We start from the raw sequence: 144,179 nt of genomic DNA, 5'->3' as shown, positions 1-144,179 counted from the left end.
CTCCTTGTTGCTATGACATATGCTCCTTTTCCCCAGAGCATATGATTTGGGCCCCTTAGCTCGCTGCCCAAGGCACTCCCAGTACCACTGGGCAAAGCCAGGGCCAAGGAGGGCAGATATTTTTATTTTGGTATTTTCACCTTTTGCTGCTAATTCACAGGAGCCCAAGATATCTTCCAAGTTTTTCTCTGAATCTCTGAATTCATGATTTGATTTTCCCTTTCTTGGTCCAGTTAGTCTCATTAGAAAGAACCTTCTGGAAATTTTTTTTGGTCCAGCCGCATCAATGGTTTAGACAAAGTCAAAGTAGATGGAATCATCAGCCAAGCACTTCTGTAGCCTGGGAACAAAGCTGGTTTGGATTGTGCAGGCGCACCAGTGTGTGTGTGTGTGTGTGTGTGTGTGTGTGTGTGTGTGTGTGGGCTTGCACGAATGCCCAGGGAGTTGTGAAGACCATGTGACCATGTAGAAGGATCATGACCCAAAGGAGAAGACCATGGCCATTGGTCTTCTCACATTTGCTGCAAGCCCACAGGGGCCTGCAATTTTCCCAGCTCTCAAAATAAAACCAGATGGAGAATGATGATCCAGAATTTGTGATTGCTGCCAGATTTTTGCCCTTTTAAAAGCCTCTCCCCATAAAATGCAGCACCCATAAAGATGCATGCACACAATCCTGTGTCTTAGGCATTCCTACATATGCTCAATCCCTATATAATACGATAGGTTCTAGAAGTGCTGCTAACATCTATTGAGAGTTAAACTAAAATATTAATAATGAGTTCAAATTTTCATCTGATCAGTAATACTTCATATGAAGATTTTAAGCATGTAATGTAATACACTGGAAATGAAAAAAATAAGATTAGATATACTGATTTTACCTACTCTTTTTTTTCAGAGCATGGGAAAACTGATGGAACCAGCAAGATACTGCCTCTTCATAAACATCCTAATTTCTGGAGTTTCTGTCTCTTTGACTGGCTGCAGTGGTTTTGAGGTCTTCATGTCCGAATCACAGTACACGAGGCGCTTTTGTTTAAGACACTGGCTTGTAATTGGACATCCTCTGGTCGTTTAAGACTATGTGTACTAGGACTTTCTGTGCTAAAGGGAAAAAAATGGATGAAAAATCAGAAATTATCTGTGAAAGGCAAGAATCATCTTGCAGGTCCTTTGCTGTGTGATCATCAAATGCAAGAAATGATGGAGCTGGCAGAAGACAAGGCTGGGATTCAATGATGTGCAGACAATGTTTTCTCACAATGTAAAGGTGAAAAAACTGAGGCGCTATTGAAATTTTGAGGGGTCAGAGCATGTGGTATTACTACGAGGCCCACTTCCTGCATCATTCCCAGGAGGCAGGTCCATGACAGCAGGTGCGAGTCGCCAGGAAGCACTTCCTTTGGGATCAAGCCCTGTGATCACCATCATGCATTTACTGATCCCACATGCCAGGCCCAGGGCTGGGGGTAGGGGAGACACATCCCCTGCCTCCAAAGGGGGACAATCCAGGGATCCAAAGTGTGTGATCCTAACCATCCATGTAAAAAGTTCAAAGGGGATACTCAAAACAGCACAGAGGAGACTCCATCAGCTGGTTGCTTCTTGGGGAAGACTGCCTGGAAGAGGCTTCCTCTTTGGAAATCTGTGCATCCAAGAAAGAAAATAAAAATTCTGGGCAATTGCCCAGCCAAGGGGGAATCAAAATCTTTTGCGACTCAAGCTTTCCTTTCTTTGAGCATCTCAATGTTCCCTCAAAGAAAAATAAGAATTCAAATCTAATTTTAGGTTGTAGTCTAGGGAAACAGATTTGCTCACAGGAGATTTCATGTCTTGTGGGCTAGAAGTTTCTAGAAGTGAGGTGACTTCAGTGGACAGATTTTGGTGGCTCCTATCATGGACTGGGGAGCACTGCCCAGCTGGAGGTCATGGTTCTTGTAACCTTGACTTGTTGTTCCTTCAAGTTTGACAAATCATTGAATCCACCCGCGTGGGAAGGCGGGGACTAGGCATGTTGTAGGATCCCATAGGCCCTACGTCTCCAAGAGATCTCTGTGTCCCATCCTTCAGGAGGGTGTTAACAGCAGAACCCACCCCATCCCTCCTTCCCTGGGAAAACTTTTCCTACACAGGGTCTAAGTGACCAAAATTGGTTTCAACCTTATCTTGTTTGAAAACCAGTGCACTTATCTGAATAGTTGAATAGGATAAACATTTTTTGTATTAATTATCTGAGTTAGTGGCAATTAAACTTTGGGGGGGTTTAGGAGCTCCTTTATAAATAATAAAACTATAGCCTCTCCTGAAAAAAAAAAAAAGGATTCATATGGATGCACAAGAAACAGTTTACCTGTAATTTGTGAGGAATGCATGATATTCTTGGAAACCTACCTAGGACCTGAGTTTATATTTAAGCTTCCATAGTCAGGTATAGATGCTGTAAATTCTCATGAGGCAGGGGTTACCTAGATGAGCCATCTTCAAAGTGGGGGCCTGTACCCCAGAGGGGCAATAGGATGACTCACTGGGTGTGGGAAGAACATGTCAGGACTTCCAATCTGATTTATTTTGTGTTTGAAAAAGTAAGAGGAATTGAGCTTTACAAATATGAGGATACAAGGTGACACTGAGGACTTGCAAGCAGCATATGCTTTTGCAGCCTGTGACGTGGTCCATGGGGGCAGGAGGTGTCCTGCGGGCAGAGTGGGACTGGTATCATTGCTGGTTTAGTCACTTGTCAGAGACTTGTAGCGCATTGCAGTTAATTTGTGACGAAATACCATAGTCATTGCGGTGAATAACATGAAGATAACGCCTTTAAATAATTTTTTTTTGGTCTTTTTAGGGCCACACATGTGGCATATGGAGATTCCCAGGCGAGGGAACCTATAGCTGTAGCCGCCGACCTACACCACAGCCACAGCAACACAGGACCCGAGTTGCGTCTACCACCTACACCACAGCTCACAGCAATGCCGGATCCTTAACCCACTGAGCAAGGCCAGGGATCGAACCTGCGTCCTCATGGATGCTAGTCATATTTGTTTCTGCTGCACCGCAATGGGAACTCCCGACAACGCCTTTAAATAATATTTACAACACTTTGCACTGCGGTGCAAGTGGCCATTTTAGTTTTTTGTGCCACACAGAAGATTTATGATTTTCTCTTGGCAAACAACTTAAAAGTGTTTTAGAATCTAACGATGTATTTTCTTTAATAGCAACAACATAACACATAGTCCACATGGCCTGACCTTCTCAGGAGATTACAGGTGATAATAGGGCTACTAGCTCTTGCATATATTTAATTTTCCCTTTAAGATAATATGCTGTTTAGAACATGAGTTTCATAACTGATTTTTTAAATTTCTCAATGAATTTATTACATTTATAGTTGTACAATGATCATCATAATCCAATTTTATAGGATTTCCATCCCACAACCCCAGTGCATCCCTCCATCCCCTGAAACCATAAGTTTTTCAAAGTCTGTGAGTCAGTATCTGTTCTGCAAAGAAGTTCATTCTGTCTTTTTTTTTCAGATTCCACATATCAGTGAAAGTATTTGATGTTGGTGTCTCATTCTCTGACTGACTTCACTTAGCATGATGATTTCTAGGTCTATCCATGTTGCTAAAAATGCCGGTATTTCATTCCTTTTAATGGCTGAGTAATATTCCATTGTGTATATGGACCACATCTTCTTGAGCCACTCCTCTGTTGATGGACATTTAGGTTGTTTCCATGTCTTGGCTATTGAAGTGTGCTGCAATGAACATCAGAGTACATGTGTCTTTGTGAGTCATGGTTTTCTCTGGATAGATGCCCAGGAGTGGGATTGCTGGATCAAATGGTAGTTCTATTGTTAGTTTTCTGAGGAATTGCCATACTGTTTTCCAGAGTGGTTGCACCAAATATAATCCCACCAACAGTGTACTAGTGTTCCTTTTTCTCCACACCCTCTCCAGCACTTGTTGTTTGTAGCATTTTTGATGATGGCCATTCTGGCTGGTGTAAGGTGGTACCTCATAGTGGTTTTGATTTGCATTTCTCTAATAACGAGTGATGTTGAACATCTTTTCATGTGTTTTTTGGCCATCTGTATGTCTTCTTTGGAGAACTGTCCGTTTAGATCTTCTGCCCATTTTTTGATGGGGTTGTTTGTGTTTTTTTTGTATGGAGCTGCAGAAGGTGTTTATAAATTTTGGAGATTAATCCCTTGTCAGTTGATTCCCTTGCAAAGATTTTCTTCCATTCTGTGGGTTGTCTTTTCATTTTGTTTAGGGTTTCCTTTTCTGTGCAGAAACTTTTAAGTTTAATTATGCCCCATTTGTTTATTTTTGTTTTTACTCTCATTACTCTAAGAGGTGGATTTGAGAAGATGTTGCTGTCATTTATGTCAGAGAGTGTTTGGCCTATGTTTTCCTCTAAGAGTTTTGTAGTGTCTGGTCTTATATCTAGGTCTTTAATCCATTATGAGTTTATTTTTGTGTATGGTGTTAGAGAGTGTTCTAATTTCATTCTTTTCCATGTGGCTGTCCTGTGTTCCCAGCACCACTTATTGAACAGGCTGTCTTTTCTACATTGTATATTCTTTCCTCCTTTGTCATAGATTAGTTGGCTGTAGGTGTGTGGGTTTAATTCTGGGCTTTCTATCCTGTTCCACTGATCTATATTTCTGTCTTTGTGCTAGTACCATACAGTTTTGATGATCATTGCTTTGCAGTATAGTCTGAAGTCAGGTAGCCTGATGTTTTTGTTTTTTCTTTTTCTTTTTTTTTAGTTTTATTGAAGTATAGTTGATTCACAATGTAGTGATAATTTCTGCTGCACAACAAAGTGATTCAGTTATACATGTACACACATCCACTCTCTTTCAGATTCTTTCCCCACATAGATTATCATGGAATATTAGGTTGAGTTCCCTGTCATAACTGATTTTTGAAAGAAGTTCTTCTTGAGAAGAAAACATTTTGGACAAGAGTGGTTAGCTGTTTCTGTTGTTTGTGATTTTCTGCTGAAATTAGTAAATCACTTAAAAAGGCTCACACCTGCATGCTTAGCAAATAATATTTGGCACTAGTGCTACTATCACTTTAGAACCTTCTCAGACAACGGGTTTCAAAGTGGAGTTTGGACTCTTTTTTTTTTTTTTTTTTTTTTTTTTGCTTTTTGGGGCTGCACCTGTGGCATATGGAAGTTCCTGGGCTAGGGGTCTAATAAGAGCTGTAGCCATCAGCCTACACCACAGCCATAGCATCTCGGGATCCGAGCCACACCTGCAACCTATCTCCATAGCTCACAGCAATGCTGGATCCTTAACCCACTGAGCGAGGCCAGGGATCGAACCCACATCCTCATGGGTACTAGTTGGTTTCGTTAACCACTGCACCACGATAGGAACTCCCTGGACTTTGTTTGAATTCACTTGTGGAGAGAGATAGATATGGTATTTGAGAGATCTACACAGGACATTTGCTACAACTACCAACTGATATCAGTAGTTATTTCCATAAAGTCTTTGCATAATCAGTGGAAAGAATTGGAAAATAAGTAACATGATTTATTAAGCACATACAACAATGCCCTTCTTTGCTTTGTATATAATTTTCTTTTGGGCATCTTTTTCATTCGTGGCAACCATTTAAGCCAAAGATTGAAATAAATCTACATTAAAACCAATTCTTTACATTTCTGCATGAAAAATTTAAACCCACATTTCTTATTCAATTGTATACATCTCTCTAAAATGTTTATATATTAAGGTTTTTTTGTTCCACTAATAAATGAAATAAGGAAAATAAAAACTCAGTGTTTTAAATTTCAGCTTTCATTGTAAAATGTTCATTTTTGAATGTTTCATTATTTATATCACAAATTTGCATACACATCAATTTATAAATCTGCAAGCCAAATTTATCTTTAAGTAAATTTTCATATGTCAAGGAGTCTCTGATCAACATTTTTTTTTTCCAGTTGGGTAGATGATCAAAAAAGTTTGAATCTACTGATTCAGATGCTTGTTTGGGGCAGTAGACCTCGAGAAGGTGCAGGGTTTTAGGAGCTGTCTTCAAACTGCTAGGCCAATTCCATGTTGTACAATTACAGAATCTCAGAACAAACTTCTAATGATTTCCAGGGTCTCTGGCACACAAAGACTAGATAAGGCTCCAAGATTAAGGTGTGTGAGTGTGTGTGTGTGTGTGTGTGTAAAGTAGTAGGAATTGCCAGTGCCTTTTGAGTTATAGTAAAACTCTCTCAAGTGTTGCTCATCGATACTCCAGTGGTGGGGGAAGAGGAAGATGAGGAAGGGAGAGAAGAGAGGGGGAGGTGGAGGGTTGTTGATAAGCAAGGATTTGCTTTGCTGTGGCTCTGTTTTGGTGCGGGAGGATGACCTTGCAGTGTGAGTCTTAGGCCCAATGCACAGGAGGGTATTTTGTCCCACTGTTGACCTTGTGGAGCTCACCTGATATTTCTAATTTTTAGTCTGTCCTCAAATTATCCCTGTCACCCTCCTGGGTTTCCTGTGAGTACAGGATAAATCACGTATGGGAAAGTGTTTTATAAACGCTAAAGAACTGTAGACATGCTCAGGACTAAGATAACCAGAGGCTTATCTAATTTGTTTGATACTGTCTTCTCTTTTTGGAGCTCACTCGTCTAAAAACATACTTCAGTGTGTCACACTGATCAGACATCTGAATGACTGACATCATCTTTGGCTCAGTGACTGGAAGTGATGTGTTTGACACGACTGCGTACCTACCAGTAGCATGTAGTAATACTAAATCTGGTGGCCTGCCACTTGTCCTTGGATTGGAAGCTATGAAGCCTTGGGTTGGGTGGAAATTTTGTATTCCCCATGGTGTCTATGACAACATGCCAGGCTCAGTAGATGTCTGTTAATTTAAACTGACTTGGAACCTGAACTGATTGTCCCGGGGAGTGATTAATTAGCAACTACTCAATGGCAATGGATCCACCAGCAAACTCTGTCTCTCCCCGCCACCCCCCGCCCCCAAGGATTGCCTTAAACCTTTTAGGGCACTGTTGCCTCACTGTGAATGTTACTTAACACAAGTTCATGTGCTCAATGCGTCGTGAAACCAAAACAACCAAAGCATCAGAGTTTGGGGCAGAGAAAGGTTTATTGCCAGACAATGCAAGGAGAAGGGTGGCTCGCTCTCCCCAAACCCTGAATTCCTTGAAGGGTTTCATCAGAGCATTTTTAAAGGCAAGGTGAGGGAGGGGCATGGTTTCTTGTTGCAAACTTCTTGGTGTAGGAATCCTTTGTTCTTGCAGCTGTCCACACAGGTCAGGTCAGGAGGTTCCTCTAAACCTCCAACATGACAAATGTTATTCTCTGCTCTGCAACTTTTTATCTCTATATGAATGGAAAAGTGTCATACCCTTAAAGGTCGGGGCCTTGAGAAGAGGCTCTCCTGTATATTTCAGGCTTAGGCAACATTCTTAGCTTGAAACAAAAGCAGTAGAATATAAAAGTTAAAGAACCAGATCCAATATGGATTTATACTTCCTTATCATGGGAAGACATGACAATGTCTGGAATCAGGTAGTCTTGGGTCCCCTTTACAAATGAAAGAGCTGAAATACAGAGACATTGATCACTACAGCCAATTTTAGCTGCTCTTATATTACATATGGTAAATATTTGTAATGCACATTCACATAAATGTGCCTCAGAAATCAAGTGTCATTCTCTGTGTCCATGGAGTTTCTTTCCTCTGTTGTTAACATTGCCCTTTTCTGAAGGTTTCTAAACATTATCCACATCCTTCTTCTAACAGCACAGAGTCCTGCTAATTAGTAATTAGGCAGGAAGTAGAAAAGACAGGGAAAATTTTTTATTCTTAGTTATGTCTGATCCTTCTGGGACATTCCAGCAAAGAGAAATACCTTCCCTGGGCAGACATGAGATTGGGATTTCATTTTTCCTTTCTTTCTTTTTAAATTTACAGGCATAACCCAGAGCTTTTTTCTGCAGGGCTCCCACCAAGCTTCAGTTATTCCTTAGGAAATCTTTTTTTTTTTTTTTTTTTTTCGCTTTTCCAATCCTTATCCTAGACTTTGCATGTCTCCTCTTGAACAGTAATTTTCTGATATCGGGGCTTCTAGGGCTGCCAATATCTGGGGGCAAGTTCTGAGGATTTTATTTTAATTTATTATTTTACTTTATTTGCTTTTTTAGGGCTGCACCTGCTTCACATGGAAGTTCCCAGGCTAGGGGGCAAATCTGAGCTCTAGCTGCTGGCCTACACCACAGCCACAGCAACACCAGATCTGAGCAGCATATTCGACCTACACCACATCTCACAGCAATGCCAAATCCCCTACCTACTGAGAGAGGCCAGGGATGGAACCCTCATCCTCACTGATACTAGTCAGGTTTGTTTCCACTGAGCCACAGTGGGCACTCCTGGTTCTGAGGATTTTGGAGGTGGGTGTTGAGAAAATGTCTTTTGCCAATGGCACAGGACATTTTCATGACAAACTTCCCCACCCTCATACTCTCTGAGAAATAAGTACAGACCAATTCAACAAATACTGTGTCAGACACTGGCTGTGCAGGGCACTGATGGTGAGATGTCTTTACCTTCAAAGCTAATGCCTGCCTGTGGGTTTTCTTCTCCCTGGACCAAGATGAGAGGCTGAGGAAGAACTAGAGAGGGTGATGAGATGCTGCCTTCTCCTCCCAGGAAACACAGATCTGGGCAGTATCTTTCACACACTAAATGCATCTTTTGGCACATTGTTAATGGACAACTATTCAAAAATTATGACTCCTGTGCCTAAAATGTGCTAAACACACAGTGACTATAAAAATGAATTGTATGTGGTCTTGACCTGAAGGAGGACATGGGAAGAAATGATTATAAAGTATGTAGCTACATTTAATAGAGGTATTCATTGACTGCAGGGAACATCTGTAGAGAGGGAAACTATTTCTGGGGAGTTTCAAAAACCTTCACTTCAGAGATAAGTTTTAAATGATGATGTTGTTCAACTGGGTTTGCCAGAGTAGAGACATGAGAAGGTCACGGTTTGTGGGGGGGGGGTATGGAGGAGAGGTCAGTAAGCTTTGCAAACTTGAGAACTGAGAAGTGGTGGGTGGTAGAGATTGCAGGTTTTGTGGAAGGGGCTGCATGCAGATAGTGGGTCAGAGTTTGTACTGCTGGCCACATGACAGGCCAGTAAATTGAGAGAGATGAGTTGTTAGGGCAAGAAATAGTGACTTTATTCAGAAAGCCAGCAGATGGAGAAGATGGTTAACTAGTGTCCCAGAAAACGATCTTACTTAACCAAGTTATAATTCAGCCTTCTTTTATACTAAGAGGGCTGGGGGTGTGGTTGGTTGCTGCAAACTTCTTGGTACCAGAATTCTTTATTCTTGCAGCTGTCCAGGTAAGTCTGGTCACAGTGTTTCTATAAACCTCCAACAAGACAAATGTTATTCTTTATTATGCAACTTTTTAATCTCTATATGAATGGAAAAGTGTTTTACCTTTAAGGTCAGATCCTTGAGAATGGGCTGTCCTGCGTATTTCAGGCTATAGGCAACATTCTTAACTTGTAGCAAAAGAAATAGAATACAAAGGTTGAAGCAAAAGAAACAGATCCGATATGGATTCAGATTTGTTCTTCCCTATTATAAGGGGGGCGGGCATCATAAGATGAGCCTGAAGAAAGGTGAGGACCATAGTGCCAAGGTCCTAGTCACAGAGCCTGAACCTCATTCTGAAGGTTATGGAGAGCCCCCCCAGGAAGACAAAGATAAATTGAGAAATTCTTTTGACAACTGCGAGAGGCCCAGATTGGACTGTTTGCAGTGCAGAAGCCATCAAATGACAAAGTCCTTACCCTGGATTGAGACATGATCAGCAGGTGGCCGCTGAGACCTCCCCAACTTTGCTTTCTCAACCTCAGGACACATTGAGATCTGGCTGGTGAATATCTGCACTCTAGAGAGAACTTGGCCTTTTTGCTAGAAATGTCAGGGGCATATTTAAAGTGACCTCATCAAGCATTACTCACCCTAGCATGTCAGGCGCCTTTTCTGGACCAGTTTCACACTTTCATCTATTCTATAATTTTAGAGAATGGGACATGTTTTACAATCCATGGATTAAAACAAAAGTTTTAGAAGGGTAATAAAAACTTCGAGTCCATTTCTTAGTGAATTTTATTCAGTAGAACTCTTCAGTGTTGGGTTCAGGATGGCAAAGTGAACCCATTAGGGAGTGCCTCACTAGAATGTACTGCTGATTCTTTGTCTTGTTTTTAGAAGCAGATGAGGATTTCAGTTAAAATACGTTCTACCTAAGAAACCTTGTACAACCTGCCTCTGCTTGTCCCCACGCCTGTGATCTACATCCATCCTCCCAGACACATGCTCATCTGGGGAGATTGGCCCGAGGAATCTGCTCATCACTTGGGCTGAGTTTCAGGACAACTTGACCTAGAGAACAGGAGATCTTGGGTAAACTTTGGAGCATGATGCAAATGGTTCTACTACTTCCCAGCCAGCAGCATGACCTGAAACCAGGTGTTTCTTCTCCCTGAGCCATGCACAGGCAAAATGGGGCTCTTACACATACTTCCATGTGTGAGGGAGGCAGAGAAGGAGGTGGCCTGAGGCGCCCTTCTAATAATGACATTAATTATGAAAGCCTGTTTCCATGGTCCACATTCTTTGCCTCCTTATCTTCCCTTTGGCATGGAAATATGTCTTATTTTCTAAGTTGGTCAGTAGAGCCAGAACAAAAACACATTCGAGAAGAGCTGTATCAGCTTTACTTTTATAAGATGTTCTTTTTTTAATTTTTTTTTTTTTTTGGTCTTTTTGCTATTTCTTGGTCTTGGGCCACTCCCGCGGCATATGGAGATTCCCAGGCTAGGGGTCCAGTCGGAGCTGTAGCCACCGGCCTACACCAGAGCCACAGCAACGCGGGATCCGAGCCGCATCTGCAACCTACACCACAGCTCGCGGCAACGCCGGATCGTTAACCCACTGAGCAAGGGCAGGAACAGAACCCGCAACCTCATGGTTCCTAGTCGGATTCGTTAACCACTGCGCCACGACGGGAACTCCATATAAGATGTTCTTATACATGGGGCCAGTGAAACTTTCTCAAACTTGACCGGTGTCATAACATGAGAACGGGCTCAGTTTTTACCAGTGGATCAGAATTGCCCCTTGAGGTTGTGGGCCTTCTGGATTTGAATGAAGATGTAGCCCAGTCAGGTTAACAGATAGATATCAGCCTGGTAAAGCCAAGTGAAGAAAAGGGCAAAGGTGACATCTGGCCTGAATATTAGAGAGTGAGCATCACAGTGCCCTGAGTTAGGTGACATGGGCTGTGCTTTGGCTCCAAGTGGCTGAACAATTAATGGTGAGCAAATGAAAAGCTCAAAAAGAGATCCAGGTCTGGTTTTGAGGCTCCTGACTCTACAATGGATTGACAAATGCCTCCCAAGTGCTCTCTTCCTGTGTCCAGTTTCTTTCCATCCAAACTGTCAGCTTACAGTCAGGAAACCACTCCTCTGTGTTTTCCAAGTAGGGGAGCATTGGAAGGCTGGGAGAAGGCACTCCAGATTGCAGCAGGCAGCAGTGAAAAGTGAGCTTTCCAGAAATTTGCCTGGATTCTGCCTTGGTCCCCACTTCTGCACACTTGCTGGCTGGAGCTTCCTCTGCAGAATCCTGGCATTGTCTTCTCTCCACCTTCCATGTCTCTCTGGAGTGCCCCTCCCTGGCACCTGGAACCTGGACCTATAGGAGAAAAGAAACCTGAGAAATGCAGTTCCTGGCTCCTCCCCTGCAATGTTGAGGGCTTAAAGGGGTCATGGCAAGGCCAAGTTCACAACAGACAGTCCAGTACACTACCTGGCACACAAGTAGGGAACAAGAGAAATATTCTGATGGAAACACTTCAGCCATGCTGGCTCCTGTGGCAAGTCTCCCATGTTGTATCTTAGAAGGCACACGTATAAGAGCATCCATAGTGAAGATACAGCCTCTCACTCTAGACTTACCTCCCATCACTGCCTGCCATGAACCTTCCTCTTATACCATCTCACACGTGCCTGACAGCTCTGTTTGCATGATTCCCTTTTACCCAAATCCCTCTCTTTCCCCATACTAGTTTTGTGAAAGACTGTCTAGTTTTCTAGGAGAGCCCAAATGCCATATCAACTTTGGATTAACGACATTGTGAAGTACAAAGCAATCCTTTGATTATTCCAATCAGAAATTGTCTCTATTCTATACAAAGCCCAAGAGTACTTGTGCAAATATATATTCAAACCCAGCCCTTCCCCTAACCTCAAAGTTTCATTTTTCCCTTAATATAAACTATAAATATAGTCTTTCTGAGATTTAAGACTATAGGGTAAAATGGTTCCCAATAAAATTACTCTGTTTGAGTCTGGGAAGTGTTTCCAGAAAGGCAGATAAGAAATAAATGTCTCTCTATTCAAGAAGCACTATATGTTCAGATGAAATACGGGGCACCAAAAGAAAATCAAATGAATTAGTTAAATAGCACTCTAGATATAGATAAAAATGTAAAATCATTGTACTGTGTTTTACATAAGAGGAATAAGATGCCATTCATATTATCTTTAGTGTCTATGCCTATATTGTTTTATTTCAATGAGCATGATAGTATTTCTGAAGGCTTTTATAGATTCACTTCCAACTACTAGTCACTATTTTATTCATAAGATCTTAGACATTTTAATTTGAAGACTTCCATGTTGTAGGACCTCAGAAATAGAATTCCTCTAAATTTGAGAAGGAATATGTACAACCCAGTGCTTGAAAGGAAGCAACCCATGTCATAACGTGACACCGACAGATTCCCAAAGTCTCCTGGAGCTCTGTTTGCGGGTGTTTCACTGGGTGTCTGCTCCTGGCCCAAGAGCCAGTGGGGCAAGCCTGCAAAGCCACCAGGCAGGAGGCATTTCTGAAACATGCCAAATGGGCATTTAAAGTGGACTTGATTCACAACAGTGACTTGGCTCTGTAACAGAAAAATGGAACTGTCTCTTCCCTTGACTCCCTTTTGTATAAATCAAGCTAGTATAAAATTACATTTTTAAAACACGTATAAATAAAAAGAAGGAGCAGCTGAACCAAATGTCTTTGGGAATCCATTGGGCCCAAACTGTTTGAAGAGCTGGCTGATTCCAACCATGCCTCCATTTCATGGCCAATGGAGAGGACTGCAGCCAACTGTTGTGCACATTCTCTGAAATAGCAGATGAGGTTTCAAAATATATACCCATATATGCAAACTATATACATCTTCTATAATGCACATATTTTATAATGTCCTTCCACTCAAAATCAGTTACTTTCAGATAAAGTCATCCTCCAAATCTGTTTATTCTCTTCAACTAAGACTGGAGAGGGAAATATCAAATTAGCAAGACACCCACAGTGACCTCAGGTCTCCTGCCTCCCAGGTCAGGACAACTTATATGGGGTTAAGTATTTTTTTCTCCCATATGGAGGACAGTAAGCCTGGCAGCTTAGTCCATCCATATAAAACACAACCTGGGAAAGATCTAGCACCCTGATCAAGAATACAAGGCCTTGGAGTTCCTGTCGTGGTGCAGCGGAAATGAATCTTGACTAGGAACCATGAGCTTGTGGGTTCAATCCCTGGCCTTACTCAGTGGGTTAAGGATCCAGCATTGCCATGAGCTGTAGTGTAGGTTGCAGACGTGGCTCGAATTCGGTATTGCTATGGCTGTGGTGAAGGCTGGCAGCTACAGCTCCGATTAGACCCTTAACCTGGGAACCTCCATATGCCATGGGTGTGGCCCTAAAAAAAAAAAAGACAAAAAAAAAAAAAAAAAAGAATATATGGCCTCTATCATGCCGGGTCCTCTGGAACCTTCTTAGGTCCCTCTGAGACTCAGTTTCCTCATCCAAGCAGTGCAGCCACCCAAGGCCACTGTGAGAATCAAAGGGATGAACTTGGTGAAAAGGCTATCTAAACCGTGAATGTTCTATGCAAACGCTAGTTATTATATTCCAAGATTTGATGATAAGTCTCATTTAAACTCCTTTGTGATAACAGACCCTGCCTCCTCTTCCTCTATTGCAGGACAGATGAGAGATACAGGAAACTAAATCCTTGAGCAGCATCGGATTCCTCCCCTGCCCACCTCTCTTCCCCCCATTTTTATGGCCACACCAGCAACATTTGAAAGGTCCTGGGCCAGGGATTGAATCTGAGCCCCAGATGTGACTTCACCACTGCTGTGCCATTGCTAGATTCTTTAACCTGCTATGCTGGGCTGGGGATTGAACCTGCATCTCCACAGTGACCTGAGCTTCTGCAGTGGGATTCTTAGCTCACTGCGCCATGGCGAGAACTTGATTCCTCTTTAAAATCACAACCGCTGTCAGACCTACGCCTGTTTTCTGACAGATTTCATGGACACGCCCCTTCCTGGGAAGTTGGTAAATATCAAAAGGTAACTACTAAAATACTTGCAAATGAGAGTAAATCTGCCTTTCCTGGCACCCTCCACGGCTCTGTCTACAGACCTGATTCAGGCAATCATCTTTAAGTAGGATAGCTCCGTATTCAGAATTCTCAACTTCTCTCTTGTCTCTGGGATGATTCAAACCCTATAATTGAAGTTCCAAGGAAATTGAAGTCATTCATCTCTTTTTATCTCTAATGTAAAAAATATAGAAATACTGTAACTTTTTCAGAAAAAGCCCTACAACTGAACAAAATTATAATAATTGACTCTGTTTGTCTTCATTTAACCAGCTGGGAAGATAGTCTGGTAGAACACGGCAATTTTCTAAATTCAGAGATAGTTGATTCATGAGAACAGCTGTTGCCCAATCCAGTCCTAGCTCTTCTTTATTTCATACAAGAGACCCAACTAAGAACAGGCACAAGGGCCTTGAGGTACAAGAGGGCTATGCTCTTCTGAAATAATAGCCCTATCTTGTCCGAACGAATCACTTTCTCAATGTTCCCTGAAATGTTACACTAGAAAGAATGTCTCAGAAGGTCTTGGGTTCACCCGGAAAGGAGATAGGAGAGAGTTTTGGAAGACAGCCCTGTTAAGATTTTGGATAACATCAAGGGCTTATCTATGACGAAATTCCCGAGTAGCATTGCCTTAGTTGATGTTACTGTGTTTCAAAAATGTTTCAAGTTTCTTTGAAACAATGTTCTTAAACTTTAGTGTGTGCCTGTGTTTGGGGGCGGTGTGTGTGTGTTGGGGATGTGTGTCTGTGAAACCCTGGAAAATTTATTTAAAATGCAGACCTGGGTCCTCGCCTCAGGTTCTGGAAGAGGAGGTACGAGGTGGAGCTGGAGAACCTGCATTTCTGTCTATATGTTCCAGGTGATGTGGTACTGGCATCTCATGAGTGGATGGAATGAGACTTTGCATGCCTTGCCTCCTGTCATGCATTAAACCTCAGGCACAGGGCTCTGCTTTCCATCCATCCTCAGAAGTACCAACTTCCTTCTGTCTGGGGGAAGTTTTGCCTGCTGTGCTTTCTGCCTGGGGCACCTGCTCCCTGGATCTTCATGTGGCTGGCTTCTTCTTGACAGTTAAGTATGGGCTCCAGTGAGCCCAAACACCCTTTCCCAAATTCCCTTTAAAAAAGTCGGCCCCCTTCGCACCCAGCTCATCCTCTGATACCCTCTTTCTTTCTCCTCCAGGGTCAGCACTGCATGCCCTCTTATTCCACTAAGACTGCAGATTCCTCCGTGAGAGGAGATGACAAGGATCACCTCTGTCTCATTGACCATGGTGGCCTCGCTGCCCAGGAACAGTGCCTGGCATACATCGGGAGGCTGGGCAATATTTGAGTAACTGAAACATCACCTAAAGGCAAGAGAAACTGGCTCTCTGCAGGTCAGAGCTCCATGCCTTCACTTCTTTTGGAAATTTTCTTTAAAATTACTCTTCTCCTCTTTAAAAATATTGCAGTGACTTTTGCCTACCATTCTATAACATAAGCCTATTTGTTTCACTATGAGAATAATTCTTAAAATTACTCATGGTTAAATAAAATTGACACTCCAGGAAGATAGGCCACATTCATTTTCTAAGTCCCAGGATTGCTGGCATATCTCCAAATGTGTTAGGGAGCATGAATTACTCAGTATTAGAAGCACTGTGTAGGGACAGGATGGCTCTTATGGAAATAGAACAGATTCCTCCTGAAACCTAGAACAAAACTCTAGAGGGTCACAGTCTGGTTGCAGAGGGCTAGTGACACAGTGGCCTGACTGCCTTCCTGGGTCTCCATCTGGACTCTCTTGGGTCCTTCCAAGTGCTTTCACTGCCGCAGGAACCCTATGCCCACTGCTCTTGAAACCTTTGATATTCTGTTCCCTGTCCAAATTGCCGAGGTACACCAAATTTCAAAGCCCTATATTCGGAAAGAAAATAAAACTGAAATGGATAAAGACATTTTTATTCAGAAAGTCTCCTTGTCTTCCTGGTTACAGGTTTCTGACAATTGCACGGCAGGTGTGCCTGGAGGGCTGGTGGTCATGCTCCCTCCATCTGAACAAAAGTGTCATCATTGCACCCAAGGGCTCACATTTCCTAGGCGATTGTGTCTGACTCTGTCATATTTTCTTCTTCTTCTTCATCTTCACCTTCTTCTTCGTAGTCTTCGTTGTCTTTGTCTTCATCTTCACCTTTTTAGGGCCACACCTGCAGCATTTGGAAATTCCCAGGCTAGGGGTCAAATTGGAGCTGCAGCTGCAGGCCTACACCACAGCCACAGCAACTCAGGATCCGACACGTCTGTGACCTGCGTGCACCACAGCTCACAGCAACACCGGATCCTCAACCCACTGAGTGAGGCCAGGGATTGAACCCATATCCTCATGGATACCAATCAGGTCCTTAACCCATTGAGCCACAATAGGAACTTCACGTCCAAATCATGTTATGCTGATAGAAGGCAGACTCCATGTGGGGAGAGACTTTCTGTTTTGTTCATTGTCTTACCTCCTTATATTTTTTAATGCCTGGGATGGCTCCACAGAATCTGTATTTTATCATCAGCCAGATTAACTAACCATGGTCCAGGGCTCTTGACTAAGACTGACAAATGAAATTTATATCCCCAAATGCTGCCCACACAAAACCTTCCCACTCAGTGCTAGGCTGAAGGATCTTAGTTCTTCCAAGGGGCCAGACAGAGCCACTGGCCTTCAGGTTACACCTGGCTTAGGGAAATTGTCATCTCTCTCTGCACACAGCTTACTGCAAACCCAGCCTGGACAGTGGCCATAAAATAAAAATGGCACTTCTCCAGTACCAGGAATTTGCCTTCTCTGGGTGCTAACTTATAACCTGTTTTAGCTGAGAAAAAAAATATGGATTCCAGGTGTCCCTTTTGACTCCCAAGCAGTGGTGTCATCTTAGAACAATTATTTATTCCTTCTCCCCTCATCTGCTCGAGGGCTTACTAATTATCTAATAGAATTGTTTTGAGCATTAAATGAGATGGTGTATGGAAATCTACATCAGTGCTGGGTTTATGAGCAATTATTCACAAATTGTCACTGCTATTTTGTGTGGGGGAAAACGTTTTCTTTTTTCCCTTTTTTTTTTTTTTAATGATCCAAATACGACGTTTTCTGTCTGCTGAGGATTTGGCAAGAACATCTTGGTTATTGGCAGAAATCAGTCAATATTGATCGATACGTGTCATCTCAGAAGCAGGGAGAGCTCACAGAAATAAATGAGCAGAGAAGAGGTTAACTTTTTGAAAGATTATTCTGCCAGGAATGAGGAGAGTAGACCAATGAGCAAGACTTGACTAGACCAAGGCTCTGGAGGACTAATGGAGAGGGTGCCCAGGCCAGGTGGGTTCCCTTGAAGGCTGGCATCTGAGTGGGAGAATGAGAGTGGGGACAGAGACGACATGCTCATTGATTTAAATGGAGTCACTTTTTCCTTTAGTCTCTGTTTTCTTTGACGTGAGTTGGAGAGCAGAATCTGTTCTTGGCCACCATGCAGGCTCAGGAGAGGCCTTTGAAAAGAAGACGGTATCTGTTTCACATCAAAGAGGCTTTCGAATAAGCAGGAAGATCTCTACAGAAAGAGAGGCCAAGGCAGCCTTTTACCACACGATTCACATATCGGACTCTCATGACATGTAGCAGTTTTGGCCTCTGCAGTTAAAATCCCCATGTGCCTTCAGGACAGAATCCATTCCCAGAGATCTTGCTCCATGAAGCAGAACTTGTCCAGCAAATCGGTGTGGGAAGTACTCAAGGGTCGTGATCCTCCCCAAAGCTGCGGATTCTTGTAGAATCCATGTTCAAGGAGCCATTGTCAAGACCAAATTCAAACTCCGTTCTAAGTTTGCTCTTCTGCTAAAATATTTCCGTGCCTAGAGGGATTTGTGAAATGGAGAAAGTGACTCCTCTATTGCCAAGGGGGATGGGGTGGGGGAAGCCTTATCTGAAAATGCCAGAGCACTTGCTTCTCTTTTAAATTGGGTCAAAGGCACTCAATTTAATTGGTAAATTTTATAACACAAAATGATAACTCTTCTGCAAGCACGCAGAGCTTTCTGCTTCAAAATGCAGCTGAAAGCATTATTAGACTGTAAAGCGGTTATTGCGTAGGTCAGTCTGAGGATGTGCTCCGTTCGTGCTTGGATGGAAGCACTTGCAAGAGACAGTCTCTGAAATGTGTAAATTATAGGTTGCAAAAAGAGTTGCACATTGCCCAGCAAATGGAACGCCTTCAAAAAAAAAAAAAAAAAAAAAATTCAGGGAGAGCTAAGCATGGGATTTTCTCAGCACTGGAAAAGTCTCAGACCTCAGGGAATGGGCTGAAATGAGCTGGGACCCAGAGCCTATGCCACATGTAGCATTAAAAACTCAAAGAATGTTCAGCTTGATGGGACTCAAAGGCTTTTTGTTTTTGTTTTTACAGCTTCCAACCTTCTTTTTTAAAAGCTTTATTTAAATTAACATTTCATAAAATTCGCCTACTGTAAGTGTACCATTTACTGTTTTAGAAAATTTATAGAGTGGTGCAAACTTCACCATAATCCAGTTTTAGAACATTTCCATCACCCCCTAAAATTCCCTCGAGCCTGTTTGCAATCAGTTCCCACTCCCCCTCCCAGCTCCAGGCACACACTGGTGTGCTTTTGGTCTTTAATCAGTTAGTCTTTTCTAGATATTTTATGTAAATGAAAAATAATGTAGTCTTTTGTCTGTCTTCTTTATGCATTGCATAATATTTTTTTTGGCCAAGCCTGCAGCATATGGAAATTCCCAGAGCCAGGGACTGAGCTTGTGACACAGCAGCGACCCATACCGCAGTAGTGACAACATCGGATCCTTAACATGTTGAGCCACCAGGGCACTCCTCTGCATGATATTTTTGAGGTTTATTGCTGAGTAAGCATTCTTTTTTTCTTTTGGTCTTTTGAGGGCCACACCTGAGGCATATGGACGTTCCCAGGCTGGAAGTCAAATCAGAGATGTAGCTGCCAGCCTATGCCACAGCCACAGCAATGCAGAATCTGAGCCACGTCTGTGACCTACACCACAGCTCGCAGCAATGCCAGATCCTTAACCCACTGAGTGGGGCCAGGGATCGAACCCACATCCTCATGGATACCAGTTGGGTTTGTTACCCCTGAGCCTTGATAGGAACTCCCTGAGTAGTATTCTATTGTACAGCTTTAAACATTTCTTTATCCACTCACAGTGTGAGGACCGTATATGGTGTGATACATACGTGCACATCTAAGCCTTTGTGGATGTATGTCTTCATTTCTCGTGGGTAGTTTTCCCGGAGGATAGTTGCTACTTTTCATGATAAGTTTGTGCTTAACGTTTTAAGCCATTTACAGACTGCTTTCCAAGGGGCGGTACCATTTTATATTGCCATCCGCCAGTGTGTGGGGTTTTCATTTATTCCACATCCTTGTCAACACTTGATATTGTCTGCCTTTTTCCAATAGCCATTCCAATGGTTGTGGAGGTTTTCTAATTCCTAATGATAAATACTTTTGGTTATGCTTATTAGTCTTTTGTGTCTTTTTTGTTGAAATGTCTAAGTGTTCAAGTCTTTTCCCCACTATATGTGTGGGGCTGTTTGGGGTGTTATTGAGTTGGAAGTTTTTATATAGTCCAGATATGAGTCCTCTATCAGACATATGATTTGCAAATATTTTTCCCAGTGTGTGGCTTGGTTGTGTTATTTTCTTAATGGTGCCATTTGAAGTGCAAATATTTTAAATTTGAATGGAGCCCAACTTACTTTTTTTTCTGTTTTTTTTTTTTTTTTTTTTTTTTTTTTGTCTTTTTGTCTTTTTTAGGGCCGCACCCTCAGCACATGGGGGTTTCCAGGTGAGGGGTCCAACTGGAGCTGTTGCTACCAGCCCATGCCAGAGTCACAACAACGCTGGATCTAAGCTCTGTCTGCGACTTACATACACCACAGCGCATGGCAACACCAGATCCTTAACCCACTGAGCGAGGCCAGGGATTGAACCTGTAACCTCATGGTTCCTAGTCAGATTCGTTTCCATTGCACCACGACGGGAACTCCTTTTTCTGTTATGGTTTAATCATCTGACATTGTATCTAAGGACTCTTTGCCTAACCAAATGCCACAAAGATTTTATCCTATGTGTTTTTCCAGAAGTTTTATCATCTTCGCTCTTATACGTACTATACAATCCATTTGAAATTAAATTTGTGCACAGTATGAGATAACAGGCTAAGGCACTTCGTTTTGTTTCATGTATTTCTCTAATTTTCCCAGAATTCTTGTTAAAAAGATCATCCTTCCATCACCAAGCTGCTTTGGCATCTTGGTTGAAAATTAATTGACCATAAAGGCAAGTGTTTTTTCCTGGATGCTCGATGTCGTATCTGTGATCAATATGCCTATTCCTCCTTCAGTATCCCACTGACCTTTTATAAAAATATACATGTATTTATTTATTATTAAAGTATAGTTGATTTACAATGTTTCTTCAAGTTCTGTTGCACTGCAGAGTGACCCAATCACACACCATCTTGATGTCTGTAGCATAATAGTAAGTTTTGAAACACAGGGTGTTCTTCAACTTTGTTTTTTATTTTCAAATTTGTTTTGACTCTTCTTTGTATGTCCATGTAAATGTAGGTTAATTTCTTGTCAGTTTCTACCCATAAGTCTTCTGGAAAATCAATAGCTATTGTGTTGAATTTGTAGATCAATTTAGGGAGACATGCCGTCTCTCTTACGTTAACTCTTTGAACCCATGAACATGGAATATATTTCCATTCATTTAGATCTTCCTCACAACTTTCCTGGAGCAACATTTTGTAGTTTTCAAAATACAAATATGCATTTCTTTTGTTAGAATTTTTCTAAATATTCTATCCTTTTGTTGTTGTTGTTGTTCTTTTGCCTTTTAGAATTGAACCCATGGCACATGGAAGTTCCCAGGCTAGGTAAACAGAGCTGTAGCTGCTGGCCTATACCACAACCACAGTGACACAGGATCTGAGCCATGTCTGCGACCTAGACCACAGCTCACAGCAACGCCTAACTCACTGAGTGAGCCCAGGAATCGAACACGCATCCTCATGGATACCAGTCGGGTTTGTTACTGCTGAGCCATGAAGGGAACTCCTTAAGTATTTTATTCTTCTTGATACTATTGGGAATTATATGATTTCCTCAATTTCATTGTTGGATTTCTCATTGCAAGAATATACAACAATCCTGCTACAAACTCATTTATTAGCTCTAATAGTTTTGTTGTGGATTCTTTAGAATTTTTAACATATGGACTTGTGTCGTTTGTGAACAAAGGCAGTTGACTTCTTTCTTTCTGATTTCTCTTTTCCTCCAGGTTTTTCCTCCTTCCTCTATTCCTTGCTTCTCCTTTCTTAACTCCCTCCATCCTTCCTTCTCTTTCTCCCTCTCTCCATTTTCTGTATCAGTCTAGCTAAGAGCATGTCAATCTTCTTAATCTGGACAAAAATGGAGCTATTTTTTATTGGACTTCTGTTTATAATTCATTAATTTTCACCTTAATATTTCTTCTATTTTCTTTATTTTTAATTTGCTCATCTTCACCTTTCTTAAAATGGAATCTTAGGTTGTTGATTTAGGTGTTTTTCTGATAATGTGTTTAAAGCTATAAATTTGCCTCTACGTAATACCTTAACTGAATCCCATATGCAGGTATTGACATCCAATAATTTTGAAAATATTTCTCAATTGTGTTTGTGATTTACTTTGACCTATGGGTTTTATAATATTATTCTGTTTAATTTCCAAATTATCTTTTTTTTGTCAATCTCTAATTTAATTTCATTGTTGTCAGAGAGTGGACTTTGTATGCTTTCCGTTTTTTAAAATCGAGACCTGTTTTATGTCACAGTTTATGGTCTGTCCCATGGAGAGTCCATTTTCAAGTCTTCTCTGGTTTTGTTTTGGCCAGACCTCCTCATCTCTCATATCTCCTTTGCACAAGTGAGCACACAGGCTCGGAAGGCCAGGAAGGTGTAGATGCCTTGGGGCTGCCCCTGTCTTGGCTGTACAAGAGCATGACTTGTGGACAATTCAGGACACATGGGAGCTTGTAAACGCCTTTCATGGCTGCCTCACCTCCCATCAGTACCTGTAAAATCCTTGGCTAGTCTACCAGTTTATTCCTGGCCTGGTCCGTTTGTCCACTGCTTTCCCCCAAAAGAGATCAGCCACATGCTTTGCACTGGCAATGTCTCAAATCAAGTGAGGCCCTTTGGAAATGGTAGCAAAGCTTATTGTCACAGCTGACACCAACCTGTTAGAACCTATTGATAGGGTTGAGGCTGGAGCTGGCAGCAGCTCTGCGCAAGAGCACCACAGATTCCTGCTGACCTTTCAAGAAATTCAACAGCTTTCTGAAGAAAATGCTCCTCAGTTTGTTGTGTAATTGTAGTTCATTTTCAGAGGACGGAAATGCTGCTTGGGGCAGGTTTCTTCAACCTCACTGATGCTTTTTGGAAAAGTGATTATGTCATGATGGATGTTGAACTCATATTTGCTTGTCTTTGTTTTGTTTCTGTTTTAGCTTTAGCTGGTGTCCTTTGTTACCTTTAAATCCCCGAGGGGAGGGAGGAGATGAACATAGAGCTGCTGATGCTGAAGACAAGTGCAGTCCCAGGATTGCCCTCCCTGCATCCTCCCTTCTATCTGCACATGTGTCCCTGTGGAGATCCTGCAGCATGGTTTGAAGATCACTCGATCAGATCCAGATACTTCATTTGATTTGGAAAACTGAGGGCCAGAAAGGGAAGGGACTGCTTCAAGTTCATTTGCAGAGTGGCTGAGAGGAGGATGTTAGGGCTCATAGTGGTTGCAGTTGAAGCGGGTGCCTTCTTTCACCAGGAGGGGGGCTGCACCCTAAAAGAGTGTTCACTGCCAGCTTCACTGCCTTGTCCCCTTAAGGTGGGTGCTCTCTGCAGAAGCTACCAGTGGAATCTGTAACCCTGGGAGGTGGTAAACAGAACATAGGAATGCTTGGCCTTCTCCTTTCCCTCTCCTCTCTACTCTGCCACCCTTCCCACGTGGCCGTAGTCACTAACAGTCGGGGTAACAGGAATGGGCAACTTTGTTCACGGTTGTATAGGGATCGCCTGGGATGCGTCTGTTGACTAGGAGAGTGCCCAGCTTATCAGTAAAGTACCTCCTACCTGACAGGTACCAAACTTATGTGTCTTAGAAACATTTTCTCATTTATCTCTTCCAACAATCCTCTAAGAGTCATTCTCCCCAGTCTGCAGGTGTGATGAGTGAGGCTCAGGGAGGTTAAATAGTGTGTCTGATCTCACACAGCTATGGATGAGGCCGTGCCTTATTCCACTCTTCAAAGATGGGAAACCTCACCAGGATGGCAGGACCTCACCCAGAGGAGCCAATATTTAGAAACATAACTGGATCCATTGTTACAATGTGACTACGCCAAGAAAAAGTTCACACATACACACATACCTGCTGCCCACAGACAGGCACATACACACACTGCACTACCTCCCCCACACAATACACACACACACAAATTACAAATTACACATACATACCACACATACTATACATATATACATCACATCATATACCACACACACACACCAGTACACACAGGTACACCTCACATGCACACACACACACACACGCACACACACACTACATCCCACAGTCACAAAACACAATCCCCACACATCACACATATGCCACACACATATCCCATACACAGAGTCACATGGACACACACACACACCTCACCCCCCAAACTCCACACATACACACTACATCACACACATTACACATAGTATCCATACACCCCACATCACAACATACCACACACACACCACACATACACACATTGCACACACTATATCACACACCATACACACATCACACACACACACACCCACCCTGTCTCCCACCTCCACACAACCATAGCTGCTGTAGCACTATAGGGTTAGCACTGACCTTTTTGAGCCCGGGTGCAATTGTACTAAGTTCTCAGAGACACGGTTTTGCACCAAGGTGCACTTCCAATGTGCCCCCGGGGAGTTGCACTATTTTTTTTTAAGCCAGAACAACCACTTTTCACAGCTTCTCCGCCGTGGGAAGAGTGAGCAGGTTGGTGGAGGAGTTTAGCAGATTTATTGACATGAACATAGTTTTGAGACAGAAGGCAAGCTGTCACAGCCCCACACGCAGGAAGCTCGGCATCAATATTTCTATTGACGCTCGGCGCATTCAATGTCCTCACATGCCCCGGGGTGGGCTCTCCTGTCGGAAGGAACTGTTCTCGTCCCAGAGATGTTCACAGGGTGGGGCTGAGGGCGGGGGTTACATTCACGAAAACCGCTGAGAGGTCACTCAGAGTTGGAATACAGTCCTAAGAGTCATGCCTTCATGTTCACTTGCTCTTCCAAAACCAGACCAAGCAGGCATTTCCAGAGCATAAAGCTCGGGTTTATTTGTGAGAATAGCTAGCAATAGGTGACAATGAAACACTGCACATTTCTGAGCAGGTGGCATCCCTTCCTTCAGCATACTTTATTGAGCACATACTATGTGCCAGGTTTCATTGTAGGCACTGGGGGTTTATCAGTGTATAAAATTCTCATGGAACTTACATCCTTGGGGGAAGGGAAGGAAGATAAAAGTTCAGGATGATGATGAGCAAGAAACTACATACTGCGTCAGGGCAGTCCACACGCTCATGGGACAAAGTCAAATGTTGGCAGAGCATGTGGGAGCTGTCACACCAGGCGTGATGCTCTCCCAGTCTAATCTCTGCTGCTCCCGTCACATCCCCCATGTGGCTTGTCACCTTTCTCCCCCACCCATGTTTCTTCACACATCGGGTCTTAGATCTTCTAATTCTCTTTTTTTTTTTTTTTCCTTTTTTCTTTTTTGGCTGCCCTGAGGCATGTGCTATTCCTAGGCTAGGGGTCAGGGTTGCAACCTACACCACAGATGCAGCAATGCCGGATCCTTTAACCCACTGTGTGGGGCTGGGGATCCAACCTGAGTTCTGATGCTGCAGAGACACTGCCATTGTCACACCACAGCTGAAATGCCCTCTAAGTCTCTTTCCTACTGAAGCCTCTCTTTCCTTTCCTTTGGTGGCAACTTACCTTCGTCTCCCACCCCCTCCGCCTCCCCCTCCCTCAGATCAAATGTCTCCTTCACTGAGTCTATTGCTCTGTGCTTGGCCAGTCCCTGCCACCGAGTCACAGGGCCTTCCTTGCTGTTCCTGTGGCTTGCTGTGGTCTCCTCTCCTACGACAAGTCTCCCACCCTTAGTGAGCTGCTCAACAGACCCCCCTCTCCCCCCACAAATCAATTTATGATGCTGTGTCCCATACCAGCCTGCTCCTGACACGTGACCATGGGTGTTGAGCTGGCTGGGACAGAGACACAGGAGAGAAGAAGCCACGTTTCTGTGGCTTTACTTCATTTTCCCTCTGTCGCCCTTGCCCTCGCCATGTTGCCACATAAACGCCCAGTCTCACCAGCCCATCCCCTCCCGGGGACCTGGTGACCACCCTTCTCTCACCCCAGGATCTCAGCTCAGTTCCTGCCATGGCTTTGCTGACATATTTTCACTTGGGCTCTAACAGCCAAGTCTTTGCCCCATGAGCCCAGACTGCTTCCCTCTTCTTTATGGGTCCCCTTTGCTCCAGGCTGAGGCTTCTGCCCTCGCACATTCAATACATGCCTGTTCTTGTGCAGACTGAGGGCAGCTTTAGGAGAGATGACATATGTCATGGGATGTGGGGACCTGGGCATTTGGGTCAACCTGGATTCTTCTGTCAGTTGGGAGGCTGGAGGCCCCGAGGGTCGGGAGTGCTGGACTATAACATAATTATTGGCTTATTTCTCTGACCTGCCACTAGACCACCCTCTTTTTTTTCAAGAACGCTAACAGAATTTGGGAGCTCAGAATTTGAATGCCCTGTGCAGCATGCTGGTAGTGTTCTATGTTCTATAACTATTTACAGAATAAATCACCAGTTAGATCATCTAAAATTTATACTTTGAGCCTAGAAAAACAAAGGTCCATTTTCTCCTTCATCTCTGAATCTCTGGCAGGTGTGACTCATCTCCAAGGGCAGAAGGTGATGGACAGACAGAGCTTTCGCCTCGTGGAGCTTCTTCTTTCCCTGGAGTTTACACGTGGATGTTCCTCCCAGGGTTATTTGGAGAGCTGGCTGCAGCGCTCTGAGAGCAGTGTTGTGCAAATACAACCGATGGAAAGGAGCTGGGTTCGAATCCCCGTTCTGCTCTTTCTCACTGAGCGGCTTTGGCGTGAGTGACTCCCCTTGATCCCATGACCCTGAGCTTGGATGCTCCTGTTGCACAGAAATGACACTCCCCTCCTCACAGCAGGTTATAGCAGTTCTGTGCAGTCGTGTGTACAAAGGCCTTGGGTGAAGAGGAAAACACCAGGTGAATATTCATCATTTCAAATGAGATGTAGGGAAATCTCTTATCCGGGAAAGCAAATATATCTGAAAGAAGCGACACTCTGGGGACAGCAGTGCTGGTGAATGGTGAGCCATGTTAGAAAAGCCCCACAGGCTCTGGAGTTCCCATTGTGTCTCAGTGCATTAAGAACTCTATGAGGTCTCTGTGAGGATGTGGGTTTGATTCCTGGCCCTGTTCAGTGGGTTCGATCCCTGGTCTTATTCAGTGTCATTGTTGAAAGCTGAGGCATAGGTCACAGATGTGGCTCAGATCAGGTGTTGCTGTGGTTGTGACACAGGCTGGCAGCTGCAGCTCCAATTCAACCCCTAGCCCAGGAACTTCCATATGCTGTGGGTGCAGCCCTAAAAAGAAAAGAGAAAAGAGAAGAAAAAAAGCTCACAGGCTCTGGAGATCCCCCAAGGCAGGCTGGCAGTGGAGCCAACAGAAGTTATCTTTCTTACCAGGGTGTTATCTCTGGAAGACTCTGACACATGGGCTCCCGCAGTACCCTTTGCTGCAGCTCTGGGCTCCCCCAAATGTTTCTGGTGCTGAATGCATTTCCTACTGAAATGCTCCTATCAGGAGAAGACCGAGCCCCCAGTTGGCACAGAGAACCCCAGGCTAGATGCTCCTCTACTCTATTTTCTTGCTTTTTAGTTCTGCACCTGTGGCATATGGGAGTTCCCAGGCTAGGGGTTGAATGTGAGCTACAGCTGCTGGCCTGTATCACAGCCAAGGCAACGTGGGATCTAAGCCACATCTGTGACCACTCATAGCAAGACTGTCATAGCTCAGAGCAAGACGGGATCCTTAACTACTGCATGGGGCCAGGAATTGAACTCATATCCTCATGGATACTAGTCGGGTTTGTTACCTGCGGAGTCACAATGGGAACGCCCCAGGAGCTCCCTCCTTAATAGAAAGTGAGAAATGCTCTCCCGTCACCTCTTTTCCTTTGTCTCCTTTTGTCTCGGTTGCTTGAGGGTTTGAGTGACCTGCCCTGGTTCGGGGAGAAAGTCACTTTCTCAAATACCCAAAGCCAGGGCCCGGGGCTGGAGGGGAGACTTCCAGAGAAGAGTCCCGGCCCGGGGACGGGGGGGGGGGGGGGGGGTGGCAGAGAGCAGCTGGCCATGCGCGCACAGCGCCTCATCTGAGGAAACAAGGCCTCACTGGGGGTCCGGGAGGGTCATGATTCAGCGGCCTGCTGGGTTCCAGCTTCGTACACACCTTCACACACACAAACAAATGCCAGAACGGCTCCTTGAACACCCGTGGGGCTCGTCCTTGCAGAGGCCGAGGGAGAGGCCCCGCAAGCCTACGGGATCTGCACGGAGTGGAGCAGCTGCGGCACGACGGGTCTTTCCCGGGCACAGCCCTTGCTTTTTCTGCTGCCTCAAGCGGGACCTGCTGGGAGCTGTGAGGGACACGGGACAGAGCCGGGATCGGAGGCATCCGCCAGCTCCCAGCCATCCCCCAAAGGCGCAGGCCGTGCGGTAAGTGCCGTGGTAGGAATTGACGTCAAAGGTCAGAGAGCAGAGGTGACTTCGGGCGGAAGAGGCGAGTCTGACTTCACCGAGGGAGGCGCACGCGTGAGCCGGGGAGAAGGAGCCGATGTGGAGGGAAGAAGACCGTTAGACAGGCTGTCCAGGCAGAGGACCCGTGTGGACAGAAGCACAGCCCTGGGAAACCTGAACTGCAGGTGGGATTTGATGCAGAAGGTGCAAAAGCTTTCGTCTCTCTCCTTTGAGGGACATCTTCCAAATGGGAGGGGGGTGGGAAAATACAGCCAGCAGCATAGGAACACATGCATGTGTTCTTATTCCCCTAAGAAATACCAGAGTGTGGCCATTTTCTGGGGAACTGAACGTTGCAAAACCAGCCTTGCCCAGAGCCTGGGGCCCTTTTGACTTTGAAAATGCTCTTGGTGTTGATCAAGCTGCACCAACCTGGACCCTGAGCATCCTGACACCTAGGATGGTACCCAGGTGACACACGACTTGGCCCTGCTGCCAGCTCTGCCCTCCTGACCCCTATGTGGATCTCAAGGAGAGTCAGGCCCCAGAGGAAGAGACCAGGGAGGCGCAGAGAGGAGGAAGTGGGCGGCAGGTCTGGGCTTCAGGCCCCTGGCCACCTGGAGCCTGGACACAACGGAGTGAGTGTGGGATTTGCAGATGATACCGTACTCGAGATTAGAACTAGATGCTGTCTCTACTACTCACATAGATTTCTTTCTTTTTCCTTTTTATGGCCACACCTGTGGCACATGGAAGTTCCCAGGCTAGGGGTCAAATTGTCTTTTTGTTGTTGTTGTTGTTGTTGTTGTTGTTGTTGCTATTTCTTGGGCCGCTCCTGCGGCATATGGAGGTTCCCAGGCTAGGGGTTGAATCGGAGCTGTAGCCACCGGCCTACGCCAGAGCCACAGCAACGCGGGATCCGAGCCGCGTCTGCAACCTACACCACAGCTCACGGCAACGACAGATCGTTAACCCACTGAGCAAGGGCAGGGACCGAACCCGCAACCTCATGGTTCCTAGTCGGATTCGTTAACCACTGCACCATGACGGGAACTCCTAGGGGTCAAATTGGAGCTGCAGCTGCTGGCTGACACCACAGCCACAGCAACGTGGCATCTGAGCCATCTCTGCAACCTGCACTGCAGCTCACAGCAATGCTGGATCCTTAATCCACTGAGTCCAGGCCAGGGATTGAACCTGCATCCTCTTGGATACTAGTCAGCTTCTTAACCTGCTGAGCCGCAGCAGGGACTCCACACCTGCGTAGATTTCCATAAGTCCCCTTAAGCTCTTGGAACTACAGTCTTATCCCTAAAATGGGGATATATCCATCAAGATCGATCTGCCTTCCAGACTTGATGTCAGCATCTCAGGAAGGAACATATTAGAAGCAACTAGCATGCTACATAGTCAGGGGTAGAGGCTGGCGGAACATTAGTTTCCTTTGCTATCTCTTGAAGAGTTAGCATGAGGCAAGCATATAAAAAATAATTACAGTTTTCGCTCCCCTTCAAACACTCAAGTTCTCTTAAAATGGAACGTGATTATTTTTAATCAGCTGATTGGGATCCAGGATGACTTCATAGTCTTGTGAACCTCACTGAAACAAGTCCGGCCCTTCTTGTTCTGAATTGAGAGCTGCTGGCTGCTCTGAACCCACGGTGACCCCAGCACAGACGACCGTTTCATCAGCTCATCCTGGGGAGGAGATTTGGAGGCACGAAGGGATGACACGGGCAGGGATGTCCAAGGAACTCGTTTCCTTCTGGGGTTGGTGATTGACTACAACATTTTAATTTTCCAGTAGTGAGTTCTTAGAACCCCAGAGACAGAGGGGTCTCCTCTTCCCCACAGAGAGGTTCTTGCCTGTGACCTCTTTATTATATTGTCTCACCATCGAGAGTTTATCCTCATATGATCTCCGCCTCCTACCCGCATCCCTGGGGTGACATCTGCACCTTCACTGGGCTTTTGTCAGGTTGGTACCGAACAGACATTCCTGTTTCTCTCAGGAGCCCATAAGTGCCATCAGTTTTCTAGGTTATAGAGAGACCCTTATGGGAGTTCCCTGGTGGCTCAGTGGGTTAAGGATCTGGCATTGTCACTGCTGTGGCACAGGTTTGAGCCCTGGCCCAGGAACTTCCACATGCTGTAGGCATGGCAAAAAAAAAAAAAAAAAAAAAAAAGCAAAGCATAAAGAAGTCAGAACAAAAGACTACATGTTATTCACTTACATGACATATCTAGAAAAGACTAACTGATTAGAGACAAAAAGCACATCGGTGTATGTCTGGAGCTGGCATGGGCAGTGGGCATGGCCAACCCCCCCCCAAAAAAAAAAACCAACCAACCAAACAGACGAATGAAAAAATAAGCCCCAGAAAATTCCAGGGCACCATCGTGGCTTAGATTCTCCATGGAAAGAAAGCTTTGGGCTCTGAGACAAAGACCTTAAATCCTGCTGTACTTAAAATGTGCCCTAAATTTGCATTTCAGCTCTGTTTCTTTATTCCTTTTGCGATTTCTCATGGAAATGAAAACACAAATTCCTCAGAGGGGTTTTTCTAATCTGGTTGCAAATAGCAGATGACCGAACTCACCAGCTTCTGCGTGTTTAGATCTGGTAATCACAGCTTATAAATCCCTGCAAGTCCCACTTCGGGGGCTCGGGCAAAAATAGCAATGAGGTCAGTCTCCAATGGGAAAACAGAGCCTTTGTCACCTAAATGGAAGGAGTCAAATCATTTTTTAAATGGAAGGTTAGGAAATGCCTTATTCTTACTCATCTCTGTGTTTGTGACTGTACCACTTAAGTTTTCGTTCATTCACGAGAAATGTTCTGAATGTCCACTGTGAGCCAGATGCCGGGGAGGAATTAGATGCCAGAAGCGGATTTGCCGTGAAGCTAATAAGGCTTAAGCTTCAGGGTCCCTCACGGTGCTCCTGGCCTCTTCCAAGGCCTGGGGAGGGGCCCAGCAGTAGGGTCACGGGGTCACGTGGTTTGTAAAATACGGATTGGTTAAGAGGGCCCCTCTTTACATGATAAAGGCCTCAGTTTGCATGAACTCTGAACCTACCCTTGGTTCTTTCCCAAGAGGAACCTTGGTCTTGTGGGAGGAGCATTTCTGTAAAGAAATGATTTCCCCAGAACCTTCTGGAAACTAGGGTAGAAGCCCTGCAGGTGCAGTGGGACATGGAGGAGGGAAGTTCTGACTTCCTGATAAGCCAGTCCCTAGTACTGGAGCCTGGGTGGGGTTCTTTGGTTTTTTTTTTTTTTTGTCTTTTTTTTGTTGTTGTTGTTGTTGTTGTTGTTGCTATTTCTTGGGCCGCTCCCGCGGCATATGGAGGTTCCCAGGCTAGGGGTCCAATCGGAGCTGTAGCCACCGGCCTACGCCAGAGGCACAGCAACGCAGGATCCGAGCCGCGTCTGCAACCTACACCACAGCTCACGGCAACGCCGGATCGTTAACCCACTGAGCAAGGGCAGGGACCGAACCCTCAACCTCATGGTTCCTAGTCGGATTTGTTAACCACTGCGCCACGACGGGAACTCCGGGTTCTTTGTTTTTACCCCAACTGGCTGTACTGCAATGCAGCTCTGACACCGGCTATGCAACCAGGCTCAGACTCCATGTGTTTCGGCCAAGACCTCTACAGGTCTGTCCTGCTTTAGAAATCCACTGTCCTGTTGGCCCCCAGCCCTTCTACCTATGACCAAATAGCTATACATTTGGGGGTTTCCAGGAATCTTCAGTGTTGGATCTATAACAACTCAAAGAAGGCAGAAAAGCCCTATACTTGTGATGACATTTTTTTTTTTCTTGTCTTTTTGCTATTTCTTGGGCCACTCCTGCGGCATATGGAGGTTCCCAGGCCAGGGGTCGAATCAGAGCTGTAGCCACCAGCCTACGCCAGAGCCACAGCAACGCGGGATCCGAGCCACGTCTGCAACCTACACCACAGCTCATGGCAACGCCGGATCACTAACCCACTGAGCAAGGGCAGGGACCGAACCCACAACCTCATGGTTCCTAGTCGGATTCGTTAACCACTGCGCCACGACGGGAACTCCAGTGATGACATTTTTATTCGAAGGAATAAGCACAGGTCAGGGCTGGGGCGGGGAGGGCAGGGTCTCTGCCCCTTCCCCTGGGGCACCTCCCTGCACATTGGTGCGCCCACCACCCAGGAAGCTCCCCTGTGCCTTCCCAACCCCTCCTCACCCAGGTGCACCTGTGTGTTTGGCAGAAGGGAGAGCTGGGTTCCTCCAGCTGGGCTTCTGGTCCCTGGGTGACGTCCTCCACCCTCCTGGTGGCTACCGGCCTGACCTCTCTGCTCAGATTTGCATTGATTTCATTCAGCGAGCAGGCTTAGGAAGACAAAGCTCAGGACACTTCTCTCCCCAGGACACTGAGCCTCCTCAGTGCGGGTTCTGCAGTGCTAAGGCTGCTGAAACCTTCCAGAACTCTCCGTGGAGAACATGGCGAGCGATCCTGCATGCTCTGGTGGAGAGGGGAAAATGCAGACCATGGCAGCCTGACGGCTCTTTCCTCTCCCTCCCTGTCTCCTTCCTTCCACACCCGGGGCTGAAAAGCATGAGCTTCTCTTCCCCTGGTTCACATCCTTCTTCTGTCAAGGAGCCTTAGGCCTTCACTCTCTCAGGTAGAATCCCAATCCCTTCACTCTGCAGCAAACCCTGAGGGGTGGTCCATGGTAGGTGGATCTTTCCTCATCACCAAGCATCCCTCCCACCCACCAGCCAGATGCCTAGGATGCTATTGTACCTATCAGAGACATCCTTTTTTTTCTCTTTCAAATTTTTCATTAACTTTTTAGTTTGAAGTCATTGTAGATTCACATGCAGTCGTGAGCCGTAATACGGAGCTCTCCTAGTTGATCTCGTCCCATTTGCCCTCAATGGTAACCTTTGAGAAAACTTAATATAATCGTGCAGGCAGGATCTGGACATTGAAACAGAAATGTCCAAAATATAGATCACTTTCATCCCCAGAGAAGTCCCTCTTGTTATAGCCACACCCAATTCCCTTCCACGCCTGCTTCTTCTAGCAAGCTTGAATCTGTTCCCCATTTCTGTTTTTTTTTTTAATAATTTTTTTTAATTTTCCTACTGTACAGCCAGGGGGTCAGGTTATCCTTACATGTATACATTACAATTACATTTTTCCCCCCACCCTTTCTTCTGTTGCAACATGAGTATCTAGACAAAGTTCTCAATGCTATTCAGCAGGATCTCCTTGTAAATCTATTCTAGGTTGTGACTGATAAGCCCAAGCTCCCGATCCCTCCCACTCCCTCCCCTCCCATCAGGCAGCCACAAGTCTCTTCTCCAAGTCCATGATTTTCTTTTCTGAGGAGATGTTCATTTGTGCTGGATATTAGATTCCAGTTATGTGATATCATATGGTATTTCTCTTTGTCTTTCTGGCTCATTTCACTCAGGATGAGATTCTCTAGTTCCACCCATGTTGCTGCAAATGGCATTATGTGATTCTTTTTTATGGCTGAGTAGTATTCCATTGTGTATATATACCACCTCTTCCTAATCCAATCATCTGTCGATGGACATTTGGGTTGTTTCCATTTTAATTTTTAATTTTTAAAAAATTTTTGTCTATTTAGGGCCGCACCCATGGCATATGGAGGTTCCCAGGCTAGAGGTCGAATCAGAGCTATAGCTGCCAGCAGACACCACAGCCACAGCAATGCCAGATCCAAGCCACATCTGAGAGCTACGCCATAGCTCATGGCAATGCCAGATCCTTAACCCACTGAGCGAGGCCAGGGATTGAACCTGCGAACTCATGGTTCCTAGTTGGATTCGTTTCTGCTGGGCTGCCACGGGAACTCCTCTTCTGCATTTCTATTAAGAAAGCTGCTAGAAACATTTATGGCCAGGTGGAGTTGCTGCTGTGGCACAGTGGGTTAAGGATCTGGTGTTGCCACAGCTGTGACACAGGTTGCAGCTGTGGCTCAGATTTGATCCCTGGCTAGGGAACTTCCATATGCCTTGGGTGCAGCCATTGAAAAAAAAAAAATGTGACCAGGTTTTAGTGTGAACTCAACTCATTATTACTGCAGGGCAAACAGGCATCTCATCTGTAAGAAGTTCTAACCTCCCATTTGGAAAGTAGGCATCTTGAGAAAACATGGCTGAGGTTCAGTACTCAGAAAAACAGTAGGTAATGTATGAATAATTCAGATAATTGCACTGTCACACATATATGAAGATGAATGACGATACACATTTATCTGCCTGTATTTGAGCCCATGCTTTGTAACTTTGCTTTCTTAGGCAAAATTACAGTTCCTTTACCCGAAAGTAAACCCTAAGAGGTGATTTTTGATACAATACAAAATCCTTGGCATGCACAGCTTTAGATAGATAACTCTGTCTTAGTGCTACTTTCCAAGCACGTGTAGGCAGGGATGGGTCCCAGGTCCCGGGAGGGAGCAGGGTTGGTAAGTAAGAATCGTTTAATTTTCACAGAATGTGGGGGACATTCACTGCTGTGCCCAGATGGGCACCATCATGCCAAGTTTTCAGGGAGAGAGAGGAGTCAGAGGCACTGGGAGAGTGTCTCCTTTTAGAGTCCCGATCGAGATGAATATACACACTACAAATATAGGTGTGCACATATGTACGTTTTCTTTCCAGTTCCAGAGACCGGAGAAACAGAGGGAGCTCAAGGCCCCTCTGGGTGCCTAGTAATTGCTGGGGTAATGAATACTGAGCAGGACAGACTCCGATTTCTGTGGAGGGTCATCTCCATGGAAACTCCTTAGAGAGAGGAGCTGGGGTTATGTGTTCCTACGACCTTCTCTGATGACCTGTATTCCCCTCCCTTTCTTGGGGACCTCACCTTGCCAGGATTTCTGGATATCGGCATATGCCAGAGCCAACAGAACTTGCCCTTTCTCAGCTTCTTTTAGACATTCTTCTTTTCTCTCACTTTTTAGGGACAGTGGATGTGGGGAAAGAGTCCTAGAAAAGGCTCCACTCTTCTGTCTTCCTCTCTCTCCCTCTCTGGATTGCGGGATTTAAAATTCACATTTCAAAATGACACGGCATCAGCTTCTCAGGAAAAAACCTGATAGGTCAGCATTTTCACAGTGATTGTCACCAAATGCAGTATATTCCGATGGTATTTCTTTTTCTCTTTTTGTTTGAGGTTAGTACTCTCTTGATTTCTGTATTTGGATGGGATTTTATATTTCTTTTCCCTTTTATTTTTGGGGTTGCACTTGTAGCATATGGAAGTCCCCAGACTAGGGGTTGAATAAGAGCTGCAGCTGAGGCCTATACCACAGCCACAGCCGTACCAGATCTGAGCTGCATCTGTGAACTACACCCCAGCTCACAGCAATGCCAGGTCCTTAAACCACTGAGTGAGGCCAGGGATCGAACATGGACACTAAGCTGCAACGGGAACACCGATGGGATTTTATATTTAGATTTAAAGTTAAAACTGCTTCAGATTTAGTACACAGTAAGAAATAAGAAGGGATTTTTAAAAAAATACATAAACATTTTCAGATTTAGTTTTGGTCAGGTGAAAAAAGAAAGTGAATGCCAAACTCCAAACAGATGAGCCAGGCCCACCAGGAAATTGCAGGTCAGTGACCCAGACAGAGGAGTGGGAAATCCTGGGTTCCAATGTGCAAAGAAAGAAATGTTCAAAATTGCTTTGGGGATGTGGGTTTGTTCTACATACAAACAGAAAATCGGAGCTGAAAGGGACTAAGCACATCAACGAGGGTCCATTTCCTCTCTCTGTGGAGAGGAAACCAAAGCCTAAAGGGGCAGTGAGACTTAACCAAGGCCTCAGAGGCTATTCATGTCCACTCTGGACAGCACACTGTCGGCCCTTCGACTACTGGGGCACCTCAAGTCCCTTCTGGTTCCTTCTCAAGGGGTTAAAACAAAGCATCTGCAGAAGTTGAGCTATAGGGATTCTTGTGAGCTAAAGTGCATGCCCCCAAAAGACACACATGGAAATCTAACCCCCAAGACCTCAGAATGTGACTCTAGTTGGAGAGAGTCCTCAGAGAGGTAATTAAAGATAGACCCAATCTGACTGGCGTCCTAGAACAAAGAGAGGAGATTAGGACTCGGACAGGCACAGAGGGACGACTGTGAAGATGCACAGAGAAGATGATTGTCCACAAGCCAAGGAGAGAGGCTTCAGTGGGAACCTGCCCTGACACCTTGGTCCTAGAACTTGATCTCCAGAACTGGGAGAAAGATACCTTTCTGCTGTTTAAGCCCCCAGTCTGTGGGGCTTTGTGAGGGCAGCCCTGGAACACTCATACCAAGATGGACAAAATACAGGTATCCATTCATTCAGTCTCTCTAACCCCATGTTTGCTGAGAACCTACTATGTGCCAGTCACTCTGGCAGATGCTCTTCTATGGGCTTTATACATATCAACTCACTTAATCCTGAGCATGGCCCTTTGAGGGAAGTATTGCTCTACTCATTTCATGGGTGAGAAAAGTGAGGGAATTTTCAAGGTCACAACAGGTGGAACGTAGCAGAACCACAGACATAGAACATGTGAGATGCAGCTTGACAGAAATCTGATGGGAGGCAGAACTCAGGAGGGGCAGAAGGGAGTAATTCTCAAAGAGAATTTAGGGTAGAGGAAACGAGGTGACAAATGAATAAGAGAGGAAGCCTGAAGGGCTAGTGGTGGTCTTTCAGATTCAAGAAGTCGTGACACAGCAGGGATTATGGAAGAATTATAAACAATTGTGTTTGGAGCTCAGAATTAATATCAAAGGGATGGTGCTGTGATAAATAACAGAGGGCTCGATGATTTGGGCCTTGTATGAGGACTACTCCGATTGGAAATGGTTCTCCAGGCACCCAGAAGACCCTGAGGAGTGGTAAGTGTGACTTCATGTGAGCAGATTCGCATTTTATAAAAGCATGAAAGGAAGCATGAAAGGAAGTGAGGCTGGAGGCAAGGAGACCATTTATTAGGGTCACCATATTCGAGACTGATGGGGAGGGGAAAGCATGGTTTAGAATCTTTCCCAGTTCTTGGCTCACTTGACTTGGCGGATGGTGGAAATGGAAGATGGCAGCAGGTTTAGAGGCAAAGGGAAGGACCAGTGGTGGGAGGGATGCCCTGGTAAACTTGTGCACTGGCTGTTGGCTCTCTGGGACTTGCGCTTGGGAGCGGGTGGGGTAAATATGAGAGACATTGTTGTAGAAATGGAGATCATAGCCTTGAGAATGAATGAGATACCATAAAACGCAGGGAAGGTCCAGAGAGTTGGGGAAGAAGTCAGATGATCGCCGGCTTAGAGGAGATGCAGAAAAAGGGGTGCCCGAATGAAAGAGTCTGGAAGGAATCACCAGAGAGGCAGGAGGAAAGCAAGACATGAATGGCACCACCAAAACCAAGGGGAGAAGGCATTTTAAGGTAGGAGATCAAACGTCAACTGCTGCATTTGTCCCCTTGGAGAAGATGAGCTGCACGTGCATTTTTTTGTCCTCAGAAGGAAAGTTCCAGCTTTTGCTATTAATACGACTTTCTGACCAATGTTTCTACTCGAAATATGACATTTTTTCTTTACAAACACATGTAGGGCATTTGATGTCGACCATGTGGATGGTGACACTGCACAGCTAGCGTGTGGATGCTCAGGTTCCATGGGAGCACCTGCCCCCGGAGTGGTGGGCATGGGGGCACAGCAGCCAGCATTTCAGGACAAAAACAATGAGTAGAATGAAAGATTGCTGACTGTCCACTTTATACTCAGGGTTTTAAAATCCCCTCAATCTTATTGGAAATCGGGAAAACTGCTCCAAATCAGCTACCATAAAGCTCTTCTTTGGAGAATGTACATCCATGGCCTCATAGAGGCAGTTTCTACTTGTTTGGAGAGAGTTATCAAAATTCCAAGAGGTTGCTGGACGTCTGCATCTCTCTTTCGGCAAGGAAGCTCCCCATCCCTGGGTGACCCTGAGCTGCTGAGCTTCCAGCTGATGACTCATCTTCCCGCCTGGGCTCAGAGATGCTATTGGATTCATTAGGTTTCCACAGCCACCTCAGCCCTGCTCCTCGGTTGCCTGCAGCAGCCAGAGAAAGGCCGTTAGCCCAGCCACGTGCCCTCCCTCGCCACCCCACCCCCACCTGTGCTGCCTCTAATTTAATATGTACAGACATGCTAGGCATTTGTTACTAAAATGTATTATTCGACACACAAACAGCCTTTGATCAGCTTGCCAGGAAACCCAAAGCATCGCAGACTAACTTCATTTAATGAAGCTGTGGCTGGAACAGACATCCTTGCAAAGACTATTTTAGAATGACCCTGAGCCCCCCTCTCTCTCTTTTTTCTGCAGAACAATGATGGCCACATTTGTCACGATCCCTTCCAACTTGGAACTCTGCTGAGAGGTTTCCCCTGCATTCTCGGCCAGCTTTTCTGGTTTCTGGGCTGGGGCTCTGATGCAGGCTCTAGGTTACTTGTTTGGAACTGTTTGCACTGAGTGGTGATGCTTCTGCATTGTGCCCAACTGGCAGGACCAGTGGCTTTGGACACGTGGGGAAAATTGCACGGTTCTCGCCATCACTTCGATGAACAGCAGGCAAGCATTTCTTTCCTCATCAAGCCAAGGTGACCTTCTGCTAGACCACACAGGCCCCAGTTACACCTCCCCTGGGACTCCAAGAAGAATTCTTCGGCTGTTGAAAGGAAAGCATTTTCCTTTCCTTGGCTCCACGGGGTTCAGAGGCCAGTGGTAGGGAGTCTATGCACTTGTCTATCCTGGACCGCTGTCCGTTGGTCACTGGCTTCCACTGTGCAGTCAGCTCAGAGGGGTGGCAGATGCTTGCAGACTGGGCTGTAAATGAAGAAAATGAGGCTGGAGTCATGAGTACCTGGTAGACTCTACTGATCTGGTTTAAAGGTCTGCCTTGCATTTTGCTATGGTATCCCACTCCCATTTTGGTCCTTGACCTGCTGTGGCCTTAATGACATGATGGTGATAATAGACCATGAATTGTTTGGTCATTGTTTCTGTGTTATGCCTGGTGGATTTGGGATGACTCGTCTCTCTTGCCCTGTCCCCTCCTCCTGAAAAATGTTGGGATCCTCGTGTGTCCTTCAGCTTTGCAGATGAGGAGTTAACAAGTTGTGTGAAATGCTGGAGATGGAAATTGGTGGAAAGACTCTGGAATTTGAAACAAGTTATAGGCATGATCTCCAGATATGACTTGACCACTGACTCGTTGTGTGGCTTTGGGAAAGTCTCTCAAATCCATGGAGCAACTGTTTTTTTATCTGGAAAGTGGAGATAGTGAATATCTACCTGGTGAGATGAAATACCTCAAGAGCCTGGCACAGGGCCCGGGGCTTGGTAGAGAATTCTGCCCTGCGGGGCCCTGCACAGAGCTCTGGAGCAGAGGGAAAGGATGCATTCCTCACGCTGAGGATCTCCCTCCATGTCTGGAAGAGCTGCCGCTCCAGGGGAGGTCAGTCAACAGGGGTCTGCTTTCCATTCAATTCTGTCTAGAAACAGGAGCACGGATGCAAGGGTACCTGCGGCTCTTCTCAGACCTCATGTATGTCAACTCCTTGAACAGCCACAGCAATCTTCTGAAACAGGTCCTGTTATTATCCTGCCTTCACGTGTGAGGGAACTGAATCTTAGAGCTGAAGCAACCAGATAAAAGTTACGTAATTTGTAAGCAGAGGAGTGAAGTATCAGATTTGGGTAGGTTGGCTATAGGACCCAAGTTCATAACCACCATGCAAACTGCCTCTCCTAATATAATCTCCAAACTAGTCTCCAAAATGACATTGGAGTCCAATTTTTATTGCAGAATATAGTACATTCCAGGGTGAGAACCTGTGACTCAAATCAGATTTTGACCCCTCAGCCAACCACTCAGGATCCATGAAATGTCCCCCCACCCCATCTCCCTTTGCCCAGGATCTGAAACCACAGGAGACAAGTGGTTGCATATCTTGCCTGCACTTCATTTTGGCTATAAGCTATAGCAGTGAAACCTGTGTCCTAAAATGTGTGAGAATGGCAGAGACTGGGATTAACAAGTGACTCTACTTTCTTTTTTAGTGCTATGCAAACTTTTCATCTGCAAATCTTCACAAAGAGCTGTAATTTTAACAATATAAAAAAGAAAGAAAAAAATGAACTACACCTGCAAACATCTAATTGCCCATGTAAATTAAGAGGTATGAAATGACTTGTTCTTCTGTCTAGTGCCTGTTTTCCTAAGTATATATTTAAGAAATGTTGTTGAAAGCCCTCCATGGAGAGATTCTCATCTAATTTTATGAGCTAAAGGGGGACTTGGGGTGTGTTTTTCTCAGAAATTATCTGGCTTTCTGCCTCTTGTTTCTGCCAGACCCCATGTTCTGAATCCTGCCTGAGGTCCCGATGGTTTTAGGTGTGTGAGTGGGAGCATGTGTGTATATGTAGGTGTGTGTGTTTGCAAGCACACATATATGTGGTTTAAAGAGTGCTGACAGGATTCAATACAGAGATATTCTAGGTGCTGTTGTGGCTTTGACCTTGAACCTACCTAGCTCTGGTTAATGGGCTTCTCCCTTGATTTGCTTACCTTTGCTCCAGGGTGGTACTGCTCCATGTCTAGTCCTAGAATCAGAGGCTTTGCTTTCACAGCCCATCAAGGGTAGGAAGAAAGCAGAATGTCCTGCTCTTTCAACAGAACCCTAATGCACTCATGGACCAAGCATGGGTTCAGTCCCTTTATGCATACTTTCAAAATCCAACAAGCTCTGAAAACTGAAAGCTTTTTGGTAACTCTTACCTGGCCTGAACATATTTGGCAGCAAAACCTGACGTGAACTTTAGCTATTTATAAATGCTTAGTCCTCCTGCTTGGTAGTGGATTCATGCATAAATATTAACATACTTGATTAAGGGTTGCTTTCCAGAGCCCTCTGGGACTGTCATAGAATACATTACATATGCACCATATTGCTTTTTTTAAATCTAAAAATTTTCTAGATTTCGTAATGCATCTGGCCCCAAGTATTCTGGATAAGGATTTAAGAAGCTGTGATTTCACTTTATCCTTGCCAGTTATCTTGTGCACTAACGATTATGTCTGTATTAAGATGAGAAAACTGACAACAGAACGATTAGTTAATTTGTCCAGGGTCACAAAACCATGAAGAGGAAGGTCCAGGAAGAAATACACCCTTTTCAGACTCCAAAATACATACCTTACTCACTATTCTACATGGTCTTCCAGCTTCTTTAGGGAGGTAAGTCATCTTTCTAAATGAAGTAGGCATTAGGTGCTTGGAATTAACACACACACACGACTATACATAAAATAGGTAAACAACAAGGACCTACTAGAACACAGGGAATTATGCTCAATATCTTGTAATAACCGCTAACGGAAAGGAATCTGAAAAAAATACGTTTATGTATAACGAAATCACTTATCTATAACTTGAAACTAACACAACATGGAAAAATTAACTCTATTTTAAGTTAACAAAAGTGATGCAGGCCTAGTTGCAACAGGACCATGAGCATAAACACAGGAAGTGCTCTAGAGACTGGCTACTCAAAGTGTGACCCTTGGACGGCAGCATTGATACCATCCAAGGGCTTTTTAGAAATGATGAATCTTGGGGCACATCCAGGACTGACTGCATCAGAATCAAGAACCATTCCCACGGGGGCTCACTCTGCACATTAACGTGTGAAGATCCCTGGGCTAGTTGTTTGGAGGAGGAAAAAAGAGGTCTCAGAATTGTGATCTTTTGCTGGGATCACACTGTAGACACACTCCTGCCGAGAGGCAAATGAGGAGGGAGAGAAAAGCAATAGTTGGCAGTCCCACGATGGTGTGGAGGAGGGAGAGAGAAAATAATCACGCCTCTGTCCTCCTTGTCCCCTTGTCCATTGCCTCAACTGCTTGTTTCCCAAGGTGGGGCTCTTCTGCTTATCAAAGCGAATCCTGCGATGGGATTTAGCTTTGGGAAAAAGTCAGGAAACCGGCCCATAAAAGACAAGGACCAAACTCATTAAATCATAATTATTAATCACTTGCCCATCAATGGTAGCCCCAGAGCAGGGTGAGCAAAACAAAGATTCCTAGATACCTGTGATCACAGGGAGAATCCTTTGGGGGGAGGGGGTGGCCAGACCAGAAATTTTGAACCAAATTATATGACATGTCAGAAAGTAGTAAATGCTATGTCAAAAAGGACACGTAGATGTGGGTAAGGAAGCGAGGGAGTGAGGGCAGGGTACAGGGCAACCTGCGGTATTTGAGGGCGTGGTTGGGGTGGACCTCATGTGGAAGTGAGATTTAAACAGTCTTTTTTTAAAAATTAATTTTGTGGAACTATAGTTTTTTTTTCTTTTTTTTTAATAATGAAACTATTGTTGATTTACAGTGTTGTATTAGTTTCAGGTACACAACAAATTGAATCAGTATATAAATATACCCATTCTTTTTTCTCATAAAGGTTATTACAAACTGTTGAGTAGATTTTCCTTTGCTCCCCAGTAGGTTCTCATCAATCATCTAGTTTATACAGTGGTGTGTATATTTTGTTCTCACCCTCCCCATTTTTCCTTCCCGGCAAGGGTTTCACCTACGGGTAAATAAAAGATTGGTTTTGAAATCTGTGAGTTTGTTTCTGTTTTTTAAATATTTAATATAATTTTTATTAGATTCCACATATAAGTGATATCATATAGTATTTGTCTTTCTCTGTCTTCCTTCACTCAGGATGATAGTCTCTAGGTCCATGCAAGTTGCTGCAAATGTCATGATGTTTTTATGGCTGAGTAATATTCCATTGTATGTATATGTGTGTATATATATATATATATATACACACACACACACACCCATATCTTCTTTATCCAGTCCTCTGTTTACAGACATTTAGGTTGATTCCATGTCTTGGCTGTTGTAAATGGTGCTGCAATGAACATTGGGGTAAACAAAGTCTCTGGGAGGTGAAGGAATGAGCCATCGGATGTCCTAAGGCAGGAGCAGAGCTGCTGTTTTTTTTTTTTTTTTTTTTTTTTTTTTGACAGCAGACAGACTCAAGTGACTGCAGTGGGGAGACTGAGGGAAATAATCTAAGACCCAACAGCAAGCTCTCTGGTTCTCTTCTTTGCCCGGATTTTTCATAAACACTGGGGCTCACAGAATCCAGAAAGGATTTCTCCGGTGGGTGAGGCCTTGGCTTCACCATGGCCCTTTTGGTCCTCTGCCATGTGAAGACACCAACTAGGCCAGCGCAGGTGGAGTTGCTGGTTCAGGCTGCAGCACTCTCTCTCTCACCCAGTTGCCAATTTAATCCAAATAATCCGTGTGTCTCTGGACCAGGCTTGGCCTCTTCAGTAGCATCCAAGGCCTAGCGGGAAAAGACGTGGAAGCCTGGCCTCTGTGGAAATGACAGCCACCTTGCCTTCTATAGTCTTGGAGGAGTCACTCAAAGTTTGGAAAGCTTTCCATAGTTGAAAAGCTATGACCACTGCTGCCTACCAAGATGTTTCGATTGTCAGGCCGAATATGATAGGGAAGAAAAAGATTTGATTATGTTTCTGTGGGTGAGCATTCGTCCTCTCATGCTCTAGTCTATGTATCTTCATGGGCACAGAAACGTTCCAGCTTAGAATTACAAGAGGCTATCCACTTTCCCCTGGGAGGGGAAGGTGCTGCCTTTCACACCCCATTGATGGTTTGCCTTAGTTCAAGGGGCTCATGCTCACCTCCAACTAAAATAAAATAAACCAATCAGTGAAATAAAACAGAAGACAAATCACTGGCAGATGGCCCTGTCTTATTTTAAATTGTGGCCTTTTTCTTTCTAGAAGAGGGTTTTAGAGCATGAGAAACCTGCAGGTGTCATCCTCTCCAACATCACCATTTTAATAATGATGACCTTGAGATACAGAGAGGTCATCTGGCAGGCTCAAGTTCACTCAGTTGGTGGCCAGTTGGGGGCCAGTGTCCAAGCCACCTGCCTCCAGTCCAGAATATGTTTCACAATATTGCAGTGCTGAGACTCACTCTTTTTTCCAATAATTTTACTTTTTTTTAGTATTTATTCCTATCCCATTACCAGATGTAGTTTTTCTCCTCCAGGTTTCCTGTTAATGCGGGGACAGCTAGTTCATTCTGCATTCAAAATAAGTCTCCTATTTGCAGCTATAGATGAGGCACTGTGCAAATTAAAACTAAGGATGAATAAGGAAGACATTTCAGTCCTCAAGACAGAAATTCTAGGAGGAGAGACAATCATTAAGAATACATACAAACATAATGCAGTGTGCTCAAGAGAGTACGAGGAACTGCTTAGGTTGCTAAGAGCAAGGACAGGAACATTTTGCTAAAAGAGGAGGGGTAGAGAGAAGGGAGCTGGCCAAGCCAAGTTTTCATCTCCTGGTTCCATTTATGAAGAAAAAGCTCTGTTTGGAAACTCACCTTGTCGTTAAGAATTATCCACACTCTGGGTTTCCATGTTGGTGGGAAAGGCTCTGGCTGTCATAGGGATAAAGTGTGGATATTTCAAAATGACAGGTTGAAGAAAGCCTTTCTGTTCTCCATACAATCACCATTTTGGTGTCTAAACGAGAGCCCCATATTGCCTGTAAGGTGATCTTTCTCCTTGAAGTCACTCTTCATAAATTCTCCTGGAGCCTAGGGTCTCCTCTTTTAAATATATGAGGTGTCTATCAAGGCAGCACAGACAACACTATTTGAAGGGGCAATGTGTAACAGAACAAAAAGTTCCATATAAGATTAACTAGAAAATGTGTGCAATGGAATATTCATGCTTCATATAGTATTATTACACATATGGCCCTAAATCGAAAACTAAATATAATATTTCTAAGTTGAATGAAATACGATTTCTTCTGTGTTCCCACAGTGCTTGTGCATGGCTCTATTATTCAGTGATAATTCACCCAGGTGCTTTCAACCCATCCTACAGTACCAGGTAATGCAGCACGTATAGACAGTCTAGAGAATTAATGAGAACTTGATGTGGTCGTCTCATTAGTATTGAACTCAATATTTTAATATGGTAATTCTATGATGCACTGTGGAAAATGCTATAAACCCTAAAATCTGAAGGGGGAAACACATTTCTTGGCTTCATGTAAATTCTAAAATGTGCCTTTCTTATCAGTAGGGAGTAAAATCTCCTCTAAGCTGTCAACGAGAGATCCAGATTCTTTATATCTTGTGGCTCCACCGTCTTCAACATTTGGCTTCCAAGTGAGGAGAGGGTGCACCTGCCACTGACTTACCTTGGCGTGGAAATACCCGCTTCATCTCTGTCCATTGACTGTTTTAGACATAAGAGAAGCTGAGAAATCAAGTTAAGAACTCAACTCCATGGAAGGTAAACAAGAACTCAACTGGGCAAATTCACCTTGTCGTTAAGAATTATCCACACTCTGGGTTTCAACTGGGCAAGAACTCAACTCCGTGGAAGGTAAACAAACATCTTTGGTAAACAACTAGCATCCATGCTACAGTCCTAGAATCTCTGAGTTTAGTTTGGGGAGAGGTTGCAATTCCTAGCTTCTCATGTGGCTCAGTAGAGTCATGTGACTGAGTCCCAGCCAATGAGATATACGTGTTTGTTATGTGACAACGTCCAGGAAACTGCTTAGGATCAGGTGTGTGATCCAATCCTGTAGCCATTCGTCTACTCCACGGAGGTGACAGCTTGAGTCCTGGTCACCATCTTGGACCCTGAGTTTGAGGACTGTACCCAACGATGGCAGAGTAGACAGACGATCGAGGCCCTGAAAGACGGGGTGAATGGCTTGGACTACTCATCTCAAATTTTATGAGTTAGAAATAATTTTCCGTCTTTTAGGGGAAGCTTATATTACCGGAGGATTTGTTAATTACCGCTGAACTTAATCATAAATGATACGTAAGCAGAGGAAAACACTTGGAAAAGGCTTAGAACTGCCTGAGGATTCTGAAAAAGTTGAGAATCTGATATTGCTGTCCTGTAAGGCTCATGGCCTAGGGAGGGGATAGGCACGTGTTTTCCAGAAAGGCCCAAACAGTAAATATGTTAGTCTTGGTGGGTCACATGATTTCTTTTTCTTTTCTTTCTTTCTTTCTTTCTTTCTTTTTTTTTTTTTTTTTTTTTTTTTAATGGTGCACCCGTGGCATATGGAAGTTCCTGGGCCTGGAACTGAATCCAAGCTGCTGCTGCTACTTACACCACAGCTGTGGCAATGCTGGATCCTTAACCCTCACCTCTACAGTGATTCAGGCTGCGGCAGTTGGATTCTTAACCCACTGCACCACAGAGGGAACTCCAGGTAATATGATTTCTGTTGCAACTTCTCAACTCTGCTCCTGCTCTGTGATGGCAGCCACAGCAAATGGTGTAAAGGAACGGGAATAGCCACGTTCCCATAACATTTTATTTCTAAAAACAGGCCGTGAGCCAAATTTGACCAGGTTTAAGGATAAATCACACTGTATTACTATGAATCATTTATTTATAATGACCTCAAATTTCGTGGGGTGGAGCTTTATTTTTAGCTATATATCCAGGTATGTATCATAGTGTCAGGAATGGAGAATAGACTTAATTGACATCTGTGCGATGATTGGGTGAATGGGCCAAAGCAGTCCCCCAACTGTGCTTATTCAGATCTACTCTGAGCGCTGAGGGCATAAGCATTTTAAACAAGCAATTAACTTGCTCCTACCCACAGATGCCTCTAATGGGAGCTTCCAGTGTCTTAACTGAAAGAAGAGACTAGTGGTGAAATATTTTTAGAATCTTGACACTCGATAAAAACAGAAAGACTTAATCATTTGGTAGCTGAACTGTTTGCCATTTTCTCTACTTATGGAGCTGTATCTGATTTGAGAGTGGCCTCCCTCTTATCAAACAGAACGTTACTCCATCAAAAAGGAGGGTATGATCGAATTTGGGGGTGTCTGTTCAGAGGCAATTTACCCTGAGTAGGAGAGAGAGACTCTCTTTTAGGTTTTTTTTTTTTTTTTTTTTTTTTTTTTTTTTTTTTTTTTTTTTTTTTTTACTTTGCTAGAACCAAGTGTGTGGGTAAACCACTTAATCTTTATGTCTTAATTTCCTCATCTTTGAAATGGTCCAGGGCTATTTACTTCAAAGTAGATTGGTAGCATCTCATGGGGTTGATTGTCTGAACTATAAGATGTTCGCTTGAGCTGGTACCTCATAGGTCACATCCAATTGCCCTGAAGTCAAGACATAAGAAAACACGTTCTAAAAGGTGGAGAAGGTAACTTGACCTTTGAAAATGGATTATGCCTTATGCATAATAGAATTCAAATCCTTGTTCCACAGTGAGGAACCACACAGACAGGAGGCAATCATATCAGGAATTCAAATGCTTCAAGTTGGCTCTAAATGGATCAAAAATGTGTATTTCTTTAATGGATCTAGAATGTCTTTGGGAGTTTGGGCAAACATTTGGAAAACTGGCAAGAGCAGAGGATCTGCAGGTGTTTTTCATATACACAGTATATATTAAACAGCCAAGTGAACCAAAGAATTCAGGAAATGCTCAGACAGATAGGAAATTGTTAAGTGGAGAAAAATCTGTTTGCTTTCCCAACACCCTCTCTCTTGTCTAAATCAATTATGAACATTCATCTAACTTACCTATATAGGTCATAGAAACTTACACGATCAGAACTCTGAGAAGGTTTGGAAAGAGAACTATTAACTAAGCTTTTATCACTAATTGTTATGCTTCCTTTTTTTCCCTCCTAAGCTTTTATTGGGAAAGTTTCCCCAAAGCTATAATTATACTGAATAATGACAGAACTTACTTAATGAAGCAGAGAGCAGAAACTTTTGCAGAGAGCAAAATTTGCAACCAATTAAATATTAATGAAAAATTGTCTATCTCAGAATACGTTTTTTTCACATTCATTTTTTCCTCAAACTTGCGTTTAATCTACAGAGAGTTCAATCATCATGTATACTAGAATTAGTAAAATAAAAAAATGTATGAATAATTTCATGATTTTCCCAAGAGCAGTTTGTATGTACCAATTAAGAATATGAATGAAAAGAGGCTAAAATCACCATGAAGAACCATTCGTTTCTAGATGATTAAAATCAGTGCTATCAAATGATCATCACAGTGAAGATGATAACCCTTTTTCCCCTTTGTCTTTCCAGCTGGGAATAAACATATATATACTTGGAAGTTTTTATCTGATAGTTATAGAATAAAGTTTTGATATTATATATGTATGAGTAGCATGACAGTCCAAGTGATATTTAATGAACTGCCCAAGTAGCTTATTTCATGGAATGCGTTTATGCTAAGAGGCAAATTCTTCTTTATTTTTAGTTATAGGAATACCATACATAAAACCCAAATTTTGTTAGCATTGAGGGATAGGAAGATTTATTTTTTAAAAAAACACAACAATTATATTTTAATATATAACCAAAATTCAAAACATCATAGGAAACTGATGGCATAAATACATGGTATTTTATTTGCAATGCATGACAGATTGTTAGCATTCTTAGTCATAAATGAGTTCTTAGGAGTTCCCATTGTGGTGCAGCAGAAATGAATCCAGCTAGGAACCAAGAAGTTGCGCGTTCAATCCATGACCTCGCTCAGTGGGTTAAGGATCTGGCGTTGCTGTGAGCTGTGGTGTAGGTCACCGATGCAGCTTGGATCTGATGTTGTTGTGGCTGTGGCTGGCAGTTGTAGCTGTAATTGGACTCCTAGCCTGGGAACATCTATATGCTGGAGGTGCGGCCCTAAAAAGCAAAAAAAAAAAAAAAAAAAAAAAAAAGGAGTTCTTAGAAACCAGGTACACAGACATTGATATTCCAATGGAATGGAAAAAAATAAAAGAGGAAAATGAAGTAACACAAGTGATGAGTAAAGATTAAGCGTACATGCCAATGACTGAGTTGAACACCAGAGAAAAGCAATTTCTTTTTTTTTTTTTCCTTTGGTGTGAACCATTTTACTATTATTATTATTTTTTTAATTTATTTTTTTCCCACTGTACAGCAAGGGGATCAAGTTATCCTTACATGTATACATTTTTTCCCCACACTCTTTGTTCTGTTGCAATATGAGTATCTAGACATTGTTCTCAATGCTACTCAGCAGGATCTCTTTGTAAATCTATTCTAAGTTGTGTCTGATAAGCCCAAGCTCCTGATCCCTCCCACTCCCTCCCTCTCCCATCAGGCAGCCACAGGTCTATTTTCCAAGTCCATGATTTTCTTTTCTCTGGAGATGTTCATTTGTGCTGGATATTAGATTCCAGTTATAAGTGATATCATATGGTATTTGTCTTTTTCTGGCTCATTTCACTCAGTATGAGATTCTCTAGTTCCACCCATGTTGCTGCAAATGGCATTATGTGATTCTTTTTTATGGCTGAGTAGTATTCCATTGTGTATATATACCACCTCTTCCGAATCCAATCATCTGTTAATGGACATTTGGGTTGTTTCCATGTCCTGGCTATTGTGAATAGTGCTGCAATGAACATGCAGGTGCATGTGTCTTTTTTAAGTAGAGTTTTGTCAGGATAGATGCCCAAGAGTGGGATTGCAGGGTCACATGGAAGTTCTATGTATAGATTTCTAAGGTATCTCCAAACTGTTCTCCATAGTGGCTGTACCAGTTTACATTCCCACCAACAGTGCAGGAGGGTTCCCTTTTCTCCACAGCCCCTCCAGCACTTGTTATTTGTGGACTTATTAATGATGGCCATTCTGACTGGTGTGAGGTGATTTGCATTTCTCTTATAATCAGCGATGTTGAGCATTTTTCATGTGTTTGTTTGCCATCTGTATATCTTCTTTGGAGAAATGTCTATTCAGGTCTTTTGCCCATTTTTCCATTGATTGATTGGCTTTTTTGCTGTTGAGTTGTATAAGTTGCTTATATATTCTAGAGATTAAGCCCTTGTTGGTTGCATCATTTGAAACTATTTTCTCCCATTCTGTAAGTTTTCTTTTTGTTTTCTTTTGGGTTTCCTTTGCTGTGCAAAAGCTTTTCAGTTTGATGAGGTCCCATGGGTTTATTTTTGCTCTAATTTCTATTGCTTTGGGAGACTGACCTGAGAAAATATTCATGATGTTGATGTCAGAGAGTATTTTGCCTATGTTTTCTTCTAGGAGTTTGATGGTGTCCTGTTGTATACTTAAGTCTTTCAGCCATTTTGAGTTTATTTTTGTGCATGGTGTGAGGGTGTGTTCTAATTTCATTGCTTTGCATGCAGCTGTCCAGGTTTCCCAGCAATGCTTGCTGAATAGACTTTCTTTTTCCCATTTTATGTTCTTGCCTCCCTTGTCAAAGATTAATTGACCATAGGTGTCAGGGTTTATTTCTGGGTTCTCTATTCTGTTCCATTGGCCTGTCTGTCTGTTTTGATACCAGTACCACATTGTTTTGATGACTGTGGCTTTATAGTATTTCTTGAAGTCTGGGAGAGTTATGCCTCCTGCTTGGTTTTTGTTTCTCAGGATTTCTTTGGCAATTCTGGGTCTTTTGTGGTTCCATATAAATGTTTGGATTGTTTGTTCTAGTTCTGTGAAAAATATCATGGGTAATTTTATAGGGATTGCACTGAATCTATAGATTGCTTTGGGTAGTATGGCCATTTATACAATATTGATTTTTCCAATCCATGAACATGGAATGCAATTTCTTTTTAATTGCATATTGCCAAAGATTAAAAATCTAACATTTGAACAGTTTTGGGGAACAGACCCTCCTAAACAAACAGTAGGGACAAGACTGATGAGGACCCATCTACACAGTTTGGGGAGAATCTGTAGTTTGGACTCAAAATATGAATTTTGGATACCCTGAGTACGAGCAGTTCCACTTCATTGGGATTATTTCAATGAAGTAGTCAGACATTATGATCATTTATAAATAAATCCTATTTATGGCAAGTAAGAGTTTGTAGCTGGGATATGGACCCTAAAATGACTTGCATGTTAATTTATCAATACACTCAAAAGAATGTGGAGGATTAGGAATAACAGAAAGTGCCCTGTAAACCCTATCAAGAGAGAAGACCACTAAGAGTTGATGACAAAAGTATATGTAGGAGCTTCAGGTGCACAGATCTCCTAAATTCCAGGGTGAATGCCAGCAGGTGTTGGGTTGATCGAGTCCCTCTGACTGTCAGCTCTTGCTCTCTCAGGTACCAGATCACCTCCTATTTATTTGGATAGAATTTTTGTACTTATTGCTTTCTTATGAACCACAGGACATGCAGTAGTTACTGTCTGTAAATCTCTTCTTCCTCTGGGGCATAACATTTTCCCTTCATTGTCCCCATGCAGCAAGGAAGGGATACTTTTTTATAGATAGTGGTGACCATATCGAGGGTCTTCTAATATCGTCTGTCACGGCCTATTTTACTAGAATATTAGTTCCTGGGAGGCAGTAATACTATTTGTCTTATTTGATTCCCTAATTCATAGAAGAGTGTGGGGCATGATACAAAAAAAAAAAAATATATTCTTCATAATTTATCCAAGGTTATTTTCTATAACTTTCAGGTTTTTCAAGGGCCCTTCTGCCATCTCAGCTCTCCAACCTTGCCCATTTCTAGGTCAAATCTCTATGTATCATTTAACATTTAATATAGAAGTATATGTAGTTATTTATAAATAAATCTTGTTATTTATGTGCTGCCTGTATTTGTCCAACTGGAAATATTCACCCTTAATCATAAAGGGTCATGAAAACCTAGCAACATTCCAGTCTCACTATTGATAACACACTAGGAAAGTGGCTAGAACCACACATATACCATTGTTGATGACTTAAGATAAATAGAACAAAACAGTAATTCCTGAATGACGAAAACAACTGGAATCATATTTGATTAGCTTGGGGAATGAAGGATGATGATGGGACATAAGCTTTGAGAATTGTTCTATGATGCTTTCCAAAAAGGAAAAGAGAAGCTTTTTCATTTGTTTATTATTATTAGATATAAGTGGATATAATTATTCCGTTACCATCATAGTGCATTGATCGAGGACTTTGTTTTTTTACAAAGAAATCCCCCAAATATTGTCATGATCTTCTGCTGTGTCCCTTGGCCTTAACATCTAATTATTTCCCTTCTCACAGTATTGAAATGATCTTGGGAGTTCCCGCTGTGGCACAATGGGATTGGCAGAGTCTATTCAGTGCCTGGAGGAAAGTTCTGTTTCCGGCTCTGCACAGCGGATTGAAGGATCTGGCGCTGCTGCTGCTGCTGCTGCTGCTGCTGCTGCTGCTGCTGCTGCAGAGTAGGTCACAACTTTGGCTAGATCTAATCTCTGAAACTCCATATACCTTAGGAGGCCAAAAATAAGCAAACAAACAAAAACAAAAAACAAAACAAAACAAAAATCACCTTGTCATTTCTAATAGCATCTAGGCCTAGAATTTTTTTTTTTTTTTCCTTAGGGCTGCACTTGTGGCATATGGGAGTTCCCAGGCTAGGGATCGAATTAGAGCTACAGCTGCCAGCCTCCGCCACAGCCACAGCAACCCTGGAATCGGGCTGAGTCTGTGACCTACATCACAGCTCCAGGCAACGCCAGATCCTGAACCCACTGAGGGAGGCCAGGAATCGAACCTGCGTCCTCATGGATGCTAGTCAGATTCCTGTCTGCTAAGCCATGACAGGAACTCCAGAAATCACCTTTTATTTCCATTTCTTTGATTAATGCAGCTTGTTGTTGTTTTGTGTGTAAACTCACTTGATCCTGATAATAATCTTGCTAGGTAGGTAAGAAGCTATGTTGGATTGTTTCCTAGATTATGAGAAGATACTCTCTTGCATGAAAACCAGAGGTCACATCAGCTTTGTTTCATATCCTTAGTGCCCAGCAAAATGTCTGGCACATAGTAGGTATACACTAAATTAACTCATTAAGTTAAATTGGACTGAATTATTTCAGGGAGTAAGTTTGGATGCAGAAAACAAGAGACCCCTAGCCTGGGAACCTCCATATGCTGTGGGTGTGGCCCTAAAAAAACAACAACAAAAAAGTGATTTCCTTCAGATACACACACACAAAATCAGCTCAGGGTGCCCCCAACCTGTTTCCTTCCCTACCACCGCTCTTCTCCATTCACACAGAAGACAGAGCCCCCTCAGGGGATTTAAAAAAAAAGAAGGGCTTGAGGATCAGCGGGAGGTGTGGGAAGGGAATGATTTCTGGGTCAGAAACCCGTATAATGAGGAAATACGCACAGAAATGATTGTATTATGGAAGAATAGCATCCAACCTAGTCTGGGCTATTCTGGAAGTAAAGCATAAGGGTTTTCTGGGCCAAGGGAGCAGAAAACACTGTGTATTGAGAATGCGTGGCAAATTCGTGTCACTGTGAGTAGTTGGCTCTTACAGGAGTAAGGCTAGAGGTTAGCATGGCAGCTGGACCAGGCCCATTCCCTGGAGGCCCATTCCTCCTGCATCGGGTGGCTGTCACCCGGAGGTCTCAACTGATTTCTTCATTAATGCAGCATTTGCTTCCACTTCTGTTCCTCCAGCGACTCAGAATCCCTTTCACAGGAGCAGAGGCAACATTGTTTACACGGTCTGTATTCATGGGGAGGGTTTCCCCATGGTTGCAAGACAATTGTTTTGATGGTAGTCTTCTCTTTGGTGGCTCTGGGCCATGCCCAGGCTGAGCCCTCCACCCCTCTTCACCAACTGATGGATGGCATGTTGGCAAAAAGTGTGGTCGAGGAAGTCTGATGCATGGCCCAACTGTCTATGGGAGAAGACCAGAAACCGACTGAATGCGAAATGATGGAAGAATTTGAAAGAAGAACAGGAGGTGGGGGAGGAGAAGCGGTGGGTCCAGAAGGGTCTGAGTTGGGGGCAGTTCTCCTAATTAACAGCATCTCCGTACCAAACACAGAGCCATGTGTCTGGATGCAGAGTCAGAGGACCTAGGCTTGAGCATAACATGTTCTCAAGTAAACAAGTGCCCTTGACCCAGTTGTTGAAACTTTCTATATGACAACTTCCTCATCTGAAAATGGAGAAAATACATCCTCATGTGGTGGCTGTAAGGACCACACAAAATACAGTCTGTGAAGGGCTTTAGAATCTGCAAGTCGTTATTGCCTTTTAATGAACAAACTTGCCTGGTTAGGCAAGAAAGCCAAAGCTCCTTGAAAAACAGAATCCGGATTGATTTAAAGCAATGCAAGCAAACACTAGTAGAAAACAGGAAATGATGTCAGGCGTAAAGCCTTGGGATACTTTCCATGTTTAGCAGCATTTCTCATAAAGGATTATATATAACTGAGTGACTGGAAAACCTCAGGAAAGTTCCATTTCCTCTCCTTCCTTGCTTAGCTCCACTTGGAGCTCAGGAATGGTTGTTCTGTGGTCCTGCAAGCACTCGTCAACCCCCGAAGGAGAACTGGTCCTGAAGTTCATGGTTATTACTTTTTTTTTTAGGACTGCAGGTGCATCTTATGGAAGTTCCCTGGCTAAAGGTTGAATAGGAGCCTTAGCGGCCAGCCTACACCTTGCCCACAAATGCCAGATCAGAGTTGCGTCTACAACCTATACCACAGCTCGCAGCAATGCCGGATCCTTAACCCCTTGAGTGGGGCCAGGGATCAAACCTGCATCCTCATGGATACTAGTCAGGTTTGATACTGAGCCGCAATGGGAATGCCAATGGTTCTTACTCTTGAAGCTAAAGATCTGATGGGAGATGTTACTGCACTTCCTTAGAACAGGTTTCTGCATTTACAAGTTACCTCCACTCAACCCATAGGCCTCTCTGAGCTCACTCACAGCCATGTCAGAATGCAGGGAGCAGCCCGCTACAAGCGAGGCCTCTAGGCTATGCCGGGTTCCTGACACTGCCAGTGCGATAGCAGTCGCTTTTATGTCATCTGACGTCTGCCCTCCTCCCCAGTAAATCATTAATATCCTTAATTTTTTTTTTTCTTTCTCAGCCAGCAGAGGGATTGCAAGGTTTTAGCACAAACTGATTACTCTTTTGATGGCCACGGTCCTTTAACTAACACTAAACCCTTGCTTCAAGCTCTCCTTCCAGGCCCGGGACATTGCAGTTCAGATTTCAAGGGCAGGGACCTCCTTTCCTGTATCTGACCGTGACTTTGACTGCAGGACCTTGGAAAATGCAGTCTCTGAGCCACAAATTCCTTCACTGAGGAAAACGTAGAGCGTGGTCCTGGTGGATGATGGTTATTATCTCTTCCCATACAAATTTCCTCTCCAACCTCAACCTCACCTTACCCCACAAAATGCAGAGTCAGGTCGGAGTCATCACCAGCCCCCGACAGTTATGGCGCACCTTTGGGGGGCTGTGTGAGCTTCTCAGGGAGCTGTGTGACTTTTTTTCTGCTGCATCAGAGCCAATTTCACTGTCACTCACTGCTTCACAGTGTCCCCGTGTGGGATCAGTGCAACTTTTATTCCTAACCATTTTTGGGTCTGCTGGCTTTAATAAGGGACCTTCCCATATGGAGCTGGCTGGAACCATTTGGTGGACATACAGCATCTGCTCCATGGCACACACTCACCCTTATGACCTCGTCCCCAAGTAAATAGGAACGCATCGTTGTGCTTTTGCTCTCAAAATATTGAACATCTGCATGCTTGTCTGTTCCAGTGACTTCGATTGTTCTGCCCTCTTTATTGTGTGTGACACCAGCAGCCAGGGGACAGAAATCACAGTGGCCATGAGGGCTTATGACCTCAGCTGGCCCGTTCATCAAGTTCTCCATCTGCTTGCACATTGCACCCTGTTGCTTTCATCACATGATTCAGTGAATTGGGGACTTACCAGCTTTTTTTGTTTTTTGTTTTTTTCATACAAACTGAAAATGGCAGGAGGGATTTTGTCAGACAAGAACTGGATGGAAATTTTGAAATGTTCTCTGAAACCAGATGTCATGCGGTTTATTAAAATTAAGTGAACTATTTAATACAGATGTTTGTAGATAGTCAACATTAAAAATCTTTTTTGCTTTTTGTTTTTAGGGCCACACCCCAGGCATACGGAAGTGCCCAGGCTAGGGGTTGAATTGGAGCCACCAGTTGCCTACACCACAGTCACGGCAACACCAGATTTGAGCCATGTCTGAGACCTACACCACCACTTATGGCAATATTGGATCCTTAACCCACTGAGTAAGGCCAGGGATCGAACCTGCATCTTCATTGGTACCAGTTGAGCTTGTTACCACTAAGCCACAAGGGAAATTCTGCCAGTCAACATTTTTTGCTACTGATTGTTGTTTTTTCCAAAGCCCAAATCGATCTACCTTAATTTCTTTCTTTCTTTCTCTTTCTTTCTTTCCTTCTTTCTCTTTCTTTCTTTCCTTCTTTCTTTCTCTTTCTTTCTTTCCTTCTTTCTTTCTTTCTTTCTTTCTTTCTTTCTTTCTTTCTTTCTTTCTTTCTTTCCTTTCTTTCCTTTCTTTCTTTCTTTCTTTCTTTCTTTCTTTCTTTCTTTCCCTCCTTCTTTCCTTCCTTCCCTCTTTCTTTTTTTTTTTTTTTTGTTTTTTCTAGGGCAGCTCCCTCGACATATGGAGGTTCCCAGGCTAGGGGTCAAATCGGAGTTGCAGCAGCCGGCCTACACCACAGCCACAGCAACACCAGATCTGAGCCGCCTCTGCGACCTACACCACAGCTCATGGAAACGCTGGATCCTTAACCCACTGAGCGAGGCCATGGATTGAACACGCAACCTCATGGTTCCTAGTCAGATTTGTTAACCACTGAGCCACGATGGGAACTCCCGATCTACATTTCTTGAAGAAGGGCTAAGAATAAAGAACAGAACAGGAGGGGCTGGCATGATGTCATTGCCAAGATGTGACCTTAGTCACTTTGAGTATCACTTTGAGTTGTTCACGATGATTTTGCAATGGTTATCACCTTTACCTGTGTGACCCAGCACATAAATCTAGAAAGATTTACCAAAAACAAATCGGAAACACCTTGAAATAAACACACAGACTTCAATTTTGAAACTATTTTTGTGCATAATAAAAACAGTACCCTTGCATTACAAGAAAGTAACGAAATAATTCTGGGATGTATGAGAATGGAGTTGTTTGGGGTTTGGTGCCTCTTTTCAGGGTCCATATCCCCTCTTTCGGCAGAGCAAAAGCTGAAGATTTAAAGCCAACTTAACCACTGCGCCACGACGGGTACTCCTGACCAGCTGAGGTTTATGAATGCCCAGTATCCTCCTCATCTGTAGAATGGGATTCTTTTTTATTTTCCTGCTGCTGTTGTGTCTTTCTTTTTTTTTTTCTTTTTATGGCTGTACCTGCGGCATACAGAAGTTCTCGGGCCAGGGGTCGAATCAGAACTGCAGCGGCAGGCCCACGGCACAACCATGGCAACACCAGATCTGAGCGGCATCTGTGACCTATGCTGCAGCTTGTGGCAATACCAGATCCTTATCCCACTGAGCGAAGCCAGGGATTGAATCTGCAGCTTCAGAGACACTATGTCGGGTCCTTAGCCTGCTAAGCCACAAAAGGAACTCCTAGAATGGGATTCTTCCAGAACTCATCTTAGTTCAGGAAGAATCAAATGCAGGACTGCATGCTTGACTCCCAGCACATCCTTGACACTTCATGAGGCCCTAGAATAACAGCAACTATGGTGAAATGTATCAGGCCCAGTGTGGGAACTACAGTCTTGCAGTGTAGTCTTAAAACTTTGATTCTTCTTCTGTCCCCCAGTAGACATCATAAATATAATGAATGAAATCGCTGTGTTGTATAAAATGAAAAAAATCAACAATCTGGAAAATATCACCCCATCTTGAATATATACAAAGCATAGGCATAAACTATGTCTAGTGAGCATGAAACGGTTCCTTACCCCAGGGGGGATGTTGTTGCCAGAAAAAGACAATATTCGTGTCCAGCTCTTATAGCTCAAGGCATTTTTGTTTGTTTGTTTGTTTTGTTTTGTTTTGTTTTTTAGGGCTGTACCAGTGGCAAGTGGAAGTTCCCAGGCTAGGGGTCAAATTGGAGCTGCAGCTACCAGCCTACACCACAGCCACAGCAACGCTGGATCCAAGCTGCATCTTTGACCTACACCACAGCTCATGGCAACGCTGAGTCCTTTACCCATTGTGCAAGGCCAGGGATCGAACCCGTGTCCTCATGGATACTAGTGGAGTTTGTTACCACTGAGCCACAACAGGAACTCCTCAAGGCATATTTGGAAGTGAGATTGAAGTGGGGGGGGGGGATTGAGGCACAGTAAACAGCCACGGGAAATGGGGTGTGTATGAAGTAATGGGGAATCATTTGGACAGAACTCTGACCTTCTTCCCACCAAGGGTACAGGAGGATGGGAATGTCCCTCCCCCACCATAGTCAAGAAGAGGGTGTCTGAGAGAGAATGCACAAGGAAGCCCAGGTCCCTTGGGCAATTATTGTAGGCTTGCAGTGTAGCAGTGGAAATGAAACAGCTAAAGGAACTGAAGCAGTGTGTATGTAAGTCCTGAGAAAGGAACCGGGCAATCAGCGAGGCTAACAACTTGCCAAAGTTCAAATGCTAAAATGCAGGTGAGCGGACACAGGTACAGAGAGCAGATATAATAAGAGCTTTATTCGTAGCCTGGGGAGGAGATATGGGCACTGGTCACTAGTTACAATTCAGGATAAGACCACTGGGTACTGCGCACAGGTCATTTTATTCTATAAATAATGCTGAGTGTCTTTGAATCCCACTCCCCAATACAAACACACACGCAGACACACAGACACACATAGACACACACACACACACACACACACACACACACACACACTTAAAATTCTTCTAATACTTAAAGATCTTTTATAGGTATGTTTAAAGAGAAAGATAACAATGAGGTCATACTGTACAGCACAGGAACTATAACCAATCTTGGGGTAGAACATGATGGGAGATAAATATGAGAGAAAAATGTATGACTGGGTCATTTTGCGGTACAGTAGACATTGGCATAGCATTGTAAATCAACTATATTTTAATAAAAATAAAATACTAATAATAAAGAGAATGAAATAAAAGATAAAAATAAAGAGAAAGATAAGTGAATGGTCTCATAGCATTGCTCACCCTCCCCAATCCCAGGGCAGGGCCAGTACGATCCACGGTAGGGGAGCTAAAGATTGCGCAGAGATTACTGTATTCACTGTTTACTCTGCATAACAATATTGCCACAGACACAGAAGCTTAAATCACTGACATTTCTTAACTCACAATTTCTGTGGGTCAGGAGTCTGGGCACGGATTAGGTGGTCCCTCTGTAAAGTGGCAAACTAGTGTCAGCCAAACTGAGTACTCACCTGAAGGTCAGCTGGTGAAGGATCCACTGCCAAGTTCACATGGTTGTCAGCTTTCAAATCCCTGCAGGCTGCTGGACGGAGGGCCTTGGTTTCTGTCTCCCACAGATTTGCCTCAGTTCCCTGCCTTGTGCCTTATTCTTTAGAGCAGCTCCCCAAATGGCAGCCTGTTGCTTTAAAGCCCAATGCAAAAGTACTTAGTATTTCAAAACATTTTATAATTTTTTTTGCAACTTTTAGAGGTTACTTTCCTTTTACAGTTATTGTAATATATTGGCCATACTCCCCATGTCCTACAATCACTTGAGCCTGTCTTATACCTAAGAGTTTGTATCTCCCACTCCCCACCCTTATATTTCCCCTCCCCTCACTGGTAATCACTAGTTTGTTCTCTAAATCTATGAGTCGGATTCTTTTTTTTTTATATTTTATTCCCTAGGTGGTTGTATTTTTTTTATGTTTCACATATAAGTGATATCATATAGTATATGTCTTTCTGTGTCTGACTTATTTCACTTAGCACAAGTCCATCCATGTTGCTGCCAATGGCAAAATTTCATTCTTTTTAAAAAGAGATGTATTTATTATGTTCATACACTGCTGCATCATGGAACTGAATTACAACCTTAAGACGTAACCCAATGGACATTCCAAAGAGTCCCACACTCACAACAAGATGGAACAAGGAACACGGCACTTGAGATTTCAAGGCAAATACTTTTTTTTTTTTTTTTTTTTTGTCTTTTTGCTATTTCTTTGGGCCGCTCCCACGGCATATGGAGGTTCCCAGGCTAGGGGTCGAATCGGAGCTGTAGCCACTGGCCTACACCACAGCCACAGCAACACGGGATCTGAGCCACATCTGCGACCTACACCACAGCTCATGGCAACGCCGGATCCTTAACCCACTGAGCAAGGCCAGGGATTGAACCCGCAACCTCATGGTTCCTACTCAGATTCGTTAACCACTGAGCCAGGACAGGAACTCTGCAAATATTTTTGTATCATGATCAAAATGATTAGCTTCAGTGACTGATAAAGCATGTATAGACGTTGAATTTGAGAACAGCTGCAGTCTGTGTGCATGAATATACAAAAAAGATTATCTGCCTAAAATCAATCTTTGCAGTTCTGGAAAAAGAGAGAAGATGAAAATAACTCTTTGTGGCAATGACTGACATGTTCTGGCCAGGCATTCTTTGTTAATAGAACAGCCGAGAATTAGACAAATTGGAGCTGGAAAGCATTCCTGACATAATGTGGCTGATGGGCCTGTGGAAAGGCAACAACTACGCCTGTGGGATGTGCTCACTGCTTTCCTGAGCTCTTTTTAAATAATCCAAGCTGTGAAGCTTTCCCTGGGAAGCTGATTCTCCGAAATGGGCAAAATGTTCATATTATACTGTCTAATCTGTGCTAGATCATTCATTGAGTCCAGGACTGTCCAATAAAACTTTCTGTTATGATGTAAGTATTTCCTAAATGCACTTTTAGATATTGTAGTCACTAGCCATTTGTGACTATTGAGCATTTGAAATAGGGCTGGTGTGGCTAGGAGCTAAATTTTTAACTCTGTATAATTTAAATTAATTTAAATTTAAATGTTCACGTGTTTAGTGACTGCCCTATTGGATGTCAGAGCTATACATTCATTTATTTAAAAATATTTCCCACATATCTACTAAAGGACCTCTTTGAAGTTGGTTGCTATGTATCTTTGAAGAAGAATACTGGGTAATATATTTTTTTAAATGATATGAAGAAGGTAAGCTGGGTTCACAAATATTTAGAATAAGAGTTAATTTTAGTAAGACACACATACAATTTTATGAGAATCGATATACATGTACCTGATGATAAACTAGTTTTGTAATAGGGAAGAACAAATCTGAATCCACACTGGGTCTGTTTTTTCTTACTTTAAACTTTGTATTCTATAGATTTTGCTGCAAGTTAAGATTGTTGCCTACTGCCTGAAATATACAGGGCAGCCCATTCTCAGGCTCTGGCTTTTAAAGGTATAATGTTTTTCCATTCATAGATAAAAACGTTGCAGATAAGAGAATAACATTTATCTTGTTGGAAGTTTATGGAAACATCATGACCTGACCTATGACAGTTGTAAGAGCAAAGGATTCTGGCACCAAGAAGTTCGCAACAACCAACCACATTTCCTCTCCTTTGAGTATAAAAGAAGCCTGAACTCTAACTCAGGGAAAATGGTTCTTTGGGACACTGGTCCACCATCGTCTCAGTCTGCTGGCTTTCCAGATAAAGTCACTGTTCCTTGCCCCAACACCTTGTCTCAAGATTTATTGGCCTGTTCTGTGGTAAGCAGTATGAGCTTGGACTGGATAACATTTAATTTTACTTATTTATTTATAATTATATTGATTCAAAAGTAATTTAAAAAGGCAGAGGCAAAAATCAGGTGTTTTTTCATTCTAAAGATGAATTTGTGTTGATTCTGGGGTGGAATTCCAGGCAGAAGGAACAGAAAAGGCTGAGTAAAGGGTCTCAGAAACAGCTGTTTTGTGCATGATGGATTAGACGAGAAGGATCTGGAGATTACACAAAGAGGCATAGGAATTACATATTATCTGTATCCAGGAAATAGTTAAAAAGGTAATGTTTTTGCATATTTAAAAATATCAGAAGAAAAAATATGAGGAATTTCTGAGATCGGATTATATAAGTCCTAATCACAAATGCTTCTTTATCATCTGTCGCCTGCACAACAAAAACTAGTCGCTTTTCCAACAGACTAGATCTATCTACTGAATTATGGCAAGAACGTCCCCAGAGAAATCAGAGGAAGCCCTATCTGATGGAGCCAGTTTCAAGTACTGCTTATTTAAAGAAACAGTGTCAAGTTTACCATGGGGAGCATACTCTTATATGGCCTGGGTGTTCAATTCAAGGAGTTACTATTTTATACTTGTAGCAGTGACATGCTTTTGCCTACAAGTACTGATGAAAACCTTCTCACTGAGCAAGAATTTCAGTTTGGGGGAATAGAAATTGCAGTATGGGGACGGAATGTCTCTATCTTCCAAGCAGAGAGCTTCAGCAAAAGTCAAGTCATATAATTATCATCCAGCAACAGGAAAATGGAAGCAATTCCCCAGAGCAACTTCTGCCAACCAAATACCATCAACAGGAGGAAGAGAAACAAGTGTGGTCCTGGGGGCTCCCAGGCACGTTATGACCATGGTTGCATTTAACCTTTACAACTCCATGAGGTAGGTAATAATAGTTTGAATTTATGGTTAAGCAAGTCTAGCTCTATGCAGGCTCACAACGTTTTTAAAGTCATAAGGAGAGTCTGTGTCAGACAAAGTTAAGTTGGTCTTACTCTAGAGCTGCTGTCCCTTTCATTTCATCATGCCTCTTTTATTTTTCTATTATTGAATTATAGTTGACGTAAAATAATGTGTTAGTTTCAGATATACTACTGATGAGTTTCAGGTATATTATCTGATTTTTTATAGATTACACTGCATACAAAGTTATTGTAAATATTAACTATATTTCCTGTGCTGTACCTTACATCCTTGTAACTTCTTTATTTTATACCGAGTAGTTTGTACCTCATAATCCCCTTCATCTGTTTTGCCTGTTTTCCTTTGCAACAACATGAGTAGATCTGGAGTGTATTATCCTTAGTGAAATAAGTCGGACAGGGAAAGACAAATAATGTATGTTCTCACTTATATGTGGAATCTGAAAAATCAAACAAACAAATATAACAAAAAGGAACTCACAGATACAGAAAACACAATGCCCCCTTTAAGCTCTCTATCTCCTTCAGCCTCAGGTGGCAAGGTACAGCTGTACAAGCTCAGGGAGTGAGGGGAATAAAGTAAGACAGCTGATGGTTATGCATGATAGAGTACGATAGCATCCTTGAAGAAATGGCATTCGGGTCCAGAGCAGTGGGTGGGTGGGGTACCTTGTGGTTGAATAGAACCAGGGGGACTTCATGGAGGAGGTGACATCGATGATCGATTTGAAATGCAGCTAAGACTTGGCAGTGGAGTGGAAGGAATGCTACAGGAGAAGAGGAGGCAGCCTAAGTGACAGAAAAGCTTTACTGAAAAATCTGTGTCACTTCTGGCTGGAGACTCAGAGGGAGAATAAATTTCTGAATTAAGTGGAATGGAATGTTCTGTGGCTGAAAAGAACCCCCACATGTACGTCAGATAGGTACAGTTAGAGGAAGGGAAAACCTATCATTTCAAAGCTTCAAACTAATATTTGTTATCTACATAGGAAAACAGAATTTACCTTGGGGCCAGAATAATACATTGTTTGTGAAAATCATTTCGTTCACAATGATTAATTATGTACTCTTCTTTTGGCCAGACCCTGGGGAGAGACAAACAAAAAAACCTGTGGTTCCAGCCACATTGCAGCTCAGGAGCCTGTTTGGAGAGACCAGATTGACTGTGTTATGCAGGAGAAGCACAAATGTATGGGTGAGGCTGTCCTAACCTTTTTCGAAGGAGGCTGGAGAAGAGGTTCAGTAGGTGGCATGGAATTTGCAAGGTTCAGGGATGACGGATGGAGTAGGAGGGAATGGTGTCCTGGGCAGAAGGAACAGTATGTGCAAAGGCCCTACTGTAAGGAGTCATTTAGTAGCTTATATTTTTCTGGGACTTAGGAGAGACTCATGAAACTGAAGTCCTTATAGCAAAGCAGAGGGCAGCAAAGGAGGGTGTTGGAGAATATTCAGAGGTTGGAGTGCTCAGAGCCTTATGGGGGAAGAGGATTTTATTTTGAGCACCAGGATTACACAATTGTAGAGTAAACACCACCTATTGTTCTTGGGAAAAGGAAAGTCACAATGACCCTGAGAGCATGAAAAGAAAATACAGTTCCTGAAGTTGCAACAAAGTTTGCAGAGATACAGTTCTTCCTAAAACATAAAGAATTTTCAGACTGGCAGGCCAGCTCTTCAACATGTTCCTTGGAATTCAGGTCAGTTGTTTGCTCTTGTAAAGCATAGTCTTGCCTTGTTTTGGTACTCACGTGGCTCATTGCAGACTAGGGTGCAGTGTCCTGCAGGGCTCATGCATGTTTGCTCTCTGTTTACCTCTAGCTGGAGACTGTGATAAAGGACAAAATCAGACTTTGTGCTATCCTGCTCTGGACGACCCACCCACAGAATTTAAGAATGAATAACCCTGATTTTCTGTCATGGCTCAGCAGTAACGGACCCGGCCAGTATCCCTGAGGACATGGGTTTGACCCCTGGTCTTGCTCGTTGGGTTAAGGATCCAGTGTTACTGTGAGCTGTGGTGTAGGCCGGCAGCTGCGGCTCCAAGTCACTCCCTAGCCTGGGAACTTCCATATGCTATGGGTGTGGACCTAAAAAAGACAAAAAAAAAAAAAAAAAAAAAAAAAAGAATGAATAAACCCAAATGTACTAGAGTTCAATCATTCTGTTCCAAAGAGATTTTGTTTTCCTTTGGGTCTACAATTTAGGACCACACCCTGTGGGTGAGACTAGGGTTCCCACAAAGGGGAAGTGGTAGTCCCACTATGATTCATCCTAGGATGAGACAAATTTGAGGATAAGAAATCAGGGTGGGGGGAGGCTGCCTTGAGACCAGAGAATGGTGACCCTCTTTTCTGTCTGAGACTCTGTGAGGGTCCGGTGGAACATTTAAGTTCTGCAAAGCAACTTGCCACAGTTTGTGCAGGCTGGCCAGCGTCACAGGGGAGCCCTGCTTGTGACAGACAGATGGTGAGTTTCAGTGTGTGGACCTTGAAAGCTGTCAAATCTTTGAAGGATTGCAACTTACTCTCTGTGTTGTTCTTTGGTTCTTCCTTTATCCTGTCCGGGTATTGATGCCGTAAAGGAGACAATGAGGCCTGGAAACATAGCCAAATGGGAAAACAGGAGATGCTGAGCACTGCTGAAACAGGAAAGGAACTGGAGTAGGGGGTCGACCGGGGTCTGAAGTGGGAGCTCTCAATTTGTAGTGTGAGGATTTAATGGGCGTACCGTATTAAATGGTGCAGCGCCCAGTACAGCGCCCCTTGCTGGAGAGGGCTAGCCAAACCAGTAGAAGGGTGGAGAAAGGGCATGGATGCAGGTCTGGGGAGGGTGCTGAAGGAACGGTGCATAGCACCCGGAGCGGGTTTGAAGGACATACATGTGTTGGTGTCCCCAGGGCTTAATCACAGGGGGTATTGGGAGATGAGGATGAAATGTCAATCAACAGGCCACACTTTGAGGAATCTCATACGTCATGCCAAGAAGCTTGGATATGGCAAATGGATATCTTTCCATGGGGGAATGTCTTCGTCAGCTTGGGATTTGCAAGGGAATGCTCTAGTTTCAGTGGCAGGAATGAAGGAAAGGAGGCACGTTGGGTGGCAACTGTACAGGAGAGAGACAAGAACAGTAGATCCCAGTCAATGACGGTAACGCTGGCGAGAAGGAGATATCTGATTTAAAAAAGGGGGAATCTGGAGTTCCTGTTGTGGCTCAGCGGAAACGAATCTGACTAGTATCCATGAGAACGCGGGTTCCATCCCTGGCCTCGCTCAGTGGGATAAGGACCCGGTGTTGCCGTGAGCTGTGGTGTAGGTCTCAGCCTTGGCTTGGATCCCACATTGCTGCGGCTGTGGCGTAGACCTGTGGCTACAGCTCTGATTCAACCTCTAGCCTAAGAACCTCCATACACTGAGGGCGCAGCCCTAAAAAGACCCCCTCCCCCCAAAAAAGGTGGCATCATGAACACGGGATAGATTGAGTGCTGGTGGATGGAGGGATAAGAGTCCTATTTATATATGTGCCTGCTTTCATCAAACGATTAGCATTGTCTACTTCACACAGGATGAGTACATAATTCTATTGGCCAAGTGTCTCATTTCCTGATTACTGTGAGTTTATACCTGGATGGTTCAAATAGTCATCAAGCCATTATAGAATAAAGAGACAGACTTTCATTTCTGATTTCAAAACAGAGTGCTGAAGAATTTCAGCAGGTCCACAGACGAGCAACATGAGAGCTGCGTTAGACAGGGACTCTCCAGGAAGCTCTAGGGAGTTAGGGTCATATTAAGGCAAAAAGACCGAGATCCACTTAATTGGAATATTTAACACTCAAGGAAGGTTGGTTACACTCAGATGTCTGTTATCACAAAGCCACCCAAACCACTGGTTTCAGATCTGGAAAGTATTCCTTCTCTGGGGAGGTGGAAGAGAACTGCATGGTCTTACAGCATAGCCAGCATGTCTGACCAGTGGGCAGGAGAAAAGATCCCTTCAAGTTGGACTGAGCATCACAGAGGCTGCCAGGGGTGCTGAGGCTGAAGTTCTGGAATCACCTCCAATACCTCAGGCTCTCAGGGATGCTTTAAGAATTGTCTCCTCTGGAAGCTGGAGATGGGAGTTTATGACTTCAGGTATCCATTCGGCTCTGAAATTTCATATTCGTTCCACTGTGAGGCTCCTTTTATGTTTGCTGAAGAGGAAAGCCAAAGCAGGCTTTCCATCTTTTTGAAGAGAAATTGTATCTTGTCTCTAATTGAATGTATTAGTATAGAAATACTCCTGTGGTATTTGTGATGGTTCTCATCCTTTTGAAGAAATAATCATTTGGCATGCCTGAGCATTACTAGCCTGAGGGGAAAAAATTAAATGTAGGTCCTGTTAATTTGTAGTTTGTCATTATCTGAAGTGAAGTAGACCTGGACAACTACGTTTGCAGAATTTTATGGAAACACAGAAGAACAATGTCGTTGGGGAAATAGGGAGCCCCTTCTGAAGAAAAGTTTTAAATTATTAGTAAGACATTTGTAAACCTAATACCAGTGAATTTCCTATCTATCTCTTTTTGTCACTTATCGAAGACGCGTGCCCTTTCTGTAAGTTTGCTTTACCCTTCCCTCTCTGTGCCAGAAAGAACGGACGCCCCCACCGCCTCATCACTTTGCATGGCTATGCAGTAGTTGTCAGATGACGTAAGTATGACGTTGATGGGTTGGTTTCCCCACTGGACCCAGAGCACCAGGACGTCTTTGGCCAGGACACTGTTCTCTGTGTTGCTGGCTTTTTGGCCCAGACCTTTGCTTAGGTTAGAGGCTCAGTCATTACACGGTGGATAGAATAGTTCTTCTCCCAAATGATGAAGAACCACTAAGGTTAGCAGTATTAACTAAACCTAGCTGAAGGCGAATGAACTTTGTTGTAGAACAGGGTGTCACAAACTCAAATGCTGAACAGATTCCATGTATCTGGTATGCTGGTGGCCAGGGTCAAAAACAAGAAGACAGTGTATGGCCTGGGACCCAACTGAGGAGGGCATGCCTTCCCCAAAGTCCTTTTTAATCAATGAAAAAAATAGAGAACGAATAAAAGAAAAGCACTAAGGGGTACATGGCCTATGTCATGCCTTCAAATTACAGACAAGAATATAAACTCCATGAGGACAGGCGTTTTTATTGATTTTCGTCACTGTTGTATCACTAGCACTGTCTGGTGCTGTGAAATAATAAGTGTTTTTATATGAATTATTGAAAGAATAAAATGAGTCAAATAAAACACTTCTATAGGCTTGATTTAGCCCTTGGGACAGCCAATTTGCAACCTTGTTTTATAAAGCACTCTTTTTTTTTTTTGGCCACACCCATGGCATATGGAAGTTTCCAGGCTGGGAACTGAATCTGTGCCATGGCAATGACAATGCTGGATCCTTCACCCACCAAGCCACAAGGGAACTCCTATAAAGCATTCTTTAATTCATTCTTTTTCCTAATTTGGACTGGCTTGTTTCCTCCACAGATTCCATCCCCATTAAAATCACAAAATTTTAGCATCAAGTGGGCCTCTTGAAATGATCTTATTCCAATTAGGATCGTTTGTTTTTATTGGTCTTGCCTCTATCTTTTGATACCATTTTCTTTCTTAAGAAGAAAGCAACAAACCAAATCTGCTCCCTACCCACAATGCTCCAACTCACCTCACCCCAAACTCAAAACACAACCATGGATACCTTTTCAAGGATTAACCCTGGACCCATACTACTTTTTCTATAACTCTGGGTCACTTTGCTTATTAGCAGTGGAACTTTAAAGGACCGTAGACACTAAGACTTTCTTATTTATACCTCAAGTTGATGAATTCACTGGATTTTCCGGTGTGGTGTAGATACAGGTTCAGTGCAGCTTGAGTGTTACTGTGAAAGCAGATTTCCATTCAATGTGTCATTAAAAATATCCCAAGGGGAGGGTTTAGCAAGATTGGATAATTAATAATATTAAGAAATTATTTTTAAAATATGATAGTATTTTGGTTATGTTTCTAAAAAATTTTACCTATCATATATATATGTGTGTCATGATATATTACCTACTATGTATATTCATATATAAGAATATATTTATATGTGACAGTTCTTTATGCTTGGGACTTGCTTCAAGTAATTCAAGAAGAATGCAGAATTAGATGAAGATAATGAGGAAGCTTGGTGACAGACACACAGTTGACAAACACCACTCTTTTTTGAATATGTATTTGTTGACTTAAAAAATGCACAGTGTGAGAGTTGTGAGTGGAGTTTTATTTGGGGCAAAATGAGGAGACTAGCCTGGGAGGCAGCATTTCTTATCTCTCTGAGGATATGCTCTGAGAAAAGAGGTGGAGCTAGGATTTATAGGAGCTTTGCAACAAAGGGCAGGTAGTGACAAAAGACGACTTAATAAAAGAAAACCAGACATCTCAAGTTAAGGAATTTAGCACTTTTCTGTGTATGGGAAGATGCAAAGGCCTGGGCTCACAGAAATATGCCTTTGATATGCACCTCAGCTGTCTGGGGCCAGGGTCCTGTGTTTTCACATCCTGACTTTCCTCAGTGCTCACCATTGGGAGTGGCTGCAGTCTGATGGCTGCTAGATGGCAGGTATTCTTTGCTTCCTTCATGAGATCCCTCAGGGTTCACCAGTTCACCCTAGGAGCTGGCTGCAGTCACTGATGGCTGTGATATCCTTTGTTTACTGATATGGCAGGCAATAGTTTATTTCTCATATTTAAAATTTTCCACTTTAAAAAAAGATAGTAAAAACATCCAAAGTAATCTCTTTACCATTGGAGATCAATGATACTTAGGTTTTAGGGTACCTATATTTTAATATATCTCATATTGCAAAATAGAGTAAATTACTTATATAGTAAAATACAGCTTTATTTTAGCTGTATTTTGTGAAGAGCATCTTTATTTTATCAACTGTACCTATATTTTCACTTAGCTTAGCTATGGGACTAACCTGGCAGGAATTATAGTGATTTAGCAGGAATAGAGACCACCATGTTTAGCCTCCTCACTGTGTGGGAGGAGGAATTGTGCTTACCAGTGTTAAGTATTTTTTTTTTAAGGTCAAGCTTGTTTGTTTTGGGGGGTCTTTGGCTATGAGTTGAGATCTGGGGAAGTGAAAATAAGTGGAGGATGCAGGGAACTTAGCCTGGTATACCAAACTAAAGAACTTGGATTTGGTATGAAAGGCAAAGTAGGGCTGGAACCCTTCTAGAGAGGGAAAGTGATGCTGAACTTGGTGCCAAGGGGAAGAATGTCTAACACGCAGACCAGATATCAGCCGTGGAACTCTGTTTCAGGTTGTTCAGGAATCCAGATCCAAGCCCCACTCACGTTTAGATGCTAGAAGTGGGTGAGAATGTGGGAGAGAAAAAGCCAGAACACCATGCTGAGGGAGGATCAGCAGGTTTGGGGGTCCACGAGGCTTAGGGGGGAAGAGGAGAAAAGAGTGAGCAAGGATCCTTGTTTGTATGGTCTTCAATACTTTTGCCTCCTTTAGATAAGCACAGACGACCGTATGGCCAGAGGCTAGGCAGGCAGTGTAAGAGACCAAGGCAAAGACAAAAGCAAATTTATTCTTGTATAGATGAATTTAATAGCTCAGTTTAACGTCATGCAGCATCATGCATGTCAGGTACTCACTGTTGAGCCTGGACTCATTTAAAAACAAATAGATGCTACTTATCAACGCCACAACATTAAATATCATATGTACACATGCTAGCCGAACAACAGCTGTGTTTTGCTGCTTTAGACTAGAACACAGCAGGCATTTTTTTTTTTTTCTGAACCATTTCAGTTCTGAGGAAAAAATAAACATAGACAGAGAAGGAAAAATGGACAGTAGGCAACATGCTTGCATTTACTTGGGAAAAGCCTGGTTTTTAAAGAACCAGAGAAATGAAGGCGGAGGCTGTTTTGTATCTTTCCACTCTCACTGCCCCTGACTTCCTCCAAGGCTTAGAAATAAACATGTCCAGGATTATATTCCAAAAGATTTCCCTAACATTTATCATGTCTTCAAAATGAGCCAATCTCTATTTTCAAATATGATTTAGTAAGAGGAGGATTGCCTTTGGAGTCACTGAGACTGGCAATTAAATTCCAGGCTAGATGACCAGAGGTAAATTGCTTGGAACCTTGGTTTCCTGATTGTGTAATGGGAAGATATTACTCAAACTACAGTATTACAATCACTGCAAATGTTCATGCTTCTGGGTACCTAACCATTGACAATAATTATTACTCCAGAGGGTCAAGATGTTTTACTTTTGAAACATGAGGAATATAAACATGTAGCTTCCACATAAGATTATACATCCTTGAACCCTGGGCCAGGGTCATTGCCTACAACAGGACAGATGTTCAGTCAATGTCTAAGTGAAATCCCTTGCCTAAAAAATAAAATTATTTGTGCATTTATTTGTATCTGCATTGGAGAACTTCATTGCTCTTCTATTAGATTCCAGTGATCCAGACCAATAAGTGTATCTTTGTTTAAGAATCAGGGATTAATGTCAACTACTAAAAATAAATCCAGGCACCAGGCTAAATATATATTCACCATGTCAAAGTACCATGTGATAAAGCAGTAGGACAGTGATACACATTTATATTGAATCCCCAGTTTCCTTTCCAATAGAGTTAGAAGGTAGATTTTTTTCCCCTGTGTTTTCCTCAAATAGAAGCACCCTTTTTCTCTTGCTTATGTTCCCACGCTCAAGCAAAATGTAAGGTTATAAACTTAACACCAGCAAAGCTAGCCTGTCATGGCTGTTTTGCAAAGGGTCCATTAGCTAGAAGCTTGTTCAACAACACGAGAAAGGGTTCAGGTTGTGAATATTAAGTAGACAAATGCCTCTCTCGAGAGTCCCATGCCCTAATTTCTGGAATTGGGAATATGTTACATTCCAAAGAAAAAGGAAATTGACAAAGCAGCTGAGATGGTCTCCCAGCTGACAGCCAGCAGGAAATGGATAATGTCTGAAACAGTGCCTTGAAACTATGCTATTGGAGCTCTCCGTGGCGCAGCGAGCGGGTTAAGGATCTGGCACTGTCGTTGCAAGTGGCTTGGGTCACTGCTGTGGCTTGGGTTTGACCCCAGGCTCAGGAATTTCCACATGCCGCAGGCGTGTCCAAAAAACAAAAACAAAAACCGCGTCACATTTTTTATGGTGGGAGAGCTAGTCTAGTACAAGTGAATTTGTTAAAATGCAGAAACCAAACATTTTTGAGCAGAAGGATGGCATGGTGAGATAAGTGTTTTAAAAAGTAGCAATTATTACACCAAAGAGAAACAGATGAGAGTACTTATTGGAGTGAAATTTAGCTGACAGAATTATTGGACTATGGTGACACACTGAAATGAGGGTAGAGATATGGCATGATTTTAGGATGGCAGTGAAATTTAAGCCAGAAATTTTATATACAAAGTGGGGAACTCAGAAAGGAGAGCAAGTTTGCTTATTGGAGGGAATAATTTTGGATTGGAGGAAATCTCAGAAGTGGGTACAGAATGACTTTCTACTACTTTTCTGACCCAGTCACTTTGATGTAGAGGTTGCTAGGCTCTGCTTTGACTATCTAAGATGTTTCAAAACAAACGTTTAAACTAAAACTATCCAACGTTGCTTGTATAATGCACTGAATTGTCTGTAACATCATTGCATTGGGGTTAAAATGGTATATTCTACAACAAATTCCATTAAGTCATTTAAACGTTTTTTTTTTTTTTTTTTCTTTTTACAGCTGCACTTGTAGCATATAGAAGTTCCTGGCTAGGGGTCCAATCAGAGCTGCAGTTGTGGCCTACAGCCACAGCCACAGCAACACTGGATCCAAGCCACATCTGCAACCTGTGGCAGAGCCCGCAGTAACACCGGATCCTTATACCACTGAGCGAGGCCAGGGATCAAACCCACAACTTCACAGAGACAATGTTGGGTCCTTAACCCGCTGAGCCACAACAGGAACTTCCAGTCATTTAAATTCTTTTTCTTTTCCCTTTTCTTTCTTTCTTTCTTTCTTTCTTTCTTTCTTTCTTTCTTTCTTTCTTTCTTTCTTTCTTTCTTTCTTTCTTTCTTTCTTTCTTTTTCTTTCTCTTTCAAACTGTTTCCAATGTCTTCTATTCTTATTTTCATAAAATTATTTTTTAGTAATCCATTATTTTCATATAACTTTTGTACTAAACATGAATTTACTGATAGTTTTGGTTTCTAGAAAATAATATAGATTATAGCTTCTGCTACGTGCATTTTTATATGAAGGCTATTATTACTAAGTTCAATTTTTCTAGGCAACATTGTGCAAGTTCACATTATGTCAAGAATTTTTGTGCCTCTATCAATTTAAGTAACTAATGAAGCTTATATAGATTTCTGTCCCTTTTATTTTTACATTTTCTACTACTGATGTTATATACTGAATGAAAGATGGATAATTTATGTTCGTACCATAGCTCATCCACAGATAAATAACTGAGAACAATTCTAGGATTGTGGCATTGTCAAAATTCTTTACCTGCATCAAAATGAATTTTTCCACTTTAAGGTATTTTATTTATCCTAGGGTTGCTCTTTCTATAAGTGGGGCTGCATGGCTATTATTTCTTTCTGGGACAGGGTTTCTGGATGCCACCCATCAGTATCCAGATGGAAGGATGTCTGCTTTGGACCTGGCTTGTATGGATAATATGCAACTCAAACAATTTTTTTCATTTAGTTCTTACTCTTGGTTCATTTTTAATACGCTGACTAAACCCAGGGAGGAAAACAAGCAAATTGCTATGTTCCAAGATTCCCTGGGAGTCAGTCATAAATAGGTGTATTTGGAACAATATAAGATTAGCCAAAGCCATCTGGTATATTGACTGCTGACTTTTAAAAGCACAGCAGGTCAAAATGAACTCAAGATTTGAAATTGGTAGGGTTAAAATATCCTACTGCACTCAGAAACCATTGCTAGATTTAAAGGAGCAGTTAAGAAAGAGAGTAAAAATAAATTTTCACCTTCAGAGTTGCAAAGATGATGAGATAGTATTCTAGACTGGGTATCCTATAAAAATATATTTTATGAACACAGATTTATTTTTTCTCCTTGAAAATTATTTAAGTAAATTATAGCAAAAACTCCTGAACAGAATTTTACAGCTTTTAGCACTGGAAACTTGATTGAGCAAGTCATATTTTCAGATAATTTACTGCCAATAATCGCTGATATTATATTAAGCCTCCATCTTCTAAAAACAAAGATTTCCTGGAGTGGCGTTACTTTTCTTACTGCAGGGTTTATTTCTTGATGTGGTACATTTTAAAAACAGGCCGAGTTTTCCATGTGGTCTAGAGATCAGAGAAGAATGAGCGAAACACTTTATGGAGGAGGCATACACACACACGCACATACACATGTGTATAAATATATGTGTGTGTGTATGTATACGTGTGTATATATTTGCCACTTTTGATGCAAAGAGATAGTTGTGGGAATGAGCAAGGTATATGTCAGGAACCCAGTCTGCTTTTCTGAGATATATTTCTCACTGTTCCATATTCCCCACACTAAATCTGCTGCTAGCTGTGCAGGCCTAAAAAAATCCTCCTACATTTCTGCCTTTTCATCTTCAAATGGGGACATTTGCAGCAGAAAAAATCAGAACAATACTGCTATCCTGTAGTTGAAGTCTTGTTTTCAAGGTCATTGCTTCAACTAACTCCTATGACAAAAGCTGTCTTTTAGATATGAGTATTTCTGCTTGACTGAAGACATAACTAAGCGACTTGCCCCAAGTTGCCTGGCCAGGATCCCCATCTTTTGCCACAATTCTTCTCTTAAAAATTATACTGATCCTTCTGCTGTGCCCATCTCTATCTCTTCAACCAAATAGGAGATTGTTTTGATCAAATATTACTTTTATTAAAAAACACAAATTCAAAAAGGTACATGCACCCCAATGTTCCTAGCAGCATTATTTACAATTGCCAAGATATAGAAGCAACCAAAGTGTCCGTCAACAGATGAACAGATAAAGAAGATGTGGTGTGTGTGTGTGTGTGTGTGTGTGTGTGTGTGTGTGTATTATATATAATTAAATACAACTCAGACATAAAATGAGATAATGCCATTTGCAGCAACATGGTGAACATGGAGGGCATTATGCTAAGTGGAATAAGTCAGACAGAGAAAGACAAATACTGTGTAATATTGCCTATATGTGGAATCTAAAAAATACAATGGACTAGTGACTATAACAAAAAAGAAGCAGACTCACAGATATAGAGAGCAACCTAGTGGCTCCTAGTGGGGAGAGAGATGGGGGAGGGCCATATTGGGGTGGGGGAGGGAGGGACACAACTATTGGGTATAAAAGGTTATACTGTACAACATGGGGAATAAAGTCAATATTTTGTAATAACAGTAAATGGAGTGTAACTATTAAATTGTATAAAAAGAAAATTAAAAAATTACTGTTATTATTTTCAAAATTTTCACCAGTTTTTGTTGTTTATATTAAGTAATGAGTGATTACAAACACGTGGTTTTATGATATGGGAAAAGTATAAAAATCAGCAGTCATGCAAACCTTGTTCCCACATTGTGTCATACAAGTGGGACATCATTTTTCCCTGAGCTCAGACTGCCCTTTCCTATCCAGGACCAACTCTCTGCTCTGCTCCCCACAGCCCACAGAACTTCCACCTTAATGTTTGTGTCCCTTACACCTTGACTTTGCTCTGTAGTTTATTCACTGATGAATGTATCTGTGGCTAGTATTCAATTGTTAAGCACTTGTAAACCTGTTTGGAAAATATCAAAGTATTTTCTCATCAGTCAGTAAGCAGTTGTTATCCCAAGACTATTTTGGATATTTTGGAACATTCACTGGCTCTGGGTGTTCAGGCTAATATCATGAAACCTTCTGCACTTTCCCATGATCTGGAAAATAAAAGTTACTGCCAGGCATGTCAGTGATCCTCCAGAAGAAGGGGAAAGCTCCTTTTATGACTCTTATTGTTTGATTGGCCAGTGTCTGTATGGTGCTAGTTGTTAAATATTTATAGCATCTCAAATAACACGCTGTTTATTATTTTAATTGTCTAGTTGTTTCTAAATGGTTACAGTCAACTCTCACTGTGCATCTTACTCCATTTATCACTATATCAGCATCTACTTATCCCACAAATTATCCAGTTATTTGATAATATGAAAACTGCTATTATATTTTCTACATCTTTTAGGTGCCTATGAATAAGAGTTTCTCCAGGTAAATGAGTCTGGGAAGATTGATAGGTAGTTTTGCCTGAAAATGTCATTTTTTTTTTCTTTGCTTTTACCTTTTTTGGCTGCACCTGTAGTATATGGAAGTTCCAGGGCCAGGGATTGAATCTGAGCCACAATTTTCACCTGTGCCACAGCTGCAGCAGTGCCAGACGGGCCAGGGATTGAACCAGCAATGCCACAGAGATGAGTCAGATCATTAACCCAGTGTGCCACACTGGGAACTCCAAAAATGTCATTATTTTTCAAAATGGCTATACCATTTTATACTCCCACCAGTAGTGTAAAATAGTTCCCGGTATCTATATCACTGCAAACACTTGATATTGACAGTATTTTAAAATTTCCAAGTTGGTAAATAAAAAATTATATTTCCTTGGGTTTTAAGCATTTTCCAAATGGCTTACAAGACTGCATATTTTCATATGTGTATTTCCCATCCATGTTTTTCTTTGAAATTCTTATTTAAATTCTTATTGTATTGGAGTATTTTTTTTTTTTTTTTTTTTTAGTTTGCAAAATTTATATTTTCTTCAGTTGTGTGCTTTGGCTATTATTTCACAGTTTTTAACTTGTCATTTCACTTTCTTTATGGTACTCTTTGGTAAGTAGAAGATTTCAAATTTTAATGTAGTCAAAGCTATCAGTATATTTTTTTGTTTGTATTTTTTGTGTATATGAAACTCTCTCTTAAACCATAAAGATATTCTCCTGTGTTACCTTGTAAGAGTCTTATACTTTTTACTTTTCATATTTAGATGTTTAATCACCTATATATTTTTATATAAATTAAGTAAGATGCAGTTTATTTCCTGATATGGAAAACCAATTGACCTAGTCCTATTTCCTTTTACATGTGTTTCTAACTGATCTTGACTGCCTTATGTGTCATAACTGAAATTTCAGTATATGGTAATGTGTTTCTGGCTTCTTCCAGTCTGTTCTACTAATCTGTATATCACAATGTCTTACTAACTACCCCTTTAAAATAATTTTCAGCACTTGGAGCAGCTATGATAGTATATTATCATTTCCACAGTGTTAAAAATTACTTTATCTATGCATAATTTACATATAGTAGAACACACTCATTTGGAGTATAGTCCAGTAACATAAACTCAAAAGTTTTTATTTCAAAAAAATTTTTCACTGGAGTATAGTTGATTTACAATGTTTCAGGTGTACTACAAGGTGATTCAGCTACATACACATATTCTTTTTCAGGTTCTTTTCTGTTATAGGTTATTACAAGATATTGACTATAGCTAGCTCCCTGTGCTATACAGTAGGTGTTTGTTGTTTATCTACTTTATACATAGTAATCTGTATCTGTTAATCCCAAACTCCTAATTTATCTTTCCCCAACACCCGCCCCCCCGCCTTGCTATCCCCTTTGGTAACCCTAAGTTTGTTTTCTATGTCTATGAGTCTATTTCTGTTTTGTAAATAAGTTTGTATAATTTTCTAGATTATACATATAGATGAAACCATAAGATCCCTGTCTTTCTCTGTCTGACATACTAAGTATGATAACCTCCAGGTCCATCCATGTTGCTGCAAATGGTTTATTTCATTCTTTTTTATAGCTGAGTAATATTCCATTATATCTATATCACATCTTCTTTATATGTTCATCCGTTGATGGACATTTAGGTTGCTTCCATGTCTTGGCTACTGTAAATAGTGTTGCTATTAATATTGGGGTGCATGTATCTTTTCCAATTATGCTTTCTTCCCCCCTAAATATATGCCCAGGAGTGAAATTGATGTAGTTCTATTTTTAGTTTTTTAAGGGACCTCCATATTGTTTTCCACAGTTAACCCCAATAACTCTTGAGTCTGTATACAACTGTGTAACAACCACCATAACATTTAAGAAACAACTATTTTAGACTTGAACAACAGCAGCTCAGGACGATGAACCCTGAGAGAAGGGTGACACAGGAAAGAAGTGATAGGATGGCTTTGCTTTCTGCTTAGAGTTTGTTCTGGAAACATAGTAACGTGGTGCAGAGAGGGGCATCCAGGCAGATCAGAGCAATCTTGCTGCCTGAGAAGACAAACATTGAGGTGCAGGGAGGCTGAGGCAGGTGTGATTTTCAGGGCAGAGTACTAGGGAGGAGGAAGCTAAGTAGAAAAAGAGCTCCAGAAATCTGTCTATGGCTCTTGAATTTGTTGCTGAATATTAAGCTGAGTAACTCTCAGAGCCCACACCAGGGCCAACAACCTTAGAGTTCTGACCAGACCGAATAGAAAGACCTCACTGAATACCTGAAGCATCCAGTAAAGACCCCAGAAGGGCCATGCTTAAACTAGTCATACTAGTAGTACTAAGCTAGCAGCAACCTAGTCCAAAATCTTCAGAAGCAAGGATACAGTCTTCTCCCTGAAAACTTTTCTTAAAATTTTAATGAAAAGGAAGTCAGGGATCAGGTGAAAATGGCTGCCTCCTCCCCATTGCCAATTTTATATTTGGGAAAGAAAAATCACTCTCTTACCAGAATATATTGTACTACACAAACTAGGTCTATTAAAGACAATCCATTAATACAAATGCTTCCTCTGACTGCATGAATTGGTTCACATTAGTCCAAGTTTGCTGGATTTGATTTGTTGTACCCTCTCTCTAAAATAAGCCGTCTGAGAGACAAGAGAACTTTTTCTTTTTTTTCTTTCTTTCTTTCTTTCTTTCTTTCTTTCTTTCTTTCTTTTTAAATGAGTGACACCTTTATTTCGTACTCTGGATTTGTACTTCTGCTCAAACTACTGCTGAAATACCCAAAGGCTATCCTGTAAGAAATAACAGAGTTCACCCATCTCAATATAGTTTGGCTTCATAAAAAACCACGTGGCCCTGGTATGGTTTCCCTTTGATTTTAATGGGGTTTTCCATAGTCTGGCACTAAATCCAGGATCATCATTCAAAAAAAAATAAATCTTCAAGAATGTAGGAATGTTTGTTCAGAACTGACTCATCCACCTTTTTAACAGATGTGGAAAAATAAGATTTCATCCAGTATGGCCCCAGAACAATCCTACACTCAAGTAATTTCCTTGAGACTTTCAAAAATATTACCTGCTTGGCATAATAGAGATAATAAATGATGTGTTTTGTAGCAGATCACTTAAGAGAAATAAGAGAATGAGAAACTTGCAATTCTTTTTTCCCCACTTAGTAGACTAGTTATAAGTTCCAAAATACAAAGGGATATTTTTAGAATTAGATCTGCAAGCACATTGTACCCAAGATGGGATTTGAGTGAACTCCAATACAGAAAAGTCATTTTACAATCTGGAGCAATTTCACATGGGAAATGTGTGAAATAATACTTTTCTTTCCAGAATGATTGTATCTTGTATAATGAGATTCTTACTGTAACTTCATTATTATTATTATTATTATTTATCTTCCCCTACAACTAACAGGTTTTAGCTATGGTTAGTGAAAGATCATATTTCCATGGTAGACCCCAATATCTTAGGACTTTTGCTCTAATAAAATTTTCAATTAACACATCTTCCATTCTGCCACAGTCTCTGTACCACATCGATGTTTACAGAAGTTCAGTTATGTGCAGAGGCCCAATATCCTGCAGATGGCCCCCGACGGTCGTTTTGAGTTTTGCTGCTCCTAATCTTCACGAGAGTTCTGTGAATGGGTTCATGAAGCCTTTTAGAGTTGTATGAATATTCAAGTAGCTAACTTGCATAAAGCACAGAGCCTTGAACATAGTAATAAGCCATCGAAGGGTAGCGGTTCTCTTCTCATTTCTGCCATTTTCATCAGAGTTCAGTGCACGTGTGTGGTCGAACTGTGGCAGAGCCAGGGTTCTGTATGCCCCACGTCTGCACGTACCCGAAGCATTTACATTATTTGACTTCATGCTTTATCCTTTTGTGGTCTCTGCTAAAACAAACTTCAACCAATAGCTCAACAATAACTATTTTACTTTGAGAGTTTTTGTCTTTCTCTAAATAACTTTTTATTGCTTTGAGCTCTGTCTTCAGTAAAAAATTTTTCCAATAAGAAGAACACTTTAGGTAACACAAAAGATCTAAGAGGAAAAGTTACCACGTTTATTCTGGAAATGAATTTCACTCCAGTTTAAAGTCAAAGTCTGTGTAAACCAGATCTGCTGAGACCTTTGACGTCTGCACCCAAACACTCAGAAGACTATTGATGAAGTGAGTCATAGCTGCAGAAGTAAAAATCTGCAAGAGAAGAAGGAACTGTGCCCCACCCCAAACCCCCACAGACATTGCCTTCGGAGTTGTGCCTCTTTGAAATGTTTCAAGTTTAAGTAGACTATATTGAATTATTCCTCATAGAATTTTGAGGTAAAACTGTTAAGTATCTGGAAGGCAGCCTGTGGCTTATTTGTTTTATTTGGGTCTGTCACTTCTCTCTTCTGTCAATCTCAGTTCTGAATTGGAGATCATGTAACACCCTGGTATTTCTGGAAGATTGATTAAGTGAATCTTTTGTGAAAGTAATTTTCAAATGCGATACAAAAGTATGCCATCGCCTGGATATTGTTTTCCCACAACACACCATAAAATAATTCACTGTTGCGATCTGTAAGACAGCGTTAAAAAGAAGGGCTGGTTCAATCTATTCATTGTATTTTCTCTTGGTGCAAAAAGGATACAGTTTACAGAATGACTGGGTTGGGCGATACAACTTCAGCCAGACTTATTCAGTGCTCTTGAACAAGTCCAACAGGTCCAACGTGACTCTTTGGAGGTCCCCAGATTACAGACGTCAGTGGACTCGCTTGGTTCCATTGTTGAGCAAGATGATGATGTAAAGTCCTCATAGCTCTTGTGACTTGGAACCTTCAATACCTTTGGGAACCTTTGGAGTGATACTCTTGAATTCTTGTGGAAGTGCCCAAGTTTATATTCACTCAGACTCTTGTTAAAAGTTAGAGGATAATACTCTATATTTTAAAAAGAGATGAAAACGTCTACAAACTCCATGACAAATTGTAAAGTCAAAAGAGGAGTCATAGGGAAAGATTTGCAACACAGAGGACAGAAAAATAACATACACAGAGCTTCTACAAACTCCTAAAAGAGACAAACAAACAAATAGAAATTAGGGCAAACTATTTTAACAGATAATTTACAGAAGGGAAAATAAAGTGACCAATAAACATTTAATATGATATTCATTCTCTCTAGTAGTCAGATAAATTCTGAAAGAGACTATGATATTCTTCAAGTCTCAGCCTGACAAAAATATGAAGGATGTATAATTTTCTATGAAAATTCAAAGTACAAAAACACTTTTCCTGGGAGTTCCCATTTGGTGCAGCAGAAACCAACCCGACTAGTGTGCATGAGGATGCGGGTTTGATCCCTGGCCTTCTTTAGTGGGTTAAGGATCTGGCATTGCTGTGAGCTGTGGTTTAGGTGACACACGTGGCCTGGATCCTGAGTGGCTGTGGCTGTGGCATAGGCTTGCAGCTGCAGCTCTGATTCGACCCCTAGCCTGGAAACTTCCAATTGCTATGGGTGTGGTCCTAAAAAGACAAAATAAAAAAAGAAAAAAGAAAAAAAAAAGAACCCACTTTTACCTGGTAATCCCAGTTTGGGGGTCCAATAGCAGCTAAACAGAGAGTGAAAAAGTGAATGAGTGGATTCCTAACATTGTATATTTTTACTTTATGTTGCTTGATTGCTTGAAAAAATAAGCCAATAATGCTCATGTGATTTAAAGAGAGTGAAAGAGAGAGAGGGGGGATGAGATGGCCACACAATTTTAGGGGCAGCGTTAGGTGGCTTCAGTGGAAGTTTAGAGAGTCCACAGAAGGTAAGTTATGATCTTTTCCATTCTCTGGTGGAGAGACCACAGACTGTGTGATCAGTCTAGACTAAATGTGGGAGCATCACATGGTTATTCACAAACTGAAGAAATGCCAGAAAAGGGAAAACCGAATGACGGAAGACTGGAAGTCAAGCTCATGCGCAAAGACTTAATCACCTGGATAATCTAAATGAAGAGCTTCTTATCCTTCACTCTCAAGCCCTCTGCAAATAGACCTTACTAGTCCATGACCATTTGTCAAATCCAAAGGCTGTTTTGTTTCTTTTTCTTTCTTATTTGAGCCATTATAGAAATTATATGCAATATATGAAACTTTCAAATGACCCCTGGCATGAAGGAAATTCTCAATAAATTGCAGTTATTGTTGGTGTCTTTAATGGCCCCAATAAAAACATTCCTCTTTCCCCACTTTAGTTCTGCATCAAATTGCAAATAAGGCAAAGTATTGTCAGGTGGAGATCAAGTTGTCACCAGTATCACTAGGATGGAAAGGATGCTTCCTTATTTTACTGTTGATGTGAGACCCATCTTTCTTTAGGACAAACAGCAAAAGACCAGTGAGTGTGTCAAGAGCTGAATTTTAGCAACAAAGATAGATGTGTGTCTCTGAATCTTTTTACTCCTGAGAGAAAGCGGAAAGCAAAGGATATGCATGGTTTTGTTTCACTTTTCACACACAGCAGTCTGATAACTTCCTACCTTGTCCTGGGGCAGACTGAGTAGGAAAATGGACGGAGGTCAGGAATAACAAGGTAATGAACTCACTCCATGTGGAAGGAAACACCTAGAAGGAGGAAGAATCATCTAAACATCATATGATTATTATAGTGACTGAATTCTCTGGGTCTCAGCTCACACTTAGACTGTATCTATAATATTCCACTTATGCTTTAAAATGTGTTATTGGTTATCTGTTTAAAGACAAAAAGATGAATTTCAGAAGGAAATCTGAAAAAAACCCACTTTGGTTCTCTATGCACACATATGCAATACAATAAACACTAGAGACTTGACTGCATGGAAAAAACAAAGGAGCTAAGAAATACCTTGTAATTCCTCCATATGATTAAACAAATACTGACTTAGAAAAAAATCAAAAAATACCTTGAATTAATAAGAAGTTAACCAAGATAATTATTTTAAATTGTATTAAAATAAATTGAATAGCAGCGGTTCTCATTCAGTGTGGCCAAATAGGAAAAATAAGTTAATTATTTGTTTCAAGTGCAATATAGACAATAATTATTATTTTGAATAGGTTTTAAAACATTGTCTATTCATTTACCAAAGTTATAATGCACAGATTTCCTTTCTTAAGCCAAAGTAATTTCCAAGTCAAATTCTGGAGTATCTCCATTGTCTTTCTTCCTTAAATTTAAGCAATTACAGAAATTAATGCAAAACTCTTCACCTGTGGTTCAAGGTCACCAACCAAAAGTAAAATTAATAATGCTTCTGTGCTCAGAAAGTTGTAGGAAAATAAAGTTTTCTTCATGTTTTAAAATAGATACAAATCATTTCATGTTTTAAAGTAGGTTCAACTTAGCACACGTTACAAAGTGTAAAATTAGCATTTTTCTATGCATGGATGATTAAAGGAAAAAAATTAAAGGAAGTATATTTAAGAAAAGCATTTTAAGTACTGCTGTTCCCAGGGGGGTTGAGTGGTGATGTAAGGTGGAGGAAAGAGTAAAGGCTCTTTTCAGACACCTCTTGTGACTTTTGGCAAGCCATGGAATACTTCACTGTAGACATTTATGTAGCTTATGACTCTGAATCAGTTGAAACTCAGCCTGTTTTCCGGACGTTGGCTAGCTGGCCTAGAAGTTAAGGAGCTACCAATATGGGCACGGGGGCGGCCAAAAGCCTCAAAAACGCTGTGGCAGTGACCACTCTAAATAGTCCATTCACACTGAGTCATGGCGGACCATCCCACATCAGCCATAAATCCTCTCTTCTTGAAGGACTATGTGTGGGAACAAGGAGAGAGTGGCTCCCTTGAGTCAATTCCTTTTCTGAGTAAAGCCTGCCCTAGGAGGCCTGCTGGTATTGGGAGTGACCACATCACTGTTCAGGTGACTCTAACATAACTCGTATTTTCTTTCATTCTGGCCATCAAGTCACTACCAAAGCTAACGTAGGGTTCTCGTGACTTTATATCCTAAAAAATCTGACATTTTCATGTTGCTACATTAAATAGACAATTTCAGTACTTTTCTTAGGACCACTTTCATTGGCATTTGGCAAACTTGGTCATCCCCTCCTTGAAAAAAACCGTCTTTTCTTGGCAAGTGACTCTCTAGACCGTAGTACTTTTTCCCTCCATGTGCTTTTCTTAAAGAAATCCATCTATGCCAGGGCTGAAACTACTATATTTGCCTAGGTGACATCCACATAAACATTTCCAGCTTCTTAGCTCTAGGACACAATTCTTTTTTTTTGAGGACTGCACTGGTGGCATATGGAAGTTCCCAGGCTAGGGGTCTAATCAGAGCTGTAGCCACCAGCCTACACCACAGCCACAGCAACACCAGATCTGAGCCGAGTCTGCGAACTTCACCACAGCTCCTGGCAATGGTGAACCCTTAAACCACTGAGCGAGGTCAGGGATTGAACACGCAACCTCGTAGTTCCTAGTTGGATTCGTTTCTGCTGCGCAGCAATGGGAACTCCCATAGGACACAATTCTAGTAGCCCATCAGGATGTTCCACAGACTTCACTGGTTTTATGAATACATGTTGGTCTGAACTCATCAGTTTGCCCCCCAAACTGCCTTTCCTCCTCTTTTCCCCAGGCAGAGGTTGACCATAGAATTCCTTCTCCACATTCTTCCCTTTTCCTCCACGTCTTATTAGAAAATCATGGCCAATATCTCCCCAAGTTTCTCCAGGCTCTAAATATAATTACCTGCAATTCTGAATGCTCATTTTCATGAAGGATCTCTTTAGCTCAACTATGAAAGTGCTTATATTTATAATTAAAAATTAAAATGACTAATTACTCTGTCATATAAAAATACTTAGATTTGCTCATTTACTAGCTTAAGAAGTAGTTTAATTGACGTTTTCTTTGAGTCCTGCCTTTGTGACATTCCCTCTTCCCCCTACCTCACACCAAATACAAGCACTAACTTGTATTAGGTATTTACTGTTCACATGAGTTTTCACTAACTTTTATAAATATGTTTATCTCTAAAATATTTGGTATTATTGTGGATATTTAAAATTTTTTCTTTGTCTTTTTGTCTTTTTAGGGCCACACCCACGGCTCATGGAGATTGCCAGGCTATGGGTCGAATCGGAGCTACAGCTGCTGGCCCACGCCAGAGCCACAGCAATGCCAGATCTAAGTCGCATCTGTAACCCACAGCTCATGGCAATGCTGGATCCTTAACCCACTGAGTAAGGTCAGGGATTGAACCCACAACCTCATGGTTTCTAGTCGGATTCCTTTCCACTGAGCCAGGACAGGAACGCCTATTTAAAATTTTACATGACTTATGTCATGCTAATGTATTCTTTTGCAACTTGATTTTGTAATGTTCAATATTTTCTTTGTGAAATATACAAATGGATATATGATAGTCCCCCCTTATTTATGGGGGATGCTTTCCCCTAGCAGATGTCCGAAATCAGATATAGTACTGAACTCTATATACGCTATGTTTTTCCCATAGTAATGGGTAGATGATGTATACAGCATGGATATGCTCAACAGAGGGATGGGAACATTCTGAGCAGGAGGAAGTGGAATGGTGCAACATCATGCAACTCAGAATGGCACGCAATTTAAAATTTGTGAATTGTTGTTGCTAGAATTTTCTATTGAATATTTAAGGACCATGGTTGACCTTAGGTAGCTGAAACTATGGAAAATGGAACTGTGGATAAGGGAGACTATTGTATAGATATTTATTTGTGCATTTTACATATCTATCTATCATCTATCTATCTATCTATCTATCTATCTATCTATCTATCTATCTCTATTTTTGTTCCTTTCCTTTCACTACTTGATAGTATTCCATTAAATAAAAATTCTTCAGTTTTTTTTTTGTCTTTGGATGTAACAGGAATAATTTCTGACTTTTTGCTATCAAAATCAATGCTGATCAGAACAATGATGGACAATATTTTTGTGCATACAATATGTGCCTTGAAGGGGAGTGCTTGGTTTGGGGGTAGGTAGCAGATCTTCAAATGCATTAGTTATTGCAATTTTTCCCCTAATTTGTACTTTTACCAGCAGAGTTTAAAAGTTTTCATGCTGTGTATCATGGCCAAATGCAGCATTTGTAACTAAAATCATTATAACTAAATTTCCCTCTAAGCACTGTTTTCTCTGTGTAAATCTTGGCATACTGTGTTTTCATTCTTGTTCCTCTGAAGGTATTTTCTCATTTCCCTTGTAATTTCTTCCTTGACCCATGGGTTATTTAGAAGTGTGTTGTTCATTTTCACATATTTGTGAATTTCCCAGATTTCCTTTTGTTATTGAATTCTAATTTCATTCCATTGTGGTCAGAGAACATAATTTACATGATTTCAACACTTTTGAATTTATTGAGAATGATTTTGTTGCCTAATGTATCGTCTATCCTAAGAAATGTTTCACATTTACTTGAGAATAATGTGTATTACGCTGTTATTGGGTAGACAGTTCTATCAGTGTCAAGGATATCCTCGGTTTACAGTGCTGTTCGAGTCTTCTATTTCCTTGTTAATCTTCAGCCTAGTTTTTCTATCAGCTATTGAAAGTATGATATTGAAATCTCCAAGTATTGTTCTTGACCTGTCTATTTATCCCTTCAATTCTATGCCTTTAGTATCATGTGTTTAGAGGTTCTGTTGTTAATTGCACATATATAATTGTTATGTCTTCCTAATGGATTGCTCTTTTTATTATAAAATATCCTTGTCTCTAGTAACAATTTTAAGTCAAAAACCTACTTTTCACAATGTAATTTATAGCTATTCCACTTTTCTTTTAGTTACTGTTTGTGACCCCCCCTTTTTTTTTGATTTTTAGGGCTGCACCTGTGGCATATGGAAGTTCTCAGGCTAGGGTTCCAATCGGATCTATGGCTGCTGGCCTGCGTCACAGCCACGGCAACATGGGATCCAAGCAGAGTCTGTGACCTACACCACAGCTGACAGCAACACTGGATCTTTGACCCACTGAGCCAGGCCAGGATCGAACCCCAAACCTCATGGTTCCTAGTTGGATTTGTTTCCCCTGTGCCACGACAGGAACTCTTGTTAATTTTTTTATTCTTTTTTTTTTTTTTTTTTTTTTTGTCTTTTTGCCATTTCTTGGGCTGCTCCCGCGGCATATGGGAGGTTCCCGGGCTAGGGGTCTAATAGGAGCTGTAGCTGCCAGCCTACGCCAGAGCCACAGCAACACTGGATCCGAGCCGCGTCTGCAACTGACACCACAGCTCACGGCAACGCCGGATCATTAACCCACTGAGCAAGAGCAGGGATCGAACCCACAACCTCATGGTTCCTAGTCGGATACGTTAACCACTGTGCCACGACAGGAACTCCCTTTTTTTTTATTCTTTTAATTTTAACCTGTTTGTGTCTTTAAATCTAAAGCAGTCTCTTATAGGTAAGAGGTGGTTGGATTATGTTTTAAGTATTTATTCTACCATTCTCTGTCTTCTTTCCTTCCACCTTTCGTCTCTCCCATCCCTCCTTTATTTTTTACACACATGATAACAATCTTGGTTGTCCATTCTAACGACCATAAGAAAATGATTTGAGAACATCACTGGACAGTTAAATAAACTACATTGGAGAAGTTTGTTGAAGAAGTGAGTCTGTAGTGGTATGAGGGAAGAAACCAGGAGGGGGAGGCAGCCAGTAACAAACACGTGATCAAATTAATTTCCATTGTGAGGAATCAGAGATTAATCCCACTGAGGTACTGCGGAGTCAGTGCAGACACGGAATTTCAGATTTCCCCACTTCTTCACTTGAGTGGTGAGGGAGATGGAACATTTATGTACAAACTCCTATTAGTCACTAGTTGAGGGAGTATTCCTGCTCTTTCCTGGATTGCCACTGACGAGGTAAAGTAAACTTCCCTGCTTGAAAAAGTCCTTGGCAGTTGGGAGTCAGAGTGTGTGTAGCACATGGTTATACCTGAGGGATGTGACTCTTACTCTGTCTGTTTCATTGTCCTGATATCGTCAATGGACAATTTCAGCTTTTTCTTACCGTTTTGTTAAATACCAATTCTGTCGTATGGAATATATTTGTTGCATATGTGGGTATCTTTCTGAGCTTTCTCTTCTGTTTCACTAAACCATTTGCTGTCTTAGATCAGCTCCTACCCTGTGCCCTTCCTCATTGTTGTTATGGGTAAAGGGTGTTTTCTCTCTTTTGTTTCATTGTCTGACAAGCACTGTGTCAACTTTATTGGTGTCCTCAGAGAAATGGCTTTGTTGCATTGATTTTCTCTATTGGCGTTCTCTTCTATTTCATTTTTTTCTACTCTTGAATTTATTTTTGTTATATTCTTCTGTTTTATTTGGACTTAATTTTCTCCTTTTTTTTTTCTTAAGGTAGAAACTTAGTTCGTTAACTTGCTACTTCTTTCCTAATACAAGTGTATAACGCTGCACGTGTCCCTCCAGACACTGTCTTAACAACATCCCACAATTTTTGATATTTTGTGTTTTCATCATTCAGTCTAAGTTATTTGAAATTTTCCTTGTGAATTCTTCTTTGAGCTATAGATTTTGTTGAAATTTTTCAATTTCTAAATATTTGGGATATTTCAGATATCTTTTCAATATTGATTTGTAGTTTAAGGATGTTGCATATTTTGACATTTTAATCTCCTCTGCTTTCTTTATTCTCTGTGGAATTTCTTTTATTTGGGTGTTGCACTTCCTAAACTGATCCTCTAATTGTCTCATTCAACTTTTATTACTTTCTTGATTTTTATCTTTCTGTTTTATTTTCTGGAAACTCCTATTTCCTCTTCCACTTGGCATTGTCATTTTTATTACTAGCATATCCATTATTTGATACCATCTGATTTGATTTTTTATTTGATTTTTAACAACCTAGTTTCACAACCTCTGTCTTGCAAATACATATTCAGTTAATTTGTATCTTGTGGTTACTTATATAATTGAATTTGTATGTACTATCCTACATTCTGTTTTCTATTTTGTTTTCTGTTCTTTCTCTCCTTCTCTATAATTATTTTTTTCCTAATTAAAAAATTTTAAAAAATTATGTTTCTTCTTGTCTGCTAGTTTTGAAGTTAAAGCTACTGTTTGTATGCCCGTGGTCACTATTAAAGTAGTAACATGTACATTTTACAGAATATATATAGTTAAGCCTTCCCTCTACCATCCTTCCCAATAGCAAGACTTTAGAATATTTCCCTCCCCCACACTCCATAATATTTGTTATGCTTACGAATTCTTGGAAGACATTTTTTTCTTTTTTTTTTTTAATACAACAACGATAGAAAAGTCCCTCGTTGCCTGTCTTTACTGCTGGGTGGATATCACCTAGTTGATCATTTCTGACTGGTACAAGAGTACTGACTTGTGATAGCAGATCTCAGCTCTGGCTTCCCGTCTCACCAACCCAGTGAATTCCCTGTGGAGTTGCTGCATCTCCCAGATCTAGGTTAATCAGGTCAGCAGTTGCTGCTTTAGTAGCCTTGACTTCAGCAAATAACATAGTACGCTCACTTCCATCTCTCTTTGAACTTTGGTTTTTAGCAATTTTTCTTATTTTTTTTACATACTTAGCTACCTATTAAAAAGATACTTTAAAACTTTGATCCTTCACTCTCAGTGTTTGAATTAAGTTTTTTTCCCCAGTTAATTTATTTTTGGGTGTGACATACTGCCAAAAATAAAAACCTTGGATTAACTTTCTTACTATTTTCATTTCTTTTATCTTTATTATCTCATTCGGATATCTAACTGTAGTGTTCTGATGTTGTCTGCCTTGAGAATACTTCAGAGGTTATACAAACTAGGGGTGAGCAGGAGAAATAATGCATAAACTCATACATAAACTCTCAAGTATCACGTAAAATTTTTGTCACAGACTTTTACCAAAAGTTTCCTACCTGTTAGACACTTTGTGGGTTCTTTACATACGCTAACTTTGCTTTTTGTGAAGGCGTTCAAGACCTCAATTTGCCCAACACCATTTAACCATGTGGAGGTCAAGCTGGGATTTGAATTTCTGTCCATCTGACTCCGAAGTATATTATTTTCCCACTGTGCTTCGAAGGCTACAAAAAGGACTGCAAAGTGCTTTGAAACATTTGAAAAGGGTGACTCCACTAATCTGAAAGCAGATGGCTAACAAGTGAAACCATTAAAGAACCTTCTTGCCTGAGTGCTGGGCAAAAGAATTAATCTAAGTGGCCACCATTTTCTACATAATGACAACTAGATAAACATTGCCTATTCCCCACCCCCCCCAGAATTCTTAAATTTACCACACAAATTTAGCCACCTGCTGATAATACATGAGAGATATTTTGGATAATTCAGAGTCATGTCCTTTAATTTTGATATGGTAGATAGCCAGCCCACACATGAATAAATAAAAATGTGCAACAAAATTTAAATTTTGCCTGCGAGGGGTTAACAATGGCACTTATTTCAAACAACTCTCTCAATGAGAGATGTGTTATATTTTGATCATGCCTAAGGGAGTCTAAAGGGCTTCCAAAATAACAATTCTTCATCTGCCAAACACAAGTGAGGACAAGCTCAATTGATAAAGCAATGTGAATCCCAACAGATGATGGAGGCAGAGGTGAGCATTATGGCTTTTGTTAAAATTTTTTCTTAAGAGTGATGAAGGAGTCCAAGTTCAGTAACCTCTTGATTGAAATCCTCAGATTAGACTGCTGAAGCTACCTCAAACTTCGTTGAATGACTTCTTCTATGAATAGATCTCTTTCAAATCAGAAGTGCAACTTCCTCTTTTTCCAAGATTAACCTTTCGGTTTTCTCATCATAGGCTCACACTCCAGCCATGAAAGATGGTTCTGGCACTTCTTCTGGTCCTCTGCACTCTGCCACCTCTCCTATCCCTTTGACATACACCTTCTCTCCATTTGTTTCTGGACTGTTGCTAAAATAAAAGAATGAATCATTCTAGTGGTGCTCAAATGGAAAACTCATGTGGATTTTCCAAGTATTGAAAAGCGTACTGAGTAAATTATTAGAGAACTTTAGAACTTAATGGAATACTTTGTGATGACTGGGAATCATTGCTTAATCAGCTCTGATGGAAAGATGAAGGCCTGTTGCATGCCACTGCCAAGGCTGCATCTGCTGGGGATTTGACAGTTTATTACTTGCCTTTCTGACTCACTTGTATTCAAAAACAAAAGCAAAACAAAACAAAAACAAAATTCTTATCAACCATCTTTTGCTGACAGATGATTTTCACATTCAAGTGACTCTTATGCAGGGTATCCTTAGGAGGAAGACTGAGGTTCAGTCTTCTTGCAAAGTTTCTTGCGCATTCATCTTGCATCTAAAGCCTTTTGCAGCTGGTGTCAGGATGTCATCTTCCTTATCTAATGACCTTGTTCACAAATCACATAATATCCAGTTACTGCTTTTGTTTATGTGCGTCTAGGGCGGCAGCAGTACGGAAAGGGCAGGCAGGAGGGTAGGATAGACATTTAATTACCTTAATGGAGAGATGGGAGATTAGGACTGCAGAAATTTCAATTTAAGGCCTTACAAGATTCCTATCTGATGAGAAATGTGTTGTTGGAACATCTCTGAACCTCATTTTTCTAATCCATAACATGTGGCAAATAGGACCTGACAGAGTTTCCTGAGAATTAAATAGTATAGGCAGGAGTTGGAAAAGCTAACAGCATCCAGACCAGAAGTCGTATGAGATGGTGTAGGGAACAGCTATGAACAAAAAGACCCATTAGGTCTGCTCAGCGACTTCACAATAACAAGTCATGTTTTAGAAAATGTAAACATTTAATCTTTGTTCTTGATAAGATCCATGATTTATTGGTAATGGTGTTATCTTAGAATAGTTGTCTATTTACACTTCCCATGCCACACCCACTATTCATAGAAATTTTACAGGATATCATCTTATGAGGTTATTACATTGAAACATTTCCCAGAAACAAACAAAAATCTTGAGAGTCCTCAGAGAGTTCCTCAAGACAATTCATCCCATACGCTTCAGTGACATGGAGCTCATCCGAAGAGCAGTCCTGATTCACTGGCAATTTCATCTTGAATGGAGTCAAGACAGAGTTCTTATAATTTTCAAGCACTACATATTTTTTCAAGCTAATTTTCAGATATTACATGGAATGTTTTAAAACAGGTTTTGCATATCCATCTCCATGCCTTCTTTGCACTTGTAATTCTCTGCAGTTTGTAATTCTTATAACATTCCTTTTTTGCAGGATTTTCAAGTAAAATATGACATAATTATGCTAAAATTTCTTTGTTGTCTATCTAAAATACCCATTTTAGGAATTCCCATTGTAGCTCAGTGGTTAACGAATCCTACTAGGAACCATGGGGTTGTGGGTTCGATCCCTGGCCTTGCTCAGTGGGTTAAGGACCCGGTGTTGCTGTGAGCTGTGGTGAAGGTCTCAGACGTGGCTGGGATCCCACGTTGCTGTGGTTCTAGCATAAGCCATCATCCACAGCTCCAATTTGACCCCTAGCCTGGGAGTCTCCATATGCTGCAAGTGTGGCCCTAGGGAAAAAAAAAAAAAAAAAAAGACAAAAAGATAAAATGCACATTTTAATTGTCTTGTATTTTTATTGGTTCTGTCTGGCAAATGTGGGATTGTGTCTGGAATATTAACCATCCTTCTAGCCTCTTCTGTTTTTCTTTTAGGAGTCATGTGTACACAGAGGCAAGTCTCAGTTCTATCATAAGATACATGATCTTGGACAAATTCCATTATCTCTCTGAGTCTCCATTTTATTACGTCTAAAATAGGCACAACACTGCAAAGGGTGAAGACTATACCTTCTCACCCAAATCTGTGCATCCTCTTATTCCAGGGCTCACAGCTGGATTAAACCTCTTGGCTTCTCTTACAATCGGGAATCCCATTTGGTTGACTTTCAGACAATGGGAGCAGAAGTGTTATGTGCCATTTGGGGTAAGGCTTTTCGAGGAGAAAGGCTATGCTTCCTTTGTTCTCCATGTTCTTCCTTTTGCCAGCAGGGTGCAGGGGCAATGAGGTCTCGTGGTTTTGTGAAGACTTTGAATGGCAGGATCCCAGGTCTCTGAGTCACTACATGAAAAAAACAAAACAAAACAAAACAAAATCAAACTCCCCCGCCAAAAAAAACCCAGACCTGACTCCCTCCATATTGAATCTGTTCCTTTAGCTCTAACCTTTGTGCTCTGTTGCATGTGCTTAGTCATGCTGGCTTTGCATCTTTGTAAAAGAATGTTGCCTATAGCCTGAAATATACAGGAGAGCTCATTCTCTAGGTTCTGACCTTTAAGAGACAACACTTTTCCATTCTTACAGAGATAAAATGCTGTGGAATGGGAAATAACGTTTGTCTTGATGGAGGTTCATAGGAACGTGGTGACCTGACCTATGTGAACAGTTGCATGAACAAAGATTCCTATAAGAACTTTGCAACAACCAGCCACACACCCTTACCTTTCCATATAAAAGAAGCCTGAATTCCAACTTGGGTAAGATGGTTCTTTGGGACACTAGTCCACTGTCTTTACGGTCTGCTGACTTTCTGAATAAAAATTGCTATTCCTTGCTCCAGTTACTCATCTTTCAATTTATTGCCCTATTGTGCAGCAAGCAGTATGAGCTTTGACGTGGTGACAGCTTCACTGTGGTTGTACCGGACCTGCTGCATTCTGGTATCCTGAATGTGTTTGAAGGGATGATGCCTGCTTTTAGCTCATAGATCACGAGACCATGAGGCGCCACATCTGGACCTGATGGAGAGGTCATTGGACTGGGGATCACAGACTTTGAGCTGAGGATGCTGTAGCTCAGTGAGGAGTGTGTCTCTGGAGGGAAGAAGGGTTCATCACACTCGTGCTGGTCAGAGTGCATGGGAACAGAGGAGGCTTACTGTTCCCCAAGACCAGTGTTTTCCTTGATGTTCTCCAGCCTCTTCTTCAGTGAAACGGCCCTGTGAGAGTTTTAGCCCATGAAATGTGAGTGGGACCCCTGTGTACTATCTGAGTCACTGATTTTAAGATGTGAAAATATCTTTTACGCTCTCATTTCTCCTTCCACAAGCAACATACTGAAACTTGGTCCCAAGGGATTCTGAAATGAAAGGAGCCTGGATCCTTGAAGCAGTATCTGGGTGGGGGCAGAGGGGAGGAAAATTGTCTTCAAACCAAAATAGTAGTATTGGAATATAATTTGCAAGAGAAATAAAGATCTATTTTGTTAAATGGCTGAAATTTATTCACTGGATTTATTTGTTATAGAAGGTAATGTTTCTTTGATTAGTATTTGCATCAAATTTTAAGGCCCTCTTCAGACACTGTGATATACAATTCTACAGTAAGTTTCTTTTTTGTCTTTTTTTTTTTTTTTTTTTTTTTTGGCTATTTCTTGGGCCGCTCCTGTGGCATATGGAAGTTCCCAGGCTAGGGGTCTAATAGGAGCTGTGGCCACCAGCCTATGCCAGAGCCACAGCAATGCAGGATCCGAGCCGCGTCTGCAACCTACACCACAGCTCATGGCAACACTGGATCGTTAACCCACTGAGCAAGGGCAGGGACCGAACCTGCAACCTCATGGTTCCTAGTCGAATTCGTTAACCACTGCGCCACGGCGGGAACTCCAGTTTCGAGGAATGTGACACATTTAAAAAAAATAGTAAGCCTGCCGTTCATTGTACCAGAAAATTTCTAGCTGTTTTGCTTATTATTATGACTATTATTTTATGGCCACACCTGTGGCATATGGAAATTCCTGAGCCAAGGATTGAATGTGAGCCAAAGCTGCCACCTACGCTGCAGCTGCAGCATGCCTGATCCTTTAACCCTCTGCTCTGAGCTGGGCATCCAACCCTCACCTCCCCAGCTACCAGAGCAGCTGCTGTCAGATTCATAACCCACTGTGGCAAACTAAGAACTCCTGTTTAGCATATTATTAACTCTCAAAAATGAAAAGTAACAATGAGATCTGACTATCTAGCAGCTGAGGGGGGCGGGGGGCTGCTGTTGTTGATTTTTTTTCCTGGCATTAAAAGTTCAACACAGCCCAAGGAAACAGGGAATTTCAGAATTTTTTAACAAGAGATGACCTACAAATTAGCAGACATTATCTTCATTTTATGAATAAGGAGGGTAGGTTCAAGGAAGTTAAATAAATTGCCTAAATTTAAAGTACTAGTCAGTGATAAAGATTGTATTTCAATCCTGCTTTTACTTCAAAGACTCTGTGCTTACATCTGCACAACTCCCTGTATATATGTTTTCAAATATTATTATCAGCCCTGCTAATTTTTCTTTGTCAGTCTTGTCTCAGTCAGGCAAAAATCATACTCAAAGCTCATCACTCAGGCATCTGTCTGATGTGTGGCTTTGAGGAAATCATTCCCTGTCTCTGAGCTTTGGCTGCTTCATCTGCTGTGTGGATGTTACAATAGCCAACACATAAAGTTCTTCTGGGCATTAAAATGTGATCATGTACATAAAATGCAAAAACACATTGCCTTTCCAGGCAATGAATAATTATTGCCATCGTAACAAGGAAGGTTTTAAAAAATGTTTTTTGGTTATATGTCTATAAGGAGGAGGAATAGGGAAAAAAAAACTTAGAAGGTTATCACACATCTTTACAATGTATAGTAAAACCTCGTACTGTTATAATAAGGTGCCATCTCAACCTATTTTTATTTCATTTTAATTACAACAGATGGGTGAACCAGAGAAATTTTCCATAAATAAGGAAGACAATCTTATTCTAAAATGGAAGCTGTAGAATTTATCCCTGGGTATCTTTAAAAACAGAAAGGTTATGGACATAGTGTTACTACGAGATGCCATAATCTGGACTAGGAGGTTTCTGATTTCGTCTTACAAAAATTATAAATAAGTAAAGCTCAAAAGAATTGATGTAACAGATCAATATAAAGGGAATGTAAATTCTCTCTTTACACTCTAGTGAGAGATGCGCTTAAAAAATCTAAGGTGCTGCTGCGAACGTTGGGGCATATGTTTTTGAATTATAGCTTTGTCCAGATACATGCCCAGCAGTGGGACTGCTGGACCATATGGTAGTTATATTTTTAGTTTTCTGAGGAACATCCATACTGTTCTCCATAGTGGTTGTACCAACTTACATTCCCAACAATAGTGAAGAAGTGTTCCCTCCTCTCTGTACTCTCTCTAGCATTTATTATTTATAGACTTTAAGATGTAACAACTTTTGAGGACATATTTATATAGTTACACTGTTTTTTTAACCAATTTATGCATTTTATATTTTACTTATTTTCAGAGGGTGTATTATTTTTGTTATTGTTCCCAGTTAAGTTATTCTTTTTATTATGCTATATAAAATATGTAATGGTATATGAGGCTTTCTTCTATATAAATTTTAGTTGCACAATATACACAATTTTAATATAATGCTAATATTTAAATAAAAATTGAAATGGAATAGATAATACTAAATAGTAAAGATGAAAGCCATATAAAATGGGATGAAATATAGAATAAATTTCCTATTTGTCTCAGCATATTTTCCATTCCACTTCTCCAGAGGGAGTCACTTAATCTGTTTCTTAAGATCCATGATATAATAATCTGTGTGAATGTAATTGTGTTTACATATATGTATTTTATTGTGTAAAAATAAATAAATAAAATATTATTTATAGACTTATTAATGATGGCCATTCTGACTGGTGTGAGGTGGTACCTCATTGTAGTTTTGGTTTTCATTTATCTAATAATTAATGATATTGAGCATCTTTTCATGTACCTACTGGCTATCTGTATATCTTCTTTGGAGAAATGTCTGTTTAGCACTTTTACCCATTTTTTTTTCCACTGGGTTGTTTGTTTTTTTGCTGTTGAGTTGTAAGAGTTGTTTTTATATTTTGGAGCTCAAACCCTTGTTAGTTGTATTATTTGCAAATATTTCCTCCCATTCTGTAGGTTGTTCATAGAAGCACTATTCATAATAGCCAGGAATGGAAACAATCTAAATGTCCATGGACAGATGAATGAATTAAGAAGACGTGGTACAAGGGAACCCTCCTGCACTGCTGGTGGGAATGTAAACTGGTACAGCCACTATGGAGAACAGCTTGGAGATACCTTAGAAATCTATACATAGAACTTCCATATGACCCTGCAATCCCACTCTTGGGCATCTATCCGGACAAAGCTCTACTTAAAAGAGACACTTGCACCCGCATGTTCATTGCAGCACTATTCACAATAGCCAGGACATGGAAACAATCCAAATGTCCATCGACAGATGATTGGATTCGGAAGAGGTGGTATATATACACAATGGAATACTACTCAGCCATAAAAAGGATGACATAATGCCATTTGCAGCAACATGGATGCAACTAGAGAATCTCATACTGAGTGAAATGAGCCAGAAAGACAAAGGCAAATACCATATGATATCACTTATAACTGGAATCTAATATCCAGCACAAATGAACATCTCCTCAGAAAAGAAAATCATGGACCTGGAGAAGAGACTTGTGGTTGCCTGATGGGAGGGGGAGGGAGTGGGAGGGATCGGGAGCTTGGGTTTATCAGACACAACCTAGAATAGATTTACAAGGAGATCCTGCTGAATAGCATTGAGAACTATGTCTAGATACTCATGTTGCAACAGAAGAAAGGGTGGGGGAAAAAATGTAATTGCAATGTATACATGTAAGGATAACCTGACCCCCTTCCTCTACAGTGGGAAAATTAAAAAAAAAAAAAGATGTGGTATATATACAGAATGGAATACTAGTCAGCCATAAAAATGGAATAATGCCATTTGCAGCAACATGGGTGCAACCAGAGATTATCATACTGAATGAAGTCAGAAAGAGAAAGATAAATACTGTATAATATCACTTATATATGGAATCTAAAATATGACACAATTGAAACCTATACACAAGACAAAACCAGACTCAAAGACATAGAGAAAAAGCTTGTGGTTGCCAAGGGGGAGGGGAGAGGGAATAGGATGGACTTGGAGTTTGGGGTTAGCAAATGCAAACTACTAATTTTTAGAGTGGATTAATAACAAGGTCCTACTCTGTAGCACAGGGAACTAGATCCAATCTCCTGGGATCATCTGTGATGAAAAGAATATTTAAAAAGCCCAGGAATCAAATCTGCATCCTCATGGATGCTAGTTGGATTCATTTCTGCTGAACCATGACAGGAACTCCCTTGAAATTGATTCTTATCCCTGTTTTACACATGAGGACTCTGAGGCTCATGAATTTCAAATAACTAGTCCAAAGTTACCTACCTAGTAAGTCCTAGAGCTGGGATGCGGTTCAGAATTAATTCCAAGTATCCTATGTGTTTTCCATTCATAGATCATTATCTCTCTAGACAAAAGATCTGTTTCAATAGATGAGAAAACTTTGATGAAATACAGGTTGGAGCAGCAGTTGAAACTCTTGATAAAAGGTGAACATTTATTTAAGAAATTGATCTGTGTGTAAAAATGAAGCAAACCCTGTGGACAGAGGGAAGCGACTAAGGGAAAGATGTGCTTGTTAGGAAGAGAATTCTAATCAAAAAAGTATGTGATTGCTTATTGAGATGATTCTAAGCAAAAACCATCATAAAACTACAGTCACGAGGATAGTCAGCAGTGCTCTTTTAGCATTCGCAGTTTCTAGAACACCACCTATCTTTCACATTCCTCTTGATGAATATTGTAAATGATTATTAGCCCTAAATATTCTTAAAATAATTTCTCTTCCCCCCCCCTCTCTCTGCTCTCCCAAGGGTCTCCTCCTTTCTAGTCAGCAATCTATGTGCTGGATCTCTGAGATAGGGTCTCGCCTACTGCAACCCTCTCCCCCACCCCACCCCCCATCAGCATGCATGTACACAGACACTGTTATGTTCATGTTTACTCTGCCTCTCCTATCCCTTTTCACCTATTTTTATGTGGTTAACTAAGGCTTGATGTATATTTAACCTAATCTAGATGAGTTGTACCTTCTCTCAATCCAGCTCCTGTGATCTTCTGTCTTTTCACCTGAAATAGATCTGCAGGCTTGTCTGTCCATTTGTTTGTGTCTTTTTTGTCTCCAAGACCAGATAATTGCACTTTTTTCGAGACAAATGTGAATGTTTAGTTATGATGAAAAAAAGAAATCACAATAGCTAAAAAGTTGACATATACCGCAGATAACTCAAAAACCCAGCAAAGTAATAGCACATTTTAATTTATTTGTGCTTATTTTTCTTTAAGAGTCTACTCAGATTTATCTTCTCTTTTGATCATACTATACAAAGGAGTCAGCATCCTCTTCATTAGTTTTCATCCTCTTACTCTGCTTTCTCTTATTCCACAGCACTTAACCCTTGGATTCTCATATCTGTTTTTATTTATTTATGTATTGTCTTTCTTTTCCACTAGACTGTAAACCCTAAAAGGTTTCTAGTTTGTCATTTTGCCCAACACCCAGAACATGGTAAGTGCTCAGTGAATGTCTGTTGAGTAAATGTTGAAAAATTCACACAGAATTCCATATTTTACAAAGAAAATGATCCAATTTTTGCTTAAAAAAAGTAATCACATGCATAGGAAAAAACAGAAGTAGATCCAGATATTGAAAGTGACATCTCTGGATGATAAAATTAGGGATGATTTTCATTTTCTTCATCCTATTTTTCCAGATATTCCAATTTTTCTTTTGTGACTGCACTTTTCACCTCTCTTTCAGGGCCTTGTGTAGCCCTCTGCATGAACGTGCTTCAGTGTTCTTCAAGGCTGTGTTAGATTTCACCACTCTGTTCTCTGAATTATTTTCCTGTGAGATCTTATCCATATTTTCAAATATCATCTTCCATGCCATGCATTCTAAAATCTCTATTTCTAATCCCTAATTTTTCATGAGCTCCAGACCTCTCTTCTACATGGGTAACTCTACCAGGGCATCCAAAAGGCATTCTGAATACAATTTGGCTAAGTCCTCACTCATTTTCATAAACAGCTGTGAGCCTGGCACTGATTGATGCTTTGTATAACCTACTTATAACCACAATATAAAACAAATGAGAAAATTGAGGCTAAAGAAGGTTAAGGAACTTACAATGGCACTAAAGAATCTAATTTGGGGCATCTGGAGAGCTTCAGTTAGGCAGCAAAGTCCAAGGCCAAGTCAGAGGGACGATTGGCCCAGCCGTGGGCAAACAGCCTTCTATGAAATGGTTACTCTGGTACAAAATTCTTTGCAAGCCATATAAGCAGAAGGATAGATATTTTAACTTGTCCATGTTACTTTCCACTGTGTCCATGCTTTGCAGGTTCACAGGCCAATGGCTTGGTTTCAATGTTGGCTATTTGGAAAGTCTTTGCCTCTTAATTCCATTAATTACAACCCTCCTTCTCTGTAAAGTCCAGACTTAAGGACCTGACCTATATTAGTCCTAATTCAGTTCTTACAGATAATAAATTCTCCTACTTTCTCACACAGTATTCTTCTTCCACTTCCTTTTTGGCTCTCTTCCAATTTGCCTAACATTGAAGTTAGCTGTTGACCTACTGCCAATGGAATTGCCTTCTAAGCTCCCAGCAGGAAGAGTTTCTGTCCCATTCATTTCAGCCCTCCATGTGTCCAGCCTAGATAGTTGCTTAGGTGTTTCCTTCATAGCTTGTACAGTTAAATAGTTGCCCAATAAATGTACAGAAGAACTTAAGTATATACTGAAATAAATGAAATAACTCAATAATACTTTCCATGACAATAGAGAAAAAAAATTACAGAGCACCTAGCCAATGCCTGGCTAGTTGGCATTAAATTTTACCCTCAAAACAATTCTCAGGATTGGGGGCGGGGGGACTCTAATAAAGAGGATGAGAGAGAGAGTTGAGTTCATTTAACTATAGAACCAAGACTAGAATAAACTTGAGAGTTATGATTAAAGAACACAAAGAATTATCCTATAAATAGTGTAGGGACAACTGGGAAACCATCTGGAAAAAGTAATGCTCATAGTTCCTTCACAACTTACGATAAAATAAATTTTGGATGAATCCAAGATTTAGACATAAAAAGTGAAACTATATACTAGAAGAAAACATTAGAGAATTAAAAATAAATCTTGGAGTGGGAAGGCCTTTATAAGTAAAACAAAAATCCACAAGTCATACATTTCACTATGTGAACAAACAAAAAAATCAAGAACTACATTTGTATAAACATCAAAATATCCTTCATATACAAAGAACTTCTACATGTTGATAAGAAAAGATCAACAATGCACTGATTATATGATGGGATAATTCACAGAAAAATTTGAATGTCTGTTAAATACATGGAAACATTCAACTTTACTCATGATAAAAGAAATGCAAATAGAAATTATACTGAGATAATATTTGCTACCTATCGGATCAACGAAGATAAAAATATTTGATATCACATTATATTGATGAGTGTACAACAACATAGACTCATGAATTATTGGTGGGAGTTTAAATAGTACAACTCTTTGAAGAATGATTTGGCAATATACAGCAAAATTAAAAATGCATGGAACTTTAGATTCAGTAGTTCTACCTTCAGAATTTTATCTTAATGATAGATTTGCTACAGTCCCCACATATTCAAGGCTATTATTCACAGCATCTTAATTTTGGAGTTATTAAAGATTGATAATGGGAGTTTCCTTTGTGACTCAGTGGAAACTAATGCTACTAGTATCCATGAGGATGCAGGTTTGATCCCTGGTCTTGACCAGTGGGTTGGGGATCTGTACTGCTGTGAGCTATGCTGTAGGTTCAGATGAGGATTGGATCTGTGGTTCCTGTGGCATAGGCCAGAGCTGCAGCTCCAATTTGACTCCTGGCCTGGGAACTTTCCTATGCCACAGGTGTGGCCCTGAAAAGCAAAATTTAAAAAAAAAGAAAAAAAGAATGACAAAGACTTAGAAGTCCATCAATAGGAAACTAGTTAGTAATTATGATTCTCTATAATATCAAATAATATGCAACCATCAAAAAAATGAGGTCGCTTTATATAGTGGATATGAAAGATCTCTCAGTTAAATTACAATTAGTTGTTAAGCGAAAGAAGCAGGGAGCAAGCCAATATGAAGAATATGTTACCATTTGAGCAAAAATCAAAGAACACATACATACAGGCTTATAAAAGCAAAATCAACTCCAAAAAATTTTATACTAGGAAGCTCTCACCTAACAGATGAGGAAATGGAGAATCACCAATGTTGTGGTTTCCCTTCAAGGTTAACCAGGTAGCTCAGTAAGAAATTTAAAGCCAAGTTGCCTGACACCGATCATTTGCTTTGCTTCCTAGTTAGGATGCCCAGATTTTCCAGCGAAAAATTCAGAGGGAAGAGATATGGTTCCCACCTTGGAAGAACCAGTGGAGGAGCAGAAGCAGAAAAGAACAATCAACATAGAAGCATATGGTGAAAGTGCCAAGCTCAGGCTTCTGTGGGATCACAGACAAATCAGGAGGACATGGAAACTGATGCTTGAGTTGTGTTTGAGAAGGAGGCTTATCATGCACTTAGGACTTGTGAGTCACATCACAAAGGAAGAAAATAAGGATGAGAGCCTGAGAGAAGCATGAGCATGACTGAAGGCTCACAACTCATTCATTCATCCAGAAGGTTTTTATTGGACACCCCTTCAGTCCTGGGCATGAAATGATAACCAAGTCAGACAAGGTTTGCAGCCTTATTGTCACATCCCAGAGGGAAGACACCTGAAGATGTAAACAGATAAGCTCACCTCAGAGTAATAAATGCCATGAAGCTCTATAAAGAAAATAAAAAAAAAGGTGATATACCAGCAAGTGAATGGGAATGGGTTCAAGGTCTACTTTACAGACTAGGCATATCAGCTTTCTCGGAGAAGGTGACATGGAGGCAGAGATTTGCACCTCTTCCACCTCCTTCTTCATCTTCAACCTTCAACATCATCTGTCTTTCTATCATTTCTCTATTCATCTATATATAATGTAAGCCATATATGTAATTTATCATTTTTTAGTTACTATGTAAAAAAAATAAAATGAAGTAGTGTGATAGTCAACTTTTATGTGTCAGTTTGACTGGCCATGGGGTCGCCAGTTCAAATATTATTTTGGGGCGTGTCTATGAGGGTGTTTCTGGATGAGATTAGCATTTGGATCAGTGGTTTTGATAACATCGATGCCCTCCCCAGTGTGCCTGGGCATATCCAATCTATTAAGGGCCCGAATAAAACTAAAGGCAGAGGGAGGAAGAGTTTGTTCTCCTTTTTCCTGACTCCCCCTTGAGCTGAGCCATCTCAGCTCAGATTGGATGAGCTTCTCTGGTTCTCAGCCATTTGGATTAGGGTATGGACTATATCACTTGCTTTTCTGGGCCTCCAGCTTGCAAATGGCAGATTTCAGGACTTCTCAGCCTCCATAATTACATGAGTTAGTTCCCATAATAAATGTATCTACCTATCTATCCTCTTGGTTCTGTTTCCTATTGGATCCAAACTAATAAAAGCATTAGCCAGCTTCAAGAAGGTAAAACGAAGCAGGGGAAATTAATTTAAATAACATTTTATTTAGTCAAATATATCCAAAATATTTTAATTTTAATGTGTAACAAACATGAAATTATAAATGCAATTTTTTTTTGTCTTTTGTCTTTTTTAGGGCCACACACACGGCATATGGAAGTTCCCAGGCTAGGGGTCCAATCGGAGCTAGCTGCCGGCCTCTGCCACAGTCACAGCAACACCAGATCAAAGCCGTGTCTGTGACCTACACCACAGTTCATGGCAATGCCGGATCCTTAACCCACTGAGCAAGGCCAGGGATTGAACCCACAACCTCATGGTTCCTAGTCGGATTCGTTTCCCCTTCACCATGGTGGGAATGCCTATAAATGTAATGTTTTACCATATTTTTCATTTTAAATTTTCAAAATCCTGGGTGTATTCCACATTTACAGCATATCTGTTACATCAGCCACACGTCACTGCTCAGTAGCCACACATGGCTCAGGGCTGCCCTACTAGATGGCTCAGGTCTAGAGCCTGTGCTTTTTACTAATACGGTATTCAGTAGAACTTTCTAGAAGAAAATGTTAGGATTGTTGTTTGTAAAAATGTTATAGCTGGCTACAGAATTGTAATGGATAGAGAAACATAACAAAATTAAGAGTTGGAACAAGATGAAGACAGAAGAAAACTTTGGTTTCCTTAATTCCAGACGATTTCCAGAAAGGTAAAAATCTGCTTTGTAGGCGCCCCTTTCTTGCTCTAAATATCCCACTTCTCTCTTCCCAGGTCTCCATGTCCTTGTTTTCTTGCAAATGGATAGAAAGGGCGGCAGGTGGATCAATACTACTATTGACAACAGGGTTCACCTTTGCACCCAAAGCTTACATACATTGGGTTTCTCTACACACAGACTGAATACATAATGTGCAACCAGGTGAAAATAAGGAAGGCAGACATCACTTTGTGCAAGTTTATATTACAAAAAGTACATGCTATCATAGTCTTCACGATTTAGAAGCTCTTTTCCAACTTTCTAAAATTCCCATGAAGCCAATCCACAGCCCGCATTTCTAAACTATCTCCCTGAATAAAATAGAAGATCGCTTCCTTTCCAACACGAATAATATTTATGCTTACATGTAGGTCAGAGTCAGCCAAGCAGCTCTTGTGTCTGAAAGTCTATTTTAGACTTGGCTGTCATGACAACCATGGGATTGGGCCCAGGTGTCTTCTATCTCCTGACACACAGACAGCAAGTTTGCAGGCCTGGCTGTGATTTCTGGGGAGCGGCACTTAGGAACTGCCATAGGATGAATCAGCCCACTTGGTCTTGGCAGGGGTGCTGGCCTAAGAGACTGAAAAAAACATTCTGTTCCACGTGGATCCGGAATTTACCAATTCAGATGAAAAGAGGGCACAGCAGCGAGGTTTGGGGTTCCTGATGGGCTGTTGCCACAGCACTGCAAACCTCAGGAAGGCAGGAGAGGGGCCAGGGTAGAGGCCAAGGGATGCTGGCTTCTAGGTTCCAGAGTTGAGGTTTCAGCCTCAGGCTCACATCCTAGGCCAAGGGCACAGGTTCTGAAAGAATTTCCTAGGCAGAGACATTCCCCTCATTCTAATTAGCCTGGCTCCACTGGAGTTTAGCACCAGGAATCCAAGTGGGATCAATCTCCCTGCCCATCAAAGACTTTGCTCCAGGGAGCAGATCGTCCTTCCTACAATAGCGGTTGCCTAACAGGACCATCTGGGAGCTTTGAAAATTCCTGGTCCACTGACTAAACCCCATATGTATTAAATCAGAAACTCTTGGGGAAGGGGCCCTAGAATTCAGGTCGTCAGTAGTTTGTTCCTGTTTTTTCTTTCTATGGCCGCACCAGTGGCATAGGGAAATTCCCAGGCGAGGGGTAGAATTGGAGCTGCAGCTGCCGGCCTACACCACAGCCACAGCAATGCAGGATCCAAGCCTCGGCTGTGACCTACGCCACAGCTCATGGTAACGCTGGATCCTTAACCCACTGAGTGAGACCAGGGAGTGAACCTGAGTCCTTCTGGATGCTAGTTGGGTTGATTTCCATTGAGCGACAATGGGAACGCTGGGATTTTTCTTACTATCCTAAAATGCTACCATGAATTTTATTTGATGAGTTGGAAGAGGGATTATCAAAACTTTTGCTTTTAGAACTCTTTCCATTCTTAAAAATTACTAAACATTTCAAAATGCCTTTGTTTATGTGGACTATAGCTATTGATATTTATTGTACCAGAAATGCAAGCTGAGGTTTTTAAAATTCTCATTATTATTATTATTTTTTATATAATGATTTTTATTTTTTTCATTATAGCTGGTTTACAATGTTCTGTCAATTTTCTACTGTACAAGTGACCCAGTTACACATACATGTATGGATTCTTTTTTTCTTGCATTATCATGCTCCATCATAAGTGACTAGACATAGTTCCCAGTGCTACACAGCAGGATCTCATTGCTTATCCATTCCAAAGGCAATAGTCTGCATCTATTAACCCCAGATTCCCAATCCATCCCACTCCCTCCCCTCCCCCTCCCCCTTGGCAACCACAAGTCTGTTCTCCAAGTCCATGATTTTCTTTTCTGTGGAAAGCTTCATTTGTGCCGTATGTTAGATTCCAGAAAAACACTGGAATACGCCAGCACACCTTCTACTGGCCATTGGAGTAGCGATGTCATCACAAATTATGGAGCTTTTAGAAAAGCCCATGGTAATCCCACAAGAGAATGAGAGGGAATAAAGCAAATGACATCCAAGTGTTGTCATGGCAACAGTTTTGACCTGTGGATCCCTTGATCCCAGGGATTCCAGTATATTTCTGGACCACAATTTGAGATCTATTGGGCTAAATTTTCTCATGATCTTGAGAAAAATCAAGATTTCTTTCTTTCTGTGAAAAATTCGTCTTTTTACTGATATTTTGTGTTTTGGGACTTGCAAACACACCAACTAGACATATTCCTTATCAGAAAATATGGACTCATTCATCCTCAGAGTATTTGGCTACATACAGAAGAGAATGTTTTCTAGCAAACTGTTCTCTAACTCTCACCTCTGTGTCCTCATTATGGGTCCTGGGATGTTGGGTGATATTAAGTAATTAAGTTCCTGTACTAATAATGAGGTCATTGACTGCACGCTCTGCATTAGACAATATACTGAGTGATTGTTGTGTATCTCACTGCATTCCACACTGTCCTAAGTTAGGGATTATTGTTATTCCAATTTTACAGATGAAGGGTCAGAATCTAGGAGAGGTTAAAGCCTGCACGGTATATGTTAGAGCAGAGGGTGGATGTTACCTGTATCTCCCAGGGCCCTGGTCTTCACAACCTGAGTATGCGGCTCCCATGAGCACCAAGGGCATAAGCACAAGCTGAACTGCAAGTGCCTTTGAGCCTTTTTCTGGTTCCTAGGGGAAATGTAGATGAAACCAAAGAAAACACACACACACACACACAGCAGTATCCAGATACCATTTTCAACAATATCTAGCTTATTAAACATTTCCCCTGTATTAAATTATCTGTCACATGTCTCTATCACAGCTGTAGCGCTTATGTGATTTTTTTATATATGGGGTTGTCAGCAATTCAAACCTCAATGATTATCAAGGCCAGCCTTTTCGTTTTATAGAGCAGGAAATTTAACCTGATTAGACGGATTTCTGTGAGGATCATAGGATCACATAAATCATTCCTAATAGATCTTGGTTAAGAAAAGGAGCTCAGTCCCTGATGAATGGACTCCCGGTTTTCCTTATCATTGAACAATGTACTGGAGGCGTTATGAGCCATGCTTGGAAGAGATACTGCAAAGTGAGGAAAGAAATGTTATGTGACCCAGATTCCAGGAAAATAGAAATATATACATATATGTGTGTGTGCATGTGTATATACATATGTGTGTCTGTCTGTATGTATACGTGAGTGTGTATTCCTTAGAACTGTATAGGGAGCATCTTAAAGACTAGAAGGAGTGAAGAAGGCTAAAACTTTCTAAGTCCATCATTTGTCTCCCTCAAATACCCCTGGGGATGGGCTTCACTCTGACCTTTTCATGGTCACATGCTGTGAAGCAAAAATTTCACCACCAGCTTCATGTCAGAATTCCCTGGAGGGCTTTATAAAGAAAACAAAAACAAAAAAGCAAAAATCCAGCTCTTACTCTTCACCCTCAGAGGTTCTGATGAATTGGTCTGGGTGGTATCTTTTCTAAGCTCCCAGGGTTGAGAACGCCTGTGGAAGAGAAGGCACAGGCTTAGGTGTCAACGGGTCAATGTGCCATTCTTGATTTCATCATTTCTGTGCTGCGTGATCACAGGCAAAATGCTTCTCAAAGTTTCCTCAGCTCAACATGGAGATGCCATCAAACACCAAGAGGCCATAGGGGGCATACACGGCCGGGTAGTGATGGGAAATCTCCTCCAGCTCCCGCAGATGAGGAGAGCAGAGCTCACCATTCACGAGAAGGAGCCGTCTTCTTTTGTGTTCCTGGGAAACAGAAGTCTGTGAGATCAGAGGGTCTCCTTGCCCCTTTCCTGCTCCTAGTCTAACATTGAACTCTATCCAAGCAAAAAGGACTCTGAACTCAGATGAGTAATCTGGCTTTATTATGCAGCTGCCAGCGTGATACAAATGGACCCCTGGCCTTGGAGGTCGGTCTCCCGCCTTTCTTACCAACCTCACATCTCATCTCTGTCAGCATTACTTTTTATTGCCCTGTAATCCTGATGCTTTTATGTCTCTTCCTATCACATTTTCTTTCTGTATGGGAAAGATGCTAAGTGAGCCTGGTGCTCTGGTCTGCCACCATCACTGGTTGTGTACAAGAGAACTCTGCTGGGTACCACTGGAGAAAAACCACTCTGAGGAGGGCTGAAGGTACAGAGATGATACACCTTTGTCCTTTGGGGGCTGTTCATCTTTTAGATCTCTGGGTGTTTGATGCTACAAGACAGATTCAGATAGTTGTATCAGGATTTTTTTCTAATTGTCGAGTTACATGTCACCACAGACTTAATGGCTTAAAAGAGCACACTTTTATGATCTCACATTTTGTACATCAGGATTCTGGGAATAGCTACGTCTTCTGCTCAGGGTCTTCAAAGGTCGAGGTTAAGATATATCATCAGGGGGAGCTCCCCTGTGGTCTAGCGATTAGGACTCAGCTCTTTCACCACTGTGGCCCGGGTTTAATCCCTGGTCTGGGAAAATGGAGATCCAGAGATCCCACCTCAAGCCACTGCATGCAGAAAAAGAAATCATCTGGGCTAGATTCTCATCTGGGATGTTCAACAGGGGAAGAATCCACTTACTTGCAGCCGTGTGACTGAGGCTATCGGCTCCTACTGGCTGTCGGCTGGAAAACTTCTCTCTTAGAACCACCCCAGGTGGTTCACAGCAGGGCTCTTTGCCTCTTCCTAGCCAGCACGAAGTTTCTTCAGCACCAGGAGGAGTCTTTGATGATGCAATACTGCCATCCGAGGATATCCCATCACCTTTGCCATAGACTATTTGTGAGAAGCAATTCACAGATCTCACCTGCCCCCAGTGAGAGGGAATTCTAGAAGGCAAGTCACCTTGGGCCATTTCCAATACCGTTGCTCTACTGGAAGGTTCCTGGAGGAGAGAAAAGGAAGAGGGATGTTGGGGAGAAAGATGCTCATATTGAGGATGTTAAATATTCAAGGTCAAAGACAGTATGGGATCCATGGGAAGGAGTGGTCCTCTGGGATAGGCCTTAGATTGAGGATAGGAGGCCCTGTGGCTTCTCTGTGATTCCCATGGGGGCTCTTGGAGCCGAGCTAGCAGGACAACCAGCCATTGTGGCAGGAGGCTGAGCAGGCACCGGGATCTTGGATGGTGTCCACCTGGATTTCCCGCTGCAGTGTCTTTACTAATGCTCTTCTGTTTCTCCTGGAGGTTTTTCCTCTACTGTTGTTGTGGCTAAGTGGATTCATGCCCCAACATTAAGCTCCAATATTACTTCCTAACTTCTTAAACATTCTCCACCTTCCTCTTTTTGTTAGGTCATCTTCCATGTGCTAACATAGAACCTGTATCTGCCTTCTTCCCAGCATTTCTGCTTCCAGAGTCCTACTCACACAGTTGACCCACCATGTCCTTCATGAGGTCAAGGAGGATGTCTTCTCTTTCTCCAGCATTTCACCTGTCTCAATAAATGGCCTTTATTTCTGACATGTATTAATATAATACTACGACTTACAGGGAAGAGATAATATTTAAAAATGAACCTATCCAGAAAACACTCAAACCATTATTTTCTTCCTCTTATACATTTTAATGTAAAATTAATTCACTAAAATGCTTAGTACATTTACTTTTATATGGAAGTTCCTGAGCTAGGGGTCAAATCGGAGCTGTAGCTGCCAGCCTACACCACAACCACAGCATCTTGGGATCTGAGCCATGTCTGTGACCCACACCACAGCTCATGGCAACTCTGGATCCTTAACCCACCGAGTGAGGCCAGGGGTCCAACCCATGTTCTCATGGACACTAGTTGGGTTCTTAACCTGCTGAGTCACAACAGGAACTCCTCAGGATGCTTATTAACACAGGGTTTCATTCACTTTGGGGAGATATTTGTACTTTTGGAATTAGCTACTTAATGACAATAGAATTGTTCAGGCTTAATGCCTCTTTCTCTCCTGTGGTTCCTACCATAGTTTTGAGTTGTTTGTTGATCAATATGAGTGAATCCACTTTTGAGCCCTCTTGCCTTTCAGCAAAAAAAATTTTTTTTTGAGTTGGCATATGCTGTCACCAAAATCTGTGTCCCTCTGGATGTGCCCTTAGGAAACTTCTTTCAAGAGAACAGTGATGTGGGGAAGCTTAAGGAACATTCGGAATTTTAGAAATGCCAAAAATAGGATTCTGGAGTCTGAGATGGGCCCACAGGTGCTTCTCTCCAACCAGAGTTCTTGGGGCATTATTTTGCCAACTGGTCACGTGACTGACCTAGTCAGCCTCAAAGCTTCAGTTTCCTTCACTGGAAAAAAAAAAATGGAAATGACACTATGGAACTCATGTTAGTTAATTTTTTTCCTTTCTCTCTCTCTTTGGAGAATTTCATATTAAACCCAAGGAACATGGAAACCAGAAAAAGATTTCTGTTTTATAGGCCTTTCTGCTGATATAGCTAATGAAACCACTTACTCAGCAGGCTTTCTCCTAGTCTCCCCGGGAAAATGAGAAATTCAAGTTTAAAGATGCCTGAGAAGTATTTTAATTTAGAATGTAGTCCCCAATAAGGAATCCACAGAAGAATAATAGATTTATTGAGCTTTTAAACAATAAAGGTAGAGGGTGAATCTTGAGAAAAGGGATGCAGTTTCAAGACTTAATCATAGCACACTTTTCAAAAACAAGAGTCTGCAATATTTAGTGTTTAGATATGGTTTCTGTAATTTGCTGGCTTACTTTTCAGAGGAGGTGAAGGAGGCCCAGAGAGATGAAGTGACTTTTCCACCATCACACAGTTCCCTCAAGGTGCACTTGACTTCGTCAGTATAACCTTTTCATTTGAGATGCTTGGTTAATATAATTAAGTTTATTTTCAAGGTAATTTACAATAACTTATAATAAAGAGTGAGGTGGGGGGGTGTGGGCAGCTTTCTAAAGGTCTTTCTTGCACCGAGCATTATCCTGTCATTAACGAAAGCTCACTCGTACTAAGAGGAATGATGTTATCAGGTTTGTGTGTTAGAAAGTCCCTCCTGGCAAGTGTGAGAAGGGTGGGTTGAAACGGTTGAGAACAAAGGAAAGCCCTCAAGCTGGAACATCTGAGAAAGGACAGTCCCGTGGGTGCTCGAGGATTGGGGTTCCAAGTTCGCCCCCACCCTCTTCCCCACCATTTGGACAGCTCTGGATGCGTTTTGGCTCTTTTCCTTGCATGTGAATAATTAAACTTTCCTTTCTTACATTCAGGACTTCATTTCTCTTACTCTTCACGTGACGCCTCTTCTATGGCTTAATTCCTTACAGAACATTACCGATTGCGAGAGGATCTCTGTGAGCTACTTAAAATGCCCCTTTGAGTCCTCCAGGGAAAGGCCCTCTGCCTCACTTTCTTAGATGCCTTAAGCAGACTACCTAGGATTAATTAAGAGCCCATGCCTGAGTCTCAGAATAAACAACAAATTGCATAAAAGTGAGTATTTCCTCCCAAACACACGTTTACACTGTTGTTTATAAGCAGGCTTTGCAGAGTCTACTGAACCAGCCCTAAGACCACAAAACACCTCGAGGTGGGTTGAAGTGGACGGGGTCATACTGCGTTTTAAATTAAGATCCTGCCACCAGAATGTGTTCGCCATCCTCCCCCCCCCCGACCAAATTTGTCCCATATAGTCTTGACTACATGGTACAAGAAAAAGAGAATGAGATTTGGAATTGGCTTCTTCTGAGCCTTTATTTCACTTCTTGACGCTCTTCAAGCAATTTATTTAACCCATCAAAAGCCTGTGAAGAGCTTGGCTGGAGGGGAGCAGACGCTTGGCAAAGGGTTAAGTCCCTTCTGCGTGGCATCTTGCAAGCCTTTCTACGAACAACACACATAGTGATAAGACAGTTCCCGCGTCCCACCCTAACACCCCTATTCATTGCAAAGGGGCGCCAGGAAGCTGAACCCTTCTCTGAGTGAGACCCCCCCACTGTCCTTGATAAGGCAACAGAGGATGCCAGAGACAGACTTCCTTGCCTCCACAGAATAAGCAAACCTAGGAAAAAAGGCAGCAAAGCAACCAGTTGACATTTCTTTGAAATGAACCCACTTGGGCACCCGCAGACATGAACGGCTTTCTCTGACACCCACCGTTTCCTTGTGGCACGGGCTCTGCAGCTTTGATCCGGAAATCCCAGGAGCCTGAGTGAGGGCCAGAGCTAGGAAAATTCAGGCAGAATGACATTTTCCAAGAAGACTTGGATGAGCCGAGGGGAAAATGCTGCCAAGCTGAAAACCTTTCGGGATGGAGGAGCGATAAACGACATAAGCAACATCCTACCTTAAACATGATTTTATTCACACTGAAGAGATGCTAACCTTTGTGTAAAGGGAACCTTGGTCTCCGCAGTCAACATTTTCCTGCGTCTAATGCTAATGTTCCTCTTCCCAGCTGCAAAACCCATCTGCACCCCTCTAATGCTTTCTCTCTCCTTCCTGCTCTGGTTATTTTTCTGGGCACGCTTCTTCAACTGTCAGAACTTAATATTATTTTATAACCCCGAGCCAAACCTCGGTAGCTTGAGAACGGGCTGAGCGGCAGACACAAGTGTGAGCCGACTCTTTTTAACACACGTGTGTGCATGAGATAAAGGAGAAAAAAAGTCCAGGACTCTGCTATGGTTGCAGAAAATGATTTATCCTTATCTGAACTCACTTTGTCTCCTAGGGGTCATCTCACAAAGCTGAGTCACCCTCTCAAGGATGTCCTGAGGGTGATTAATTCAGAGAACTCGAGACAGAAGAACAACGCCCCCCCCCAAAAAAAAAGGATTTGTGTAGTCCATGAAGGCAAGGGGCCTTCCTTACATTCTATAGTCTTTATCAAATCCTACAGGGTTAGTATCATTAATCCCATTTTACAGATGGGAAAATAAGAGCTCAGAAGGTTTCACTTACCAGTTTCACAGAGGTATTAATTATGATGTAAGAATTTGTATCTAGATTTAGTCCCCTTCAATACCCTAATGATTGTCACTGCCATTTATTGAGTATTGAACATGTTCCAAACATTTTAAGGATTTTCTATATTTGGTCATAGGTATTCCCTATAATTCTATCATTATACGTACATATAAACATATACTTTTTAGGGCTGTACCTGTGGCCTATGGAAGTTCCCAGGCCAGGGGTTGAATGGGAGTTGTAGCTGCAGGCCTACGCTGCAGCCACAGCAATGCAGGATCTGAGCCGTGACTGTGACCTTCACCACAGTTCACAGCAATGCTGGATCCTTAACCCACTGAGCGAGGCCAGGGATTGAACCTGCAGCCTCATGGTTCCTAGTCAGATTCATTTCCACTGTGCCACAATGGGAACTCCCCCATTACACATATTTTAAGAGGAAAGAACTGGGGCTTTGAGAGGTTTTATTGCTTGCTCACCTAAGCCAGGAGCAGAACTTTAGGTGATGGAGAGAAAAATACACGGCAAGCGAGAATTAGGAGTTCACATTACCTATGCATCAGGTGTTAGGACAGTGTACACTTCAATTGCTATGTCTGATCTTGAAGAGTTTCATAATAATAACCTAATAATAGGGATGCAATTGAAGAGTGATTTCAAGCACTTTTAGATCACCAGGCAATCCTTCTGCCCACAAAAGATTGTGGTGTGGGGCTAATAGATCCTTTACAGCCATTAAACGATTCATATCCAAGTGAGATTAATTTTTCTCTTTATCATTGTCACTCTTGTCACATCTCACTCACTGAGCTCCAAGGAGTGAATGTACAAAAGCTGCTGAGCCGAGGGATAATTATCCCAGGGGGACTTGGATTTAGTTTTGGTAAATTTGAATTCAGCTCACATTTATTGACCATGGGCTGTCATTCAGCTACCGCATGGTGTGCATTGTGCTTAAATGATTCGAAGATAATTATCTTATTTAATATGCACAACCATTTGTGGTAGGCATTATTCTCCACCTTTTTCAGTAAAGAAACTGAAGCCCAGTTGAAGTTCAGGCCATAAAGTGATGAAGCAACAGAACAGGAATTTGAGCTTAGGATGCTGATTATACACAACCTGCTCTTATTGTAACCATGATACAAACTCAGGACTTTCTAATTCTGATATTTCAGTCCCCAAAAGGTTTCTTGAGTGTTGGATGTGCCCAGATATGAGTCCGAGCAACCCCAGCCTATACCCTTGGAAGCTCTGTTCCCATAATTCCTCCCAGGTCCTTAAATACATTGAGTCATCTGGCTGGCTTCACCTCCTACTTAGGCTGGAAGAAAAACAGCCTTTTTAAACCCCTAATTCAGTTTTCATAGCACTCTGGTGGGGAATGAAGGGGATAAAAAGAGGGCACACAGACCTGTTTCTAAGGCTTCCAGCTGTGTCCAGGAGGCAGTAGGCTGGAAGGAAATTCAGAGAGCTATTATGGTACAATTTTAACAAGAGAAACACCTTTTTAAGTTCATTTCTGTTGGCTTTCTACAGAAACCAGCCCTGAGGTTCCTGCAGACCCATTTGTGACAGAAGCCACTTGGGACAGCTTCCTCACAGGCAACCACCTTTCCTCTGGTGTCTTTTTATCATCTCTCTGCAAGGTCTATAGAACTTGAACTGCAGATTCATTAAGCAGGGACAAGGTCTGGTCTTAGTCAACATAAAACATCTGTCATGTTGTCAGCACTCATTACATCTTCAATAAAGTATTAAACTCAGAGCATTTTAGTTTTAGAATATACTGCTATTCTCTTTCTTCATCAGGCAAGCCTGGGCAGGCAGTGTTTTCTCTGTTGTTTTATAGATATTATTGCTTTCCATTGTCTGCTTTGGATAAAACTGGCTCTTCCATAATGACCATTTACAAGTTAATTGATTGCAGATGAATGCAAGGCAAACATTTTATGGATTCAAGATCTATTGGCACTTTATTTGATATAACTTTTAAATCATTTTAGGAGTACTCTCTACATATCAGAACTTTTTTGTTATTACTCTCATTTCCCACTAGGCTATGACCAGAGAGGCCGTTTTCTTCTACAGCGATTATAGGAGCTTGAGCCATATGAAAATGGTTAAAAATTGTCTAATATCAGCAGGTTCATATGGTTCAATCTAATAATGCATGCAGCACATAGCAGGTAAAAAATATTTGTTGGATGGATGAATAGATGGTCCCCCATGCCCGTCCTCAGGCATTTAGGAATTTAGCCAAATAAAATTTATAAAAGGGGTGATTCTGTTAACCTGGTAGCAGAAAATCACTCCTCTTCATTTCTGTGTTGAGGGCATAAAGAAAAATCAATATACTTTTGTTATATTTGCTAGTTCACTTGTTGACCCTTTTGGTAATTATTTAGCATCTGTGACGCGACAGCACTGTGCTGGTTGGGCAGAGGCAGTGAGCCCACTGTCTAGCATGGAGACCTAGAGACGGAGCAGTTAGCCGATGCCAACAGTACAGAGAGGAAATAGATGCCTTGGTGGAATTAAGTACAGACACCAGAACACTGAGAGGATGAGCCCTTAAAGCTTCTGTGTGTGGAAGTGACACCTGAGTTGAATCTTTGAGAGACGTGTTCAGCGGTCTCAGGAAATGAAGATGCTCCAGATAGAGGAAAGAGCATCCCTAAAGCCCGGAGGTGTCACTTTTGGGTGACAGAAAGGCAAGTTGAGGCTGAAGAACGAGGAAGAGCCAGGCCAGGAAAGCCACGCGAGCAGCTTGTATTTTATCTTGAGGGGAATGGGGAGACACTGAAGATGAGAAACAGGGCAGAAGCTTAGTCATCTTTATGTATTAGGATTGATCATCTAAAAATCGATTTGAGAATAAATTTCTCAATTTCAAAGCAGAATGGGAGTTTTGCTCGACTTGACTTAAATTTGTAGATAATTTTGTTTAAGTGTGATGATTTCTTTATGTCTTAACTAACTTGAGTCTTTATGGACACAATTAGCTCATCATTTTGGCATGTTTTTATGTTTTCAAGTTAGTGGGAGAGTTGGTTCAAATGACCTCTTCCATCATTGCTCAAAATAGAAGACTCGTTCACCAGGGATTCAGACTTGAATAGACATTTCTCCAAAGAAGATATACAAATATTCAACAAGAACATGAAAAGAGGTGAACAGGAGTCCCCGTTGTTGTGCAGTGGCAAGGAATCTGACTAGTATCCATAAGGATGCAGGTTCAATCCCTGGCCTTGTTCAGTGGGTCAGGGATCCGGTGTTGCCATGAGCTGTGGTGTAGGTCGAAGATGTGGCTCAGCTCCAACATTGCTGTGGCTCTGGTGTAGGTCGGCAGCTGAAGCTCTGCTTAGACCCCTAGCCTTGGGAACTAACCTTCATATGGTGTGGGTGCAGGCCTAAAAAACAAAAAACAAACAAAGATGCTCAACAGCACTGTCATGAAGGAAATATAAACTAAAACCACAATGAGGACCACCTCATGCCCACCAGGATATAAAAAACAAACAAACAAACAACAACAACAACAAAAACAAAACCAGAAAATAAGTATTGACAAGGATTTGGAGAGCCAGGAATTCTTGTACCTTACTGGGGAAAAGTATGGTGCTGCCACTCTGGAAAACACTTTAGTGGTTCCTCAAAAAGTTAGACAAGGAATTACTGTACGAACAAGAAATTCTACCACTAGATATGTACTCAAAAGAATTGGAACCAGGCATGCAAATAAATACATTTTTAGGAATGTTCTAGAATCGCTATTCACAATAGTGGATCAGTGGGTGAATGGATAAACGGATGGTGATGTACCCACATGATTATTCAGACCTAAAAAGTATGAAGTGCTATACATGCTTCAACTTGGATGGAACTTGAAAACGTTACTCTAAGTGAAAGAAGCCAGACACAAAAGGTCACGTATTGTATGTTTCCTTTTATATGGAATATCCAGAATAGGTAAATGCACAGAGACAGAAAGCAGATTCATGGTTTCCAGGGCATAGGAGTGGAGGATGGAAAATGAATGCTTAATGGGGATAGGCTATTCTTCTAGCGTGCTCAAAAATTTTGAAACTAGAGGGAAGGTGTGATTTTATAATGTTATGAAGGCCCCGAATGACGCTGAATTGTACAATTTCAGATAGCAAATTGTATGTTAAATGAATTTCATTTCAATAAAAATGTGTATACTTGGACAATGCCATAAAACACATAAAGCAGTTTTTAGAATGCTTGAAGGACTTTAGAATCTTCAGTTTTGGAAACTGTGTCACTAAATCTAAGCAAATGTCTACAGGCCTAAAAGTAGAAATTAATTTTCATGATTATTATATTTGATACACAAGAACACTATTGTTATAGGAAGCTTCAGATGAACTAATTATTGATGAGCAAGATGGTTCTAAAATTCATTTTCATTACATTAGAGATATAGTGATAGAATGCATGGACAGATATTTTAAATCATATACAAATCATCAAGCCATTTTTTTTTTCTCATATGCCCTCCACAAGCTGTAGGAAATGCCAGAGGAAACATCCAAATGCCATGGTATAATTTTAAGTTAAATTTATTAAAAAAATCTAACGGAATGGTGACTTATTACAAGACTCCACTAGAAAGATCTCCTTGAGATACACCCAAAAAGCTGTCAGGGTACAGCCAGTAATGTTGTTTGCTAACCTCCTCAAATAACACAGTTTGCCTGGAACTGAGAGGTGTGCCAGGACCAGGACTCAAGCTGGGTGGCCTCAGGGAGAGTGCGACGAGGTGGCGATCCTCTTGCTCCCTGTCCCATTTGCTAAAGTCATCGGAATGACCAACACTATCTTTTTAATGGACAATCCCCCCACATAGAAGAAGGAGTCCCAGGTCGCTTTTTAAGTCCTCTCTTGACTTTTTATTTGACAACTTCTTAAGATGTCTTTGATAAATAAAAGTGATATATATTTAAGAGGTGCCACTTGATGTTTTGAAATAGGTATCCTGTATGTAAAGAACACCACAAACTAAATGATTATCTATCACCTCCCTCTACATTGCTACCTGTGCGTGTGTATAGATTTAATTTAAGATCTGGCCTTTCAGCAAATTTCAAGTATGCAGTACAATGTTATTAACTATCATCCCCATGGTTTGCATTAACTCTCCAGAATGCAATCACCCTGCATAGCTGAAACTTTGCAACCTTTCCTCAGACTAACTTCCTTTCATTCCCCGCCCCCCTCCGTCATACAGGCCTTGGCAACCGCCATTCTGCTCTCTGCTTCCATGAGTTTGGTTATTTTGCTTTTTGTTTTGTTTTGTTTTGCTTTTTAGGGCCACACCTGCAGCATATGGAAGTTCCTGGGTTAGGGGTTGAATCGGAGCTACAGCTGCTGGCCTACACCACAGCCATAGCAATGTGGGATCCAAGCGGCTTTTGTGACCTACACCATACCTCACAGAAACCTTGGATCCCTGACCCACTGAGTGAGGCCATGGATGGAACCTGCATCCTCATGGGTACTAGTCAAATTCATTTCTGCTGCACCATAACAGGAACTCCCAAGTTTGGGTAGTTTGGATTCTGCATACAGGTGAAATGATACAGTATTTGTCCTTTTGTGCCTGAGTTTTTTCACTTTGTGTAAGGTCCTCTAGGTTCATCCATGTTGTTGCAAATAGCAAGATTTCATCCTTGTTTAAGGCTGAATAATATTCCATCATGTGTGTGTAAATACGTACACATATATTATATGTATATTCCACATATATCTCACACATATACATACATATACACATTACATATATATTTAATATTTTCTCTATTCAGTCATCTATCAGTGGATTGGTTTATCGCCATATCTTGGCCACTGCGAATAAAATTGCAAAGAAGGGAGTGCATGAATCCCAATGAGATGCTGAATTTATTTATTTTGGATGTAACCTCAGAAGTGAGATTACTGGATCATGTGGTAGCTCTATTTTTAATTTTCTGAGGAGCCTCCATAATGTGTTCCATAATTGCTGTGCCATTACTTTCCCACCAAAAGTGCACAGTTTCCTTTTTCTGCACATCCTGGTCCACATTTGTTATCTTTTGTCTTTTTTGATGATAGCCATTCTAACATGTTGAGGAGTATCTCATTGTGTTTCTGGTTTGCATTTTTCTGATCATGTGTGAAAACTGATTGTATGAAGAGTTAAATCTTTTTAGAAAAATTGTGTAAGAATCATTAGCTCTAGAGGTACTACAATTTGTATTTCGAAATAACTTATTGGTACTGTCACGTCCTATTTTTTATAAGGGCCTTGACTGCAGCATATGGAAGTTACCAGGATAGGGGTTGAATCAGTGCTATAGCCACTGGCCTACACCACAGCTACAGCAATGCTGGGTGCAAGCAGCATCTGTGACCTGTGCCACAGCTTGTAGCAACCCTGGATCCTTAATCCACTGTGCAAGGCCTGGGATCGAACCTACAACCTTATGGATATTAGTCCTGTTCTTAACCCTCTGAGCCACAATGGGAACTCCTATTACATATTTTTAATAGCTCTTGTAACAGCTACATTAGCAGAAAGATCCTTCTGAAGAATAAAAATTATCAAAAATCATTTGCGATTTTGCACTTGCCAAGAGCGACTGATGTCACTCTCAATTCTATAGATTGAAAACGAAGTTACTAAAAGTATAAATTGTGATGACCTAGAAAAGGAATTTTTAGAAAAGCAAGGCATAAAAATCTTGTGATCAATGAAGATATCATATTAATAAAGTAGTAGCTTTATTAATTTGTAACTTCATGTCATTAGCCATGTGTCACCTTTATCTTTATTATGTCTTGTAAATAATAAAATATTTTTAAAGGAAAAGTTTTATATCTAAGTACCTTTTCTTATTCTTCTTTGACTCCGCTTTTTGAACTACAGCCCTGGAGATAGCATTCTGCACCGAACACCATGGGTTATACATTTGACCTTGCATGTGAGGCTTGAATTATGACTTTGACCTCATCTTTCAGGAGACCTAGGCTTCCAGATAATAATTTTTTCCTGAGGGAGCAGGTTAAGGAGAATACTCACCTTCTCTGACTCAGGCTCCTTGTTTCCGTTAAGACTGGCTGGAAAATTTTTCAACAAATGATATTTGCTTGGGTTACTTGGGCTTGTATTTGCTGTCAAGCTGACAATCTGAAATATTTGATATAGTCTTTAAAAAAGTTAAGTCATATCAATAACTAACTGCCAAAATTGTTCTGACTTTACACTGTTTTTAATTCTTGGGCCAAAGGGAGGGAGAGGGATTTTGTAGCAACCAATTCTTTATATAGTAAGCATTCTTTAACATACGTTATCTGGTTTCCTCCTCACACCCACGATATGAAGGCATTGCCCTCATTTTAAGTTAGCAAATTGATGCTCTGAAAAGTCAAATGAGATCCTGACTCAATTGAATGATTTTTTTGATGCTGACGGTACGTACGAGTAGATCAACCCAGAAGGCTTTGGATTTTCCCTTTAGATCACTTGCCAAAGACACCAAGAACACTTTAATATATTTGCTCTTTGCCCTTTAAGAAAAGAGGTTTCTTGGAACCAAGGCTACTTATTTTAGTTTTCAGAACCCAGAATGAAAGGAAGCCAGCCCCCTATGATAAGGATCTTTCCTGAGAGGCTCTCTTTTTAGCATTTAACCTCGCCTTCCAGCGTTTCCTGTTACTCATCTGTTATGTGCCTCTGCCAATTAAGGAAGGTAGTTTTTTTCTATATTCCCCTTTCATCACTTTGGCTATTTATTCTCCATTTGTAAACCATATAAACACTTGTACCTTAGCCAATATTATGCTTTCTTTAATTTTTGACATGATTCAATTCTATAGTCAATTTTGGTGTCATTCCTTATAGAAAAATAGGTAAAAAACCTAAGAGTCACTTTGTTCAGACACAGGATCTGGGAGCTGTCCCGCTCAAAGAGCCCAACCTCTCAAAGTCTTCCCAGGCTGACAAGGCAGGTGCTGAACTCTCTGTGCCCTCATGGAACCAACAGAGGAGGCTTCTGAGAACCTAGGAAAATATAACCAACCTGGATGAACACCTGTTTCTGGGTGACCACCAACTAAGGCTCAACATTATAGTGCAGTGGTCAAGAGCTTGGCTGGTTCTGGATTAGGCAACCCTGGGTTTGAGTCTTGACCTTGGGACAGCTGTATCACTTCTCTGGGCTTTTGCTTCCTTCTCCACAAAAGGGAAGGCGGTCACAATAAGATTTACCTTGTGGAAAGTTATTGTGAAGATTAAATGAAGAAATGATTACATGAGATAATGTATATACATTAGGAAAATATTACTATTTGTGAAGCCATCCTATAACAAATCAATCTTCTTTTCTCTTTCAAGTCACCTGATATGAGTGTTCTTTTTATTTTAATGCATAGGGGTAAAGTTCAACAAGTCTGGATAGGAAAATTAATAAATTAAACCACCGAAGGGGTTGATGGAGAAGAAGCCTGACAAGAGACCCTTCTCACATGGCCGCAGAGAGGGGTACCCTGTTCATCTGAAGGAAGTGACCCCGTCTCTGGATTCCAAAACCCACACTCTATTCTTTTCCATTCCTGTTGGTAACACCCCGAAGAAATGCCTCAAGAATATAGGTTTTCCCTTCTCTTCTCCATCAAATATCTCAATAGGCAAAAAGAAACTGAAAAGCCTGAAGATTTTTAAAGGGTGGCTCCCTCCCTGTTTCCCAGCATTGGAACAAAGCCCTAGGATGTCACGACAATGAACTTGCCGTCCTGTTGACACCAGCCTTTGGAGGGTGTTGATGTTGGAAGACGGAAGGGCTTCCTGGAACTCCTTCCTTGCATCAGGGCATGTATATTCCGTTACAGGCTGATGTTGTCCAGGCAGAATTCCTATCAGGAGCAAACAAGATTTGGGGATGGTAATAATTGTCACGAATGTTTGGTGAATTCAGCATAATTTCTGAGCGCATTTCATTTGGTCTTCCCCACATCAATGTGAGAAGACTTGGCTTCAGAAATCCAGATTCCTGCCTCAGCTCTATCAGTCCCTCTCTGCGCAAACTTAGAAAAAACGCCTTATCTCGCTAAGTCTCAGTGCCTAACCTGGGAAATAGAGAATAAAAACAATGCTGTACTTCAGAGGGCTTTTGAAGGGGCTGATGAGAAAAAGCCATTAGTATTTGAGGTTTCCCCAGAAATGTGCAGTCCAGGAAGTTCAGGCATAATAAAAAGCAGAGTCAAAATCAGAGTGTTGATCTTGAGGTCTAAGGCTCTTTGGTGGGAACTGGAGCCACACCCTTAGACAGAGCTGAGACTCAAGCAAGCATGGGACCGGGGGTGGGGAGGCCGCTGACTGGGGCTCCGAAGTGAGGTCTCAGCCCCGTGGTGGCAAATCGGGGGTCTTGGTAAAACAGTCCTTCAGTATAGCCAGTGTTGGTCTCCCGGGAGATGTTAATAAAAGAAGCCATGGCTGCTGACATTTGTATTGGGGGGGGGGCAAAGAAGGAGGGAGTCTGTGACATTTCTGCATCTAGGAAATGAAACATCTAATGCAGTTCAGGATAGTGTGAGGTCAGCTGTAATAGTGGTAAAAGAACCTGAGGCCTCACACTAAGCCGTCAGTGAAGAAAAACAGATCACCAGGAACATGGGGCTCTAGCGATAAGAACATGTCCCTTTTGGGGAAAATTACTGAGCAGAAAAATGGCAGAATTCAGGCTCGGCACGAGCAACATTGGGGGGACCCCACAGTCTGTGCTCAGCTTAGTTTTCTCCTTTTATTGTTTTAAAAGATAAATTTTATACCTTGAAATATTTCTATATCATTGTGTACATCTTAGGTAGGACTTGTTGTGAATATATTTGTATTTTATTATTCTATTATTCTCTAATAATTTTTATATTTTCAGGTTATTTCTATTTAGCTTCAAAATATTTTGTAAATTCTGTTTATTTTCTGCTCTCTATTTGTCACTTTTTTTTTTTCCTTTTTAAAAAATGTTCTTGCTTTCCTTTGCCTAGATTGACCATGGTTTCTAGATGGAGTATTCTTTCTCATTCCATATTTTCTACTGATTTGGAAATTAAATAGTCTACGTTTTCTTGTTATTTAGCTGAGAAATTATGAATAGTCTAGTTAAATTGGCATAGTATATAATTATTTAATAAACACTACCTTTCTCCCAAGCAGTATGAGGCTCTTAATTAAAAAAAAAATCCATTATTCTCATTTTTAAACCTATAAATTAGATATTTTTTTACACTTAGTGTTTTGGGGGGGAAGCACCTGCACCTGCAGCATGTGGAAATTCCTAGGTCAGGAATCAAACCCGAGCCACAGCAGTGACCATGCCAACTCCTTAACTGCTAGGCCATCAGGAAACTTCAGTACGTACAGTTTTCACCATCAGTATAAGTTTAGAAATACCCACACTATTTTATTTGATCACCATTTCTTCTTCCTTCTCACACCTTTCTTCTGAGGTCATTTTATTTCTTTCTGAAGAACATAATTTTGAATCTGTATAGTGTGTAATTTGGGCAGTAACCGCCACTAGGCTTGTGCAGTAAGCGTTTTAAATTTTGCTGTTATTCTTGAAAGATATTTTGATGATAGTTAATGTCTTTTAACAGTTTGCAGAAGCTACTTCCCTTTCTTCTGGTTTACAACTCAATATATTCCAAGATGTAGCTAGCAACTCTTAGTGCCACTGGCCCCCTTTCATAGGGAATCGATCATTTCTTTCTGATACTTTTAACTTATTTTCTTTGTCTTCATTAGCTGTTAGTTTCATTAGAATACATGTAGATGATAATATTGCTTCTTTAAATGTATCCTACTTAAGATATTTTGGGCTGCCTGAATTTGTTTCTTCCTCTCTGAAGGCCACCCTAGAACTCAGTCAAAATGAATATTTCTCTCCATTTTGTCCTAAGTGCTTGCCATCATTTGGCTCGGAAGTCACTCAGGAAAACTCTCAAATTACAGTTATTGGTGACAAGGTTCCCATGGTTTATGACCTTTCTAAGAGCAAGGTACTCACATGACTTTCCTCTGCAACCTCATGGCCTTGAGTTTTCACTTTTAGTCTCCCATGTCTCTGCCTCACTAAATTAGGAAGTAACAAGAATAACACACCAGGATGGCCCTGGGTTGGATGTGCTGTGGAACCACTTGACAGGAATAGATGTCACAAGCGGGACATGTTAAAAGGAGCCGTGTGAACTAGTGGTAGGCCATCTGTCCCAGGATAACAGCAATACAGTTGTGAACCCTTTCTCTGATTCCAACTCAAAATACGATCACTTAATTCTCGCTTTGAACACAGAATGGTCGGTGTATAGGTACTGGATTGATTGGTGAGGATGTGGAGAAAGGAGCCAGGATGACGTGTACATTTCTAGCTTGACCGTTAGCCAATTAGTGTTTCCATCCCACGAGAGAGAGCCGGTCCATAGGTGGTGTGGTCTGGAGATAGTGACTGAGATTGGCACCTGTTGGTGAAACTTACAAGTGGAGATGACTAGTAGGTGGTTGAATATCTAGATCTGCCGTGAGCCTGCTCTGCTCAGGGGGTATAAAAATAGAAAGGAGTAAGTTCAAATTTGTGTCATTCATTTTGTTCATGATTTAGTTGACATCGTCCATCAGTTTTTGTCTTTGAAATGAAGCACCCAACATGTACAATGATCCCTTTTGGAATATATACACCCATTACTCCTAAATCTTCCTATTGTTTTTATTGTTTTTCTTTGGACAGAGGACATAAGAAAGGAAGACATGGGTTTGCCTCTCCATAATTCCCAGGCCAACTTTGCTTTATCACCTGGGACATGGCAGTGCCCATTTCTGAGCATCTGTAAAAGGAAGGATAGGAGGAAATGAATTCTTAGGTGCCATTTTCATCTAAATGCTTACGATGTTCAATCTGGTTTGGAGGCAGAATTAAGACTGACATAAGAAGCAGAACTTTGTCTGGAACCCCCCAGCCTTTCTTTGACTCTTTCTGTATCTTTGAAAACAGAAGATCTATCTGTGCCGCCCAGACCCAGCATAGCTATCCTTCTGATCCAGACCACAGGATCAGACAAGAGAAGTGGCAAATGAAGAATGTGAGCTAAGTGTGGAATTATAGGTTGATTTTTTGTTGTTGCTTTATTTTTCCTTTCCTGTAATAAACGACAACAGTAACAAAAACCCTAACAAGTTAAAACAAAATAACCAGGAGAACTGCATTCAGATCTTCATGAGTAAAGACTCTGTTTATTCAAAATGCTCCAGGGTCAGCAGTTTAAAGCAACAATGACATACAAGTAAACAGATTGCTCAAGTATAATAACAGAGGTATGTATTTGATCTTTGGGGAAAACTTCACTCATTGCATTTTAGTGTAATTTTTTACCTTTTTGTTTACATCCCTTTCTCCTCAAAGACATCCTAAGGCCAAGTCCTGAATCTCATTTATTATTGTACCTTCAATGCCTGATTGCATGTCTGAAACTCAGTAGGTGTTTGTTGATTGAATCAGGGTCATTATTACAGTGGAATTTTTCAGCTCAAAATCTATAACTGCAGATGGCTTTAAAAAAATAGAAACAAGACATTAGAAAGTCAGCTTCTACTTTTTACTTACAGGGTCTTCTTTCAGAGTAAATCCCTTGAAAACTATTGTAGTACAGAATGGGTCTTAGGGATTAGAGCCCAATAATGTTTACAAATATATTCAGGATAGTCTTGAAGAGAGAAGAAGGGAGTTGATAACTAAAACAAGCTTTATATCAGCGGTTAGGGGAAAGTGGAGAAATTGCCTTGTTATTTACATGACCGTCATATTTCAACAAAGTGCTGCTGTAAGCATGAGGGTTTGGTGTCTTCGATCAAGGAAAGAACTAAGGGTGGGTAGAAATGATGCAAATATATGTAGTTAGTCGAGGTTGAGTTGAGATTTGAGTTGCCTAAGAAAAACATTTTTGATTGAATCTGAAAATTAAAAGTGAAACTTGGGGGTAGACATGAGTCATCAGGTGATAGGAACTCATGAGGTTCCCACAGCTTTCAGGATCTTGAGATTATGAGATACCTCGATCTGCTGAACCCCGACTTGATGGATTGTTGCAAGTACAGACAGGGCTGTAAGATCATAATGGTTTGCAGCAAATGTGCACAGAATTCATGTATTCCTGCGTGTATTGCAGAAAGCAATGGTAACAGGCACAGTTTTATGCACAAGACTTATAACTATAATGCAGTCCAATCTCTGCATGCACAGCTTGGTAGGAGGACTGGAAGTGCAGGAGGAATAAACAGACCATTAGAAAAGAGTGTGCCAAATGTGATGATCAATATAAGCTCAAGGTGCCATGGGAACACAGGAGAAGAGTCCTTAACTAACTCTTGGGGCATGAAGGGAAGAAGTGATGTCTAAAACTGAGGCCTGAAGGACATCTGTGAGTCAGCTAAGAAAAGGCAGATTGCAGACTTGAATTTAGTTATGTTGAGTCTAAATTAATTTGGGAACATTCAAATGGAGGTGTCCTCTAGGTAACTAGAATTCAGGAAAGAGATTTGGGCTACAATTATAGATTTGAGAGTGTTTTACGAGGTAGAAATTAAGTATAGCTCTGGGAATGGAGGAAATTTCCAAGTGAAATTTGACAGAGTGTGAACAAAAGGGCAATAAGAAAGGAACAGTGAAAGAAACGGACACTCAAGGGATGATAAGAGGAGAGGAGAGACCCAAGGGATATGAAAGAAGTGGGAGGGACACAAGAAGACAAGGGTTGAAGCGGAGGGAAGAAAGTGTTTCAGGAAGGAAGCGAGCAGGGCTAGACCGACAAGGAAGGTCACGGTCTACAGGGTGTCCAGTGGCTTTAGTAGCAGGGATGTTAATGGCACCCATTGATGGAAGTCATTGCAGTGGAGAGTAGAAATGAAACCAGGTGGCACTCGGTGGCTGTGGCTGGAGGTGAATATGGGAAGTCACAGGGGTTTCCATGTCTCCCAAGAAGTGCTGTCAGCCTTCACAGCCAGCTCCGGCTGTCCCACCAACGAAAAATAAAGTAGGTAGGCATTCATGGATCTCTCTTCTTTTTCTTTCCTAATCCTTTAATCATCGACATTGCCCTCCTCCCTGTTAAGCCATTACTATTCCTGAATAGAAATAAGAGGAGGGGATTTATCCATTTAAAATATGGGGAGGGAATGAGAGGGATCGGGAGCTTGGGCTTATCAGACACAACTTAGAATAGATTTACAAGGAGATCCTACTGAATAGCATTGAGAACTATGTCTAGATACTCATGTTGCAACAGAAGAAAGGGTGGGGGAAAAAATGTAATTGTAATGTATACATGTAAGGATAACCTGACCCCCTTGCTGTACAGTGGGAAAATAAAAAAAATTATATAAAAAAAATAAAAATAAAATACGGGCCCCAAAGACCTAAGAGCACTGTGGATGCCCAGTCCTGAGTTTCAATCATAGGTCCTCATTCTAGCCATTCCATTTTGCTCAAATATCTTTATTTCTCTATATTTTGATCTCCTCATTTATAAACTAGAGGTGATAATTACAGGTATAGATTTGTTGAGAGAGTCACAGGAGTGTTCTCTTTATACTTGGCACTGTGTTTGGATGAGATCCTCCAGTCTACCTGGTTGCATTTGGGAGAAATTAAGGAACTTAAGGTCCAGAGAAAAGAGCTCACTTGCCTTCACCTGATTTAAAATATTCAAGGCAGAGTTAGCTGTGCGTGAGAATTTTCACTCCCTTTTAAAGATGAGTAAACTGAGACTTGGGGAAGTGACACATTGACAGTGACCCAGGTAAGAATTTGGAATTCTTGAGTTGGATCCAGGTCTTCTAACACACAGGCTCACCCTCAGCATCACAAGTCTGGGATGAAAATGGAACATAACCATGCCTTATCCCTCTCTCCATCCTCCCATCCTGCTTTAACCAGGATCTGACTTAACACCAAGATCAAGCTACAATCCAGAGTTCCCATTGTGATGCAGTGGAAATGAATCCAACTGCTATCCACGAGGATGTGGCTTCCATCCTTGGCTTCGCTCAGTGGGTTAGGAATCTGGCATTGCTGTGAGCTGTGGTATAGATCACAGGCACGGCTTGGATCCCATGTTACTGTGGCTGTGGTATAGGCAGGCGGCTGTAGCTCCAATTTGACCCCTAGCCTGGAAACTTCCATGTGCTGCAAGTGTGGCCCTAAAAAGCAAACTCACTACCAGACCCTAAACAGCTCTGCAGCCATCTGGTCAGCAGAAATGCTGTATCCTCACTGCTCCAAGAAATTTTACTAATTTTCAAAATTAGACTTTTAAAAGTCACTGTTTCCCCATTATTGTTGTGGTTGTTGCTTCTGTTGCTTTGAGAGAGTAGAAAGGGGACAGGGTGCTGCCTTTCCACCCATTGTAAACATTACCTGTAATAGCCTGGAATTCCTCATCTCCTTCATCTATAAACTGGAGAATAAAATACTTGTATTGCAAGATTGTTGAAAACCCAAGATAGAATAAGCATCCTGGCACTAAGCCTCAGAAATAAGTATCCATGCCAGTCATCGTGTCCTCATTTCTTGGTGTTTAGGGAAACCTGAGCAAAGTAAGCAAGTGTGGTTTTAAAGCAAACAAACCACATGGGAAATGGAAGGAATCTTTTTTTTCCGGAAAGGAAATGTTCAAACACCTGGATGAACCGAATGGAAAAGCCATGGATTTTGAGTATGTGGTGCAATTGATTTAGCTCATCCTCCTTTAGAGAAATCGGTATATAAGTCTGAGGAGTAGCAGACAGGAATGGGAGGGGTGCAGTTGAAGGAGTGTGGGCTGGGAATGATAAAGAGTGAGAAAGCACCAGAAGCTATGAGAACAAGCAGCTTACTGAAGGGTCCTTCCAATTCCAGTCACCCCATGAGGTGGACAAAAAGCCAGGTGAGAAGGCTTGAGGTCCCAGGGCACCTGTCTCCTTTACCTGCCCTAGGAAACCATCCTTGAGGCCAACACATTCCATCCCATGAGGTTCAGTGTGTCAATGACAGTGACAGCTAGCGTTTCTCACTCTCTCAGAAAGTCTCATCCTGGGTGGCCACCAGGCAGATCCCCCAGGGACCTTGCAGTGGAGCCTCTGAAGATCTCATGCAAAACATTACCCATCAGCCGAGTGTTTGCTACAGGCTTTCTTCAGATGTCTCTACCTCAACTTTAACATCAGGTCTGATGTTGATGACATAGTCCCTCTTCCTGCCCCAAAGAATATTAAAAATGAATGTTTCCTAGAGGGAGCTTTGGGAAAATATAACAAGATAAGTGGGTAACTCTTGCCTTTCTCTGTCCACAGCAATTGAAACTCTATGAACAGATTATAGTCCAGGCTACAGGTGAGGAAGAAGGAACAATGTGAGCCAGGTTGTGGACTTTATTTATACACTTAACAATTATTTATAAATGCTTATGGTGTACTGGGAACCCAGAGATGAAACAGGCCCTATCATCATGGAAATAATAGACTATTAGAAGATTCAGGCCTTAATCAAATGCTCATCCTCAGTGAGGAGAGAATGACACAGTGAGGTAGACGCCGTGAAAGAGAGGCATGTGGTTTTATGAGAACATGGAATAAGAGACCTGGCTTGGCCTGGGGTCAAGTACAGTATTTTTCAACTTCAGTCAGGTCAAGGAGAAGGGAATGTGTTGAGAAAGAGAGTCATAGGAGGAGGGACAAGCATGTGCCCAGATGCTGTGATGCCTGGGACACTCTCTCATTTGAGGAACCTCAAAGATGGCCATATAGGCATCCCACCTGAATGTAGACATGGTTGGGTGAGGGTAAAGTGGGTATGAGAGGCTGGTATACGATGGGGCTGAAGATGTAGAGAAGAGGCAGACCACACAAGGTCATGCACACTCTGTAGAGAATTGGTCTGGATCTTAAATGCAAGAGAAGGCATGGTATATTCATCTGGGCTTTCCAAAGAAACAGAATACATATTCATAAATGCAAAGTCCAAGAAATCCAATATCTGCATGAAGACTGAAGCTCCAGGACAGCTCATGCTATTGTTCTAGATTTGAATCCAAAGGCTTGAGACACAGGAATGTTGATGGTGGAAGTTTCATTGCGACTCTAGGTCCTAAGGCAGGAGAAGATTGATGCCGTTGCCAGCAAAGGATCTAAGTGAAGGAATTCCCCCCGTCTTCAGTCTTCTGCTTTATTCCAAATCCAGTGGATTGGAGGACCCCACACTTGCTGGAGAGGTTGACCTCCACTCAGTCCACTGATCCAGTGTTCATCTCTTCTAGAAACACCCTCAGACACACCCAGACATAATGCTTAACTAATTATGACCCTGTCAAGTTGACACATGAAATGAACCATCACACCTTGTTCCTCTCCTTCCTGGCTTTGTGACTTTACCCATAGGTCACCAACAGCTTCAAGCCTTGCATTTCACGTTTGCTAAATGAAGACGGTCATGTTAACCTCACAGGGGTCACAAACAAAGAGTGAGTGCCATGGCGGATGAGAGAATGATGACAGTATTTGCTGAGAACATCTTTTGTGTTCTGGGCTCTGTGACAAGCACCATCATCATACAATGTCTTTCAGTGTCATTTTATGAACGTAAGGCATCCACTAATACACTTGTCTATCCAAACTATATATATTTTCTTTTTAGGGCTACACCTGAGGCATGTGGAGGTTCCCAGGTTAGGGGTCCAATTGGAGCTGCAGCTGCCAGGCTACACCACAGCTGCAGCAACGCGGGATCCGAGTCGCATCTGCAACCCACGCCACAGCTCATGGCAACAGCGGATCCTTAACCTGCTAAACTTGGCCAAGGATTAAACCTACATCCTTATGGATGCTAATTGGGTTCTTAACTCACTAAGCCACAGTGGGAACTCCTATCCAAACTATATTTTATTTTATTATTTTTTTTTCAAAATATATTTTAAAGTAGTGCATTATTTTCTTCCAATGAAGTCTTAGCCAGAAGTCCAAATTTTAAACAAATAAAAACAGAAGCTCTAGGTTGAATTGGGCCAAAGAACTAGGGCCCTTGAGTTCAGAAAACTCCTCTCTGTGTGAAAACTCAACACAGACTGAGGACTTGCAGAGGAATGGTCATGGTTCCAGAGGTAAAAGCAAACTTCTCTAAATCTAATACAAGAAGGGGTATTGTTATGTTCTCTGCAAAGACCAGCACACAGGAAACTGATTGAATTCTCTGTGTTTGAGATTTTATGTAACTGATAGCATTGTTTTAGGGCTGAAATTAGATGTGAAGTTTTACATGTAAACCACATAGGAGATGTCAGATCTTGTTATTATTACCAATTATTTCCAAATCTAACAGCCAGTGGCATGGTTGTGTGTAGAGTCTCCACTGAACTATTTGAAAGTTCTCTCCAAGTTATTAAGAGTCATACAGGAATTCTATATACACATGGTGAGCTCCTAGCCTCATGGCTTTCTTGGAGAGTTGTGTCTGTATTTCTTTTTTATATATAATGATTTTAATTTTTTCCATTGTATTTGGTTTATAGTGTTCTGTCAATTTCTACTGCACAGCAAAGTGACCCAGTCACACACATACATATACATTCTTTTTCTCACATTGTCCTCCATCATGTTCCATCTCAAGTGAGTAGATAGAGTTTCCTGTGCTATGCAGCATGATCGCAGTGCTATCCACTCCAAATGCAATAGTTTGCATCTGTTAACCCCAGACTCCCAGTCCATCCCACTCCTTCCCCCTCCCCCTTGGCAACCACGGGTCTGTTCTTATTCTAGATATTCATTGTCCTAGGCTTGCCTGTATTCTCTTTATCTTGGGTAGTTAGCATCCTTTTGTGAAATCTTTCACAGCAGAAACAATTCAGCACTTTCTATTTAAACTTCCATTTCCCTGCTGAGGGACACATTCCCAGCTAGAATTGGGTCTAACTTCCTCCCAGACCCTGACCACTCATTTTCAGGGACTCTAAGATGATGTTTGTGATGGAGTTATTTTTAGGTAATAGTTAAAACCAGAGATTCGCTCATTTCTTCATCTCCTTTTACCAAATTACACAGTAGGTCAAATAAAGGCTGAGGCTTCTGGAGAGGGAAAAGCACTGCAGTCTCAGAGGACTCAGAGTCAATTAAGAAAAATCAGATATAGATGCAGAGATGATCATCGGACACGGCAGAAAGTGATCATTATCCCAAAAGTGTTTCAAATACGTTCCCTTGAGTAGTCAAAGGAGGGAGCGAGGAAGGGCTTGGCAGAGAAGGCGGTGACTTAGGTAGGTGGTGAATTGCATTCCTGATGAAGGAATTAGGGCGAGAACACAGGCAAAGTTGAGAGAGAACCCAGGTTGGCAGAAGGAGGTGATGTAAGGCTGTGGGGAATGATGCTGAAGGGCAAGACTTCAGCGAGTCGAGGGCCTTGGTGGCACTTTGTTTGCTAAGCAAAGAGACAGCTGGACTTGTTTGACTGCGAGGCTACCATAAGCACAACAGTACTTGAGAAAAGAGTCATATGTTGACGACTTTCGGGATGGGCTGTGTCTGGGTGCCTGGGTCGGGGAGGTTGCCTCTGTGGTCCCAATGACAGGTAAGGAAGGTCCGAGCTGGGGCGATGGTGACAGTGCTGAGGAGTAGGGGGTTCAAGAGATACTGGAGATTTTTTTTTTTTTTTTTTTGGCGTGGATGTTTAATTAACAGGAGGCTGAGTATTGGCGACCAGGGAGCGGGAGCGTCCAGAAGCCACTGTGATGTTACCTACCTGGATGACCAGAAGGTTGATTCAAGATTCACAGGTGGGCCCGAGACTGCCTTTTCCTGGACTTCTGATGGGGTGGCCACAATGGGCATTTCAAGCTGTTACAGGGAGCGCAGACATGGTCACAGTCATTGTGACACCCCACAGGATTAGCCCACCCCAGAGTGAGCCCTAGAAAATATTTGTGAAACGAATGCTGCCACTCGGATGCAAACTCAATGACCACGACAAACCCTCCAAGTCTGTTTGACACAAGGCTGGATTCATTAGTGACAGCAGAACATCTCAATACCAGGGGCTGAGATGCACAGTGAATCATGGCAGCCTGGGATGGCAGTGAGTATAGTGGGCTGGCGTGGCTCTCACAGCATCTGCATCCATCAGGCTTCCAGCCCATTTCTAATATGGGGGTTATTTGTGGGAACCGAGGGGGGCTATAAGCAGTGACATGGCTGCTGTCCTTTTTTCCCTATAGGTGAGCTCAGAGCAGGACACCTGTGTTCGGTCCACGCCATGTCACAGACACGACACCCACATTTGGCAGATAGCTTAACCTTTGTACCCTTGAGATGAATCGCAGATCTAAAATGCTCTGATTATAAGGTTTTAAATGATCCTTGTTGAAATAATCAAAAGAGGTGCCTCTTTATTCTCTATTCACTTAACCAAATCCTTTAACTTTTTTCAATACAATTGAGAATCCACGTTTTCTGGGAAGACTTCTGACACGCAGTCTGAGTTACATGTTCCTTTTCAAAGCATGCGACGTACTGCTGGGTCACCCCTGTCGCAGCCCGGATTGCCTCACTGGTGTCTGTTTCATGAGGTGGCGGGGGGCTGTGTCTTATTTATCACTATATCCCCAGTGCCTGCACATAATAGGCGTGCAGTAAACATTTATTGAATGAGAAAAAAAGGCTTGAGTTATAATTGTTACTTTAACACATATGCAGTCAAAAACTTCCATTTATGTAGAAGACTGAGCAGAGTTGGAAAAAAAAATGTAATGTAAATGTAATCATTCAAATATTTCTTTCCTGAAACATTTCAATCCAGGGAGTGCCAGGAATATTTGCAATTTTTATAGGTAGGAGAGGGCAATGCAGGGAAATTTTCAAGAGTCCTCCAAGGTCAGGAGGGGTCCAAACAGCCCAGCCACTTTTGATGGCAGAATTTCTGATGAAATCTGAACCTCAGGGTTCTGACCTCATGTCCCATAAAATAAGCGATGCTGAAACCCGAGAACTTTGAAGGCGGGGGGGTATTTTTCTTCGGGCAATATCCGGAAAACATGTTTGCCTATGACTAATTCCCCTCCCAAGAACTGTGGGTATTATCTCTGAGGATTTTCAGGATAAAGAGAGTTAAGCTGTTGTCAAGTTTCGCCACACAAAAACAAACAGACCCAGGGTCTTTTAATGTGTTTGTGCTTCCAGGCTTCCAGAGTCAACCCTCACCCCCCACTGCCACTGATGGTTCTCTGTGGTTTTGTGGTGTCGTGGGTGGTGGGGAGTGTGCAGGGAAGGGGCATATACCGGGAACAGGAGAGCACGGTCATGGTCGAGCAAGGGCTGCCAGAGGCATCCCTGTTACCAGTGCAGTTCAATCAATGCAGCAAACAATTGCTGAACACCTGCTCTGAGCCCAGCCCTGTGCCAGGTACTGAAGACACCAATGCGAATAGACCTTATCCTTGCCCTTGGCCTTGAGAAATTATGTACAGTGAAAATAACACACAGAGAATGACTTATTCCTCTGTTGGAAGACCACAAAATTACCTGCTAATGAAAGACCACTCCATCAGTGATCAGAAGCGACTTCTGGCTCCAGCTCTGTCATCAGCTTCTATGTAACAGTCAGCATCTTTCTTCCCTGTCTGGGCCCGTCTCCTTACCTGTAAATAGGAACTTCTTATTCCTTCTTTATAAGTTGGACTTACTCTCAGAGATCCTTCTAGCTTGGCTAATTAGACTTTTGAAGAAGCCAGAAATGGCTGGATAAAAAAAATTCTTCTACCTGCCATAAAGGGTTAGGGGACCCCTTCTGCCTTCATGTAATTATTTCAGAAGGAAATGAAAACAATTTAAGGATGCTTCTCATAGTTTCAGTACCGGCCTTGACTCTGACCATGAGACAATAATTTGTGGTCAGGGCCAGATGCAGCGTCTCCTTCATGGCCTGTGTCACAAAATCAAACCAGCTGTTTGGGACTAAAAGCAACTTTCACTGAGTGCCAGATGTTCTGCTAAATGCCTTCTCCTGGGTCACCTGATTCAGCCCTCCTGGAAGTACACAAGCATTTCAAATCCTTGAGTGAGTAATCAAGGAGGGGACCACCCAACTTCCCCAGAAAGTATTTCTTCAGTGTCCGTACAGTCCATGTTTTTGATGTCTTGCCTTTATCTTTATATATCTGAGAATACGGCTGTGTGAAGAATATTCTGGTGACACAGCCAGACTTTGCTGGAGGCAGACAACTCACCCTCAGTAAAAGTCACCTCCTGGCTGTCAGTTCTGTTCCACTGTGTCTTTCCCTCCTTCCCCAGACCTCCTGGGAGGCCTCTGCATTGGCTATGTGGTGTAGGCATGCTACTCGAGTGTATTGTACTTGGTTGGGGAATCACCCACCCCTGCACCTCGAGCCAGTAGGGTAGGGGTAGTGCGTATTGCCACAGCTATCCTGGGGGCTGGGCCAGCCCAGCTGCCCTGCCTGGAAAGGGAGAATCACCACAAACACATGAACACATGACTAGGTCTGTAGGTATCTGGTGGTGTCTGCCAGCAGAAATCTGAAATCTGGAGAGACATTGCTTTCTCTCTGTATCCTATCCTACTAGACTTGGTGGTGTAGACTAGACCTCTCCAGAGGCAGGGGATGGATAAATGGTGCCTTAGAAAGCAGAAAGGTGACTAATAAACACATTGAAGGTAAATATTACCTTCGTATTAGTAAGTCCAAAAATATAATAAAAAGTAAGCAGGGTTTTTCACGTGGTCATATTAGCAAAAATTTATATCTTTGAGTCAGAGCAGAGAGGATGCATTGTTGGTAGGAGCATACTTTGGAAGAACCTAAATAAAAATAATGTAGCTAGTATATATCAAGAATCTTATAAATTTTAGAAGTAATTCCTTCCTCATGATTACATGTTCATAACCCAGGCTTTCACCTTTTCCATAGTCAGCTTGCAAATTGCCACATCTGTTATATTGAAAAGTAAGATTTCTTCATTGGGTATGATTCATCTTGAAGTAGATTTTTTTCAAGAAGAGTATATTGTAAATATTTTTTCTTTATCCTTATATTTCTGAGAATATGGCTATATGTAGAATTCTAGGGTCTCAAGTCATTTAAAAAATTTTGTTGAAGTATAGTTGACTTTCAATGCTTATATCTGCTGTATAGTTACACACACACATTCTTTTTCATATTATGGTTTATCACAGGATATTGAATAGCCCCCTGTCCTGTATGGTAGGACTATGTTGTTTATGCATTCTCCTCATCAGTTTGCATTTGCTAATCCCAAACTCCCAGTCTTGCTCTCCGCACCCCACCACACCCTTGGCAACCACCATTCTGTTCTCTACATCTGCGATGCTCTTTCTGTTTTGTAATATGTTCATTTGTGCCATAGTTTAAATTCCACATATACATGATATCATATATTATATGTCTTTCTCTGTCTGACTTATTTTGCTTGGTTTGAGAATCTCTAGATTCATCCATGTTGCTGCAAATGCCATTATTTCATTCATTTTTATGGCTGAGTAGCATTCCACTGTATATATGTACCACATCTTCTTTACCCAGCCTTCTGTTGATGGACATTTAGGTTGTTTCCATGTTAGGGTCACGAGTCATCGTATTCCAAATTTCATGGACAGTTGTGTTATTGTTTTCTCTCATCTCAGGCTGCTGTTGGCAAATTCTGAGTCCATCCATTTTTTTTCAGGTTCGTGGGTGACACTTGTATCATTCTTTATCCCTGAGGTTCAATAATATCTTCAAAATATGACAGAATGGTAGTCATTTTCATGAATTCTTCCTGGAATATACCCCACCCCTTAGGATTTCAGATCCCAGTATCTGTTTCCAGAAATTTTTCATTTACTTATTTGAATTTTTGTTTAAGACATTCTATTCACTTTATTAGCAATTGATTATCCCAAAGTAATGACTCCATTGCCTATTACCCATATCTCGTTTTGAACTCTTTATCCTTTTTCTCCTAATTCTATATAATTTTTCTCATTCTTTCCTCTATGTTACTGTCTTAGTTTTCTGCAGTGTAATAACTGTTCTATTTTTGATGTTTCTAATGCCCCCCCTTTTTTCTTTTCTTTTTTGACCATACCCGTAACATATGGAAGTTCCCAGCCTGGGGTCGAATCCCGGCCTGGGTTTGAATTCCATCCATAACTGTGACCTACACCAGAGATGTGACAGTGCTAGATACTTTAACGCACTGTGCCAGGCCAGAGATCGAACCCACACCCCAGCAGTGACTCAAGCTGCTGCAGAGACAACACTGAATCCTTAACCCACTGCACCACAGCAGGAATGCCTCTAACGGCCTTTAAAAAATTTTGCAATAGTGTTCTATTTTTGTCTCGTTATTTTATGCTGTGATACCATATATCATTCATTTAGCATTCTTATCTCTGATCTGATCTTCTTAACATTCATATTCTCCCAAATTTCTTGAAAATAAAAAGCACTAAATCTAAAATTAGCTCCATTCCCCGGTCATGGGGGGACTTTTCATTTTTTCCAAAGAGTACTCATAAACTGTCTCTCTTTTTTGTTTCATTTCATCTTTTGACATAGTTTTTGCATTGGTTCCATATTGTTTTGCCTTTTCTCTTATTTCTCTCTAATTAGAGGCTATGGATAATAGCCAATAATTGTGCCGCTGGATCAAACATGGGCTGGAGGCCTGGATATGATGGCTGGAGTCTTTGCTCAGTCTTTGAGTTGGCTTAGAGGGAACTAGGACATTGATCTTCAGCAGACGGCACTGGCTCCTTTTCCTTGAGACTTAATTTTATTACAATTCAGAGTGGGGACTGACCATCAGTTTGAGATTAAGGGCATATTCTGCCTTTCCTCTCTTCTCCCATTTGGGAAAGCTAATCCAGTACCATTAACATGAAGAGTTATACTTCCATAGGCTTTTAGTTTGTGGCATCTTACAGAGGCTTAGTTTTCCACTCTTCTGGACTTTTGGTGTCTACCAGTCTCTGAGATTCTGCAGGACAGAGATTTATCCATAGTTCTTGTACAGCATGGTTTCACCCAGTACATATCCAGAAAATAATTATTTTATTATTTTAATTTATTTATTTTTTGGCTGCACCTGGGCATGTGGAAGTTCCCAGCCTAGTGATGGAACCCTCACTACAGCAAAAACCAGAGACAGAGCAGAGACAACACCAGATCCTTAACTCACTGAGCCACCAGGGAACTCCAAAAATTAAAAAATAAGCGTTCCAGTTGAATTGACTGAGAGACTCAAAGTCAAGAACCTAAACATAAATCAATAATCACATACAAGCTCCCTTTGATTTCCATGACATAAAATCACAATGAATACACATGAACAGTAGCAGGAAAGCAAGAATTACTGGATATTTTGATCTTCTGTGAGATGGAGCTTTAATTTTTTGCTATAAATTAGGAGTACCAGGATCAGGATCCGAGCACAGTCACTCATTTTCCTATGCAATGGGAAGCCTTGGTGAAGATACGTGGCAATACTGGCAAGAGAAATTGCCTCCTTGCTTGAAGTTCCATGCTGCTTCCTCACTTATGTTGATGCCTCAAGCCCCATATGTAGATATGTGTAGATGAGAGGCAGTTTAAAATAAGGGAGAATATAGCAGATTTGAAACAGTTCTTTCCATGCCATTACATACACTGTAGTATTAAAACATAACAAAAAGGAAAGTAAAAAAAAAAAGTCTGTTCTAACAATCTGCTTCATGAATCTTGAAAAATATACAAAGCAAATCACCCCAGATGAGATGTATGCTTCAGTTCCCACCACCTCAATCCAATAAAGACGATCCCAAGGGCCTGTGAATGGAGAAGCCAGGACAGGTCAGCCCATACATCCCTTTCCTTTAGACAGGACAGTAATGAAATCATCATTGACCAAGGGCTGTTACTGGCTCTGGGTGACCAGAGCACAACAACCATTTCCATTACTCTCCTTAGAATGACTTGTGTAAGGCCACCTCCTTCAAGTCCTGTGGCCTATAAACCAGACCAAATCATGTCCAAGTGTCTGATCAATTCTGAGTGGCATGGGGGATGACCTCACACCTTCTAGAAGATGGTGACTCTAAGCTCAGCAAAATGTGTCCACAGTTAGGATATCCTTCCGCCTCTTTGTAAAAAAAGAATGGGGAGGTAGGATTCTTCTGTGACCTCCAGCTTCCAACTCATATGCTGATGGATTGGTTCACTGAGCTCTGCAGGAGTCAGCTTGGAGACACCTGGGTCTGTGTTCAATTCCTGGGCCCATCACTATGAGGTTGGGTGTGTTTCCTCCATCCTAAAAATAAGGCTTATACATACTTCACTTGGCTTTTGGGAGGATGGGAGTACTGACCACCTAGGGGGAAGTAGAGACGTTGCTCATTCACATTCTTCTTTATACTTATCGAACCTGAGAAATAGCATTGGTTTTGGTCCCAGGAACCTTTTGTTCTACCATTGACAGTAAACCTCATATGATCTTGTGTATGTCAGTCCCCCTCCCCAATTTGACAGAACTTTTGGTTAGATGAAATTCAAAAATTCAATCAAAATTGATCTCAAAGCCCCTTTTTAAGAAGGCAAAGGCCTACAGGGTGTTCTAATATTGACCCCAAGACTACCTATTGACACCCCCATGTCTCCTTGATGAGGTCTTAGGATCCCCTTCTCTGCTTTCTTACTTAACTCTGTAAGGTTATATTGCCATTGTAGCAATATCATTCCTCATGCTGTCTTGTATTAGCTTACTTTGCACTTCTAGTCTGTGAATTCTCTGTGGTGGCAACTGTGTATCATTACCTTGATATTCCTTGTGGCTTGACAAAAGCTTAGTGCGTAGTAGTTGCTCATTAAATACTTGTTGCATTTTGGTGACTCATCCAATATATTCACATTAATATTATTGAACACATCTCTCGGCAACCATAGTCTCTCTTTTATGGGCTTTGAAAAGAGAGTACTTCGTAAATATTTCTAATGGCATAATTTCAGGTAAAAGGAGCCTTCCCAGGAAACCTCAATCTTCAATTTCCAGGAAATGGGCAGAGAAATGCTTACTCAGCCTAAATATAAAGATAACGATTTTAGCATCCTTTACAGGGTAGATCTTCTAATTTGAAGTTAGTTCATTAAACAGTTTATTAAGTGTCAACTATTTGTCATGTATAAGACTGGGCACCAAGGGACAGATAAGAAAGTAGAATTTTAAAAATGTCTCAGTTTTAGAAATAACTTAGCCATGCGAATTTTGAAAAGTCACTCACATTTAGTGAGCATCTTTGTTGACGATACTAACCATCCCCTTGTATATCTAAGAGGCTATTATGTGTATCCCATGAGATTTTGGACATGAACTTTATTAATAAACTATAAAAATGTCAGATGAAATAAAGACAGTCATAATCTTTCTTGATGCTTCCTTTCTTTTAATTAACACTGTTTAGATTCAAGGGCTCAAATACCTAATATCTGCATATTTTTTCCCCTGCCTTTCAAAGCAATGGAATAGGTTCAGAACACAGACCTGAGAGCAAGGTTCTATGACGTCACTTTTCTTATCAGTTTCTGCTTCCCTTCAGCACCTATGCTTAGTCCACTGTTAGACAAATAAAGAATATTGTTAGGGAACCATTGAGTGGAAGCCACCAGCCTTGGCCAGGCATGATGAGAACTGCTTGCAAGAGTTGTCTCACAGTAGGAGGTCTTGATAAGGAATGCAGTGCTCCTGCTGAAAACTTACTGGGAGAATTTGGGAGAATCCAAAAGGAGGGAGGAGATGCCAGCACATAATATGTCTGGCCAATATCACAAAAGCCCTGACGCCGGAATCCATCTTGGCTGAGAAACACACACGGACAGGAAGGACCCAGAGTCTGACCTAATGTGGGCACAGGCAAGACGATTGGCCAGAGACAACTAGGAAAGCCAACCCCATTTCCATAAACCCTGAGTGTGCAAGTCATGTGGCAGAGCGGTTTTCCTGGGTTCCTTCACCCTGCTGCTCTTCGCCCAGACGCCCCTTCCCAATAAAATCTTTTGCTTGGTCAGGACATGTGTCTTCTCAGACAATTCATTTCTGAAGGTTAGACAGGTCCTGGAAGGGGTCCCCTTTCCAGTAACAGCAAGAACTACATTGTTTGTTTTTGTGATGTCTCAGAGAAAATTCTCAGTCACTAATTTTTCCCTTTGTATATATTTGACTTTCAAATTCTTTGTATTTAAAGATGCTTGATCAGCATTGTATGTCCCTTCTGCATCTTTCCAGAGAAATATTAGTATGGACTATGAAAAATCCTCATAGTTAGCTCCTTTCAAAGCTGGGAGAGACAGTGAGGGTGGTGCGTCCTTGCCTCGTGCTGCCGGGAAAGCCAAGGGACTGAGCGCAGACATGGCCTCATTATGGGTCCGTAGTAGAAGGAGCTTGGCGCTGGGGTCAGGCAGCTCTGTGTGACTTTGGGAGAGTGACTTAATCTCTCTGATCCTGCAGGTCCTCATCTACAAAAGGACGTTACTAAACCTCAGTCACACAATCATTGTAAGACTGGCATAGGAAACAGTATACCTCCGTGCTCTGGGGAGAGGTCCCCCAAAGAGTAAATGCCGATTTGGGGCTGGGATCCCAAACATCTGGATCCCAAACTTTCACCTGCTCCTCTGTAGACTGCTCTTCCTCCACGCACCCAACTTCCCCACACGCTTCAAAATGCTCGGCACGGATTTGGAAGAACAACCTCCCTGCTTTGTCTGTCTCAGAGGGACTTTGGGCCAGAATGAGGCCGGGAACACCTGGATGAGGAGACTAGGTCATTTGCAAACACATTTCTTTTTCATTTAAATTTCTTGCACAGAGATTGGTTAAAGAAAGGCATCTCAACTAACTGCATAATAAGAGGCAAATGTAGCTCACTAATTCCCAAAATCTCACTGGGGTGAATACGCATGGACCAGCAAGGACTTAGAGATGAAGGGGCCTTTGCTTTTTATCCTAAATTTGATTAAATAAATCCTCCTGGAAGTTCCTGTTGTGGCTCAGCAGGTGACAAACCCAACTAGTACCCATGAGGATGTGGGTTCCATCCCTGTCCTCACTCATTGGCATTGTTGTGGCTGTGGCGTAGGTCTCAGCCACAGCTCTAATTCAGCCCCTAGCCCGGGGAACTTCCATATGCTGCAGGTACAGTCCCCACCCCCAAATTTAACTAATTAATTAGTTAATTAATTAATCCCCCTCACCACTTCCAAACCTCCTCCAGTTCCATCTCTGCCTGAAGAATTGCGGTCCTTTCTTTTCTGAACAGTCTTTTGCACAGTCTTCCTGGTAGCTGTAAGTTCACCTTTGTTTTTTTCTATGCTTTTACGGGCAGCCTTTTGTGTAGAAAGTTAAGATGAGCCTATTTACACCCAAAGGTTCTTTGGGTGGGGCCTTCCAATATCTCAGTTTGGGTGTTTCAAAACAATTCGTTCTTTGTCGAGAAAAAAGAACGCCCACTTGTACAGGACCTTTATTTCCAGTCTCACCATCCAAAATTGCTTAAATAGCCCTGATAAGGAACGATGATACTGGAACCTGGGTTCTTGTTCATGGCAGTCAGTCAAAGAATGAACTCCTCCAACACACAGGCAGCAAGCAAGCAAAGTCTTTACTAAAGAAAAGCAAACAGCTCCCAGGGCTGCTAGGAGGGAAGAAAAGAGCCCCCCCCCCCCATCCTATAGGGATTTTATCTCTTAAAGGTGGGGAGGGGTACCAACATGGGGTCCAGAAAGATGTGGTTTTCTCCCATTGGCCTTGTTCAAATACCTGTATCAGTCCTTGTCCAATAGGGGTTTTAGGGGTGGAAATGTCCCCTAAGTTTTATGGTTTTTTTGTCCTTTTCTTTCCTTAGACTGAGTCACCATTTCTCTCATTCCTTTTCTATCAGTCGAGTGGGCTAGAGATTCGCATTTCCTATAGTAAACAAAGCCTGTGGGGAAGGCGCATTTCCTATAATAAAACAAGGCCTGGGGAGGTGTTACTCTCTGGAGCCCTTAAGCCACAAAAATTTTTTTTTTTTTTTTGGTCTTTTCCAGGGCCAAACTCGTGGCATATGGAGGTTCCCAGGCTAGGGGTCTAATTGGAGCTGTAGTCGCCAGCCTACGCCAGAGCCGCAGCAATGCCATGTTGGAGCCGTGTCTGTGACCTACAGCACAGCTCACCGCAATGCTGGATCCTTAACCCACTGAGCGAGGCCAGGGATCAAACTCGCAACCTTACGGTTCCCAGTGGGATTTGTTAACCACTGAGTCATGATGGGAACTCCTTAAGTCACAAATGTATCAGTATCCATATCAAAGAATGTAGTGGAGCCCATGC

At 41.7% G+C, this 144,179-nt stretch overlaps 1 long non-coding RNA gene across 3 annotated transcripts; it reads left to right on the top strand.

Annotated features, from left to right (window-relative positions):
- The first annotated feature begins 62,212 nt into the window (after positions 1 to 62,212).
- On the top strand, positions 62,213 to 97,245 carry LOC106509908 (uncharacterized). 3 transcript variants are annotated; one of them, XR_014839825.1, is made up of 5 exons: positions 62,213 to 63,168; positions 64,292 to 64,906; positions 93,412 to 93,512; positions 93,891 to 94,063; positions 94,182 to 97,245. It is a non-coding gene; the product is annotated as an uncharacterized LOC106509908 (long non-coding RNA). The 3 variants fall into 3 exon arrangements; XR_002342844.2 differs by lacking the exon at positions 93,412 to 93,512; XR_014839824.1 differs by lacking the exons at positions 93,412 to 93,512; positions 94,182 to 97,245 and having other exon boundaries at positions 64,292 to 64,404; positions 64,763 to 64,906; positions 93,891 to 94,145.
- The last annotated feature ends 46,934 nt before the right edge of the window (positions 97,246 to 144,179 follow it).

Source organism: Sus scrofa, chromosome 3 (assembly GCF_054392235.1).
Source record: "Sus scrofa isolate SSC_HxYL_T2T_F1_AM1 chromosome 3, Sscrofa_HxYL_maternal_Yorkshire_Landrace_v2.0, whole genome shotgun sequence".
Lineage (NCBI taxonomy): Eukaryota > Metazoa > Chordata > Mammalia > Artiodactyla > Suidae > Sus > Sus scrofa.
This window is presented reverse-complemented; position numbering and strand designations above follow the sequence as displayed.